The 138,942-nt window shown below is 52.4% G+C and overlaps 6 protein-coding genes across 7 annotated transcripts in view; all 6 read right to left on the bottom strand.

Annotated features, from left to right (window-relative positions):
* POLR2J (RNA polymerase II subunit J) overlaps positions 1–1,477 on the bottom strand; it is a 2,893-nt gene extending 1,416 nt beyond the window's left edge. Inside the window, exons 1-2 of the mRNA XM_049787894.1 lie at positions 1,329–1,477; positions 1–57 (exon numbers count right to left, since the gene is read on the bottom strand). The exon at positions 1–57 is cut by the window's left edge and continues 33 nt beyond it. Of these exons, the coding sequence (XP_049643851.1) occupies positions 1–57; positions 1,329–1,381 (110 nt within the window). The 5' untranslated portion in view covers positions 1,382–1,477. The remainder of the gene's footprint in view (positions 58–1,328) is intronic.
* A 1,420-nt stretch (positions 1,478–2,897) lies between these two features.
* On the bottom strand, positions 2,898–25,799 carry RASA4B (RAS p21 protein activator 4B). The gene is made up of 21 exons (XM_049787898.1): positions 25,663–25,799; positions 21,499–21,555; positions 19,964–20,077; positions 19,395–19,456; positions 17,894–18,020; positions 15,915–15,996; positions 15,154–15,282; positions 14,956–15,047; positions 12,920–13,037; positions 12,548–12,698; positions 11,817–11,881; positions 11,349–11,461; positions 10,990–11,182; positions 10,740–10,877; positions 10,141–10,285; positions 9,545–9,714; positions 8,278–8,415; positions 6,137–6,272; positions 4,074–4,194; positions 3,076–3,146; positions 2,898–3,001 (listed from the first exon to the last, which is right to left on the bottom strand). Exons 1-21 carry the CDS (start codon positions 25,725–25,727, stop codon positions 2,898–2,900), a joined length of 2,391 nt encoding a protein of 796 aa, XP_049643855.1. The 5' UTR covers positions 25,728–25,799.
* Positions 25,800–55,897: 30,098 nt separating this feature from the next.
* Positions 55,898–60,234, bottom strand: LOC126029926 (uroplakin-3b-like). Its single transcript, XM_049788162.1, is given in 8 exon segments — positions 55,898–56,042; positions 56,127–56,212; positions 56,214–56,265; positions 56,519–56,648; positions 56,993–57,072; positions 57,560–57,797; positions 57,924–58,076; positions 60,165–60,234. Coding segments are annotated over 8 exon segments (954 nt in total).
* Positions 60,235–68,812: 8,578 nt separating this feature from the next.
* LOC126029584 (uroplakin-3b-like) lies at positions 68,813–71,196 on the bottom strand. Its single transcript, XM_049787876.1, has 6 exons — positions 71,025–71,196; positions 70,770–70,922; positions 70,406–70,643; positions 69,828–69,907; positions 69,370–69,499; positions 68,813–69,152 (listed from the first exon to the last, which is right to left on the bottom strand). Exons 1-6 carry the CDS (start codon positions 71,107–71,109, stop codon positions 69,014–69,016), a joined length of 825 nt encoding a protein of 274 aa, XP_049643833.1. The 5' UTR covers positions 71,110–71,196; the 3' UTR covers positions 68,813–69,013.
* An 847-nt stretch (positions 71,197–72,043) lies between these two features.
* On the bottom strand, positions 72,044–102,635 carry DTX2 (deltex E3 ubiquitin ligase 2). 2 transcript variants are annotated; one of them, XM_049787859.1, is made up of 9 exons: positions 102,481–102,635; positions 90,725–91,078; positions 87,229–87,865; positions 80,676–80,776; positions 75,889–75,962; positions 74,788–74,946; positions 73,774–73,935; positions 73,232–73,321; positions 72,044–72,581 (listed from the first exon to the last, which is right to left on the bottom strand). In XM_049787859.1, exons 2-9 carry the CDS (start codon positions 90,990–90,992, stop codon positions 72,354–72,356), a joined length of 1,719 nt encoding a protein of 572 aa, XP_049643816.1. In that variant the 5' UTR covers positions 90,993–91,078; positions 102,481–102,635; the 3' UTR covers positions 72,044–72,353. The 2 variants fall into 2 exon arrangements, with proteins under 2 accessions (XP_049643816.1, XP_049643817.1); XM_049787860.1 differs by having other exon boundaries at positions 80,676–80,773.
* A 918-nt stretch (positions 102,636–103,553) lies between these two features.
* ZP3 (zona pellucida glycoprotein 3) lies at positions 103,554–119,012 on the bottom strand. Its single transcript, XM_049788161.1, has 9 exons — positions 118,713–119,012; positions 117,308–117,426; positions 116,342–116,445; positions 116,091–116,268; positions 115,896–116,013; positions 114,247–114,338; positions 114,032–114,165; positions 113,240–113,421; positions 103,554–103,835 (listed from the first exon to the last, which is right to left on the bottom strand). Exons 1-9 carry the CDS (start codon positions 119,010–119,012, stop codon positions 103,554–103,556), a joined length of 1,509 nt encoding a protein of 502 aa, XP_049644118.1.
* Between the last annotated feature and the right edge of the window lie 19,930 nt (positions 119,013–138,942).

The following is a 138,942-nucleotide window of genomic DNA, read 5'->3' as shown; positions in this document are numbered from 1 at the left end:
TTGTTGATGGTGAACAGGCAGGCACTGGGGACCTTGGTGTCCTTGTTAATGGTGATCCTGGGAGAGACACCACAGATAGAGGCTGGGGTTCTCCTCCCCAGGCCTAAGCCCTGTTCCCCACTGTCCTTTGTAAGAGCAGCTTCTCCACTTGCGCACCATCTTTTCAAGGTGCTGAACACAGGGACATGGGTGCATTACCACTGGTGGCCCACATCTGCACATGCCAGAGATGACACATGTCACCAGGGATGCCTGTACTGCAAACACACCCATTAGATCCTTCAGCTGGTTTAGTAAATGGGAAAAAATACAATTAAAAATGAACTTCTTGGGGCCGGGCGGTGGCGCTAAAGGTAAGGTGCCTGCCTTGCCTGCGCTAGCCTTGGACGGACCGCGGTTCGATCCCCCGGTGTCCCATATGGTCCCCCAAGCCAGGAGCAACTTCTGAGCACATAGCCAGGAGTAACCCCTGAGCGTTACCGGGTGTGGCCCAAAAAAAAAAAAAAAATGAACTTCTTGGGGCCGGAGAGATAGCATGGAGGTAAGGCGTTTGCCTCTCATGCAAAAGGTCATCGGTTCGAATCCCGGCGTCCCATATGGTCCCCCGTGCTCGCCAGGAGCGACTTCTGAGCATGGAGCCAGGAGTAACTCCTGAGCACTGCCGGGTGAGACCCAAAAACCAAAAAAAAAAAAAAAAAAAATGAACTTCTTGGGGGCCGGAGAGAGAGCACAGCGGTGTTTGCCCTGCAAGCAGCCAACCAGGACCTAAGGTGGTTGGTTCGAATCCCGGCGTCCCATATGGTCCCCGGTGCCTGCCAAGGGCTATTTCTGAGCAGATAGCCAGGAGTAACCCCTGAGTACCGCCGGGTGTGGCCCCAAAACCAAGAAAAACAAAATTAACTTATTGGTACTTTGCAAAAATTGGTATTTATTGAAAAGCCAGGATTGATTTCACAAGGCCGCCACTGGGCGCAAAACACAAATCCCAGAACAGGTTTGTGGGCATGCTCATTCCTCTCTCCAAAATAAATCAGTATCTGAAATTTCTAGTAATAAACTTTCAACTCTTTGGGGGTGGCGGGGGCCAAATCCAGGGGCGCTCAGGGATTCCTGCTGGCTCTGCACTCTGACATCGCTCCTGGCAGACTCGGGGATTCGAACCACCGTCCTTCTGCATGCAAAGCTAACGCCCTACCTCCGCGCCATTCCCCCAAAGGCTTCCCAGGCCAATGTCACTGGCACTTAGTGGCATGGGGTGGTTGGGCTCCGCGCCGGGTCAACCTTACGCGACGACACTCGGCCCGGCCCCCGCCGGCTCCTCCACTTACTTCTTCTCGCCCTCGAAGAGCAGGAACGACTCGAAGGCGGGAGGCGCGTTCATCCTCGCGACGACGCCGGAGCGCCCCGAGTCGCAGGCCTGGCCGCCGCCGCCGCCGCCTCCCGACCCTTTTGGCTGGCCCGCGGCGGAGCGAGAAACTGCTTCCGGGTCACGCCACGGCACCCTCGCGGTCGACCGGCGTGGCGCCCCCAGGCGGCCGGGAGGGCCGTGCGCAGGCGCGAGTCTGGGCGGTTTCTGGGCGGTCGCTGCTGCTGACTTGAATCTCATCCGTTTTAGCCAAGTGGCAACCCTGAACCCTGAGCTTTGCCTTTCTGCCCTCCTCCAAGCCCTTAATGGCTCTGCAGAAATGTGTCCATGCTCAGCAAGAAAGGAAGCCAGGGGACAGATGGGACCCAAAAGCTTCATTCATGGGTGCTGGACTGATTCCCTCCAAACCAGGCTTTTAGGGATAGCCGACCCCCATCCCTCCAAGTAGGGCCTGATGCAAGGCCTGCTGCCAGATGCTCACAGGTCCGGTTCTGGTGGTTTTGCTTCTCAGGCTGAGCAATATTGTTAGGAAGCCTCCAAGGAAAGCTTGTACCCCCTTGTCCAGGCAAAGGTCATTTCCTACTTGTGTGGTGGTGGGTGAGGAACTGCCCTTTGCTGGCAGACAGTAGTATCTGGTGAGGAACAGTAGGTGCTGGGGTGCTGCTGCTGCAGGGAGTTTGGACTGGTTCCTACTGGGGAAGTTTGGGCTCCAGGTAGTAGAAGTACTGGGCAGCTTGAGAGGGCCTCTGAGTGCAGGGGATGCAAGGAGACTTTATCTGGGCCAGGGCAAGGAGAGGGCTGCCTGTCCCCCCCTCCCCCCAGCTCTACCCTGGAAACCAGGTGGAGCAAAGTGTGGCAAGATCTGAGATTCCCCCAACCCTCTGTATGTGGCATCCTTCAGATCGTCAGACAGAAAATGCATAGAATAAACCAGGTGGCTGCTGCTCCGCAGAGGTTTGTTGTGCCAGAGCTCCTTCTGAATGAAGGCTTTTGTGCCCAAATAATTGGACTGCTGGGGAGCTGCTCTCCGCCCTTTGCAAAAGGGGCCCCATCTCTGCTCCCCAGGAGTAGTCTGTTTGCCATTAGTTCTTTTTGTTTAGTTTTTGTTTTGCTTTGTTTATTTTTGTTTGGGGGGGGCCATACTGGGCTGTGCTCAGGGCTTATTCCTGGATATGCGCTTTTCTCAGTCCTGGAGTAGCAAACCCAGAAACCAATGGGATACCGCCCCCCTGCTAATACACCCCACCCACTCACGCCCACTCCCATCAGGAGAGCCAAGAGTGTTGGAAACAGGTTTATTATTGTCCCTGAAGGCACAGACATGGCCATGAGGGGAGGGGTGGGCTCATCCCCTCCAGCTGGTGCCTTATGTGCTCCTGCATTCCCAGGGGCTGTGGGGGGCAGGGAGGCCACCCACAAGCAAAAGCCCTACAGGAGAAATCGGGGACCAAGTGGTCAAAGAGTTCTGTTAGGGCCCCTCGCCTTAACAAGTAGTTAGATTCTGTAGCGTCCTCTAGGGGTGCAGGGGGGCTCACGTCTGCAGCTCAGAGTTGGAGCGCCCCTCGGGACCAGCACTGTGGGCTTCGTGTAGATCTCTCAGCACTTGCAGCAGCTGCGCCAGCGGGGTCTTGTGGGCTGGGGTGCATACAGGCCTGTGAGCCGAGGGCAGGGCAGGGGGCACCCCCAAGAGACCCCTGGGAAGGACCTACCTTCGACATTGCCCATGAGCTCGAGCTCAGCACCCCCCTCTGTGTCCTCACTCAGCGCTTGGTGCCTTTCCCTACAGATAAGGAGCTAGTGAGACTTCTGGGGGGCACCAGAGGGACCTCCGGGGTGCTGCTCCTCCCCAGTGCTCCCCACAGCCCCTAGCTAGAGTAACTAGGTGACCCAGTTTAAACAGGGCATCTACAATTTAGGGGGGCTTGACAACCCCCCAGTACCCTGCAGAGTGGGGGGAGGGTGGAAGTGGCCTGATAATGAGGGGCCAGTGCTGGGGGGCCAGTCCCCCACCAGAACAGCAAATGGGCAGGGAGGGCTCAACTCCATGCCTAGTAGGCTGCTGAGGTTCACCGGAGGCCCGAGGGCTGCTTGTAAGAGGCTGGGCCCATGTTTGGAACTGGAGGGGGTAGTTTCCTAGTTCTAGCCTGTCTTCTTGAGGAGAGGGTATCTTCTAGCTGGGGTGGGAGTTGGTGCCTTTTAGATGCCCTCCAAATCTCCTTCCTGCTGTTTTCAATCATCTCTAACCTCTTTGTGGGATTCCCAACACCCAGAATGACCTTCCAGGCTCTGCTCTTCCACCCTGGCATGCGGCAGCCTCCAATGCGCCCTTCTGTGCCACACGTGCCACAAGCTGATGCCATAGCAGCTCAGGCAGGAACCCAGGGGTGACATGGAGGTGCAGGGAAGCAGGGCTGTAAGGGGCCAGTGCTGGGCTCTTGGTCTCAGCACTGACCATGAGCAGAACATGCAGGAAGCCTGGGGGGGGGGGAGGGTGCTAGATCCCTCACTGTGCCAGGGAGCCTTGGGTGAGGGGCACCATTCCCCAAGAGCAGTGCACAGAACAGGGGATTGGGGTGGCCCCAGGAAGCTCTGTCTGGCCACCAGTAGCCCAGGTCCGCAGATTTTGTAGTGTTGCTGAAAAAGTGTCCGGGGAGCAGGCTGGGATGAATGGGGTATCAAGGCTGCAGTGCCCCAAGTAGGCCCTCACCGCAGGGGAGTCTCTAGGCCCAGCAGGTGGCGGTAGATGAGCTGGGCCTCCAGGTCTGGGTCCAGGGGGTCACTCCACTCCCGCAGTGTGACCCGAGAGCGGGTCCGATCACAGCCCAGATCTAGGGGAGACAGAGGTGGGGCTGTAATAGGGCCCCCTTAACCCCACATGCACACTTAAGCTCACTTCCAGCTCCCAATAGGTCAGGGGGCAAAGCAAGACCAAAAGGGGGTGGGAGGGCCAAGTCCCCCTGCACTCTGGGATCTGTGGCTTTCTGGAAAGTTCTAAAAGCCAGCTCAGGGCAGAGGAACCTCAGTGGCCCTGTCCTCCCTTCACCCCATCCCCGCCTTTTTGTTTGCTTGGTTTTTTGGCTACATCCAGTGGTGCTCAACTTACTCCTGGCTCTGCTCAGGAATCACTCTAGAAGTGCTTTGGGGATCCGATGATCGAGCCAGGGTTGAAGGCGGGCAAGACAAGTGCCCTCCCCACTGTGCCATTGCTCCGAGTCCTCTCCTACTTTCTGACCTGGCCGGCCCCTGACCTCTTGCATTCCCTATTTCCACCCATATCCAAGAGACGTCCAGGCACTGCATGCAGACACTCGGCCTCAGTTATGGGGTCACTTAAGTAGTGGAGAGAGCCAGAGCCTTGGCAGGGGCCCCTCACAGATGAAGCCCTACCTCACCCCATTCAAGCTCAAACACAGAGGGGAGCTTTGTTCAGACTCTCGTAACCTCATTATGGGGGGCCCCAGGACCAAAGCTTGGCCGTCTGCAGGATCTTGGGGCACAAAAGTCAGCACAACTTTTTTTTTGGGGGGGCCACACCTGGGGAACACTCAGGGGTTACTCCTGACTGTGCTCAGAAATCGCTGCTGGCTCTGGGGACCATATGGGATGCTGAGGATTGAATTTAGGGCCATCCTGGGTCAGCTGTGTGCAAGGCAAACACCCTACCACTGTGCCATTGCTCCGGCCCCAAGTCAGCACATCTTGACTAGGGAGCAGGAAATTTGCTTAGTTTTTGGTTTTTGTTTGTTCGTTTCCCTCCCCAGCAGGGATTACTCCTGGCACTGTGCTCAGGGAAGATTATGGGATGCTGGGGATGTATCCAGGGCCGTGGGCAAGGTCAGCGCCCCAGACCAGTAGTGATTCTGCACTTCTGCACTCTGTAGGAAGCAGGTGGGGCCGAGGAGGAAGACTTGGAAAGTTCAGAACTGCACTGACCATAACCACCAGTCTCTGAAGGTTGCTGACATTTCAACTTAGAACCTTTTCATTCTTTTCGACTCATATGAGGCACTTTATAAGACAGGCACACCCCGTTGCCAAAGCACACCTATGTCCAATGTGGTGGTTCCCAAAGCAGGGAGAAACTGTGGTCCCCTGGACTTCTGGGATGACCCAGAAGGTGAGAGTATCCCAGAATAATTGGGGTCATTTTGATCACTTAAAGATGGTAGATGAGGGCCCGGAGAGATAGCACAGTGGCGTTTGCCTTGCAGGCAGCCAATCCAGGACCAAAGGTGGTTGGTTCGAATCCCAGTGTCCCATATGGTCCCCCGTGCCTGCCAGGAGCTATTTCTGAGCAGACAGCCAGGAGTAACTCCTGAGCACTTCGGGGTGTGGCCCAAAAACAAAAACCAAAAAAAAAAAAGATGGTAGATGAGGGCTGGAGAGATAGCACAGCGGTAGGTATGCCTTGCATGTATCTATTCCAGGATGAAAGGTGGTTCGAATCCCGGCATCTCATATGGTCCCTGGAGATTGCCAGGAGCGATTTCTTTTTTCTTTGGATTTTGGGCCACAGCCGGTGACGCTCAGGGGTTACTCCTGGCTATGCGCTCATAAGTCGCTCCTGGCTTGGGGGACCATATGGGACGCTGGAGGATTGAACTGTGGTCCGTTCTAGGCTAGCGCTGGCAAGGCTAAAGAAATTAGACTAGAAAGGAAACAGATGAGCTACATCCCAGGGAGATTCTAAGTCACTCTCAGGCTTCAGGCTTTCCAGGACCTGAATTCAGCACTCCCAGGGGCTCAGCCCCCCCAGAGCAAGGGCCGCACCTGTCCGGTCCCGCTGGTGGCAGCAACTCCACTTGTCGCCTCGGAAGACACCAGGGTGGTAGGAGCGCAGCAGGCCTGGATTGTTGACGCTTCCCTTGCGCAGTGCTGATAGCCACTGGTTCAGCTCGTTCACGCACTGCGGGTCACAGGGCAGCCATCAGAGGCCCCCACCTACAGGCAGCCTTCCCACCCTGGTGCTCTGGGCCCCCTCCCCACTGGCTCTGCTGCTCTGGGCAGATTAGGGAAGGGCCGTATGGGCTGAATTTCAGTGACACCAGTGCTCCCGAGCCAGCAGAGTCCCCCGAAGGCAGGACCTTCAATGTGGATAGTCACTCCTGGATACAGACTCACCCAACAGTGTCTCCAATAATAACTAAAGGGGGACCCCCGAAACCCCTCTGTTGACCTCGACTTCCTCCTCCTTGTGCCTGTCAATTTCCATTAAGGTATCACTACTATTCGTTTTTGCTTTACAAATATTTTTCATAAAAGGGGCCAGAGTAATAGTACAGTAGGGCGGATTCTTGCCTTGCATGTGGCTGACCCAGGTTCAAGCCCCAGCATCCCATATAGTACCCCTAGCCGCATCAGGAATGATCCCTGAATACAGAGTCAGGTTATGTAAGCCCAGAGTTCTGCCAGGTGTGGCCCTAAACTAACTAACGAACAAGTTTGGGGTGAAGAAAAGCATCACACTTTTCATTAGACTATCTTTAGTTTTGTTTTGGGTCACACCCAGTGGTGCTCAGGATTTATTCCTGGTTCTGTGATCAGTGATCAGGGCAGGCAGTGCTTAGGGGACCATATGAGATATCAGGGATTGAATCTAGGTCAGCTGCTTGCAAGGCAAGTGCCCTATCTGCTGTACTATCATCCAGACCCACTTTATTTATTTATTTATTTATTTATTTATTTATTTATTTATTTATTTATTTATTTATTTATTTTTGGTTTTTTGGGCCACAACTGGTGGCCCTCCGGGGTTACTCCTGACTCTGTGCTCAGACAGAAATCACTCCTGGCAGGCATTAAGGACCATATGGGATGCTGGAATTCGAACCACCGTTGGTCCTGGGTCCACCACTTGCAAGCAAATGCCCTACTGCTGTGCTATCTCTCAGCCCCTCAGACCCATTTTAAAATAAAAAATTTTGGGGACTCACCCTGCAGTTCAGGGATTATTCCTGGCTCTGTGCTCAGCAAACTCTCCTGGGAATCGTATGTGATGCTGGGGATTGAACTTGGGTTGGCTGCGTGCAAGGTAAGGTCCCTATCTATTTTCCTAGCTCTTTGGGCTCAGTGTGACATTTTGGTTTTGGTGTTGGGCAATACCCTGTGGTGCTCAGGGGTCACTCCTGGCAGAAGAAACCATAGATATGGGGTGCCAGGGACTGAATTAGGTCAGATGTATGTATGCAAAGTAAGCATTCTCCCTGCTGCACTATTGCTTGGCCATGTATGACATTTTGAACAGGATTTGGGGGGCTCATCTTCCCAGAGATGTGAATGCCTGGAGGAAGGGACTGTTTGCTCTGTCCCCCCAGACTTGGTCCCAGGAGCCTGGAGCCCCAAGCTCTTTCTTTTTTTTGTTTTTTTTTGTTTTTGGGCCACACCGGGCGACGCTCAGGGGTTACTCCTGGCTGTCTGCCCAGAAATAGCTCCTGGCAGGCACGGGGGACCATATGGGACACTGGGATTCGAACCAACCACCTTTGGTCCTGGATCGGCTGCTTGCAAGGCAAACGCCACTGTGCTATCTCTCCGGGCCCCCAAGCTCTTTCTTGATGTCGCTTTCTCAGTCATAGCTATTTCCTTATAAGATAAGCAAGAAACCCTGCGCTGAGAGATTGATGGAATAAGGCTTGTTACCCACAGACCACTCGTCCTCATCAACTGCCATTTTGCTTAAAGCCAGTTCCCAAGTCCCCTACTACCGACACTCTGTGAGTGACAGTCCCTCTGAAATAACCAAGTGCTGGGCAGATAATCAGACAGCCAGAGGGGAACGAAGCAAAGGAGTGGGAGAATGAGGAGGCCTCCCTGGAACCCAAGTTCCCTCCAGATCCTGGGTTGAGCCACATGCAACCCATCACAGGAGATATTTGTGACCACACATGCCTCCCCCCCACAATGCAACACACCTTGCACTGCAGATAGGCGGTCTGCGGTCGGCCTACGTCATCCGTGTAGATGACTTGCATGACCAGGGCGCTGCCAAAGCTCTTCTCCTCCACCTTCTCTGCTGCCCGGATGTTGGCCAACTTGATCAGGGCGCTTTTCTGGGGAAGGCATGTTGGGGGACCCAGTGAAGGCCATCTGATTTCCAGCTCAAACTCAGGATTCCCTTAGCATGATGGTATGGTCCCCACTTTCCAGAATCTTCTACTCCTGGAAAGACTTTTGTTTGGGGGCCACACCTAGCAGTGCTCAAGGGTTACTCCTGTTTCTAAACTTAGATATCACTCCTGGTGGGCTTGGGAGACCACAGGGAATGGCAGGTATTGAACCTGAGTTGACCATGTGGAAGACCAGCACCTGTCCCACTGTCCTGCAGCTCCAGCCCCCACCCTGGAGAGTCTGAACTTCCAAGGGACACCCCCTCCTGGCCTTCAAGGGTTGGGGGCATGAGCCTGTGACTTGACAGCTTACTCCCCACCTCGCCCTTACTTTTCTTCCCCCCCCCCTTTTTTTTGTTTTTTTTGGGTCACATCAGGCAGCACAGGTGTTGTCCCCAGCTGGCCAGGAGACAGTGTGGAAAAGAGCAGATGTGGAGAGGGTGGTGCCTCATGGGGGTGCAGAGGTACCCCAAGAGGGCAGAGAGGTTCCCCAGAAGGACAGTGCTTAATTCCAAGGGACAGGAAGGGGCTGAATCTGGCACCAGGCTTTGCTGGAATTCAATCAATGGTGCAGGGGTCTGAAGCCCAGACAGCTAGCTGCCTAGAGCTGAGAAAAGCTGGGGGTAGGTAGCAAGGCCATGGCACACAGCCCCACTGAAACAACCTCACTAACTGCTCCTCTCCAGCAGGCAGTGGGGTCCACCCAGCTGGACTCACCATCCAAGTAGGCCAGTTCCAGGCCAGCAGAAGGCCCTCATGGGTAGTTGTGAAACTGCTGACCCGGTCTGGCCAAACATCCTGCCCTCCTGATCCCCAACAACCTGTGAGCCCACCATTCCTCCAATATCTGGGCTCACTTGTCCTGGCACACAGCATTAGGAGCCAGCATCTCCTAGAACTACCCCTTAGCACCCCAACCCAGCCTCCAGGGCTGGACACAGGAGCCTCATGCCCTAAGTGCCTGAAGCTGACACCCCAAGCTGGTCCAGCTTGACTTTCTGTTCTAGTGCCAGAGTGGGACCAGGCCAGCCAGCATCTTGGGGTGTCAGAACCCCTCGGCCCTCATGCTCACCTTGGAGCTGGGTGTCTTGGCAAAGCTGAGGGCTTCAGGGGTGAGGGAAAAGTGGAGCTTCTTGAAGGAAGAGGACATGAGGGGGCCCTTGCCCTTGGTCCTGTGGATGAACAGGGGGCCCTCCTTCACGGGAGGTGCCTGTAAGCTCAGTGACCGCTGCAGATCCAGCTCTGCCAGAGAAGGAAGAAGAGTCATGGTGGCACCCCTTGGGAACACGTGAGAGCAGGGCCAAGAAAGGGGAGAGATCTGGGGTAGGCAGAGGCAACATGATATGGGTGTGGTCAAAAGGGGGGGGAGCCTCAGGTGGGTGAGCTAACAAAGATGTGAGTGGGGCCAAGAAGGGGCTGGGCCTACCATTGACAATGCCAGCATGTTGTGGGTGAGGCCAACATGGCAGGAGGCATTGGTGGGTGATGCCATCAAGGGGAAGAGCTTGATGTGGGTAGAGCCAAGAAGGAAGACAGCCTAAGATGGATGGAGCTAACCCTGTCTGGGCAGGGTCATAAAACTGGGACGATCCTAGGGGCGGGGCCTGGAGGAGGGCAACCCCAGCCAGACACTTTGCAAAGGCCAGAGCACTGCAGAGCAGCACTCACCCTCCTTCTCCCCAATGTCCACCAGTTTGGCGATAAAATCCTTCAACTGGGCCACCCCCTGGTGTACGATGGGCTGCAGCGGTTCCATCCAAGCCTCCTTGGCCCTGGAAACTGGTGTGTCCATGTTGCCCACGTTCTGGACGGCCTGGGGGGTGGCACCAGGAGGTGGGGTGAGCCCTTGGTGAGGGGACCCAGCCACAGCAGAGACAACCCCTCACCCCCAGAAGTTTTCCTGCATAGGAATGGAGGCAGACAGAGGTGGCGCAGTTCCACTGAGGTCTGGGGCTGATGAGATTAGAACTGGGGGTATCTATGGGGACTGGAGAGTTTGGCCAGAACCTCTCCCTGAGCCAGATTTCTCCACTGGGGGGGCTACCAGGGCCTGATCCCGGGCTGGGTAAATAAGCCCAGGTCAGGGGAAGGTGGTTGGGGTGTTTGCAAGCTGTGCTAGGCCAGGGCTAATTTCTTCCTTCCCCTCTAGACCTGTCCCTGGTGCTGCCAGGTAAACTGTGAAGTGCAGCACCACGCTAGGTCCACCCAGCAGTCCAGGCAAAGCCCCCCAGCGGGCACCCCGCCGGCAGCACCTCCTAGCACCGCACCTTGGCCAGCAAGAGCAGCGTGCGGCTGGTGCGGGCGTCGGCGTGACGCTCCCGCAGGTGGAAGAGTTTGGGGGCCAGGATAGCAGGGGAGAAGAAACGCAGGCACAGAAAGCTGGTGACGGCGACGAAGGGCACGTTCTGGAGGGGCAAAGGGTGGGCAAAGAAGAGCCGGCTGATCGCTCCGATCAGACTTGTCAGCCTGCCCATCTGGGCACTCCCTGGGCCCTGGGTCGAGCCACTGGAGGTAAACCTGGTGCTGCTCGCCGGGGAAGCGCTCGCGCACGCGCACGAAGAGCTGTCGGAAGGTGGCGCGGAGCACGGCGGGGCATGCGCGCACCGAGCGGCTGATGGCGCTCAGCAGTGCCCCCAGGTGGCCGCGCAGCGTTTGCGCGCTCTGCTCCAGCAGCTCGGCCTCGGTGGGTGGGCGGTGCAGTCCCGAGCACCTGGACCATGGAGGGAGGGTCGCCGTCAGCATCCCTGCACACGACACAACACGACCAGGGGGTTCCCGGGACCAAGGGGCAGGGGATCAGAAGGAGCATCATCTAGATGCAAGAACTGGTGGACCGGGTCTCCCACATCTGGAGAAAGAATCAGTCTGGGCCTCACCCCACATCCTTGACCTCCACTTTGCTGGGGTCCAGCTCCACGTATTTCTTCTCCTCAAACACCCTGTCGATGATCGGGCCCAGGACGCCGTGCAGATAGCGCATCCCTGCCACCTGTGGACACGCGGTGAGTGCTCCGAAGGCTCCCACCACCAGCTACCCTCCCTAGGCAGGTCTGCCAGGACCGGATAGGATGGCCTGAGAAAGTACTGCCAGAAGAAGCAAGGAAGGAGAGAGTGCGAGGGGAAAACAGGGTGGATCCTGAAGTGGAGGTCTGGAGCCATAGAACAGCAGGGAAGGCTTGTGCCTTGCATGGGTTGATTCCCGACATTCCATAGGGTCCCCCCCCTCACCTCCCCAAGCACTGCCAGCAGTGATCCCTGAGCGCAGAGCCTGAAGTAAGTCCTTAGCATCACTGGCCCAAAAATAAGAATGAAAAAACACAAAGCCCAGACATCATGTACCTCACCTTCAAGAAAGACTCCATGGACTTTGAGGCCAGAGAGTTGCTCCTGAACAGAGTGTTGGCCTCACCTGAAACACAGAGTCTATTGGGCAAAGGGCTGGGCAAGGGGCACGAATGCTTTGGGAAGGGCAGGTGGTCTAGGGGCTGTAGGGATCCTTAGCTGGCATCTCAGGGGCATGCTTTTGTCTCCTCTTCATTCATTACCTGTCCTGCTTTGCCTTTCACTTTTCCCTGGCCTCTTCTTTTTTTTTTTTTTTTTTTTTGGTTTTTGGGCCACACCCGGCGGTGCTCAGGGGTTACTCCTGGCTGTCTGCTCAGAAATAGCTCCTGGCAGGCACGGGGAACCATATGGGACACCGGGATTCGAACCAACCACCTTTGGTCCTGGATCGGCTGTTTGCAAGGCAAACACCGCTGTGCTATCTCTCCGGGCCCTTCTTTCTTTTTTTGGTTTTTGGCCCACACCTGGTAACATTCAGGGGCTTCTTCTGGCTATGCGCTCAGAAATCTCTCCTGGCTTGGGGGACCATATAGGACGCCGGGGGATCGAACTGCGATCCATCCTAAACTAACTCGGGCAAGGAAGATGCCTTACAGCTTGTGCCACCGCTCTGGCCCCTTCCCTGGCCTCTTAATCATACCCATCTGCCTTCTACAGAAAGATCTCCTGACTTTCTCCCACCCTCCAGCATCTCTGGGATCTTGGGCTCCACACAACCCCATCCCAGGCTCACTGGTACGGCCCAGCTCTAGCTGGAAGAGAAGGTCCAGGAAGTCCTTGGCCAGCCCCTGAGCCATGAAAAGTTTGAGCAGGTTGGTGGCCACATCCTGACGGCACTCGGCACTCGTCAGCTCCTCCAAGAGGGGAATCAGCTGCCCTGGGCCCTGTGGGGGACAGCACAGAGGCAGAGCTGGGGGGTCCCTCCCGGGGAATCCCCTGAGCCCTGGCTCTGAGGTCCTGAGGCCCTAAGGGTGGTAGCGCTTTCGAAAGAAACTGGGAGAGCCAAGCTGTTCCCTTGCCACAGAGCACTGGTTCTATGCTGAGTAGAAGAAGAGAGGAAGGAAGGGGCAGGGACAACCCCCCCCCCCAGGGCCACTGCCCTCACCTTCACGCCCAGCTTCACCTCCTGGCATAGCAGCTGCACTAGAGGCTGGTAGCAGCGGGAGGGCAGCACCATCTCATCACGCAGACGCACCTCAAGCCTCAAGGAGCCCAGGTTGTCTCTGGAAATGGCAGACAGTGATTCTCATGGCCACAAAGCCCCAGGATACTTCCCTGGGGTGCAGAACACCTCTTCTGCCCAGGCACCAGTCCCTTTTTCCTCTCACCTGCTGTAGCAAGGCCAGCCCTTGGGGGCAGCTGAGTCTCTGTGCTCCCTTCATTCCTGCAGAGTCCTAACACCCTTTTCTTTCATTGCTCTGTTCTGGGACCATCCTCGCATTGCTCAGGGCTCCCCCTGACTCTGTACTCAGGGATCACTTCCAGCAGGCACAGGGCACCATGGACAGTACTGGGGATCAAAGCTGGGTTGGCCATATATACAAAACAGTGCCCTCTATACTGTACAATTACACTGGTCCCTCTTTGTGCCTTTTTTTTTTTTCAGGGTTATTCCTAGAAGTGCTCTGGGGCCAGGAGGCCACCACCAAAATGCTTGCCTTGTGGGGTCAGACTAGAGGATTAGGTGCTGAGGCAACACAAGTAGCTACCAGAGACCAAGGGGGGCAGCTCTAGAGGGGGTAATAAGTCGCCAGCCAAACCCCACGATGTTCAGGGCAATCGGGCAACGCTGGTGATGAAACTCAGGGTCTAGCTCTAGATTCTTGCCCACCTGGGGCTCTTTCTATGCATCCTAGTCCAATTGCCCCTGTCATAGAAATTTGCTCTTTCCCCTAGGCCTGAATCCCTTCAGAATTTCTTTGTTTGGGCCATACCTGGCAACACTCAGGGTCACTACTGGCTCTGCACTCAGAAATCACTCTTGGCAAGCTCAGTGGATCATATGGGATGCTAGGGATTGAATATGGGTCAGCTGCATGCAAGGCAAAAGTTCTCCCCACTATGCATTTGCTCCAGCCACCCCCCCCACTAGAATTTCTTGAATCTTGACCCTGCATGTGGGCTGAACCCTGTCAGAGAACAGGTCCACTAGGTGCCTAATACACCCCAAAAACCAATGTGCACCCTTGTCCGTGCACCCAGAGAAATGCGCCTGCACAGGTCAGCCCTTCCCTGCATCCTAGACTGAGGTACTCCCACAGATATATGTCCACAGCCCCTTTTCCTCTTACTTTGGGTGTCCAGGGCCCCTCCTGGACCCATACTCAGGGATTCTCCTGTGAGCACTCAGGAGTCCACATGGTGCTGGAGCGGCCCCAGGTCCTCATGCAGAGCCTGTGTTGGAGCCCTCTCAGTTCTTTCCAGCCCACACTGGTTTGGGTTTGTTTCATTTATTTTGACTTACTCCTGGCTCTGTACTCAGGATTCACTTCTAGCAGTGTTCAGGGTGTGCTGGGGAGCAAACCCAGGTCAGTCCTATTGTCCTGCAGTCTTATTGCTCTGTGGACCAGAACCTCCACTGATTTTTTTTTTGGGGGTTTGTTTTGCTTAGGGTTGAGCTTGGGTTGGATTTGGGTTTGGGGACCACATGCTCAGGCCTTACTCCTGGCTCTGTGCTCATGGATCACTCCTGGCAGGACTTGGGGGAATCTAGTTGTGCTGGATCAAACTGGGGTGGGCTACACTGCAAGGCCAGTGCCCTCTCCCAGGCTCTCTTTCCCTGTTCTGTTTTGGTTGGGCAGTCAGGGGTGGAACCAGGCAGGGTTTCCTGACCCCAGCTATGAGGCTTCCCACGAGCAGAGTCACACACCAGCTCATGTTCTGGGGGGTTGGGAACACTCAGGGCTCTAGCTGGGAACTTCAACTCTGGTCTGAGGCCTGCAGAGAAAAGGGTCTTCAAGGAAAAGGGTCTGTCAGATTATTCCAGAAGCTTCCAGCAGGAAAATCAGAAGGGAGAAGAAACAAGTTCAGCCTATTTAGGGATTTCGCTTGGGGGGATGTACCATCCCTACCTTCTCTGTCACCCTAACTAGCCCACCCACCAGCATCCCCAGAGCCCTGAGCTCCTAAGCCCACACTCACTCCTGCCGCTGGCCCTTGGACTTGTCTGGCTGCAGCGGGAACCAGCCCTCCTCCTGCTGGGCTGCCCTCAGACTCTGCACACTGACCACCACCTGCAGGGGTGCAAAGGGGCACAGAGGGGTGCTGGGCTGGTTCCCATGGGCCTGGCCGGGACCAAGGCATAGGGTCAAGCCTGAGCCAGTCCAGAATGAAGCTCACTTTGCCCAGGAAGTCATTGCGGCTGACCAGGTCCCAGTCCCAGGCTTCCACACACAGCTCGTCAGCCCCTTCCTCCAGCTCGAACTCAAAGGTCTCATTCCAGCGGGGGTACCGGGATTTCTTCACAATCTGACCAGGGAAGAAGGGGAGGGGGTGGAGGAGGGAATCTGTGACCCCAGAATCCCTCCATCTCTGGTTTCTCTGCAATAGCAGAAACTAAAATTCTCTATGTAATCGGAGCACAGGAGGGATGGCATTCAACTTGCAAGCGACCAATCCAGGTTTGATTCCTGATGTCCCATAAGGTCCCCCAAGCACTGCCAATAATGAGCCCTGAATGCAGAGCCAGGAATAATCCCTGAACACTGCCAGGTGTGGCCCAAAAGTAAAAATAAATAAAATAAAATTTTGTTTGTTTTGGTTTGGGGGCCACATCTGCCAGTATAGTACTCAGGCCTTATTCTGGCTCTGTGCTCAGGGATCACTTCTGGCAGGTGCAAGGATCTATGGGATACTGAGGGTCGAACCCAGATCAGCCACATGCAAGGCAAATATCCACCTTGTGTACTATTGCTCTGGCCTTAGGCCAAAACTTTCAGGCCAAGTCCCATTCCCTTTTTCAAGTGGGGACAGTAATGTCCCAATGGTTCCTGGCATTAAGGCAACACCACAGAATGGGGGCAGCCAGTGGTGAGACAGGTAGTGGGAATGTATGCTGAGCTCACACCCACCCTGGCAGCCCCCCCACTCCCGGCCCTCACCGACGTCTCCTGTGTCCGGCCATTGTAACGAACTCGAACAAAGGGGTCAGATGCGCCATTGCGGTCCCGGGGAGCCAAGTCCCTGATGGCAAACATCAGTGTCACCCAGGACCCCCTGCCCAGCTGTCCCCATTCCACTAAAGTCAGCACTGCCAACTTCAGAGCCTTTCCTGGCCCGGGGGGGTGCTGGACCCAGTGCCAGAGGAGGATGGTTTGGGGCCACATCCAGCTATACTCAGGGCTCTACATTTAGGAATTACTCTTGATGGGGGTATTGAAGATTGAAAGCAGGTTGGCTGTGGACCAGACAAGCGCCCTCCCCATTGTACAACAACTCTGGGTTGTTGGGTCCTTTTGATTAGCCTGAGATAGGAAGCATCTCCACCTGAAGTCAATATTAGGGAGCACAAAGAAAGTGGGGTCTTCCCTCTGTACCTGCTTTCTGTACAGATGACCCTAATTACTGATTCTCCAAGTGGCAAGACTACCCAGGAGCATGGGGGTGATAGAGAGGAGAGACTATCTTCTGGTGCAATTTGGGGGACAGTAAAAGGAGTGATATTTCTGGGGCACTAAATGTTGCTGCTGTTTCTTTTCTGAGATGGGAGTAGTGGTGGGTCTGATAAAAGCCCAGATGAGCTTCTAAAAGGCCCTTCTCCCTCAGGGGCCCCCAAGACCTCCTCAGTGGCTCCTCCCTTTGTGATCCTCTCCCACACCTTCTCTCAACACCCCAATCTCGAAGCCCTGGGCATGCCTCCCAGAACCATTCCAGTTCTTTAACACACTTGAATCTGGTTCCCCCCTCAGAATCATCTCTCATAATTTCTGGGCTTTGCCTTGAGAATCTGCCCAGAAACATAAGGAGAAACTTTTTTTTTCCTTCTTGGTTTTGGGCCACACCTGGCAGTGCTCAAAGCTTACTCCTGGCTCTGTAATCAGGGACCATTCCTGGTGGGCTTTGGAGGGGCTATGGGGAGGGATCATTCCTGTGTGGTGCCGAGGATCAAAGTCAGACCTGCCATGTGTCCTGCCCACTGTGCTACCTCTCCAGCTGGAACAATAAAACACTCTTTCACGGGGCCGGAGCGATGGTGTAGTGGTAAGGTGCTTGCCTTGCACGCTGCTGACCCAGGACAGACAGTAGTTCGATACCCCGGCATCCCATATGGACCCCCAAGCCAGGAGCGATTTCTGAGCGCATAGACAGGAGTAACCCCTGAGTGTTACTGGGTGTGGCCCAAAAATTAAAAAAACAAAACAAAAACCACACTCTTTTTCTTGTAATAAAGCAGCCTGGCACAGAACAAACACCAGTAGGGGTCTGAGCTGAGGATCATGGGGGACAGTCCTCTGCTCCAGAGGGAAACTGCACCCCACTGTTCCCTACAGGGTGTGGCTGGGTAGCCTCATGGGTGCAGCCACTGCATCTCCAAGAGTGAGCAAGGCCGGAGTGGATGGTGCCAGGGAGTCAGAACCTAGTGCGTGATGGCTCCGCTTTCAGAACATTCCAGCCACCCTCCAGAAGGGAACGCTGAGCTGCAAGGAGGGACATCGGGGGCAAAGTCCTTGTTTCCTGGCACCCTGAGGAGAGTTCCCTCCTCCCAGACATGGACACACTGGGGCAGGCAGGGAGCCGGGGCTGTGGGCCAGAGCCTGGGCGGAAGGCGTTTCCCAGAGGGGGAAGCCTGGGGGTGACTCACATCAGGGCCTGATGACAGCAGCCCTCGAAACTGAAAGTATCCCATGGGGGGCTCCTGTCCCAGGGGACTCAGGCACCCACCATCTATGTCACATTTTTTCCTTTCCCTCCCCAACTATTGGCCTTGGGGCTGGATGACAAGCTCAGGGCCCCCTATGAGCCTGTTATACATCCGCTTGCCTCTGATGCCCAAAGTGCCTCTATGAGAACCTCACCCCAGGAAGCATCTTCAGGTTAGGAGACCTGAAGGTGGAGGGGGGCAGGCATCCCCACAGCTCACCTGGCCTCCAGCACAGAGCAGCGAAGCCGGCATTGGGGCGCAGGCTTCACCTGCAGCCGTAGGTGAATCTCGCCTTTCACCTCCTCGTCGGGGTCCACCTCTGTCAGGTGGGCCCATCCGCAGAAACCTAGGGGCAGTGGCTCAGAAGGGGCCTGGCCAGCCCAGATCCCTGCCCCCAACATGACAGGGGCCCCTCCACATTCCACAGACCCCAGGCCCCATGTCATAGCTATTGTGCTTCTTTTTTTTTTTTTGATTTTTGGGCCACACCCGGTAACGCTCAGGGGTTACTCCTGGCTATGCGCTCAGAAGTCGCTCCTGGCTTGGGGGACCATATGGGACGCCGGGGGATCGAACCGCGGTCTGTCTCCTAGGCTAGCGCAGGTAAGGCAGGCACCTTACCTCCAGCGCCACCGCCCGGCCCCAGCTATTGTGCTTCTAGGCACAGCCTGCCTGTCCTCAGTTTCTCCTGGGAAGGAGTTATTCTTCTGAGAGCTGCCTGGAGGGCCACCCAGGCCCAGATGGGGGAGGCAACAAGGGACTCTGGGGGTGCTGGCTGGGTCCCAGGCAGCAGAGGTTTGGGCCTGGCAGGGCCCCGCGGGTGAGTCAGCATCTGCCCCCCCCCCCCCGCCCCTGCACACCTGCTGTGCCTCACAGACAAGAACAGGTGCATGTGGGCGGTGCCGGAGAGCTGAGGGGGCGTACCCGCCTCTCTGCCTGAGTGCTAGGTCAGGACCAACTGAATGGGGGCAGAGGGCAGGAGTGGGAAGGTTTTAAAAGCTTGCTTTAAAATCAAATTTTTTTTTTTTTGGTTTGTTGGCCACACCCGGTGATTCAGCACAGGGGTTACTTCTGGCTATATGCTCAGAAAAGCGCTCCTGGCTTGGGAGACCATATGAGACACTGGGGATCAAACTGAGGTTTGACCTGAATCAGCCACGTGAAAGTCAAACACCCTACCACTGTGCTATCGCTCCGGCCCCTAAAATCAATTTCTTCATGATATGTTATCAGGAACCATCTGGTTTGGAGACCTGCTTCCCACACCCTTCCTGGGAAGAGGGGTGCACCAAGTTTTCAGGTGCAAAACTTGGGAGCAGTAGTCATTTGGGGCCCAGCTCTGAGAAGAGGAAGTGCCCAGCTGCTCCCTAAAACAATATCCTATCTCCCCATGACTCTTCAGCCTAGAACTTATGCTAGGGGGGTCCAGGGGCGCAGACCAGAGGAGGGTTATGACGGCAGCATCTTTCTCCCTCCTACCATCCCAAAGCCTCCCTTGCCTTATGGGCGTGCAATGTCAATAAGATCGGAAGGAAGGGGCAATTGGGGACACAGAGTGTCCAGGAATGTCCAGGGAGGGGAGCCTTACTGAGTGTTAAATCAGATGCTTCGTCAAGTCAGATGAGAAGAAACACTCCGTGTCACTATTGTACCCCAGTGCTCTGGGCCAGGGCTGGGCAGAGTGGAGAAAGGACCAGGGGCAGGACAAAATGGATCTTACCCTTGGGGTGAGCAGCTAGGGTGTCCCTGGTAAGGCAGACCTTCCCGATGACGTCATCCCGGCTGCAAAGGAGATAGCCAGAGCTGGCAGATTCCCCCAACTATACCCCTAACAGGGATACTTTGACTGAAACCTTCTGAGAATTTTTTGGGGGGTGTTGTTTTAGGGCCACATCTGATGGTGCTCAGGGATTACTCTTGGCTCTGAGCTCAGAAATCACTCCAGGTGGATATGGAGGACCATATGGGATGCCAGAGATTGAATTTGGGTTGGCCATGTACAAGTCAGATGCCCTCCCTGCTGTGCTACGGCTCCCGCCCAGATTTCTGAACTCTGGACACTACCTGGGAACGTAGGGATCAGCCCTGCACCTCTCAGCCCTCCAGATTCTGGATCCCCATCCTGCATCTCTGGACATGAACCCTGCTGCAGGGGCAAGCCTAGTGCATGCATGTACACGAACATGCACACCTAGGCATGCACCTGTCCACATGCTCTGCTTCAGATCTGCCCGTGCCACCCAGAGGATATCCAGGGTCCCAAGGTGCCAGGGCTTCAGAAGCACTTACCTGAGGGCATCCTCATCCAGGACATAGAAGGCCACCTCGTGGAAGGCGGGCGGCAGGTGCACCTCATACTCTTCCCCCCAGAAGGGGCACAGTGTCTTCCAGACGGTGGCAGTCCTGTGGGAGAGCCCTCAGCAGCTGCCCAGCCTTCAATTCCCTGTCCTCGATTTGTGCCCTCCGAACAAGCCCGTCCATCACCCCAGCTATCACTCCTACCCTGTGTGGATGCCAGGGCCGATTGGGACTATGTTATCAGTTGCACATGTGAGATCACAGACCTCAGCAGGTCAGAAATATCCTCGTATCAGAAGGGTCAGCCCTGCTTCCCAGCTGAGAAAACATGCTTTTGTTTCCGAGCCACACCTAGCAGTGTTCAGGACTGACTCCTGCCTCTGTGCTCAGGAATCACTCCTGACAGGGCCCGAGGGACCCTATGGGTACCTTCACACCAAGTGTGCTTACGTCAAATGCCCTACCCATTGCACTGCTTTTCTGACTCAGAAACACGACTCATGGGCCCGAAGAGATAGCACAGCAGTGCTTGCCTTGCAAGCAGCCGATCCAGACCAAAGGTGGTTAGTTCGAATCCTGGTGTCCCATATGGTCCCCTGTGCCTGCCAGGAGCTATTTCTGAGCAGACAGCCAGGAGTAACCCCTGAGCACCGCCGGGTGTGGCCCAAAAATAAAAAAAAAGTAAAATAAAATAAAATAAAATAAAACGACTCATTAAGGACTGGAGGTCCTATTGCAGAACCCCATGAATAGATGCCCCCTCACCTCCATGTAGCTGGCCTGTACCCATTTATTTTTTTTTCTTGAGGGGTTCACACCTGCTGATGCTCAGGGCTCACTCCTGGCTCTGCACTCAGGCATCACTGCTAGCAGAGCTAGGGGACCATATAGGACCCCTAGGATAGAACCCGGGTCCTGTGTGACAGGCAAGTGCCCTCCCTGCTGGACTATGGCTCTAGCCCCTGCTACAGTTCTTGTCAAGCCCCTCCAGGGTTAGAGACCCCTACTTGTGGGACTCAGCAAGGAAAGTGATGGGGGGCTTTGAGGGCTAGGTGGGTCCCCTAGGGCTTGTTTCCCTGCCTATTGCTGTGACCTTATCACCTCTTTACCCCACCTTTGACCATTTGAGATAAGAACTAGGGGACAGGGCAGATCTGGGAGACTGAACCCCAAGACAGAGGCCTGTGGGTGGGAGGCAGGAGAGGGGCGGCTCTACCCAGAATCAGGGAGCCCTGGAGAAAATGGCCCTGCTGAGTCCCGGGGCAGGATAGGGCGATGAGCAGTCTTTCCTGAATCACAGGACTTTGAGGGGGAGGGGACAAGGAGTCCCCCTGTGACAGACAGGAGGGGGGTAGGAGAAGGAGTCTGGCCTGGTCTGGTTTTGTCACCTACCAAGCCTGAGAACTGAGTCAGTGGGGGTCAATATTGGGGGGCCTTGACCCAGCACCCCAGGCATGCGCCACTTGTCTGTGACTGGCAGCACGAGTGTTCAGCAGGTGAGGGCTCAGGGGGAGCCGGAGGCTTACCTGATGATGGGTTCATGGTCCACCTTCACCAGGCAGTAGGGGTCGCTGCTGCCATTGCTGCAAGACAGACAGCCACGGGGAGAGTCTGACACAGGTGTGGGGGTGCTGGGCCTCCTGCCTCTCATTGTCTGGGGTTCACAGGGACCCCAGTAAAAGGACTGACTGTTCCTATGTACCCAGAACTGGCTGGGAACCAAAGGGTCTTCAGACCAAATCCTATTCCCCAGAGACCCCCCCGCCCTCACTCTGTCCCTGGAAGGGCCCAAACCACAGTCTATGCAGGCATGTCCAGGACATGCTTCTGAGCTCCCATCTGGCCACCCTCCTCTGGGCCTCAGCAGCCTCCTCACAGGCCCTCCCCCATGAGGTAGGAGTGAGATCTCCTGAAGACCCCAAATCTCTAGTTCAGCCCACTGGGGATTGCATGTCACCAGGACAGGGATCATCCCACCTATGAGCTACCTGAAAGTGGGACCTCTTGGTCCCCAAACATGAAGTCTGTGCTGGGACAACTCAGCTGGCCAGTGTTTTCGCCCCCAATCTCTGCTTTGCTCAGAAGGTCAGGATGGGGGTTGGGGTGGGGGTTGAAGGTGGGTCTCTCCCAGCAGGGTTAGGCTAGTACTAGGCCAGAAGGGTGGGCAGGGAATCAGTGGGATAGCACAGCATTGGGTGTTTGCTGAGACCCAGTTTTGATCCCCAGTGTCCCATAGGGTCCCCTGAGTGAACCCTGAGCACAGAACCAGGAGTGATCCCTGAGCACCACCAGGTGTGGCCTAAAAAAAAAAAAAGAAGAAGAAGAAGAAGAAGTGTGTGCAAAGTGAGGATCCCAATGTCCAGACCAGATCACCCCAAGAAGGAAGTAGGTCTTCGGGTTAGAGGGCGGGAAATTCCAGGCTTGCTTCCCTTTTCCGAAGGGCCTTTCCGGTGCAGGAAAACACTCCAGGGCTTCTGGCACTGACAGGACACGCAGGGAGGGGATGGGGAGATAGTGTTACTCTGCCTGAACACCTTCCTCCGTCATATGCAAGAGCCTTGGAGTGCCCCAAGCCTTGGGGTGCCCCGTGTGCTGGGCTAGGGCAGAGGAGCTGTCAGTGGGTTGGGGCAGGAGGAAACAGGGCGAGACCAGAGGGAGTTGTTCCCATCCTCATATTGTTCTTCTGCCCCCTTTGCCTCCTAGCCTGGGCGCCCTGGGTTTCCTGGGGGCAGGGAACCTCTGGTTGACTTTGTGAACTCAGCAGGGCCACTGCTCAGTCTCCCTCAATGCAGGAACCCCTAAACAGACACTTGGAGATGCAGCCAGCAGGGAGTAAACATTTATATGTAAGAACATCTCTGGGTGCATGGCATGGGGGGTTGAGTGAGTGTGGAGAGAGGGAAGTTAGGAGCCAGATCAAGGTCCTGGGCCCATCTGGGTAGTTTTGGTTTCATTGGCTTGGTTTTCTTTGCTTTCTGGGCCACTCCCAGCTGTGCTCAGGGCATACTCGTTTGCACTCAGGGATCACTCCTGCCAGAGCTGACGGAAGCCCTATGAGGTGCTGTGGGGATTCAGCCCAGGTCAGCTGGACTCAAGGCAAAGGCTGTTCCTGCTGTCGAATCACTCCAGGCCCAGCAGCTCTGGACTCAGCACTTCCCCCAGGGTTGTGCCCCGTGTCCCAGTGCCCTGAGGAGGTGGCTGAGCTGGTCTTTTCTCCCTCCTTTCCTTCCCACGCTGCTGGCCCCATCTGGCTCCTTGCAGGACCTCTATATTTAGGGGTTGGCAGTCAGGGCAAATCTTGAAATAGTCCCGGGCCCGTCCCCTGGGCCGCTGGGTGTGAAGCTAAGGGGTCACTGTTCGTTATGACTCTCAGTTCCGGTCAGGCTAGCCTGGGGCACCCAAGAATGGGGACAAGGGAGGTGGCAGGTAGGCAGTTCTGGGCATCACTGGTAACCCTGAACACCATGGGAATCTATGCCTCTGTGTTATTTGGTGGGGGCACTGACAGAAATTGAACCCAGGGCCTCACACATCAAGTAAGCACTTTGCTTCTGCCCCTCTCCAGCCTCCTCTGAGGAGGAGCAGCCCCATAGGCAGAAATAGATTCATGAGAATAGCTGGGGGTTCCTCATCAGCACACATTGGGGGCTTCCAGGACCCCCTACCCCTATCCTGCCCGAAGCTGAACTGCTTCCCCTGCCTTTGTCAGGTCTGGTCTCCCCATCTCTGTCCTCCTGTTCCCCACAATAAGGAGAGCCTCGGCTTCTTAGCAGCTAGTGTCCTTTGGGTGGAGGGTTGGGAGCAGCACTCAATAGTACTCAGGACTCCCTCCTGACCTGTTCTCTGCTTGGAAATGGTCCCCAGTGATACACAGGGAAGCATGGGGTGCCAGGAACTGAACCCCGAGTCTCCAGCTATGAAGCCTGTGCTCAACTGGTTGACCCACGCACTAGGTGGGTTCACTGATGGCTTCATCTCCACATCTTGTGGCCTGGGCAAATATATGACATTCTGCGTCTCAGTTTCCCTGATGAAGGACCGAGCCATTGTCCCCCTTTATGGGCCAGGGGTCCTCTGGGGTAAATGAGTCAAAATTACTACTCACAGACAGTCAGTCCAGCAGTTGGCATCAAGGCATTGTCCTAACTCCAGACACAAGCAAGAGGCTTGTCCAAAGGAACGAGGGAAAAATCCACCCCCCTTCCCACCGAAAAGCAGGAATTTGGGCAAGAGCGAAAGTACAGAGTCGTGAGGCTGACTCAGGGTTCAATCTTCAGCATCCCATATGATCCCCGGAGCCTGCCAGGAGTAACACCCCTGAGCGCCCCCAAAACCAAAATCCAAAATCAAAACAAACGAATAAAGCAGGAGCTTCAGAGGGGTCTGAAAACTGGAACATTTTCTGGAGAATTCTGAAGCCCTGGGCTTGAAGGCCAAGGCCCAAATCTGAGCCCTCGCAGAGGGGGTGATAGGTGAGCAAAACAAACAAACAAACAAAACCAAAAAACCAGGGCAGCCAGGCAGGGCAGGGTAAAGAAGCAGCGGGGGGCCAGGACACGGAAAGTGGCTCCAGCGGCGGAATCAGCAGGGCTGGGCGTTGGCGCGTGGGGCAGGGCTGGAAGGTGGGCGAAAGCCACAGCAGCTCAGTGCCCAGGGCCGGGCCAGGCATCGGGGCCAGAGCTCAGCAGGGGAACGGGCAGGGAGGGCGGCGGCAAACAAGGGGCTGCTCGGGAGGAGGCCCCGCTGACCTAGTTCCCTGGCCAGCGTGGGCCCCCCCCCCTCAGATCTCCCGCCCCAAAGCTGCATCCCGGGTCTGGTCCCCGCCCATCCCGTTGCCGTGGTAACCGCGGAGCCCTGCCTCCTGGGCCCTGGCTGGGTTGCAAGGAAGGGGGTTTGCACTGGAACCACGGGCAGCACTGTGCGTGCGGGGGATACTCACCCGGGGCTCCCCGCACCCCTCATCCTCCCTTCCTGCGCTTCTCGGAGCTGGAAACTCCGAGAGGGATCCTCAGGGGTTCTACCTCACGCGCCCCCTCCTACCCCCACCTACGGGCACCTTAGGGTGCATCCAGACCTGACCGGGGCGTCCTGATGCCTTCCCCCAACTGGCCATGGGGAGCCCCACAAAGCAAAGTGTGTTAGAGACACCCCCCCCAGATTCTTCTCCGGCCACCTGGGGCCTCAGGTCACGGCGCCCTAAGTCTGGGGAGGGAGGTCAAGGAGCGCAGGGTGGAGGCGCTACCTGCTGCCTTTGCAACAGCTGCGTCCACCCGCATGCATGATCCGGGGCACCGTGGGGCTTTTCAGGAGCCTGTTGCCCTCCGGGGTGGCTTAGTTAGGGTTCCAGGACGACCCCCGGAGTCCGGGGGACACCGCTCCCCCTTGCAGACACACCCCCGACAGCAGCTTGCATTCAGTCTATCTGTCCTGGGGTCCTCCCTGTCCTCGCCAGACCCTTCCCTTCTCTGCTCTGTTAGCTAAGCTCCCCCGCAGCAGCTCCCTGCAGCCCCCCACCCCGGATCCGTGACACCCCCACCAATCTCTCGGTTCCCCTTTCCCGGCCACTGGCCCAGATCCCGCCATCCTGGGCCACTCCAGACCAAGCGCTCGGCTCGTCCGACGGGTCGTGCGTGCGGGACCCCGGGAAGGTGGGTGGGAAAGTTGGGGTTCCCCCCCTCAGCCAGGCTCACATGTCCTTGGCCGGCAGGTTCTTCCCCTCCACGATGCGGATGGTCAGCGAGCTGCGCTTGGCCATCCTCGCTGGCTCTGCGATGCCCCGGCCCGGCTGCAGGCAGGGCGCAGGGGCTGGGCACGGCGGGCGCGGGGAGCACGGGTGGGGCGCGGGAGCCGCTTCCACTTCATTCACCCCCGCCCCGGCCCCCTGTGCGGGGGACTCCGGGCCCGCGGCCCAATCAGCGGCCGGGACTCCCGGGAGTGGGCGGGGCAGGCCCGGACCTCGGTGTTCATTGGCCGCTTGAGGGAACGGGGCGGGACTTGTGCTCCCACTCCGGACGCAGAAGCTGCAGGCTAGTAGAGCTCCGGCCCCTCGAAGCCCACGGAGTTGCAGGACCCACCGCCAGGCTTTAGCGGGCTGGGTGTGCCCGAGGGGGTCCTGGGAGACTTATGCAAGCGCTAGAGACGCGGGATAAGGGTGTTGAGGAGGACCGCCCTGGCCCCAATGTGGGACACACCCCTGTATGAATATCTGGGCTTATTTATTTATTTATTGGTTTTGGGGTCACACCCGGCAGCGCTCAGGGGTTACTCCTGGCTCTATGCTCAGAAATCGCTCCTGGCAGGCTCAGGGGACCATGTGGGATGCCGGGATTCCAACCACCCACCTTCTGCATGCAAGGCAAATGCCTTACTTCTGTGCTATCTCTCTGGCCCCTATTTATTTATTTATTTATTTATTTATTTATTTATTTATTTATTTATTATTTTTGATGGTTTTCTCACACCTAGAAATGCTTAGGGATCGGTCCTGGCGGTGCTCAGGGATGCTGAGGATCGAACCTGGGTCTGCCACATGCAAGGCAAACTACAGTGCTATCACTCCAGCCCCTAGAAGAATCTGTGGGTTGATGAATAAGTGATTCGAGGGTGGACCCAGTAGGAAGCAAAAGGAGCCAGAGGTTTCCCCGGGCAGGACTTGGACTCAAGCTTACTTTTTTAGGGGGGGACACACACCACCCACCAGGTGGTGCTCAGGAAGAGTTCCTGGTGTGCTCTGAGCCTACATGGGGAGATGGGGATGAAATTCAGGTTGGAAAAAGAAATAGAAATTCAGGTTGGCCTCCAGCAAGAATAGAGCCCTCCTGTGCTATCTCTCCAGCCTCACACTTTTGAGAACCTGCCTGAAATTTCAGCAGGAAGTGTTGACTTCTTTGTCATCTCCTTTATTTCACCCATCACCCATTCCCCCTAACCTCCCAGCCAGGATGATTACTCAGGTTCACGTGGGAAAATGACTCGCGAGTGTTCAGATAGCTGGTCTTGAGTTGGAGAGTCAGGTCCCCGTCCCCATCTCTACTCACATCAAGGCCACTATGCTCCCACGCAGTATCTGCCACTAGCTGCTTTTAGGGTTCCTGTCTATACTGAGAAGTCACAGTTCTGGCACTGGTGTTTGAGGAATCGACCCCTAGCTGGACTACAGACTGGTCCCAGCTCAGGTGAGCAGTTCTGGGCGCCTGGGAGTTATTCTCTTCCTCCCTGTGCTGAGGGGTTCCCAGAAGACACTGGAGGAGTGTGGGGCACCCCAGCCTAGACCCTATTATTTACATAACACATGCCATGAGGCAGGTCCTGGGCTCCCAATTAACCCTTCAGCTCAGAGTAGGGTCTCCTGTGATCCCACCTGAGCCCTATCTGGAATCAAGTTCAAAGACACCTTAAGTCACAATACATCTTGTGTTTATGGCACTGGCCTGGCACATGGCTGACACTCCTCATTTGGTCTCTGAGCACTCCCAGGAATGGTGAGTATTGGCACCCACTTCCAGTCATCTTGCAGGAACCCCCCCACTTCAGAAGGGGATTCTCTGGGGCCAGAGAGATAGCATGAAGGTAGGGTGTTTGCCTTGCATGCAGAAGCATCCCATATAGCTCCCTAAGTCTGCCAGGAGCAATTTCTCGAGCGCAGAGCCAGGAGGAACCCCTGAGTACTGCCAGGTGTGACCCAAAACTGAAAATAATCAAAATTTAAAAGAAAGGAATGAAGAAAAAGAAAGAGGGCCAGAGAAATAGCATGGAGGTAGGGTGTTTGCCTTGCATGCAGAAGGACGGTATTTTGTTTTTTTTTTTTTTTTTTTTTAGGACGGTATTTTGAATCCCAGCATCCCACATGGTCCCCTAAGTCTGCCAGGAGTGATTTCTGAGCATAGAGCCAGGAGTAACCCCTGAGTACTGCAGGGGTTACCAAACCCCCCCAAAACAACAAACAAATAAACAAAAATAATTACTCTTGGGACCAGAGAGATAGCATGGAGGTGGGGCATTTGCCTTGCATGCAGGACAGTGGTTCAAATCCCGGCATCGCATATGGTCCCCCGAGCCTGCCAGAAGTAATTTCTGAGTGTAAAGTCAGGTGTAGCCCTTGAGCACTGCTGGGTGTGACCCAAAAACCAAAAAAAGAAAAAAAGAAAAAAGAAGGGGGCTCTCTGGTTCAGCTCTCAGGTGTCCAGATGTCTATTGAGGGTGAATTGTTCATGTATATGGACACACCTGAATGGTGATGCAGAGAGCGAGCCCAGGTCCAGAGCTATAGTACAGTGGGGAGGGCATTTGCCTTGTATGCAGCCGACCCAGGTTCAACCTCCGGCATCCCCTATGGTCTCCTGATACTGCCAGGAGTATTTTTTTTCTTCCTTTTTTTAGTGGAGGGGAGGGGCACACTCAGACATGCTCAGAGTTACTCCTGGTAGGCTCGGGAGACCATATAGGATGCCAGGGATCAAACTCAGGTCTGTCCCAGGTCAGCTTCGTGCAAGGCAAACGCCCTATCATTGTGCTTACCCTCCCAGCAGTAATTTTTGAGCATGGAGTCATGAGTAACTCCTGAGTGCCATTGGGTTTGGCCCCAAAACAAAAACAAAAAAGCAAGCAAGTCTTTGTGTGAGACAGGAAGGGACCTGGTGTGAATGAGCCAGTCACAAATGACAAATCCCCGGGCTGGCCACAAGGTGGGTGAGTAGTCATGATGCTCTGAGTTCAGTTCCTGGCATCACTCCATATGCTCGTGTCATCCCAGCAGCCTGGCTCCTTGGCACTGCCTGATATCACCACAAAGTGTATAATCTCTGGTCCACAGCAACCAAGTTCTACACACACACACACCCCCATTGCAACAACAGGAATTCTGGGACCTTGTGAAGGTCCCAAGCAATGCTCAGAACTATTTCCAAGGAATCCCCAGAAAAATCCCCTGGAAAATTTTTTTTGGAAAGAGTACACCCAGCTGTGCTGGGGACTCTTTCTGGCACACTGCTTGAGGTCCCAGAGGGATCAGATGGTGACAGGAATTTAGTCCGGGGTTTTCTCTGGATTTCAAAGCAGTGCTCTGGTTTTGGGTGCTAGCTCCCTGGTACAGACACTTTTTTTTCTTGACATTAAAAAAAGTATTTTAGAGGCCAGAGCGGTGGCGCAAGCGGTAGGGCATTTGCCTTGCACATGCTAACCTAGGACAGACCACAGTTGGATCCCCCAGTGTCCCATATATTCCCCAAGCCAGGGGCGATTTCTGAGCAAATAGCTAGGACTAACCCCTGAGTGTCACTGGGTGTGGCCCCCAAGAAAACAAACAAACAAACAAAAGTATGTTAGGGCTGGAGCAGTAGCACAGTGATGAGGGCATTTGCCTTACCACAGCCAACCTGGGTTCTATAATCAGTATCCCATATGGTCCCCCGAGCCTGCCAGGAATAATTTCTAGACACAGAGCTAGGAGCAACCCCTAAACACCAATGGGTGTGGCCCAAAACCGAACAAAAAACACTTTAAGTAAAAAAAAAAATTGGGGGGGTTTGAGTCACACTATGGTGCTCAGGGCTTACTGTACTTGAGGAAATCTCTCCTGGCAAGACTCAGGGAGACATATGGGGTTCAGGGGCCTAAACCCAGGTTGGCTGCATGCAAAGCAGGTCTCTTACCCACTATCCTACCGCTCCCTCTCCCTTTTAATAAAATGCATTTTAACAATGGTAGGGCATTTGCCTTAGACACAGAAGGATGGTGGTTTGAACCCCGGTATCCCATATGGTCCCCCGATCCTGCTAGGAGTGATTTCTGAGCGTAGAGCCAGGAGTAATCCCTGAGCACTGCTGGGTGTGACCCAAAACAAACAAACAAACAAAACCCATGCATTTTAGGGACTAGAGCGATAATACTGCAGGATGAGCTTTTGCCTTCAACACAGCTGACCTGGTTTCAATCATTTGTATTTCCTGGGCACCACCAGGAATGATTCCTGAATGCAGAGTCAGGATTACGCCCTGCAGGGTGTTTCTCCTTCTCCTCCTCCTCCAAAAGAAAAGCATTTTATTTTATTAAATATTATTATTATTATTTGTTTTGTTTTGTTTTGGGGCCATACCAAGAAATGCTCAGAGGTTACTCCTGGCTCTGCACTCAAAAATCACTCCTGGCAGGCTTGGGGGACCATATGAGATATAGGGGTTTGAACCCGAGTTCTTCTGGGACTGGCTGCCTGCAAAGCAAACACCCTACTGCTATGCCATCACTCCCTCCCCCCCCCCAAGAAAAGCATTTTAAAGAAAATTGTCCAGGGACTGGAGAAATAGGACAGCAGGTAAGGCACTTGCCTTGCACGTAGCTGACCACAGTTTGATCTCCATCATCCCATATGATTTTCTGAGCATCACCTGAGTGGCAGAGCCAGAAAGTAAGTCCTGAGCACCACAGTGTATGGCCCCAAAACAAAACCAAAAGAAAGAAAATTCCTTCACTTAATTCGTAAGTAAGGGGCTGGCTTAGAGGCCAAACTTCAGTGGCAGGAAGTTTCCATTCTGGAAGTTGGAGGGGACTTGCGGATGTCAGCATGGCCTAGACACCTCCCAACACCCCCCAAAACCTCATGCACAGCCTTAGGGGCTCATCATGCTGGAAAAACACAAAGGGCCCCTCAGTTTTCTGGGGGACTGCAGAAGGAGTTCACAACTCAGTGGAGCCACTTGGGTTTGAGTTCTGGGGCTGCTTCAGTGGGCTCTGCTTCCCGGGCAGCCTGGGGATCCTCCCCCCATCATCCAACCTCTGGTATGCTTCCCTCCTTGTTTGCACATTCGCACCGACGTCTCCTCGGCACTAAATTTACTTCGGCCGAGGCTGTTGGCAGCCACTTTTCCAAGACATGTTAGTAAACATTTACCCTTCTTACACAGTTTGATGGTTTTTATTTTTGGGGAAGGTGGTTGGGCCACACCGGGCAGCGCTCAGGCATTATTCCTGGCTTTGCAATCAGGAATCTCTCCTGGCAGGCTCAGGGGACCATATGGGATTCAGGGGATTGAACTCCGGTTGGCCATGTATATGTAAGGCAAATGCCCTCCCCACTGTGCTGTCACTCCGGCCCTGTTTTGTTTTGTTTTCTATTTTTGGAGCACAATGCACCCCCATCAAAGTTGAGGACTCCCCTGAGCTGCAAGTCTGTTCTAAGGGAAAAGGACATTCCTGACATCTCAGTGCTCCTCAAAGCCTGTGCTTATGGACACTCCAGAAAACAGGGTGTATGGAAGAGTTGATCCAGGGGATGGGAAGTGGGGGCATGGCTGGAGTCCTTGGACCCCAGGAAGAAGCAGAGGTGGGTTCAAGTGCAGTGCCCCATGGATGAAGATTAGAGTGGCTTGGCTATGAACCCCAAATATTTAAGGCTCTGTCAGAACTGACAGGGGGACCCAGATCTGAGGGACCACAGGGGAACCATTTCTAGGGGTCTGGTTCCTACTTCTCCCTGCCCAACTGTGCATGACAGCCCCATATGTTCCGTTTGGACTGAGAACATTCAGAATGGAGCAGGAGGGCCACAGAGAAAGGGTTAGGATCTGAGCTGCTACTCCGGCAGATCCACTGTGTGACTACAGATGAGTGACTCAGCTTCTCTGGGTCTTGTTGTCTGTCATGGGTGGGGGGGGGGGGGCTTGCAGTGTATCCCAGGGAGTGGCTGTGAGCGGAATGACCTGGTGTCACCCACAGCTTCCAGGGCTGAACACTTGGGGACAGTGTCCTCATGAGCCCTCACAGGACACAGGCTGAATATGTCCTTTTAAGGATGGGGGGGTGAGCCCCGACTTGATCTGGATCTGCATCTAGATCTTTCTCAGTGGGGAAAACTGGGGCCCAAGCGAGGGAGGAGCAGAGGCAGGAAAGCGGGGGAGAGAGGAAGAAGACAGAGTAACAGCATAGCACGGAGGGTGTTTGCCTTGCACAAAGCCAACCTGGGTTCAATCCTGGCATCCCATATGGTCCTCCGAGCATCACCAAAATGATCCCCGAGTACAGAGCCAGGAGTAAGCCTTGAGCATCATCAGGTGAGTCCCAAACACAAACAGAAAAAGGGAAGCTAGAGAAAATAGTGGTTGGATCCTCAAGACCAAGGGGAGCAGAGGTTGAGCCCTGTTTCCCCACCTAGATCCTGTGGGATAGGCCCAGACCCTTGGCACCCTGAGAAGTGGAGGGAGGCCCTGGCAAGACAGAGGTGAGCAGAGTGACCTTGGTGGATGACAGAAAGTCCCCTGGTGTTTGGGGACAGGCATTGCCTGGTCCAGGATGTGGCCCAGGGGTTCTGCTTACAGAGAGAAAAGTGGCTGGGTGGGGGGGCATGAAGAGTTAGCATAGCGGTAGGGTATTTGTCTTTCATGCAGCCAATCCAGGACAGACAGTAGTTGGTGGTTCGAATCCCGGCATCCCATATAGTCTCTGTGCCTTGTAGGAGTGACTTCTGAGCAGAGCCAGGAGTAACACCTGAGCACTGTCAGGTGTGACCCAAAAACAAAAACAAAACAAAACAAAACAAAAAAGAGGGGAGTGGTTTTGGGTGGTCATCTGGAGAGCATGGCTTGCACAGGCAGGTCTGGGGTAAATGGCAGGACCTCAGCTTGGTTCTGGGGGCCTGACTGGGCCTCTTCAGCTGCTGAGCAGAAATTTGGGAGGCAGCCAGATTCTTGCTCAGAACATAAACGCAAGGGCCTTGGCGCCTTGAGGCCCAGACAGTCCCCGGAACAGCTCCTGGTCTCAGTCTGAACACTATATTCCAACTAACATCAAGCCCGCCATCCTGTCTCTAGGGGACTACTCCCACTGTTCTCCCAGGTCCTGAGGTACATGGGACCCCCATTTCTGGGTGCCACCAGGACTCAGCTCATTAAGTCTTCTGTGCTCTATAAGAGTCTCTTGTCACTTCCATGACAGCCATTCCCCGGACTTGAGACCTTCAGGAGGTGTCAGGTGTGAGGTTGATAAAAAGGGTTTGTGGGGGCCCCTATTCCATCTGGCCCTATGCACAGTGGACAGGACATAGCGGCCTAGGTTCATGATTCAGCCTCTGCTTCCTTATGTGGACGTGGTCAACCCCCTGCAGAAACATTTTGAAAACCCCGAGTGGGCTGCTATTACTTCAGAAAACCTGAGTCCCCATGTCTGCTGTGAGATATCCCTCTGAGCCTGGCCCCATGTCCCGGTTCTGAGTTTTTTTTTTGGTTTTTGGGCCACATCCATTTGACGCTCAGGGGTTACTCCTGGCTATGCGCTCAGAAGTTGCTCCTGGCTTGGGGGACCATATGGGATGCCGGGGGATCGAACCGCGGTCCGTCCTAGGCTAGCGCAGGCAAGGCAGGCACCTTACCTCTAGCGCCACTGCCCGGCCCCCCGGTTCTGAGTTCTAACCTCTAAAGTCCCACATAGGCCCAGTGTCATGTGTCATGCGAATTACGCTGTGCTCTGAGCCTGAAACTTGTCTCTACAGCCAGAGATTTGGGGCCAGAACCCAGCCAGGACCGCTGGGTGATGCCCCAGTATCACTACTTCCCCAGCTCCATGGGGAGGCCCAACAATATTAAACCCAAACCCAAACAAATGGATTTCAAAGCCCTTTCTTCCACCCCTTACTCCCTCCAATGGCCAGAAGTGAATCTTCAATACTTCAGCTTGTCTGGTAGCTCTGCCTGCCTGGGTGGTCCAAAGACTGACTATGCAGAGCTGAATGGCCAGCTAGACACCTTCCCTGAACAGTCTCCGAACTCAGAACTCAGCTGGGGCTGGCAAGATAGTAGAGAGGGGCAGATGGTTGGACATGATTGACCTGGGTTTGATCCTGGCATACTCTATGGTTCTCCAAGTACCACCAAAGGTGATCTCTGGTCATAACTCCTGGACACCGTTGGGTGTGACTCAAAACTAAAAACCAAAACAAAAATTTTCTCAACTATCCTCTTTTCTTTTTCTTTTCTTTTCTTTTCTTTTCTTTTTTTTTTGTTTTTTTTTTGTTTGTTTGTTTGTTTGTTTTTGGTTTTTGGGTCGCTCCCGGCAGCGCTCAGGGGTTACTCCTGGCTCTATGCTTAGAAATCGCTCCTGGCAGGCTCAGGGGACCATATGGAATGCTGGGATTTGAACACCATCCTTCTGCATGCAAGGCAAGTGCCCTACCTCCATGAATCTTTCTGGCCCCTCAACTCTTCTCTTTTCTTCTTTTCTTTCCTCCCCATCACAGACTTCCACTCAAATACAAGACAGGCCACACAATCCTCCCCCAGCTGGGTCCCCCCAGAAGTGAGGGGGTTCTCCTAATCCAGCTTTAGGGAGTCAGGGAAGATCCTATTCAATGTGTCTGACTTTTCTTAAAGTCTTGGGGCCTGGGGGTGCTGCTGCAGGGTACTGAGACGAGCATTTCACTCCACCCTTGGCCTACAGCCCAGACCCGGTTCCTCTCTTCCCAGAAGTCCAGTCCCTGAGTGGGTGCGTGCTTTGCCCTCATTAACCTTGTGAACCTTCCAGAAAGAATTGGAAACACCTCATTTCATCCTCCTGCTTCGTAAACAGGCTCGAGAGGTGGGAGGATTAAGGGACCCCCAGAAGGGGAGGATGGAGAGTAATGTACCCCAGCACCCCAGACCTGCCATGAAGGCCCCATCAGCCTTGATTCCTCCTGACAGTGGTGCCATTTTTCATGCCTTTCCTAGTTCTTGCACAGTCTAGAACCTGGGACTCTGGGCAGGGATTCTGCAGCTAAGAGGCTGAAGCCTCAAGTTTGGTCCCTTGATGCCACCCAGATGCACCCAGCTCTGTTGCCTGTGATCTATCCAGCGTGACCAGGGCATGAAACCATCAAGTACAGATGCATGAGCACTGTGAGGTGCCCCTGTTGCTAGCTGTGCGATGTGGCAACCCCAGTGGAGGTGTGTGAAACCCCTAGCCCTTCAGCAAGCACAAGCAGGAAGTAGGTGAGTACCACAGCTACTGAAGTGACCTGGTGTGAGCACCAGGGGACCACAGCATCATGACACAATTGAATGTCCCCCATCCCTCCCCTCCCTGCAGTCAGGATGTGGCATGTGGTATGTCTTATATATGGGTGTACATACAAGAACACACGATCATACATATGTCGCATGCATGCACATATATATACGAACACACACATATATATGCACACACACTGGGGATTGGACTAGCAGCCCTGTTATTTCTGAGCCATTTCTTCCAGAGGGCAAACGTGTTTGGTGTTTTCTTGCTCAGACCATCAATATCTCCCCTTGGACTTTGGGGCTCCATGGTTGTGATTGCCCATCGCCCCAGGTACTCTGTGGGCACATCTGGGTGCACCCCGCCTTCTCTTACTAGACTCTGAGACTCCACCCTGACAGATCAACACCCCATGTTCCCTCTGCCTTGCACCCCACAAAGGTTACTCAAGGCCCCTGTCTCTGTGTCCAAGTGTGAATGGAGCAGAGAGTTGTTTACTCCAGCCCAGTTAGGGGAGGCTTTTTTCCCCTGAATCACCATGAGATCTAGTTTAGAGTTGTTGATGTTGAGTCTCCGTCATACAATGTCCAACACCCATCCGCTCACCAGCATACACTTCCTGTCACCAATTTCCCCAGTTTCCCTCCCGACACCTCCCCCCCTTTGCCTCTATGGCAAAGGCTTTTTTTCTCTCTCTCACCACCCCCTTCGTCCCCTCTTAGACACCATTGTTTAACAAGCAATAAATTTTTTTTAAGTTGTTTTGTTTCTTTTTGGGTCACACCCAGTAATCCTCAGGGTTTACTCCAGGCTCTGTGCTCAGCAATCACTCCCAACAGCCTTGGGGACCATAAGATGTAGGAGATGGAACCTTGGGTTGACTGCGTGCAAGGCAAGTGTCCTTCCTGATTTGCTATCACTATGGCCCTAGCAGGCAATATATCTAAGCTTTCTTCTTCTCTTCTTCTTTTTTTTCTTTATTTTACTACTACTATTACTACTACTACTACTACTACTACTACTACTACTACTACTACTACTACTACTACTTCTACTACTACTACTACTATTTTGATTTTTGGGCCACACCTGGCCTGGCTCTGCACTCAGAATTCGCTCTTGTCAGGCTCAGGGACCATATGATATGCCAGGATTAGAACCACCATCCGTTCTGGGTCAGCACATGCAAGGCAATCTCCTTACTACTGTGCTATCCCTCCAGCTCCAAATCTACAGTACTCTAATCTTCAGTGGATGACTGAGTCGTACCGTATAACTGTACAACTGGACAAGTCACACTTTTTTTTTGTTGTTGTTTGTTTTGGAATCTCTCCCAGTTATGCTCAGGACTTGAGTCCTAGGATCACTCCTGCTCAGGAATCACTCCTGGCAGAGCTCAGGGAACCATACGGGATGCTGGGGATCGAACACAGGACAGCTGGGTGCAAGGCAAAACATCCTCTCTGCTGTCCTATTGCTCCTGCCCCAACAGATCTGTGCACTAGCCAGAGCCCTGACCAAGAGGGGGTAACTGATTGAGGGGAGAACTCAGGACTACCAGGCGCCCACACAAGGGGAACCCAGGAGTCTGGTAGGGAGCAAGTCTGTGCCACCAGGGTGTAGGGGAGCCTCTATGTATGCAGAGTGGGATGACATGACAGGCAGTGCAGCCCCCCTCAAAGCCCCTTCCCTGTTCCCGCTCCACTTTGGTCGTTTTCCTAGAGGAAGGGATTCAGGGAGCCATGCTCTGATCATATTTGATCTGGGTCTCTGACACAGATGTGCCCTTCTTGGGACCAGCGCAGAACATGCTTCCAACAAAGCGAGTCCAGTGCCCAGGGGTATCCAGGTTTAGAGAGGGACAGTGGGGAATGCGCTGGCCTTGTATGCGGCTGATCAGGCTCCCACCCTCAGCACCACAAAGGATCCCCGGGGCCCCAAAGAGATCACTGAGTGCAGAGCCAGGAGGAACCCAGAGCACCATCACGTGTGCCCCCCCCAAAAAAAAACACTCCAGAAACAAGAGGTGGGAAAACTCTATTGATTTCCCAGCTCCTGCCAAAGGCAGCACTCAGAACTCCAGCTGGGGGTGAGGTGGGGTGGGGTGGGGTGGGGATAGGGGGCAAACACCTCACCCTGGGCTGCCCTTTGGCCCTTTGTCTGCCACTGTAAACCTCACCATGGCCCTGCTGAGCTGCTGCCATCTGTTCTCTGCCTGTGTTCCGCAGAGGCTGGCCCAGGTTTCCCCCAACCCACACTCGTTTCTGGGGAAACCAAGTTGGAGAGAGAGCAAGGTGCCCACACAGTGTTCTAAAGAGTCTCTGAGAGGTCAGGGCTGAGCTTGGCCGAGGTAGAGGGTCTGTTAGCCCCCTGCCACTGCCAGACAGATGCCAACAGGAACCCGATGTAGGTCACAAGAGCCTCCAGGACCTGGGGAATTGGGAACCCAGCCAACACCCAACCTCAGCCCTCCTGGGTGACGCCTTCTATGTACATAGCAGCCGCCCGTCACCCCACTCCTATTGCCCACCACAAATCTTCTCTTTAGTGACTGCAGTGGGCCCCTTCCCTGCCCATCTCATGGCCCAGCCCAGGCCATCTCCACACCACACACCCCTTCCAGCCTGCCTGGCCTCCAGCCCCCCAGCCCAGTGTCCCCATCACCCCACTTACAGGTATTTTAACACCTGATCCAAATCTGGTTTCACCCATGCCTCATATATCTTTCTCTGAGCACCCCCAGGAGTGATCCTTGAGCACAGAGCCAGGAATAAGCCCTGATCATTGCTGGGTGGGATCGAAAAACCAAAACGCAAAACAAAAAAACCACCCCATTTACAGATGGGGACACCGATGAATGGGCCAGCCATACCCTGAACTTTCATGGGGTCCTGGCTCCCCAGAGACCCTTCCTTGCCCTGTATACAATAAAATATCACACAGAGGCTGGAGTCCTAGAATTTACTTCTACAGAAGGATGCTACCACTCTCATTTAGACTTATTCTCTCCGGGCCACCCAGGAGAGTTCGGGGGTTCCAGCTGAGGCGTCCTATGGAACACTAGCCATGCATCTGATATCTGCTGGTCGAGCTGGGGTCAGAAATGGAGGTGCTCCTGCAGCTGTCGAAGCCTGGGGAGGGAGAACCGTCAAAACGGGGAACACAGCAGTCTCTGCTATTGCCTGCATCTGAGAGCTCCGGAGAAGGGGACTCCACTGACCAGCTTGGATGAACCAGAGGAAATCAAGCTCTGCCTCCTGAAGGATCCACCCTCTGGGTTCTGAGTTAAAGTCTCAAAGGGAAACATATACACACACACCCCTCCCTCTTGTGACACACACACACAACACACACACACACACACACACACACATATCCCTCTCGTGGGTGGGCGGGGCAAAGGTTTGGTCAGCGAGCTGGGCTACACCATGTACTATACCAGCGGCCGCCACCAGGTGGCAGAAGGCCCCACGCGGAAGGCAGAGCCTAGAAAAGGGTCCCTGGCAGGGTGCAGGCCAGAGGTGCCCATACCCGGTCCTTACACTTACCAGGCCTGTACTAGCAGGCAAGGAGGGCAGTAAAGAGACTGCCAGGAGCAAGGAGAGGGTGATGATGACCACAGTGCCGACGCTCTTGGACCCGGGCCTGATTGTGAAGGTCTGGGCTGTGGGGTGAGAAAGGCCTGAACAGGAGTGAGAGGGGCTGAGAACGGACATCTGGGTGGAACAGTCTCAACAGCCCATGAGCCCCAGGAGGGACATGTTGATTCTGTGGGAATGGGGTACCAGGTGGTCCTGGAGGACCCTCACAACATTCGCCGTGTTCCTGGCCCTACCCTGCTGCAGGCGTATTCCCTAGACCAGTCCGTCTCTGTCACGAAGATGCCATCATGCATCACCAGGAACTTGACTCTGAGCAGGATATGGGACTCAGTGGTGTTCCCCATCCCTGCCCCCACCTACCATATGACCACCAAGGTCCTGGAGGAGAGGAAGGTGGAGGAGCTTCAGGCATCTGGGCTCAGAGATTTCCATCGGGAAAGAGAACTGGGCCAGATTCTGGAGGGTAGCATCTTCAGGTTTGGGGGGAATTCCACAGACATGCAGGGGTGGGGCTCTAAGACCTCTAGGTCCCTGAGGGACGACAGTCCAGGCAGGAGCCACTTTGCCCCACAGGGAGCTCGCCGGTAGGGCCCAAGCTCAAGCACTGGACTGTTGCAGTCCAGGGCGCCCTGGTCATAGCAAACATCACTGCCCATGCACAGGCGGGCTTAGATCCCCTCAGCAGGAATTGATTGGATGAGACTCAGGTCTGGGGGGAGCCAACTTCTGCTCCCTAAGCACAGTTGTTGCACTTGCTCAGGCCAAGGCCCTCACAGGGCTCATGGTGGCCAACACAGGACAGTAGCACGTGATGCACCTTGAACTCGGGACCAGGAATGTCAGGGGTCCTAAGGGGTCTGTGCTGATGGCCCCGGGCTTGATCCCACACTGCAGTCCTTCCTAGAGTATTGGGACAGGGCTCCCCTATTTGGATGAGGGCGGGGTCTGGCCCTCAGTCATCTACCGGAGCTCAGGTTCCCATTCTGCCCAGCTGATGGCAAAACCAGGAAGTACATGGAGGCACTACCATAATCTGACAGCCGGCCACCGTTTCTCGGTCCTAGGGCGCAGACATGCCCCTCTCACCGCCTACAAGAGAAGCAGAAGTTGCTGTGGCCTTTTCTGGCCTTGTGGTGCCTAGGGGACTTGGACCCACACCTCGTTGGGAGCGCAATCTCTTAATTGCCACCTGCAAAGGTCGCTGCCCCAGGTATCCGGAGCACAGAGCAATGAGCACTCCTGGTACTCGTGGAGCCACTCCTGTTGTTGAGAGGCTTCCCCTATGATAGCTGGGTGTGTTGTGTCCAAGGCTACCGGCCAGGCCTTGGACTAAGGTTCCAGCACCATTAACCATCTCCCTGGCCTTCATTTCATCTTCAGGCTTAATTTCCAGCTACAAAGCATTCTGGGTTATCTCGTGCCAATCCTCAGGGACAGAGCCCAACACACGTGAGCAGCAGCAGCGCAGGGGCCTGGCATCAGTGCCCATCTTGAGAGCTCTGACCCCAGCTGGCTTTAAGGAGAGGGTGCCTGAGACAACCTGATCCTGTGCCTGCAGAACAGCATCAGAACAGGGCACAGCCCTCTAGCGTGTATCATTCTCGGTCCTACCAACCTGGGGAAAGTGTGTGCTGGCTGAAGAGCCAGCAAGGAACATTAAGTACCCTGCTGGAAGCGCCCTGCAGAAGAAGCTTCATCCTGTGGGCTGTTCTAGTGACAATATCAGAGCACTGGGCCTTGAAAAGCCCCTACACACACCACATGGGCACTGAACAGAATCATCACCTGTTTTGGTGACACTGGCATGGTTGGGGGGGGGCTTTTTTTGCCTGTATTTTTTTTTAATTTCCTTGGGCTGCTTCTTTCTCTTTTCCCTCCTCTTCTTTTTCTTTTTTTTTTTTTTTTTTTTTTTTTTTTTTTTTTTGTGGTTTTTGGGTCACACCCGGCAGTGCTCAGGGGTTATTCCTGGCTCCAGGCTCAGAAATTGCTCCTGGCAGGCACAGGGGACCATATGGGACGCCGGGATTCGAACCGATGACCTCCTGCATGAAAGGCAAACGCTTTACCTCCATGCTATCTCTCCGGCCCCCTCTTCTTTTTCTTAATGTCCCAGAGCAAAATAAAGTGAGACCACATGAGTCCCTCACCCGACACGGGCATCTCCCCTGGTCAGCTGCAGGAAGTACCCCATGACCCATCAGAAGTACCCCGGCCCCTGGGCCGGAGCAGTTGCGCAAGCAGTAGGGCGTTTGTCTTGCACACGCTAACTTAGAATGGACTGTGGTTCGATCCCCCAGCATCCCATATGGTTCCCCAAGCCAGGAGTGATTTCTGAGCACATAGCCAGGAGTAACCCCTGAGTGTCACCGGGTATGGCCCAAAAACCTAAATAAATAAATAAGAACTAGAGGTGTGGGGGCTATAAAGATAATATAGCAGATAGGGTGCTTGTCTTGCATGCTGCAGACCTGGATTCAATCTCCAGCATGCTATATGGTCCCCTGAATACCACCAAGAGTGATCCCTGAGCACAGAGTCAGGAATAAAAGCCATTGGGGGGAGAGGAGGAGAAGAAGGAGAAGGAGGAACAACTATGAGGTAAAATCATACAGCTTTGAGTTATATTTTGAATTTGGGGAGAGGGGTTTGGGTCACACCCAGCAGTACTCAGGAGTTACCACTAACTCTAAGCTCCAGAATCACTTCTGATGGGGCTGGAGTAGTGGTATGGAGCAGTAAGGCATCTATCTGCCTTGCTGGCCCTAGCCTAGGACGAATCGTGGTTCAATCACCCAGTGTCCCATATGGTCCCCCAAGCCAGGAGCAATTTCTGAGCGCATAGCTAGGAGTAACCTCTGAGCGTCATTGGGTGTGGCCAAAAAACAAAAACAAAACAAAACAAAAAAAAAGAATCACTTCTTTTTTTTTTGGTTTTTGGGCCACACCCAGCAGTGCTCAGGGGTTACTCCTGGCTGTCTGCTCAGAAATAGCTCCTGGCAGGCACGGGGGACCATATGGGACACCGGGATTTGAACCAACCACCTTTGGTCCTGGATCGGCTGCTTGCAAGGCAAACGCCACTGTGCTATCTCTCCGGGCCCAAGAATCACTTCTGATGGGGTGCAGGAGACCATATAGGAAGCCAGGAATCAAACTTGGGTCAGTCATATGCAAGGCAAGCACCCTACCCTCTATACTATCCCTCTGGTCCCAGTGTTTTATAATTCACCTTAGAGAGCAGAGTTTCTCACACAGAGCCATATGGCCATCTACAATGTTCCTAGGACATTTGAAAGGACCACTGATGAAAATGGAATCATTGTCCTAAAGGGCCGTGTCCTAAGAACTCAGGGGTAACTGGTCAAACAAGGGGTCAAGGGCTGGAGAAATAGCAGTGGTAAGGCAACTGCCTTGCACATACTGGACAGGTTTGATTCCTGGCGCCCCATATGGTCCTCAAGCAATGCCTGGAATAATTCCTTAGTGACCCCTGAACACTGCAAACCAAAAAATACAAATGAGTAATAAATTAAAAGTGCAAAAGGTCACAGGAAAAAAACAAGGTCAATGAAAGATTAAGAACACAGCTATAGGGCCCGGAGAGATAGCACAGCGGCGTTTGCCTTGCAAGCAGCCGATCCAGGACCAAAGGTGGTTGGTTGGAATCCCGGTGTCCCATATGGTCCCCCGTGCCTGCCAGGAGCTGTTTCTGAGCAGACAGCCAGGAGTAACCCCTGAGCACCGCCGGGTGTGGCCCAAAAACCAAAAAAAAAAAAAAAAAAAAAAAAAAGAACACAGCTATAAAGCACCCTAGATTTGAACAGGTTTCTGTAATTGTGTGGTATAAGTTTTGTTTTGCACAGTTCCTTAAACACATGGATTTCTTGAGCCACAGAAAAAAAGATGGGGACAGGAAGAGGTCTGAGGTTTTTGTTTGTGGTTTTCTTTTTTCTTTCTTTTTATTTTCTTGACTGTGGTTTCTGGTTGAACCACCGTCATTCAGCATCTAAGGCAAACACCCTACTACTGTGCTCTCTCTCCGGCCCCTTGACCTGCTTTTTAAAGGGAGTTAATAGGAGAACTTTTTTTTTTTAATTATCCAATCTAACAAATGTAAGGAATTGTTCTAAATGCTTGCCAAAATTCTCTCTCTTTTTCTATTTGTTTTCTTTTGGGGGGGTGAGGTCATACCCTGCGTAGCTCAGGAGTTATTCCTGGCTCTGAACTCAGAAATTGCTCCCGGAAGGCTCAGGGACCATATGGGATGCCGGGACTTGAACTGCTATCCCTCCTGGATCTTCCCCCTCCTTTTTTGGGTGGGAGGTTTGTGTCACACCCAGCGGCGCTCAGGGACCACTCCTGGCTCTGTGCTCAGAAATCGCCCCTGGCAGGCACAAGGGACCATATGGGATGCTGGGATTCGAACCACCATCCATCCTTGATCGGCTGCTTGCAAGGCAAACACCATACTGCTGTGCTATCTCTCTGGCCCAACATTCTCCTTTTTTTAAGGAATTGGTTGGGATGAATATCCTTCTCCCATTATATATACAAGGACACCAAGATAGTTAACAGTTAATATTTGTCTAAATTCGTATAAATAGCATGCAGAAGAACCAAAATTTAGACAGCTACAATCACACCTACACTTTCAGATACAATTCTTCCTTGCTCCTTCAAAAGGAAGATTTGAAAGAGAAACTGTGGGGCCGGAGAGATAGCATGGAGGCATCCCATATATTCCCCCGTGCCTGCCAGGAGCGATTTCTGAACCTGGAGCCAGAGGTGACCCCTGAGTGCTGCTGGGGTGTGACCCAAAAACAAACAAACAAACAAACAAACAAACAAACAAAAAAGGAGAAACTGTAAGATTAAAATTAAATGATGCTCAGGGCCGGAGAGATAGCATGAAGGTAGGGCGTTTGCCTTAAATGTAGAAGGTCATCGGTTCGAATCCCGGCATCCCAGATGGTCCCCCGAGTCTGCTAGGAGTGATTTCTGAGCGTGGAGCGAGGAGTAACCCCTGAGTGCTGCTGGGTGTGACCCAAAAACCAAAATAAATAAGTAAATCAATGATGCAGGGGCTAGAGCGATGGTACAGCAGTAGGGCGTTTGCTTTGCACGAGACTTAACCAGGATGGACCAGGGTTAGATCACCCGGCATCCCATATGCCCCCCCTCCCCCTCCCCGGGCAGGAGTGATTTCTGAGCATGTAGCTGGGAGTAACCCCTAAGGAGTAACCCTTAGGCGTCACCGGGTCTGGCCCCCCCCAAAATTAAATGATATAGTGAGGAACAGTGGTAGCACAGAACATAAGAAGTTTGCCCTGGACACAGCCAACCAGGGTTCAATCCCCAGCATCTTGCATTTCTTCAATATATTACCAAACAGGTAGTAGAATAAAAATGATTATGAAACAAAAATTTTAAGTAGTTCTACATATATCAATAAAATAAAATATGAAATATTTAAGAATAAAATTATTGAAGGGCCAAAGCTATAGCACAGTAGAAAAGGCATTTGCCCTTGCAAACAGCAAACCCAAGTCAATCCCCAGCATCCCATATGGTGCCCTGAGTCCTGCCAGGAATGACCCCTGAATGCAGAGCAAGAAGTCAGTTTTAAGCACTGTCAAGCATGGCTCCAAAATAAAACCAAAAATAAATAAATAAATATTATTTAAATTTCTTTCTGCCACAAATTAAACCTAGGCCTCAAGTATAAAAAAACATGTACCTATTGGGCCCGGAGAGATAGCACAGCGGCGTTTGCCTTCCAAGCAGCCGATCCAGGACCAAAGGTGGTTGGTTCGAATCCCGGTGTCCCATATGGTCCCCCGTGCCTGCCAGGAGCTATTTCTGAGCAGACAGCCAGGAGTGACCCCTGAGCACCGCCGGGTGTGACCCAAACCAAAAAAAAAAAAAAAACAAAAAAACAAAAAAAAAAAAACATGTACCTATCACTGAGCTACAATCTCAGCCCAAGAATAAACTTTTGAAAGAAGTGCCAGACTTGGATTTGAAGACTGTGAACCATTACTGAAGGGCAAGACTAAAGATAATCTCTATAAAATTTTCATATTTTTTTTTGCCACAAATAAGATGAATAGAAGCCACAAAAATGATGGTTCAACAGATTGAATTCATGAGTTGCAGGCAGAAAAGCCGACATGCTTGGGAGAGACCCCTAAGCACAGATCTGGGCACCCACAGGAGTGAACCCAAAACAAAAACTTCCTGTTTGGGGGCTGAAGTAATAGTACAGTGGGTAGAGCTCTTACTTGCCTTGAGTGGCCAACCCAGGTTCAATCCCCAGCATTGTATATGGCCCCCTGCATCTGCCGGGAATGATTCCTGAGTGCAAAGCAAGGATTAACCCCTGAACTCCACCAACTGTGGCCCCAAAACAAAAAATAAAAACAACTTGGGATCAAGGAGATAGTTCTAAGGCCCAGCGGAAGTGACTGGCATGAGTAAGGCCAAGGTTAGATTCTGGTATTTGATGGTTCCCTCAGCACCTACCAGAAGCACTCCCTGACTACTTTACAGGGAATAGCACTTGAGTACTGCCATGTGTGTCCCAACCCTACATATACTCCCAAAATTTTTGGGGGGGCAGGTAGGAATGAAGAGCACATACAGGTGGTAAGGAACTTGCCTTACATCTGGCTGCAGTGGCTGCTACCCAGGTTCAAATTCCTGGTATTAAATATGGACTCCAAAGCACTGCCAGGAATCACTCCTGAGCACTATGGAGCCATCAGGTATGGCCCCAAATCCCCCCCAATTTTTTTTTGTTTTTGGGTCACACCTGGCAGTGCTCAGGGGCTACTCCTGGCTCTACACTCAGAAATTGCCCCCGGCAGGCTCAGAGGACCATATGGGATGCCAGGATTCAAACCACCGTCCTTCTGCATGCAAGGCCTTACCTCCATACTATCTCTCCGGCCCCAGATTTTATTATTTAAAAAAAAATAAGTGATCCCTGAGCACAAAGCCAGGAGTAAGCTCTAAGTTGCCAAGTGTGGCCCTAAAAGAAACAGCAACAACAAATAGTCCTCGAGACTGAGGCCAAGGTGTAACACATTGTGCCTTGTAGAAAGCCAATCAGCATTGCATATAATCTCCCAAACGTTGCCCCTAAGCACAGGGCCAGGAATGAGCCTGGAGCCCCACCAGGTGTATTCCTCCCTAACCCCTTAAGAGGACCCAATAAAATACAATAAAATAAAATACAAAGGACAAAAGACATTCCTCCAAAGAAAACACACAGTGGGCAATCATTATGCAATACAGGCAAAATAACATTACTAGTCATCAGGGAAATACAAATCAAATTTGTAGGGAGATAGCATTTTTATACCTACTAGGTTGGCTAAAGTTTAAAAGACAGACAAGAAAAAGTATTAGCAAGAATGCAAAGAACAGAAACAACCTGTACACTGCTGGTGGGAATGTAAAATAATGTACTGCCTTAAGAAACAGTTTGTTGGGGCCGGGCGGTGGCGCTAAAGGTAAGGTGCCTGCCTTGCCTGCGCTAGCCTAGGACGGGCCGCGGTTCGATTCCCCCCCACCCCCCCCCCCGGCGTCCCATATGGTCCCCCAAGCCAGGAGCGACTTCTGAGCACATAGCCAGGAGTAAACCCTGAGCGTCATCGGGTGTGACCCAAAAACCAAAAAAAAAAAAAAGAAACAGTTTGTTGAGCCTGCATTTACCTTGCAATCAGAAGGTCGGTGGTTCAAATCCTGGCATCCCATATAGTCCCCTGAGCCTGCCAGGAGCGATTTCTGAGCATAGAGCCAGGAGTAACCCCTGAGTGCTGCCAGGTGTGACCCAAAAACCAAAAAAAAAGGGGGGGCGGGTCGGAAAAAAAAGAGAAAGAAAAGAAGCAGTTTGTCAGAGCCTCAAAAGGTTAAAAGAGAGTTACCGGGGCTGGAGAGATAGCACAGTGGTAAGGTGTGTGTGCCTTGCACACAGCCAACCTAGTATGAAAGGTGGTTTGAATCCCTGCACTCTATATGGTCCCCCGAGCCAGTCAGGAGCGATTTCTGAGTGCAGAGCCAGGAATAACTCCTGAGTGCTGCTGGGTGTAACCCAAAACCAAAAAAAAAAAAAAAAAGTTACCATATAATCTGGTAATTCTATTCATATGGATATACACAAGAGAAATGAAAACATGTCAGGCCCTAGCCTGAGTGGTGGCACAAGGGTAGGGCGTTTTGCCTTGCTTCTCACTAACCTGGGACGGACCGCTGTTCGATCCCCTGGAGTCCCATATGGTTCCACAAGCCAGGAGCGATTTCTGAGCGTATAGCCAGTAGTAAATGCTGAGCATCACCAGGTGTGGCCCAAACGCCCCCCTCCCCCCAAAAAAAAGGAAAGGAAAAGAAAACATATGTCCCTACTAACACCAAAACAGACACAAATACTCAAAGCAGTAATCTTCGGAATAACTAATAAGTAGGACAAATGATTAATAACAAATGCACAGAAAATGGGGTATATCAAAAAAAAAAAAAGAAAATGGGGTATATCCATTTAATGGAATATTATTCGCTAAGGAAGGGCAATGAAATAATAATACATGAGTGCACCTTAGAACACTATGCTAGTGACTCCTAGGGCAAGAAATCAGTCACAAACGACCAAAGACTTTAAAATTACATTATGTTAATTGTAATGCAAAGCCACAGAAAGTATATTAGTTACTAGTAGGGACTGAGAAGAATATGGAAGGTAGACTAATGTGCTTTGGGAATTTTTTGTGGGATGTGATGAAATGCAGAAAGAGTAAATAATGATGTTGGCCATTTAGTCAGGGCATTAGTCAGAGACATCTGACATGATAGTCATTTTTAAGATACTTTATAAAGACGTCTGCACAAGAGCCAGAGAGAGAGAGTACAGCAGGATAAGGCGCTTGTTTTGCACCCAGTTAACTTAGTTTTGCATCCATGTGGCTGCCAGAGCCAGTCTAGAATGATCCTGAGTGCAACACCAGAAGTAAGCTTTGAGCATAACCAGTGTGGTCCAAAAACCAAAAAAAGAAGAAGAAAGAAAGAGAAAAAAAAAAGAAAGAAAGAAAGAAAGAAAGAAAGAAAGAAAGAAAGAAAGAAAGAAAGGAAGAAAGAGAGAGAGAGATAGAAAAAGAGAGAAAGAAAGAGAGAGAAAGAAAGAGAGAGAAAGAAAGAGAGAGAAAGAAAGAGAGAGAAAGAAAGAGAGAGAAAGAAAGAAAGAGAGAGAAAGAAAGAGAGAAAGAAAGAGAAAGAAAGAAAGAGAGAGAAAGAAAGAGAGAAAGAAAGAGAAAGAAAGAAAGAGAGAGAAAGAAAGAAAGAGAAAGAGAAAGAAAGAGAAAGAAAGAAAGAGAAAGAAAGAAAGAGAAAGAGAAAGAGAGAAAGAAAAAGAAAGAGAAAGAAAGAGAGAAAAAGAAAAAGAGAGAAAAAGAAAGAGAGAAAGAGAAAAAGAAAGAAAGATAAAGAAAGAAGAAAGAAAAAAAGAAAAGAGAAAAAGACGTCTGTACACATCACAAAAATGTCATGTCAACCCCCACAAAAAAAAAGCCTTAAAAATTTAATATATAAAGGAAATGTCGATTTTAGCAGTGAATCTTAAATTACAAACATCTCAGGCTTTAAAATAAAAATTGCTGACTTTTCTAAATAGATAAACAATAATTCAGGTCTTCTTTTTAAAAAAATGAATATTTACCTGAGTCAAAGAGAGAATTCTTGTTTTTCTGTTTTGTTTTGTTATTTTCTTCGTTTCTTGTTTTTCATATTGAGACAGAATTCTTATAAGCCTTGTCTTTCCAAATGAGAAAGACAAAGGTTTATGCCTTTTTTGGGGGGGGGGTCACACCCAGCAGCGCTCAGAGGTTACTCTTGGTTCTGTGCTCAGAAATTGCTCCTGGCAGGCACGGGGGACCATATGGGATGCTGGGATTCAAACCAGAGTCAGGCTGGGATTAGATGCGTGCAAGGCAAACGCCCTACCATTGTGCTATCTTCCCAGCCCTGGTTTATACTTTTTTTTTTTTTTTTTTTTTTGGTTTTTGGGCCACACCCGTTTGACGCTCAGGGGTTACTCCTGGCTATGTGCTCAGAAATCGCCCCTGGCTTGGGGGGACCATATGGGACGCCGGGGATCGAACCGCGGTCCTGATCCTTGGGTAGCGCTTGCAAGACAGACACCTTACCTCTAGCGCCACCTTCCCCGCCCAGGTTTATACATTTTTTAATTCAACATTTTTTTTTGGGCCACACCCGTTTGATGCTCAGGGGTTACTCCTGGCTATGTGCTCAGAAATCGCCCCTGGCTTGGGGGGACCATATGGGACGCCGGGGGTCGAACCGCGGTCCTTCCTTGGCTAGCTCTTGCAAGGCAGACACCTTACCTGCAGCGCCACCTACCCGGCCCCAATTCAACATATTTAATTCGAAATTCATTTCACCTGGCTAGGGGAAATATAGCCGATGGTTCACACACAATATATATATATATATAAATCATAAATATATACACAATATATATATAAATCATAAATATACTTGGGGGAGCTGGAAATCACTGTGTGGAGTACATCTGACACAGACACTAATCTCCAAAAGCTCCTTAAAATAGTTTGGGGGCTCTTAGTTTGGAAATTCCCTAAGCCATTTCATCTTGGTGCAGATATTTACTGTGCAACTAGTAGGTGCCGAGCAGTGTGCCAGGATGCCATGGGGGAGCAATAAACAGAAGAGACTGGCGCTCTGGGGGAACACTGCTTATCCTAAGCCGGCACAGCATGCAAAACTACCAAAACTTGGGGGCTGGAGAGATAGCATGGAGGTAGGGTGTTTGCCTTACATGCAGAAGAATGGTGGTTCGAATCCCGGCATCCCATATGGTTCCCTGAGCCTGCCAGGAGCGATTTCTGAGCGCAGAGCCAGGAGGAATCCCTGAGTGCTACCGGGTGGTACCCCCCCAAAAAAATACTGTTATATGGCTTGGCAATGAGATCCAGAGCCTCAAGACACTGATGTTCACCAGATGCCATTATGAGTATAAGTACCTCTGTACCTTATCCCTATAATAGTTTTGTATCTTGGGAAAAGCTGCAAAATCACCTTTTGAGTGTGTGGAGACAGAATGATATGTCTATTGATATTAAACAACTCCAGCAAGATATTTCAACCCTTAGTAAAGCCAATCTGGATATTTCTGGTGTTGACTCTCTGGCCACGGTCATTTGGCACAATCTACAGAATCTTTTTTTTTTGCTTGTTTTGTTTTTGGGCCATGCCAGTTTGACGCTCAGGGGTTACTCCTGGCTATGCACTCAGAAATCGCCCCTGGGTTGGGGGAACCATATGGGACACCGGGGGATCGAACTGCGGTCCATCCTACAGTAGCGCTTGTAAGCAGACACCTTACCTCTATCGCCACCTTCCCGGCCCAATCTACAGAATCTTAACATGGTCAATTGGCCTCATTGGGTAGTCACTGCTGGCATTAGATTATTGCTCATTATATTGACTGCTATCTTTCTTCCATGTTTCATTTGATTCTTTTCCTCTCGTTTATTAAAGGTCCTTTCTCAATTACATGCTATCCATTTAAAATTAAAAAAAAAAAAAAGAGGGGGCCTGGAGAGATAGCACAGCAGCGTTTGCCTTGCAAGCAGCCGATCCAGGGTTCGAATCCCGGTGTCCCATATGGTCCCCCGTGCCTGCCAGGAACTATTTCTGAGCAGACAGCCAGGAGTAACCCCTGAGCACCGCCGGGTGTGCCCCCCCCCAAAAAAAATAGGGAAATGCCGTAGGCATCCTACAGGCAGGATGGCTGGATTCCAACAGAGCTAGCCTAAAAAAGGGTGTGCAATCCCAGTAGACACTGCAGAGAAAAGGCCAGTTGTGCCTTAGGTAAGCACTTGGCAGGATAGCAACCATGAACTTAGTAAACATTAAGGTATGATGAGAATTAACAATGCCAAGTACAACAACAAAACAAAACAAAAAACCAAAACTGTGTGTCTTTGCCCCTTGCTTTAAAACAAGAATTGCTGGAACATACCTTACTTACTCTATACTGATAGAATAATCTACAATAATGTTTTTCCCAAGCTGGTGGAATCAGTAATAATATTTTTAGTCAGTTATTAAGTATTGTGTATGGGCCCGGAGAGATAGCACAGCGGCGTTTGCCTTGCAAGCAGCAGTTCCAGGACCAAAGGTGGTTGGTTCGAATCCCGGTGTCCCACATGGTCCCCCGTGCCTGCCAGGAGCTGTTTCTGAGCAGACAGCCAGGAGTAACCCCTGAGCACCGCCGGGTGTGGCCCAAAAACAAAACAAAAACAAAAACAAAAAAGTATTGTGTAGGCTTCTGGTGTGTTTGGTATTTTAGTTACATCTGCCCTTTTTTCACAGTAGTCCTTTGGCATAGTATTAAATAGACAATAGTGTTATAGTTGATTCGCAAGAATCCTATTCAAAACGAAAAGAAAAAAAATCATATCCAAGAGGAAAGACTAAGTATTTTTCTGATTTTTTTTTTGGGCCACACCCGGCGGTGCTCAGGGGTTACTCCTGGCTGTCTGCTCAGAAATAGCTCCTGGCAGGCACGGGGGACCATATGGGACACCGGGATTCGAACCAACCACCTTTGGTCCTGGATCGGCTGCTTGCAAGGCAAACGCCGCTGTGCTATCTCTCCGGGCCCGTATTTTTCTGATTTCTGTTGACTACCAGAATCATATCCAAGGGACCGGAGAGATAGCATGGAGGTAGAGCGTTTGCCTTGCATGCAGAAGGACTTTGGTTCGAATTCTGGCATCCCATATGGTCCCCCGAGCCTGCCAGGAGCAATTTCTGAACATAAAGCCAGAGGTAACCCCTGAGTGCAGCCAGGTGTGACCTCCCCCAAAAGAATTATATCCATACTCAGGGGCTGCTCCTGCTTCTGTACTCAGGCATCATTCCTTTCAGGGATCTAGACAGTCTAGTTTATGGGGGGGAGGGGGGCTTCGCTGGGCTCCCTGGCGAGATCCTTAGTCCTATCCCAAGCCCAGCTACACACTTCCAGATGCTCAGGCCTGATTCCTGGTTCTATGCTCAGGGACCACTCCTGGCAATATTCAGAGACTATATGATGTGCTGGAGATAAAACAAGTGTTTTGAGCTTTGTACTTTGAAGTTGGTTCTGTTGCCAGTGTTACTCTTAGAGGGAAAATGTCTTTATGATTTGGAAAGAATTTCAGGGCAGAGCCGAGTGTGTGAAGCACTGGCTTATTTCTCCAAGCCAAAAGGGAACACAAACACTCAAGTGGGAGAGAATCAGAACCTTCTGGAAGGTGAGAGGGCAGACTTCTCAGAATGGTATTTGCTAGGCAAGCTTGAAGGATCTGTCCCTGGGAGATCGGTTACAGCAGAAATAGCTCATTTGGGGGATTCTCCTGGATAATAGGTCAGAAATCACATGGAATACTAGATGCCATTGATATCACAGCTCTTTATTTTATAGCTTATGTGCTTTAGCTCAAAATGCAAAGCAAAACAAAACAACCCAAGATCATGGTGGTGTCTTCGATCATCTTTTTCTGTTTTTGTTTTTGTTTTTGGCTTTTGGGTTACACCCAGTGGCACTCAGGGACTCTCCTGCCTCTGTGCTCAGAAATCCCTCCTGGCAAGTGTGGAGGACCATATGGGAGTAACCCTGAACATCACAGGGTGTGACCCCAAAACCAAAAATAAATAAATTAATTAAAATTAGGGTCGGGCCCGAAGAGATAGCACAGCGGTGTTTGCCTTGCAAGCAGCCGATCCAGGATCTAAGGTAGTTGGTTCGAATCCCGGTGTCCCATATGGTCCCCTGTGCCTGCCAGGAGCTATTTCTGAGCAGACAGCTAGGAGTAACCCCTGAGCACTGCCAGGTGTGGCCCAAAACACCAAAAAAAAAAAAAAAAAATTAGGGTTGAAGATATAGCACAGCTTGCTTTGCAAGCGACCAATCCAGGACGATGGTGGTTCGAATCCAGACATACTAGGTAGAAGACTGCCAGACTACATATGTTTCAATCTCAGCCTGGTCTGAATTATTTCTTGTGTGACCCTAATTCAGACGCGATCACCTGGGCTGGAAATACAGTGTGTGGGTGATTTGCACTGTCCCCTGGTGAGTGACCCACACGCCTTGTTCACCAGACTCCTGGTTGGTGGAGGGCCCCTTCACTCCACACTGGCTCTCAGGCCACCCAGCCTAGACTCTCCCAACACCCCACTCTGAGTACAGGGGCTGAAGGGCACAGCTCACCTGGAGTAAGGGGACACTGACACTCCATAGGGACAATGTCTGGCTCTGAACCCTCTGTGGGCTCTATGGGTTCTGTGGGCCCCTGAACAGAACCAGGCCTGTTGTTCTGCCCAGTGGTCGGTTTATTATGTAGGTGTTTATAGTGTATGTGTGTGTTGCATGTGCATATATGGTATACAGGGGGATCCATGTGGTGTTTATGGGTGTCTCCACCAGGTGGCATTTATATGGTGCCTCTGAGCATCTATACTGGGTGTTAAGGCATTTAGACTATGTTCCTTCGGGTGTCTATATGGCACCTATGGGGGTCTATACTGTGTGTTTATGTGTCTATATTGGCACCTAGAGGTGCATATGGTATCTATAAGTATCTGGCATAGATGAGTTATATATAGTATATTGGGGTGTATACATCTAATATTTGTGTGTATCTGCTGGGCATGTATCTGGTGTTCATGTGTATATAATCCAGGTGTGTATTTATGGGTTTCACAGCACATGGCTCAGGTGGAAAAACCTATATTTACTCACAAAATGTCCCCCTTTCCCTTTTAGTTAGTGTCTATTTAGAATTACACTTGTTGAGGTGCTATGAGTTGCTGTGCTTTGTCATCTTGGGACTACACCCAGCACTGCTCAGGGCTTACTCCTGGCTTTGCTTTCAGGAATCTCTCCTGGTGATGCTCAGGGGACCCTATGGGGTGTGGAACCCAGGTTAGAGATGCAAGGCCAGTGCCCTCCCCGTTGTCCTAATGCCGTGACCTCTGCTGTTGGGGCTAATGCTGTTGCACTGGGGTCACAGTTCTGTGGGGGCTGTGCCAGGGATGGGGCTTGGGGCATCATGATGGCACTAGTACCCCAGTGTCCTAGATGTGAAGGGGAGTGACTCCACCCCTGACTATCATGATGTGCCCAGGAACCTCATGTTCCAGCCTTAGCTCCTTGGCGCCTATCAGGGCTGCGATCCTTCTGTCTGGACATCATTTCCCTGCCACATACCCCAGGGCTGCCTTAGCTATCCTCTAGAGTCCCTTATTGTGCCCCTTTTCTGGAAGAACCAGGCCCCTTCTCTGACCCCCCACACCCACCTGCTGGGGTGTCCCAAATGTACCTCCTGCTAGAGCAGCTGCACTGAATCTTTTCCTCCCGTGTAGTCCAGACAAGCTCCATGTCCAGGACACAGGAGCTCTGGGCCAGCCCACTGAACTCAAGATGGGGGTATGATGAGGTGCAGCCTATTTTGGGGAGGGGCCTCCCAGAAGCTCTTGCCCTGGCAGAGAAGTATTGAGCTGGGACCGTATTTTCCAGCTCTCAGAGCTTCCAGGAGTCCCAAAGTTCTAGAACATTTCTTCCCACCTCCTTAGTGAGGGTTGCTGCTGAGGTTGCACAGGGACCCTGTGGGCAGGGCAGATTGCGGGTTCCCAGGTCCTGCTCAATGCTGGGTCAGATCAGGGTGGAACTGGCCCACATGGATAGGGTTTCTTTTTGGTTTTTCGGTTTTTCGGGTCACACCGGTTTGATGTTCAGGGGTTATTCCTGGCTACGCCCTCAGAAATTGCCCCTGGCTTGGGCAGCCAATATGGGATGCCGGGGAATTAAACTGTGATGGATAGGGTTTCTTGGGGGTGATTAAAAGTTCCTGAAAATGATCATGGGCAGGGCTGCACAAATGTGTCAACACTTGGAAGGTCTGATTCTGGCCTGGAACCAGGCAATGCACAGAGCTGTGTTCTGCCCCCTTCCCTCTTAGGAACACAGAACCACTGGTGTATGGATGCGCTGGGGTCATATGACATGCAGAGCCTCATCTCACAGAGCCCAGCCTGGCTCCATTCCTGTGTCTGTCTGTCTGTCTGTCTGTCTGTCTGTCTGTCTGTATTTTATTGGTTTTGCTTGTTATTGGGCCACACTCAGCAAAGCTCAGGGCTTACTCCTAGCTCTGGGCTCAGGGCTCATTCCTGGTGGGGTTTGGGAGACCACATGGAGTGCTGAACCCAGGCTAGATGTGTGTAGGTCGAGCATTCTCCTCACTGTGCGAGCTCTCTGGCCCCAGCCTGTCTATAGTTGGATAGGGGGTCTCCCCAGCATCACTCAGGAGCCACTGCTGGTGACACTCAGCTTGCACTGGTCCAGTGACATAGAGCTGGGGGCCACCAGGGCTGTATCGGAATGCTCAGAGGCTCATGTAGCATTGGGTTTAACCTAGGCTTGAGCCACATGCACTCAATCCTTCCAGGACATTTTTCTGTGGCTGATCCCGGGGTGATCCTGGGAGATCCTGGGGTGATGTGTTTTGTTTTCATGACAAATGCCAGCAAAATTCACTTTCTCATGGAGGATGGGAGAACCAGGTCTGAATAGCATGAATGACCAATGGAGAAGGGGGGGGGCAGGCTTTGATTCACTGTCCTCCCAGGGAGACCCCAGTAGCAAATTCTGGAAGATTAGGAGCCCACCCCCCCACCAGTGGCCCAAGACAGGGGGCCAGGCTTGAGCCCCTGCAGCTGCCATGGCTTCTCTGCTGCTCTATGTGCAGCCGGGGTGCAGCAGGGTGGGAGATGGGGGGCGCCCAGCTCAGGGCTCAGGGATCTGGAAAGCAAAGACTGCGTTTGTAGGGCCCCCAGGGATGCAGATGCAAAAGAAGGGCGCAGGGGTACTGTGTGAAAGGAAGCGCTCCCCAAAGGCAATGGAGTAGCAAGGCTAAGGGGAACCCCAGGACGTGGAGCAGGGATCAGGTCTATTTATTCGGGGGTGGGGGTCTTCACACGCTGGGAGCCCAGAGCCACATACAAAGTGTAGGGGTTGGGGGACAGGGGCAGGAAGGCAGGCCACAGTTTGTTTCAACATCTGGAAGTTTTCCTGCTTTAGAATCTCTTAGTCACCCCCAGAAAAGGTGATGGCTGAGTGGATTGGATAGCAAGTGGAGTTTTCCGACGGGCAGAGATGACAACGGGCGTTCCGACCTTCAGGACCCCGCAAATAGCGGGGCCACTACAATATTAGGTCCTGGGAGGCAGTGGGACACCGGGGCTGGGGAGAGGAATGCGCACGCGCGTGGGCCTAGCAGTTGCAGTGCACCAGCGCCCTCGTGTGGTTGATTTGAGAACTACTGACGGAGGATGGCGTTGGGTTGCGGAGTTCCTCCTGGGTGATGCGAGGTTCCAAGGCAGAGGAAGGCCCCTGCAACCTGCCCGAGGCCGGGGAGCTTCTGGCAAGGTGCGGGCCTCCCATCAGGAACTGGCTCGGGGAGGGGTTGGGTGCCCTCTCCCTCCTCTTCCCTGCCCCAGACTAGGGTCTGAGTTTGGGGAGAGGGTCCCCCAGCATGGAGGCCTCATTGGGTGGGATGTGGTAGGTAATGTAACGCTTCCCCTTGTATGGAGCCAATTCTCAGCTGCTCCGGGGCCTCCTCAGGCCTCCACAGGCTGGAGCTGATGGGAAAGGAGGGACTGAAGTCAGAGCGCCTCACCCACCTCTCAGGAACCCCTCTCTGGTGCCCCTTCCCTTCCTTCTGGGGACCCCACACACCTCTTCCAGGAGTCCACCCCGGCTAACATAGCATCCAGTGATCACTGGATAGGGCCACAGAAACCCCAAGGGATAGAGCCCTGGTGAGGGAGTTGAGGCCCTGCAGTAAAGGAGAGAGGACTGGGGTGGGGGGGGAGTGGGAGTGTCCTCACTCACAAGCGCATGGTGAAGGCAGCCAGGAAGGCCAGGAGTAGGAGGCCGGCCAGGATCGACAGCACGGCAGTTATGACGATCATGCCTCTGCTGCGGCATCCAGGCCAGATGTCGATGGAGCCCGGGGTCTGACCTGCAGCACAGCACCCTGGCTCAGCTCAGGCATGAGACCCCACAGTCGCCCCTTCTGACCAGCGATGGAACTGCTGACCTTCCCAGCCATCTGTCTGATGTCCCACCACACCTGGCAGACAGGGCTGATGGCACCCCGAATTCAGCAGCCTCCTCATGGGCACTCTGACTCCTTGGACCCCAGAACCCCAGAATCCCTTCTCCCACCTGGTAAAAAATTTCTGGGCACTCCAGGGAGTCAAACACTTGGGACAGGCAGAGCTAACTGCTGAGGGGCCACCTGGGACCCCACCTACAGCCACAGGCGGTGTGGACCCTGCCCCAGGACCTCACCCATCGCTTTACCTCGAGTGAGGGTGATGGGGTCAGACCACATAGTCTGGGCCCGAAGGGTGTCCAAGGCATCCACCAGGAGGAACTTGACTCTGGAGGAGGAAAGGGGGGACTTAGAGGTCCCTAAGAATTCTGAGGCCTTTTGGACTGGCTACCCTACCCCTGCTACTGCCAGGCTCCATCTGTGGCCACCCTGTTTAATTCTGGAGTGCATATCCAGGTTAGACCCATGAGGCAATGGAGTGAGGCCCAGTTGGGCAGGTCTTGGGAAGGGATAGAGAGGGAGAGGGAGGCCTGTGGGAGTCGTGGAAGTGGAGGATTGGGCATGCCTTGGGCTTCCCTACTGCACCCCTAAGCCCTGTCCGGCTCTACCTGGCCTCTGTGCCTCAGTTTCCTACCTGAAAAAGAAGGTAAGAGTCTTTTTCTCCTCTTTCCCACTGTTATCTTTCTGAATCAGCTCAGCCAGGCTGTTAAGTGGGAAGTCTCCCACAAGGAGCCTGCAAATGCCTCCAGAATCCAGGCAGGGGGACCACTGTCCCTGAAACCCCATATCCCCTCAAGGTCTCAGCAGGAACTAACCTGTAAGGCCCTGGGCTGGGCAGGGGGGCATTGCAGCGAGAAGACAGTTGGGGATCCTCAAGGCAGTGGGAGTCATTGCCCACCCGCAGGACCTGGATGCGGCGGCCACCGCCCTGAGGCGCCTCACAGCGCAGATGCTCCGGGGCCATGGGCATCGTCAGGTAGTAGCTATGGGTCTGCAGCTGGGGGGCAGCCAGGCCATGCATAACTGTCTTTGGGGTTTGCAGGTCTACGGAGACTGTGGGGTGGGGGGTGAGTGATGGGTGTTAGGGCTCAGCCCACACGGCCCCTCAAGGCACCAAGCAGGTTTCCTGTCCCCCTTCACCACCCAGCAGACCCCTAAACCCACATCTCATGCACCCACCATTGCTGTAGGCCACCACCAGCAAGATGGTGTCAGTGGTACCGGCCTGCTTGAAGACACAGCGCGGCTGCTCCAGGGAGAAGGTGCTGGCCGTGACCCTCCCACCCAGGTCTTGGGCTGTTATCTTCGGTATGTAGGGGACAAGCTCAGGGGCTGGGGAAAGATGGGGAACAGAGAGTCAGTGAGGAGTGGCGCTAAAGACAGCCTCCCCCTTTCCACCTGTTGCCTTCAATCTCTCCATTTTGGAGACCCTGCCCTTCTAAAAACCCCACCATGTCCCCTCTTGCCCTGCCTCTTGCCAGATGCCAGCTCCAAGAACCTCCTGGGGAAAGGCAGAGGCAGGCAGAGGACTGGAGAGCTAACTCTGGACTAAGAAATGGACTGGCGGGGTTGGGGTTTAAGAACATATTGCCCGGGGAGCTCTGCACCAGACCCCTCTTTGCCCCCATTTCCCCAGCAGATCTAGCCCTTCTCTTTCTCTGGTTTCCTCTGCCAGAACCACAGGAAGACTGGGTGGGTGCTGGCAGCTCTCTATGGGGGGGAACTGAGGAAAACTGGGCGTGGAAAATAGTTGACAGGGCCCTGGACCATCAAAGAGAGAGAAAGGAGGTGATGAAGAATTAGGGTCACAAGCAAGATGGAGGATATTTGCAGGCGGGGGTGCCAAATCCCAGAAAGTAGAAACAAAGGCCATGGGGCCCGAGTGATGACACAGTGGTAGAGTGTTTGCCCTGCATGCAGCTGACCCAGAACTGACATGGTATCTCATATGGTTCCCCGAGCCTGCCAGGAACGATTTCTGAGCACCAGAGCAAAGTCACATGGGCTTCAACCAAGTAAGAATGTTTGTTTAGGGGACTGGACCCATCACACAGCAGATAAGGCATTTGTCTTGCAGGTTTGGTTTGGTTTGATCTCTGGCATTCCATAGGGTTCCCCAAGGCTGCCAGGAGTCATTTCTGGGCACAGAGCCAGGAGTGACCCCTGAGCAGTGCCGGGTGTGGCCCCAAGACAAAAAAAAACAAAAACAAAAAGAAAATGTTTGCTTGTACCAAGCGATCGTTGAGGTTTCCAGGGCTCCCTGGACTCTTGGTCTATACAAATACAATTTCTTTCCACCTACCTTGGATGCAATCTTAATTCTCTAACTTTCCCTACATCTAGAATTTTCCATTCCAGCCAGCACATTCCATCTCTTTCATAAGGTCCAGCTCAGCTGGAAAGCACCTGCCCAGCAGGGCAAGATCCTGAGCTCGATTCCTTAGCACTCACAGGACCCCGCACCCCTGGGGACCCCAAAGCACTGTTGCATTAATCTTTATTGAAAAAGAGGAAAAGGGGAGATAGTATAGTGAGAAGGGCAGCACATCCCCAGCCCAGGTTTGATTCCTGGCACTACATGGTTCCCCCAGGTACCACCGGTTATGGCCCTGAGGTTCCCAGCACCACTGAGGTGGCCCTGGAAACCAGGGTACAGAGAGACCATGCAGTCAACCACCGTCTGGTCAGCTGGAAATTACCAGTAGAGCCCCAGGACCCCTGAGCACTGCTTGGGAGCCCCCACACACACCAAAAAGGAAGAAGAAAACAGACTCTGGACACCCAATGTCACTCACTGCATACAGTAGGCACTTAATGCTTGCTGAAGTTGGGCCCCGGAGCAGGCATGTTCCCAATCCCCTCTGTGGAGAGCTACTCCCAGGAACAGGAAAAGAGGACCCCGACAGTGAGGAATGGGATACACTCAGGATGCACAGATGGGAACTCCAAAGATAAAGAGTTTCTTCCTGGCTGGGGACCGCTTTGCTTTGGGGTCTCACCCTGCTGTGCTCTGGGATCACTTGTGACAGGGCTTGCAAAATCATATGAGATGCTGGGGATGGAACCCAGGTCAACTGTTTGTGCAAGGCAAGTACCCTCCCCTGTGCTGCCTCTCTGGCCTCTGGGGTCTGTCTGGTGACTTCAGGACTAAGCTTTTTTTTTTTTTTTTTTGGTTTTTGGGCCACACCTGGCGGTGCTCAGGGGTTACTCCTGGCTGTCTGCTCAGAAATAGCTCCTGGCAGGCACGGGGGACCATATGGGACACCGGGATTCGAGAACCAACCACCTTTGGTCCTGGATGGGCTGCTTGCAAGGCAAATGCCGCTGTGCTATCTCTCCGGGCCCCAGGGCTAAGCTTTATTTCCTGGGGGGTTCTGCCCTGAAACTCAAGGCAGGGGTGGGGCCCACACTCACCTAAGCCCATTCCAGGCCGCAGACAGGTCAGCAGCACCAACAGTGCCAAGAGCAGCTGTGTTCTCTCAAGTCCCATGGCCCGGCTGTGCATCCGTCTGTCCCAGCCTGTCTGTCGTCTGCGTGTCTGCAGTCCTGTGCTGGGTTGGGTGATGTGTGTGGGGGGGAGGCTGCTCTGATACATCCCACTGCCCCTCCCAGGGGCCCCCTCCTCTCAAACAACTGGTCAGACGGGTTTGGAGCAGAATGTACTGGGCCCCTGCTGGGAGGGGTCTGGAGGACAATCAGCCACTGCCCCAGACAAGCCCAGACACCCCCAACTTGACTCCAGGTAGTTGGGAGGGGTCTGGGAGGAGAGGCAGCCCTGCCTTGGAAAGAAACCTGGTCTCAGCATCCCAGCCGGGGCTCCCCAACCCCATGAGAAGGACCTTCCCCCATTCATATAGAGAAAACCAAGGGGGAGGACATGAACAAGATGCTTAGCCAATGGTCAGGGTCACACTTGGAATTAAGAGGATCACCCCAAAATGGAAATTTGGGGTTCCCTCCCTGCAGTGGTCTGCAGATTAGACCCAGGAAGAGGCTCCCCTGACCTTACCCCTTCCCTTCATGGGAGTTTCAAGTTTCAAATCCAGCTCCTTTTGTCCAGCCTAAATCAACAGCAAGTTATTTCTCCCCAGACCCATTGATGGTGACACATATGCCTTGGCTCCGGGCCCAGGTGACACACGAGCTCAATGAGGTCCTAGAAGGGCCCAGTTGCCGCAGGTTTTGTTCTGGAAATGGAGCTCACTGCCCAAAATGTCTTAGAGAGGTCACCCAGGACAGGTCGGCCTTCATGTTTCTGAAAGTGGTTTCTCCCCTGGGTTCAATCCCTGGCATTACATAAAGTCTCCCAAGTTCTTCCAGGAGTGACTCCAGAAGCAAGGAAAAGGCCCTGAATATTGCCAGGCCTAGGTCTCCCACAATAGAAACTTGAAAGTGGGTTCATGCCCATCAGACTTATCAGCAGCTGATCCCTCTGGGCGGTTCTGATGGCTCCTTACCTCAGGACCCAGCAGTGGTGGATTCCAGGCAGGTCAGCTGCAGAGCTGGGCTGATTCCTTCATTTGTTTTTTTTGTGGGTTCATTTTCTTTCTTTTATTTTCAGGATTTCAGCTTTATCATTTTCTTTTTCCACCTTCTCCTTCCCCTGTGGATGGTGCGTTTGCAGTGGTGGAGGCCATGCACAATCACTATGGGGCTGGCGCATTTGGCCAAGCCCTGGCCACCTCTCACCCCCAGGACCAGGGAGACAGCCTGAAATGTGTGCATGTGCATACTGCATTTGTGCATGTGAAGTTGTGTGAATACACATGTGTGCAAAAAAAAAAAAAGCAAGTTATATCACCCCCAGGCACCCTTTCTTTCTTTCTTTTTTTTTTTTTTTTGGTTTTTGGGTCACACCCGGTGACACTCAAGGGTTACTCCTGGCTATGTGCTCAGAAATTACCCCTGGCTTGGGGGACCATATGGGACACCAGGGTAACAAACAGCTGTCTGTCCTAGGTTAGCATGTGCAAGGCAAATGTCCTACCGTCTGTGTCACTGCTCAGCCCCAGGCACCCTCTTTCTAAACCCAAGCAGACAAGTCTGAAGAAACAGGGTAGACATGAGGAAATAAGCCAAGCCAGTCAAGAGAGAGTAATGAAGTCAATGACTTCTTGTGGCTTCTCCCTCATGGTGTCTACCTGACTGCCAAGCCAAAACTCCTCTTTCTTTATTAAACCAATATCCATACACCAAGATGGCGGATGGTTGAGTAATTCAGGTGGGCTTTTACATATCAAAAGAGAGATTTAACAGAAAGAGGAAGATGTGGGGACATCTTTGTTTTGAGTTAATAGCTGGGTGTATATGCATGTGTGAATCTGTCCATTGTGTGCTTGCTGTATGTACGTCATACATGAATCTGTGAAGTGTGTGAGAGGATCCATAAATGTGTGCACTGTATGCAGATCAGTGCAAATGTGTGTGCATGGATCTTTGTACGAAAATCAGTGTGTCCTTGTACCTGTGTGCAGGCAATCTCTGTGTGGATCTGTGCGTGTGTGTAAATCTGTGTGGCAAATCTATGTGTGTGCACAAGTGAACCTGCGTGAGTTACAGTGTACGTGTGAACCCATGTGTTTGTGTGTGTGTATGTGAGAGAGTCCCTGTGAATGTTTGTACTAGCCCAGCTTTCCTGGACATTGTGAGTCATCGCTTATCAAGCATGTCCCTCAAACCACTGTCCCAATGTAACCCGACCTGTGACTACCCCTTGGTGGTATCAGTATCAATGACATCATCCCAGGAAGGGGGCCTCAGCCTGTTTAGTGTTTCAAACCCCTAGATCTGGCCCCTCAAGATGCTCTGAGAGTCTGACAGGTTCTACCCTGCTGGCCCTGGGAGGTGTTCCCTGTCTCTCCCTTGCCATGGGCTGGAGCTGGAACAAAGCTTCCAACTGAAAGCAACAGAAAGAGCTTGGGTGCTCTTTCTGGTGTTGATCCCCCAGAGTGAAGGGACTAGGCCCAAGGTGCTCAGAGGTGCTGGGGGCATGCGGGGGGCCAGGACCTGACATCACGAGGAGTCATCTATAACCAAGGATCTACCTTTCACTGGCCTTTGGGGTTACTAATGACACAGGGCTCTCCCTTCCCTCACCCAGGGGATCCATCTCTCAAAGGTCAACCTTGTGTCTCTATATACACCCCGTGGTGTGTTGTGTATGTAAATATTTTAGGGGATTAGTATGTTACTGACCCTAACCTGATTGGTGATTGTGCCCTACCCTAGGGTGTGACCTGGCATTCTGTCCTCACCCTAGGGTAGTACCTGATTCTGCTTCCACCATTGGTTGGAATCTGATCCCATCATTGGGTGGTACCTGATTCTGGGGGATAAAAACGAGGGTCTGTGGAAGGCAAGGAGCTTTTTTGCTGGAACTGAGGCTGAGTCTTTGGACTTCAGTCTTGTCCACCGAATAAAGCTAATATTTCCACAAGCCTGACTGTCTGTGAGCTGTTTACCTGCCGTTTCACCTCAGAACCGTTGGCTAGACAGGGTGGCAGACGCGTGCTCAGAGCTGGAAGAGAAAGGCCTCATCCTCCATCCCTTCATCAGTCAACCTCTTCAGGGACTGACTTGCAACAGTGGTGTACCCATATTTCTTCGAGGAGGCTCAAACAAGAGAAACTGGGCACCCCAAGAGCAGCAAGATGCCCCATGACTACAGGCCCTGGAGCAGGGAGGGTGTTTATCTTACATGTGGCCGACCTAGGTTTGAGCACTGGTATTTCATATACTCCCATATATATTCCCATATATCCCCAAGCCTCCAGAGCCAGGAGTCAGCCCTGAGCACCACCAGGTGTGCCCCCACAAACAAACAAATAACAAACAGATCAGATGTCTGGTCTGCATTAGAGGGTTTCAGGGGGCATGGATGTCACTCCCTTGTCCTCTAAACTCCCAGAGACCCACCTGTATCCACAGTGAGGAAGGACCCCACTGGCCCCAAGCCTTTCTACATGACTGGTGAATCCCTGCCAACATGCGTGGGCGCTGGGGCCAAGGAGCAGAAAGCTCGCTAGGAGAAAACTTAACAGCCATAAATCGGCACCAGCTCAGCACCAAAAGGAGGCCGGGGAGGGGCGCCAAATAGGCAGAGCTGCAGGAGCCCTGAGTTTGACCCTCACCACAACCACACAACATCACAACACAGGAGGAGGTGTGCTAACTGGACCCTGTTCTGTTTCTATCCACTCCAGGCACTCTACCTGGCCCCGGGTAGCTGGAGAGCAGCCAACCAAGGCCAGGCCTTGGCCACTTGGTGCAGCCAACACAGTCAGTGAAGGACAGCTCTGAGCTCTCAAACCATCCAAGGTAATGGGGAAACTTATCCACCACCTTTTTTGTTTTGTTTTGTCTTTGGATCATACCTGGTGGTGCTCAGAAGTTATTCCTGGTGCTGAGCTCAGGAATCACGCCTGGCAGTGCTCAGGGGACCATATGGAATGCCGGGGATGGAACCTGAGTCAACCAAATGCAAGACCATCACCCTTCTCACTGTGTTATATATAGCTCTGGCTTTCTTTCCAAGTTGGTCCCAGAGCCCTTCTTTTGTTTTTTGTTTTGTTTTGTTTTTTGTTTTTTTGTTATGTTTTTGGGCCACACCCAGTGACACTCAGGGGTTACTCCTGGCTCTGTGCTCAGAAGTCGCTCCTGGCTTGGGGGACCATATGGGACGCAGGGGGATTGAACCGAGGTCCATCCTAGGCAAGCGCTGGCAAGGCAGACACCTTACCTTTAGTGCCACCGCACCGGCCCCCCAGAGCCCTTCTTGATGCCATGCACCATTCCAGGACCTGGGCATCCTCAGGATATGTCAGCTTGATTAGGGGGACAGGCATAACTAAAGAAATATAGGTACAGGGGGATCGGAGAGACAGCACAACTGGAAGGGTATTTATCTTGCATATATGGCTGACCTGGGTTCGATCCCCAGCATCCCATCTGAGCCCGCCAGAAGTGCTTTCTGAGCACCGAGCCAGAAATAACCCCTGCACACCACCGGTTGTGGCCTCAAAACTAAACAAAACAAAAAAAGAAATAAAGGTACAAGGATATGTTGGGGGGGTTGAAGCAAATGAAAGGTTAAAAGGGGAGTCATGACCAAAAGTGAAAGAAGCAGAACCTGGGCAAGGCACAGTCCAGCCCTTGGGGCTGTGGGCTGAGAGTAACAGAGCCCTGCAGCCCTGAGCCCTGCAGCCGGAAATTGGGTCCAGGGAAGGACATGTTTCTAGGCAGCGCGAGAGTTAAAGCTGACCCAGAGTTTCCATGAGACACAGGGTCCTGAGGCCACCTCCCCTGGGGAGCAGTGAAAGGGCCTGAGGGAGAGGCAGGGGTAATTAATGAACATTCCAGAGAAGTAAGTCACTTGGCAAGGAAACGCATTCTTTGCTGTGGATCATGAACGTGATGTCAGCCACACGGCTCGGGGATGCGGGTGGGCAGGACAGTGGTGTCAGAGGTGAAGCAGCACAGAGATCTCTCAGGTTGAATCTTATTCGTGTCACAGAGGGGAAACAGGCATGAAGAAGGGAGGATTACCCAGCGGGTAGGCAATAAGGGGCACCTCAGACTCTTGTCTTGCTCCTGTCAAGTGTGTCAGGCAGGTTGCAAGTGTCTTCCACACTGCAAGAAGGGCCTGGACATGCTTCCTGTGTCTCTAGCAATCCCTAGAAAGTTCAAGAACAGTAAAGCACAGCGAAGGGGGTTACTTGCATACCCCAACCTCAGCCGTGTGGGAACTTAAGGCCCAGCTCCACTTCCTCTCCACCCTCAGCCCTGTGTCTCAGGAAGGAAGATCTGTGGGATGCTGTCACCTGGTGGGTGACCCACATGCCTGTCCACCAGACTCCTGGCTGTGTGCACATGGCTTCCCTCCACTCTGGCTCTCCGGGCCCCTCAGCCTAATCTCTCCCACCCCCTGTAGTACCTGGCTCTGAGCATGGGGACCGAAGGGCACAGCTCACCTGGGATAAGGGGACACTGACACTCCGTAGGGACAATGTCTGGCTCTGAACCCTCTGTGGGTTCTGTGGGCCCTGGGCAGAACCAGGCCTGTTGTTCTGCCCAGTGGTGGGTGTTTATAGTGTACGTGTGTGCTGCATGTGTGTGTATGGTACACAGGATGGTCCATGAGGTGTCTGTGGGTATCTACACCAGGTGGCATTTTTTTTTTTAGTTTTTGGGCCACACCCGGCGGTGCTCAGGGGTTACTCCTGGCTGTCTGCTCAGAAATAGCTCCTGGCAGGCACGGGGGGGGGGGGGGGGGGGGAGAACGACGACGACGACGACGACCATATGGGACACCGGGATTCGAACCAACCACCTTTGGTCCCAGATCGGCTGCTTGCAAGGCAAACGCTATCTCTCTGGGCCCACCAGGTGGCATTTAAATGGTGCCTCTGGGCATCTACACTTGAGTGTTAAGGGCATTTAGATTGTGTTCCTACGGGTGTCTGTGTGGTACCTATGGGAGTTTATACTGTGTGTCTATGTTTCTATATTGGTGATTAGAGGGTGCATATGGTATCTATAAGTATATATATGTCATATGTGAGTTACATAACTTGTGTATTTGGATATGTATATCTAGTGTCTGTGCTTATCTGTTGGGCACATATCTGGTGTCCACGTGTATAGTCTAGTTGTGAATTTATGGGGTGCACTACACATGGCTCAGGTGGAAAAAACCCTGTACTCACAAAATTTCCCCCTTCTTTCCCTTTTGTTAGTGTCTAGTTAGAATCACACTTGTTGAGGTGTTTTGAGTTGCTGTGCTTTGTCGTTTTGGGGCCACACCCAGCAGTGCTCAGGGCTTACTTCTGGCTGTTTTCAGGAATCTCTCCTGGTGATGCTCAGGGGACCTTATAGGGTGTTGAACTCAAGTTAGAGATGCAAAGCTAGTGCCCTCCCGGCTGTCCTAATGCCATGGCCTCTGTTGTTGTAGCTAGTGCTGTTGCACTGGGGTTACATTCAGGGGGGCTTTGCCAGGAACGGAGCTTTGGGTGTAATGATGGCATTAGTATCCCAGTGTTCTAGATGTGAAGGGGAGTGCCCCCACCCCCATTGACTATCATGCTGTGCCCGAGAACCTTCTCGTTCCAGCCTTAGCCCCTTGGCGCCCATCAGGGCTGCGATCCCTTCTGTCTGGACATCATTTCCCTGCCATGTAACCAGGGCCGCCTTAATCATTCTCTGGAGAATCCCTCATTGTGCTCCGTTTCTGGAAGAACCTGACCCCTTCTCTGCCCCCCCACACCCACCTACTGGGGTGTCCCAAATGTACTTCCTGTTAGAGCTGTTGCACTGAAGCTTTTCCCCATGTCCTGTCCAGGACACAGGAGCTCTCGGCCAGCCCACTGAACTCCAGATTGGGGTGTGATGAGGTGCTGCCTGTCACGGGGAGGGGGCTCCCAGAAGTTCCTGCCCTGGCTGGGATCCAAGGAATGCAATTCTATTTTGAGCTGGGACTGTAGTTTCCAGGTCTCTGAGTTTCTGGGAGTCCCAAGTTCTAGAACATTCCTTCCCACCTCCTTAGTAGGGGTTACTGCTGATGTTGCACAGGGATCCTGTGGGCAGGGTGGCCTCAACCTGCAGCCCCCAGATCCTGCTCAGTGCTGGGGCAGATCAGGGTGTAACTGACCCACATGGATAGGGTTTCTCTGGGATGATTAAGAAGTCCTGTAAGCGATCATGGGCAGGGCTGCACAAATGTGTCAACACTTAGAAGGTCTGAATCTGGCCTGAAACCAGGCACTGCAGGACGCTGCACCCCACCCCCCATGAGCACAGACCCACTGGTCACTCTATGGGCGTGCTGGGGTCACTGGACATGCAGAGCCCCATCTCACGGAGCCCAGCCCTGCTCCATTTCTGTGTCTGTCTTTCTTTTATTGGTTTTGCTTTGTTGTTATTGGGCCACACCCAGCAATCTCAGGGCTTACTCCTGGCTCTGGACTCAGAGCTCATTCCTGGTGGGGCTTGGGGGACCACATGGGGTCCCAGCCAAACTCAGCTGTGTGCAGGGCAAGCATTCTCCTCACTGTGCAAGCTCTCTGGCCACAACCTGTCTGTATTTGGATAGGGGGTCTCCCCAGCATCACTCAGGAGCCACCCCTAGTGACATTCAGCTTGCACTGGTCAAGTGACACAGAGTTGGGGGTCACCAGGGCTGTATTGAAATGCTCAGAGGTTCATGTAGCACTGGGTTTAAACCAGGCCTGGGTCACATGCATTCAATCCTTCCATGTTTCCTGTGGCTGATCCTGGGATGACATGTTCTGTTTTCAATAATAAATGCCAGCAAAACTCACTTTCTCATGGAGAATGGGAGAACCAGGTCGGAATGGCACGAATGACCAATGGAGGAGGTGCGGGGAGGGGGTATTAGAGCCACTGTTCTTCCATGGAGACCCCAGTAGTGAATTCTGGAAGATTAGGAGCCCACCCCCCACTGTGGCCAAGGACATGGAGCTAGGCTTGAGCCCCTGCAGCTGCCATGGCTTCTCTGCTGCTCCATGTGTAGCTGGGGTGCAGCAGGGTGGGAGTGAGGGTCACCAAACTCAAGGGCTGGGATCTGGAAAGCAAAGATTCTGGAAGAGTTTGTGGGGCCTCCGGGGATGCAGATTCAGGGTGCAGGGGTATTGTGCGAAAGGAAGCGCTCCCCAAAGACAATGGGGAAGCAAGGCTAGGGGAACCCCAGGACAGAAGCTGACGTGGAGGAGGGATCAGGTAGTTTTTATTCAGGGGGGTCTTCACACGCTGGGAGCCCAGAGCCACATACAAAGTGTAGGGGTTGGGGGACAGGGGCAGGAAGGCAGGCCACAGTCTGTTTCAACATCTGGAAATTTCCCTGCTTTATAACCCCTAGTCACCCCAGAAAAGGTGATGGCTGAGCAGATTGGATGGCACATGGAGTTTTTGGATGGACAGAAATGACAATGGGCGTTCCGACCTTCAGGACCCTGCAAATAGCAGGGCCACTACAATATTAGGTCCTGGAGGCAGTGGGACACCCAGAGCCTCGGATTAGGGAGAGAAATGCGCACGTGAAGGGGCCCAGCAGCTGCAGCAACACCAGCACCCTCGTGTGGTCGGTCTGAGAACCACTGCGGGAGGACCGAGTTGGGGTGCGCGGTTCCTCCCGGGTGATGTGGGGTTCCAAGGCAGAGCAAGGCCCCTATAGCCTGCCCGAGGCCCAGGAACTTCTGGCAAGGCACCTGACTCGGGAGTGGTGGATGCCCTCTTCCCCTCTTCCCTGCTCCAGACTAGGGGCTGAGGCTGGGGAGGGGGTCCCCCAACATGGAGGCCACACTGGGCGGGATGTGGTGAGTGATGTAACGCTTCCCCATGAACGAGCCAATTCGCAACTGCTCTGGGACCTCCTCAGGCCACCACAGACTGGAGCTGGTGGGAGAGGAGGGACTGAAGTCAGAGCGCCCCATCCACCTCTCAGCAACCCCTATCTGGTGCCCCTTCCCTTCCTTCTGAAGACCCCACACACCTCCTCCAGGAGTCCACCCAGCTAACATAGCATCCAGTGAAACCCGAGGGACAGAGCCCTGGTGAGGGGCAGAGGGCCTGTAGCAAAGGAGAGGGGACTGTGGAGGGGATCCCCACTCACAAGCGCATGGTGGAGGCAGCCAGGAAGGCCAGGAGCAGGAGGCCAGCCAGGGTGGACAGCACAGCAGTTATGATGATCATGCCTCCGCTGCGGCGCCCAGGCCAGGTGTCGATGGAGCCTGGGGCCCGGCCTGCAGCACAGCACCCAGGTCACCCAAGGCATGCAACCCCACGGCCCCCTTCTGACCACCCTGGAGCTGCTGACCTTCCCAGCCATCCATCTAATGTCCACCACAACTGCTGGACAGGACTGATGGCACCCCGAATTCAGCAGCCTCATGGGCACTTGGGACCCCAGAACCCCAGAATCCCTTCTCCCACCTGGTAGAAAATGGCTGGGCACTGCAGGGAGTCAAACACTTGGGACAGGCAGAGCTAATTGCTGAGGGGCCACCTGGGACCCCACCCACAGCCACAGGCGGTGTGGACCCTGCCCCAGGACCCCACCCATCGCTTTACCTCGAGTGAGGGTGATGGGGTCAGACCACATCGTCTCGGCCCGAAGGGTGTCCAAGGCATCCACCAGGAGGAACTTGACTCTGGAGGAGGAAAGGGGGGACTCAGAGGTGCCTCAGAATTCTGAGGCCTTTTGAACTGGCCACCCTACCCCTGCTACTGCCAGGCTCCGTCTGTGGCCACCCTGTTCAATTCTGGGGTTCAGGATCCCAGGTTAGACCCATGAGGCAATGGAGTAAGGCCCAGCTGGGCAGGTCCTAGAAAAGAACAGAGGGGGCAGGAAGGCCTATGGGGGTCGTGGAAGGAGAGGGTTGGACATGGCACCAGCCCACTGCCTGGACTTCACTTGGGCTTCCCTGCTGTACACCTGGGCCCTATCCAGCTCTACCTGGCCTCTGTGCCTGTTTCCCACCAGCAAAAGAAGGTAGGAGTCTTTGTCTCCTCTTTCCCAAACTGTTACCCTCCTGAATCAGTTCACCCAGGCTGTTAAGTGTGAAGTCTCTCTCTAGGAGCCTGCAAATGCCTCCAGAATCCAGGCTGGGAGACCTCATGTTGCCTCTGGGTCTCTGCAGGACACTAACCTGTAAGGTCCTGGGCTGGGGAGGGGAGCATTGCAGTAAGACGACAGCTGGGGATCCTCAGAGCAGTGGGGGTCATTGCCCACCCGCAGGACCTGGATGCGGCGGCCACCGCCCTGAGGTGCCTCACAGTGCAGATGCTCCGGGGCCATGGGCATCGTCAGGTAGTAGCTATGGGTTTGCAGCTGGGGGGCAGCCAGGCCACGCATAACTGTCTTTGGGGTTTGCAGGTCCACGGAGGCTGTGGGGTGGGGGGTAGTTCATGGGTGCTAGGGCTCAGCCCACACGGCCCCTCAAGGCACCAAGCAGGTTTCCTGTCCCCCTTCACCACCCAGCAGACCCCTAAACCCACACCTCATGCACCCACCATTGCTGTAGGCCACCACCAGCAAGATGGTGTCGGTGGTCCCGGCCTGCTTGAAGACACAGCGCGGCTGCTCCAGGGAGAAAGTGCTGGCAGTGACCCTTCCGCCCAGGTCTTGGGCTGTTATCTGTGGTATGTAGGGGACCAGCTCAGGGGCTGGGGAGAGAATTTGAGGGTGCTTTTGTGGCCTCTCTCCCCGTCCTGTGCCCCAGCACCCTCAACTGGGTTAAGGGCCTTGCTGCAGGGACCCCCACTCACCCAGGCCCATGCAGGGCAGAGGCCAGGCCAGCACCACCACCGGGAGCAGCAGCCAAGGCCCAGGCTGCCTTCGGGGGAGCCTCATCTCCCGCCTGTGCTTCAGTCTTCTGCCTCAGTGCACTCCTGCTCCAGCCCTGGGTGCTGGAGGAGCTGGTTAGTCAGGCTGGCCCAGGGTGGCAGGACCTGAAATGGGGTGACCCTCCCCCAGAGCCTTTCTCGGGTCTGGGCCACACCCAACCTCCCAGACCCAAGGAAACGGACTCAGCCCTGCACCCAGCCCTGCGTGCCTGGGATTCCTGCACCCCAAGTGCCAGGAGCCCCACTGAGGCCTCCTGGCCCCGCCCAGGCAGCCTGGCAGAGTGAGCAGCACCCACAATGCCGTGGGCTGGAGGGTAAAGGACACACATCTTTCTGTCCACATGGCTTTCTGGCAGGAAGCCAAGGCTGACCCAGGGAGGAAGTGGCCAGTCAGTTCCTGGGCACAAGACCATCAGGCTGAGCCCTAAATTCTCTCGGTCCAGGGAAATGGCCAGGCTAGGCCAGACCCATTGACCAGTGGCAGGGTGGACATATAGATGCCTAAGGCCAGGAATATTCTTTCATTTCCCACTTTTTATTATTTGGGGCCATACAGCAATGCTCAGGGCTGACTCATAGCTCTGTGTTCAGGGATCAGTCCTGGCGGGGTTTGGGGCACCCTAATAGGTGCCTGGGAGGAAAAGACAAGCACCTTAACCTGTCCTCTCTGGGCCCTATGGGAGCCTTCTTGTCCCACATTCCCAGAAGTGGATGTAATAGACCAAGAGTGCAGGAGAGCATGGCTCTGGTCTATGGGGCAGTGGGCTAAGAGAACAGTGCTCCCTCCATACACACACACACACACACACACACACACACACACACACACACCGGCACACACCCTCACACACTTTCTCTGACAACACCCCCCCCTCTCCCTCACACTCATCCTCTCTCCACGTCCCCCAACCCTGCTTTTCTCAAACAGACACCCAGGCATGTTGACTTTGGCTCCAGGCATTTATTGCAAACAGACACTAAGGTAGTAACCCCAAATCTCCAGCCCAGCCAGGCCCTAGCTCAGTTTGGCCCAGAGCTGCTATGGGACTGGACCCCCAGCGCTGCCTGCAGACAGGGCTACTACCCACACCAGGCCCCCAGCACGGGGCAACCACCTGTGGGGACTGAGGTCACTTAGCCCCCAGGCACAAGTCCCCTACTGCTCCAGTTCCCCTCAGACCCAGCCTGGAGGGAGGCGGGAGAGGATGGAGGGGAGGAGTCTCCCAAAACACGGCCTGGGGCAGGGGAGGGTCACTGCGGCTCCAGGCAGTCTTCTGTCACACCCTGTGCAGCCAGTTCGGCTAGCACATTCTGCAGGTAGTTGGGGTCCGGGTAGCCGTGGCCTGTGGCGTTGCAGTCCATCTCCGTCTTGTGGTGAATCTCGTTCCACACCACAGTGTCGCTCTCGCCCGTGGTGTTGGACGTGCCCACTGTGAAGATGAGGCGCCGCTTCCAGGCCACCTTCAGCAGCTGCAGCACCTGCGAGCAGTGGCTACTGAGTGCCTGTGCCAGGGTGGGGGTGTACCATGCCCAGCGTCTGCTTGGCTCTGCTGGGCCAGGCCCTCTCAGCCACCCTGACTGCCTAAGGTCTGGCAGGGTACTCCACCATGAGGTTCAGCACTGAGCCATGACCCTTAGCTGTGGGTGATGGCGCCCCCCACCTGTCCCTGTCCCCTCTGGGAACCTTGGCCGTAATGCCCACTCCTGGCCCTGTGCTCATGTCCACTCTCCACAGTGTTCTCCCCACCAGGCACCCAGCTGCTACACCTGCACTTAAGCCTCCCACCGCAGCAACTACAGGCCTGGGAGCGGGCCCCAGGTCCAAGCTCCATATTGATTCCTGTGTTCACACTGTTTCCTCTAAGCTGGGAAGCCCCAGCTTAGAGTGTGGGGCAGATCTGGCCTCTCCCCTGTCACACAGTCCAGAGAGGTCACTGGAAGGACCCCAACTCCCCAGCCAACTCCCAGCTTCACCTTCAGGCCCTCCTGACACAGAGAGGTGGTGACCAGGGCAGGGGTGAGTATGGCTGCCAGACCACCAACTAGCCAGCCCTACCAGCCCTGTTCCCTCCATCTTTGCCAGCTGCCCTTCCCTTCCCTTCATCCTTCACAGCTGGCCCTCCAGTTACCTTGCGGCCCTGGGCGTTATCTGGCAGGTAGCACTGGCGGGGGAACCCTCTGGCAGTGAAGGGTTTACCGGGGTTGGGGTGCTCGGGGCCCTGTGAGAAGAAGCACATGGTGTGGGGTTGCTGGAGGGGTGCAGTAGGGGTGCCAGCACATGGAGCTCAGACACCCCTTTCTCCGCTCCTAGCTAGGTGTGTGCCTGCCACACCGTGGGGCCCCAGGGATTGACCACTCAGTGCTGAGACAGTGTTGTGCCTCTACTCCCACATACTCTCAGCACTGAGAAGGGGACCAGGGATCAAGCTGGCTCCACAGTGGACACCACCAATGGCTTCTGGACTTCTCCCAGGTGGTAAAGCCAAGCCTAGCTGAAGTCTTGGAAGCCAGGGCTCCTGATCCGTGCCTGAGCCCTGCTGGGAATCTCTTCCCTTCCGGACACCTGTCCCACCATCAGGTTCTGGCCCTGGTTCTCGGCTGAGGGACCCTGAAATACATGCCCAAGCTAGTGCTGCCCCCAGGCCATTTCTCCCAGCACTGTGGGGCTCACCTGAATGCCATGTGGGATGTTGTAGACAATGAGGATGGTGCCGCAGTCCTCGTGGCCTGGGAGGGGCATCTGGAAGTGGAACACCTCCATCCTGCCTCGGGGCTGTGTCCCCGTCTTCTCTCCATAGATGGCCTTACAGGACGGACACTGCAGGCTGCCGTCCTGAGGGGACCCGGGTCACAGACGGACATCCAGCAGCCTCCCTAGCACCCAACTACTCCCAACCTCTTCCTGGCTACAACCAGCTCTGAGCTCTCAAGGGCTGTCACTTGGGTGGGAAAGACCCTGGTTCAGGAGCAAAAAACCTCCGCAATCCCTGCTGTCTTCCAACCCCCCAAAGGGCCTGAGAAGCGACAGTGCCCATGGGACAGGCACACGCTCTGCATGCAGGACCATGTTCACTCCTGGCACCACATGGGCCTCCGAGCACTGACCAGGAGCAGCCCGCATACCACCAGGGTAGTCTCCAAATCAAAAAATCTAAAGACTCGGGGCCAGAGAGATAGCATTGGAGGTAAGGCGTTCGCCTTTCATGCAGAAGGTTGGTGGTTTGAATTCTGGCGTCCCATATGGTCCCCTGTGCCTGCCAGTGGCGATTTCTGAGCATAGAGCCAGGAGTAATCCCTGAGCACTGCTGCGTGTGACCCAAAAACCAAAACCAAAAAAAAAAAAAAATCTAAAGACTCAAATCTGGGTCTAAGCAATAGCACAGTGAGGAGGGCATTTGCCTTCCACAAGGCTGGCCTGGGTTCGATCCCCGGCATCCCACAGGGAACCCTGAGCCCTGCCAGGAGTGATCCCTCAGTGCAGAGTCGGGAATAGCTCCTGAGCACTGCTGGGGTTTGGTCCCAGGACACAGAAAAAGTGAAGGTTCAAATCCGACCACACCATGCAGGAGACACAGTACAGAGGCTGTGGGTGCTGGTTTCTGCCAGCTCTGCCCGTCCTCCAGCCTGTTGGCTTCCACTAAGCAGCAGCCGGTGGGTGGGACACAGATAAACGCTAGACAAGCACCTTGTTCCCGTTGCTGTACATGGCAAGCAGGCAAAGCAGGTGAAAGGTGTGGCGACACCGGGCCAGGCAGCCCACAGCCAGTGGCCCCATGGTCTTGCTGTCAGTCACATCACTGTAGCCGGACGCCAGGGACAGCTTCTCCATGCAGATGATGCAGTCCTAGATGGGACCCCCAGAATCAGTCCCACTCACATCGATGGTGGGGTTTGGAGAGTGGGGGTTAGCCCTAGTGGGCACTATGCCCAGTGGGAACAGGTAGAAGGGAAAAAAAGCCTAGTCTGCCCACCCCCCACCCCCCCACCCCCCCGGAAAGGGCAAAGCAGGAACAGGCTTCCAGGCTGGGCAGCTGTAGAGAGGAGGATAAAAGGGGTGGAGGAGAGAACATCTGACAGCAAAACTGATTCTAGAACGTTCTTCTCATCATGCTTAGGAGTTGGGGTTGGGGGAGCACAGTCCAGAAGTACCCAAGAACCATGGCAGGAGCTGCCAACTGGGGTTCCCACAGGCCATGTCTGCTCCTCGGGGACTGTATGCTACACCAAGGGACCCCACTCCACTGATGCATCAGTTCTGGAGGGAGAAGAGAAGCCAAGCAGACCCTGCTGTGGGGGGCCCCAGAACCGCCTTAAAGCCGGCAGAGGGCTAGAAGCAGAGGGGAAACATAAGGGGCTGCAGAGGCTGTCCACACTGGCGCCCGACAGCCCTTCCTGCAGACCTTAGCTCACCACTGTGGGGTCTGTTGGCGTGTCTGACCAAACAGGACAGCCTCACAGCGGCTAGGCAGAGAAGTCCTGCCCACATGTCCCCAGAACCAGAGGACTGGATGAGGCCTGAACAAATGTCTTCCTGGCGTGTCTCCCACCCAAGGTCCAGGAGCCCAGAAATAGCGGGGGCGAGGGGGTGTTTCCAGTGGGATGAGCTGTGTCTGTAACTGCATCTGAAACTGTAACTGCGGGCATGTGTTGGTGATAAGACCCATATGCTAAGGCACAGAAAGAGCTTGGCACCAGCTGTGGCTAAGGAAGATCGCAGAAGCTTCTAGCAAGAAGCAGGACGGTGGCCCTGTGGTGTGGCACCCACTCCAGCTTCCAGGGAACCTACCTCATCAGGTGGCGTCTTCAGCTCCTCCGTGTAGCTCCTGATCACCTGCTCTGGTTCTTGCTTTGCACTTCCACCTGAAAGAGAGAAGCACCTCAGCTGGGTCCTGCGATAGGGCTAAGAGGTGCTGACACCAGAGCGGGAGGAAGGAGGCTGGGGTGAATCCAGGCTACAGGCGGTTAGAGGGCAGAGGTGGGAAGATTAGTGTGCATGGGGACACCAGGGGACACCCCCTTCAGAGCTCTGCAGGTCACCGCTGGGACCCTGTGGCTGAGCTGGGCTGGGGGAGGTAGGAGGGTGCAGCCGGTGCCAGTCCCAGCCAAGAGTCTGTGCATGTCTGTCAGGAAAATGGCCTCATTTCCAGTCTTAGGAGCAAGAGCTGGGGCCGGGCGGTGGCACTGGAGGTAAGGTGCCTGCCTTGCCTGCGCTAGCCTAGGATGGATCGCGGTTCGATCCCCCGGCGTCCCATATGGTCCCCCAAGAAGCCAGGAGCAACTTCTGAGCGCATAGCCAGGAGTAACCCCTGAGCGTCACAGGGTGTGGCCCAAAAACCAAAAAAAAAAAAAAAGGAGCAAGAGCCTTGGTGAGAGCCGCACTAGGGGGCATGTGTCAGGGATGCCAACCCCTGCCAACATCACATGTGCCCGGAACTGTGGGGTCCCTACCCTCAGTGGAGAGTCTGAGAAGAAAAACTGCTGCCCTCACACATGGGTGTGAGGCTGGAGGGAGCCCTGGCCCAGTGGCTGCTGCGCATAGGGGATAAGGGTGGTGGCAGCAGCAGGCAACGAGCAGAGAGCCCAGAGCCAACATGCCTGAGAGAGGCTGGTTATGGGCTCCCCATATCCCTCAAGGCCTGGGAGCTGCCAGTCAAACCGTCACCTTCAACTATTTGTCTGGGCTGCCCATGGGAATGAGCACCTTTTACAACATGGTTTCCACCAGCACACACACCCCTACACACATTCAACACTTACACATGCCATCACATACAGAGAAGCTCCAGGAAAATGCAAATTACAGCTGCCTTGACCTCCACACAGCACAAACCTTCCCTCATAATCACACACACACACACACACACACACACACATACACGCACGCAAGCATGCAGGGCAGGTGCTGGACCGGGCCAGAGTGAATTGAGCAAGCTGAGCTCATACCTCACCTCCTTTGGGGCTCCTCTGGCTAAAGCAGCTTCCTAGACGCAGTCAGACTTTACCAGCAGGATTGGGCTCCTCACCTGAGCCCAACTCAGTACCTAAACCCCACTTGCCCCAGCCAAACCTCCAGCCCCTTTTCTCCAACAGGGCCCACACGGCACAGCAGCTCCTTAGAAGGGAGACCTGAAAGCTGAGGGGATGTTGGGAGCTCCAGTACCCCTAGTGTGCCCGACCATTGAGTAACCGCCCTGCCCACAATACCATCTCTACCTCCAAGCCTACCCCAGGCTGTACCTTTGGGGGTGGGTTTCTACCAGGTGGGCCCAGTGCCACAGCTGTTCCTACACCCCAGCCCGATGGCCAAACCATCTGTGGGTGGCAGTTCTAGCAGGGGAATATGGTCCTGTCTGCCCTGCAGGCATGAACCATAAAAATCCCTAGAGCACCATGAAAACCCCTAAATCCAAAATGCAGCAGAGACACCAGCTTTGAAAAGGGGCTTCCTTCCACGCACTTCCCAGGGACCACTGGCCCTGGGAAACTGCGGACTGGCAGAGCAGCCTTCACCAGAGCCCTCCCCTGTGGGATCACACAGAACCCAGAATCAGGTAGGGAAGGCAAGGGGGACCCTGAGCCCTGCTCCTGGGCACGGAAATGGAACAGCTGAGAGCAGAGAAGAGGCCCAAGGAGAAAGGGAGGCGGCAGACCCAAAGGGAGATTGCTTGGCAGAGTGCCGAGCGCTGGTGTGCAAGAACTACCTTTCACGGCCACTTTCCTCAATCTCTTAACTGAGCTGTGGTTTTTAGAGGCTGTGCGGGCAGGCTGGGCTGTGCGGCTAAGACACACGGGGAGTCCGATGGCTGACAGCAGGGTGCTCGTTATGCCTGCACGGAGCGAGAGCGGACACGCGGAGGGGAGAGAGGTTAGCAGGCGGCACCTTGGAGCGTGCGGCGCCCCAAACCCAGCCAGGCTAGGACACAGCTCCAACACGGCCACCGAGACCTGCTCTTCGGGCTGGAGGCTATATGGACCTACCAGCCTACCGTGATGCGTCCAGTTCCGGACATCAAGACACCTGCTCACTGGAACCCAGGCCTATAGGTCACTGGGAGTGGATGAAGAGTAGGACACTACTCCTGGGTAGTTAGAGTCCCTAAGGTTAGGGGGCAGACAAGAACAGAAAGAATGCAAAAAGGCAGCACTTAATTCTGGAGACATGGAAGGGCCTGCTGTGCCCTGGCAGGCTCTAATTCTCAAGTTGTCTTTTGTGCCACCCCTGTGGACGAGCAGGAATGTGCCCTGCTCCTATCAGTTGAGATCCAAGCACCTCAAATAGCATGGCAGGCAGCTCTGCCAGAATGGGCACCCACTGTCACTCCTCAGTGGCCAGAGACCCTCACCCTATCCCCTCTTCCTAGAATCCTGTGTTCTGGCCATCCCATGCCTCTACCTGCCCTACTGACTCAGCACCAACTCTGCATGGTGGCAAGAAGGTTCTCAAGATGTCTCCTCAGGCACCTGCCCAAGGGGCGCTTTTCCAAGTAGTGCAGAGGCCTGTGTGGGAAATAAATATACTGATGTGTGGGAAACCCTCTTATCTTCCCAGTTTGGGTCAGGAGGGAGCTGTCAGTCCAGAGGTCACTCAGAGCCATGGAGTCCCTGCAAAGTGGCAGAAGGTGAAAAGGCTCGGCTCATGCCTGGGTCCCTCATGTGAGCCCAATGCTGGGTATCACCATGGTTTCTGAGGTGTCCTAGATGGCCCAGCCCTTCCGAAACATAGCCTGGAGAGTGACAGAACACGGGGGCTGTATAGTTAGCTGTGAAAGCTAATGGGTCCTCCGTTTCCACACCTTCTCAAACGAGACCAGTGGCACCCTGCACTCCCAAACATACACACTGTGCACACATACCCCACGTGACACACTCCTGCATCACACACCCCCACACACACAGTCCCTCACAACCCCACAATCTAATTTCCGGTGTCATCTAAAGCCACAAGAAGCTCTTGACTACCTCAGCAGAGGCAGCAGGTTCCAGAGGGGATGCTAGCAGGGGGTTCCCAGTAGGTGCCCCAGTCTGCTCTCCTGGTTCCCACCCTGACTTGCCCTTCCCATTTTGTCCCAAGGCTCCTCTTTCCAGCACCCAAGCTAGCGTCTCTCACACTGCCCTGGAGGGCAGGGCTCCCCAATCCCCATAGACAGCTCCCAGTTCTCATCTGTCCACACCCAGCCATCAACCCATGAACTCAGGATGCTGAGGCAAAACCCCAGCTCTCTGCAGGTAGGTGGGTAGGCCCAGGCTAGGAGCCGGGTCTGTTTTCTCCAAGGAGGCAGGAATGAGGTGGAGGAACTCATGAAGCACCCCAATTCCAGGGCCGATGGGGGCTGTGAGCCTCACACTTGGTGGGGAGAGGGATCTTCCCAGGCCATGCATCCATAGTTGCCAGCACACTTGCTCTCGGGCTGGGTGGGGGAAGCCTCCACCTGCACTCCTGCTTCCTAGTTGCCACTATGCAGACTTACATCCCATAAAAACTTGTCTCCTGCCATACTTTGAAAGATTCCAGGTTCCTGTATTCCCACCTGGTTTCCCCATCTTTCAGACTTCCCCAAAGTTCAAAAGCATCTTTCAGTGGCTCCCTACTGTCTGACTCTTAGCAGTCTTTTTGTTGTTTTCAGGGGGGCGTGGGATAGTCAGCGATATTTAGGAGTAACTCCTGGCTATGCTTAGGGACCATCTGGGATGCCAGAGCTTGAACCTACCTAGGTGGGTGGTATAGATATACAAGGCATACATCCTACTCAGAGAGTCTGCAAGTGTTTGGTTAAAGGTTGAGCTTGTTGGATACAATGGCCAAATGCTACTCCAGCCAAAACAGTTTTGATCTCCACAGAGGGCCCAGCAAAATGCCTTGGGCATCTTCAAAGTGTTTCAGGAACAGGGCCGGGCGGTGGCGCTGGAGGTAAGGTGCCTGCCTTGCCTGCGCTAGCCTACGACGGACCGCGGTTCGAGCCCCCGGCGTCCCATATGGTCCCCCAAGAAGCCAGGAGCAACTTCTGAGCGCATAGCCAGGAGTAACCCCTGAGCGTCACAGGGTGTGGCCCAAAAACCAAAAAAAAAAAAGTGTTTCAGGAACAGTCACAACCATGGAAAATGGGTCCAACCTAGAGAGCACCAAGAATTTGCCAAGCCCAGAGGAGCAGTGTGAGAGGGAGGATATGTGCAAGGAACCACTCTTGCTGTGACCCAACCTCACAACCTCCAAGAGGACAAAATGAAACAGACTTGAAACAAGGTGGGCTTGCAGTGGGCACCCACTGTGTGAGACTGAGGATAGAGGCACTACAAACTCACGCGCCAAGAAGAGGCAGTGGGGCCCGGGCACCCCATTTGTAAATCCTATACTGTTTTTTTTTTTGGGGGGGGGTTTGGGGTTGGGTCACACCTGGATGCGCTCAGGGGTTACTCCTGGCTCTACGTTCTAAAATCACCCCTGGCAGGCTCCATATGGGATGCCAGGAATTGAACCCAGGTCCATTCCAGGTTGGCTGCGTACAAGGCAAATGCCCTGCTGAAGTACTACTTCTCCAGCCCCTCCCATGCTGTCTGTAAGCAATTGGCACCCACCTGCGAGGGCCTGCTGCATTCTGCTGGGCTTTGGCATCTGCACAGGCACGGTGGCGGGGACAGTTGTGGAGGCACTCCTGGGGCTGCTGAGGGAGACACTGCTGAGAAAGAAAGAGGATTTGAGCTGGGCGAGTGCACAGAAGAGGAGCTTGCATGCATATGTGCTCCACACACACATCCAGAAGCAGCATGCCTCCCAGCCACCCCACACCACACCACCGGGCTTCAGTTCTGGTAGTTTTGGTTTTTTCTTTTTTTGTTTTTTTTTCTTTCTTTTTTTTTTTTTGGGTGGGGGTCACACCTGGCAGCATTCAGGAGTTACTCCTGGCTTTCCGCTCAGAAAACGCCCCTGGCAGGCACAGGGGACCATATGGGATGCCGGGATTCGAACCACCATCCTTCTGTGTATAAGGCAAATGCCTTACTCCATGCTATCTCTCAAGCTCCTGGTTTTGGTTTTTCATTTTTTGGGCCACAGCTGGCAGTACTCAGAAGAGTTACTCATGGCTCTGCTCTCAGAAATTACTCCCGGCAAATTCAGGGGACATATGGGATGCCAAGGATCTAACCTGAGTTGGCCATGTGCAAGGTAAGCACCCCTACCCACTGTGCTATCGCTCCAGTCTAGTTTTTGTTTTAAAACGTCAGATCAGGCACTTGCCTTCCACAAGCCTAGCCCAAGTTCGATCCCGGGTATCTCTCTAATGCTCCTAGAAGCCTGGCAGAAACGATTCTTAAACACAGAGCCAAGAGTCAGGAGCCAGCCCTGAGCACACTGAATGAACATCATTGAAATGTTCCATTTCAACAACATTGCAATCAGGAGACCCAAACTGAACAACCAAACCTAAAAAGCTATCTGTAAAGATGGCAGGCTGAGGGTACAGTAGGTGTGCGATGGACTCAGGGAATATTAGTAAAAGGAGTTTGACATTGGTGGTGGGACTGGTGTTAAAACACTATGTCTAACATCCAACTATAAATAACTTTATAAATCATAATAAAAGTTAATTTAAAAAAAAAGGTTGAATGATAGCACAGAAGGTAGGGAGGTTGTTTTGCATATGGCTGACCCGGATCCTTGGCATCCTATATGGTCCGAGTGTGCCAGGAGTGCAGAGCCAGGAGTAACTCTTGAATGCAGCTGGGTGTGGTCCCCCAGAAAACAAATATAAACAAAACATGAATACTTAAAAAAGACAGCAGACAAAGCCAACAGAAGAGTCTTTGGCATGGTAACTCAGGTATGATCATAGAGATGAAGACTAAAAACTACAAATGGCAGGGCAGGGACCACTGATATCCAAGAGGTCCTGGGTAGAATCAGGGACAGGGAAATCAGGGACATGGCATGGGGCTGGTGGGGGACTAAAGAAGCGAAGAACCTTTCAGGATCACCGATAATTTTCTTGGCTGACACCCAAACTGTGGCTATAAGGAACATGAAATCAGTTGAAAAGAGAAAGAAAAACTGTACTAGCTTGGTAACTCTCAGTGAATCTAAAACTAGCTCAACTAGCCAGAATGATCAAACTGGATTGGACCCAACCCCAGAACCCCATATGATCCCCTGAGCCCCACCAGGCACAATGCAGAACCAGGAGGGAGTTCTGAGCACCACCTGGTGTGCCCCACAAACATTAAAACAAGATCAAAACAGAGGCTGAATCTGATTTAACTAGAATACCTTGGGGCTGGGCATGTCTTTGCACATGCCCTGGGTTTGATTCCCCAGGACCACAAAACGAAGAATGTGGCTTCTCAGTGATGACATTTTGTTTTGGGGTCACATGAGGTGGTACTCAGCAGCTCTCCTGGTGTTGCTTGGGGGAGAGATATGCAGCGCTAGGGTCCAAACCTGGCCCTCTGTGAGCAAAGCCTGTGCTCAGTCCCTTGAACTGTCCAGCTCCCTATGATCTCCTGGTTCCCATTAAGCCAGTGTCCCAATGTGAGAACAAACACCATTATCACTTGGGGATCCCAATCTGGGAAGAGCAGAGATGGCTATATTGCCTACTGAGTCTCCATTTTCTGGTAGCTGAGGCCTCCCGGCTCTCTGCACGTGCAAACTGAACAAACAGAGTAACAACACTGTCCTCCCCTACACTGGAGTCCCCTGGGGCAGAGAAACTCTTATTTGTTCCACTGGGCCCAGTTCAGGACCAGAGATAGAGAAAGGGTTCAGGATATGAGGGCCACTCTGACTGCTGCCAACAACCTGGGAACACCTCAGGCCTCTGGAAACAGCCCCTACCTCCCTCCCTCTGTGCAGACACTCACACCGTCCCACCCCCCACCCCCATGCTCTCTTCCACTTTTTTTTTTTTTTTTTTTTTGGTTTTTGAGTCACACCTGGCAATGCTCAGGGATTACTCCTGGCTCTACGCTCAGAAATCACTCCTGGGGCCAGAGAGATAGCACAGCGTCGTTTGCCTTGCAAGCAGCCGATCCAGGACCTAAGGTGGCTGGTTTGAATCCTGGTGTCCCATATGGTCCCCTGTGCCTGCCAAGAGGTATTTTCTGAGCAGACAGCCAGGAGTAACCTCTGAACACCGCCGGATGTGGCCCAAAAACAAAACAAAACAAAAAAAAATCACTCCTGGCAGGCTCGGGGGACCATATGGGATGCTGGGATTTGAACCACCATCCTTCTGCATGCAAGGCAAACACCTACCTCCATGCACCACAGCTGAGTTGCACCAAGAAAGAGCTGCTCTCCAAGGTGCTCTCAGCTGAGGGAGGATGGAACACAGCATGCTGAGAAATCCAGGTGGGCTGCTCTGCACTACACCTGGGCACACATTCTGGAAACTACTCAGCTCTGAGAGCAGTCCACCCCCTGCTACCACAGCTGGTGTCTTCATTTTGTTTTCCTTTGAGGCTACACCAGGCAATGTGTTACTCAGTGGTTACACCTGGTTCTGCACTCAGGAATCACACCTGACTGGGCTAAGGAGCTCAAATGGTTGTGGATCAATTGCATCCAAGGCTAATGCCCCTGCTGTGTTACACTGGCACCTCCATTTTGTTTCCCAAAAAGGTGAGTGATTTCGGCTGGTCATGGCAATTCCTGGCTTCAGTAAAGGTACCAAGGTACCTTCAACTCCTGTCATCTTGGCGGGGAACAGTGAGCTTGAGCCACCTTCAGAAAGTTGGAAACCGCAAATTTGGCTCAAATGTCACAAAATGCGTGGCTTGCCCCATGGGCTGGCTCAGAGTGAGGTTCTGGGAAGTGGGATCTTCCTAGGGTTGCATCTCCGAGGGAGAAAGCCTAGCTCAACCCACCCCCACACAAGAACTCGAGTAGCTCCGACCAGCCTAGGTTCTCACAGTGCTGGGGGGATGCTCAGAGGTGACCATATCCTCTGGCCTCAAAGGGCTGTGTGGTTGGCAGAACGGTCCAGAATTTGGTAAGTACTGCTCCGTAAGTACCCTCCTCAGAATTCCCTCTAGTCTATGAATTTCTCAACTGGTTATTGCAAAGGAACCACAAGTGAAAATCACATCAATGACTGAGGCGTGGGAGAAGGCATGAAAGGAACAGCACCGGCCGAGTGGGGGGGGGAGGGGCACAGAAAGAAAAAAGGTCAGAAGGTGGTCAGAAAACCCACTGCAGTCTGCCCCCACCCCGAGCTGCCATGTCTGGGAGCTCTTGGGTCTGGGACTATCTCCGAATAAGGCCGAGAGCAGATGCCCTTAGAGACATTCGAGAGAATGTGAGAGTCAACATCCAAGGCAGGACTAAGGGCCGGACAGTGAAGAAGGATCTCCCCATGAGCTAGGACCCAGGGCTGACTGTGGCAAGAGATTCCTTCCAGCACAATGGCAGCCCAACCTCACTATGTGTAAGATGAGAGCAGCTCCCGAGGACTGTGGGCTGAGGGCGAGGCTCCACAGAAAGTAGATACCAACACACAAGCTTCCCAGGTCTCAAGGGAGCAAGTGGGGTACAGGAAAGTCAAGAGAGGTCCTCACAAAATCCTAAAAAGCACATCCTCAGAGCAAGGAGCAACTTTAAAAACTGTCAGGCACAGCTGACATGGATGTCCTGGGCCCCAGGACTCACAATACACACTCTGCCAGTGGAAATATAGAGGCTTTGAGGTGGAGGCCCCATCATCAAAGTGCTTCCTGGGCCAGCCCTTGATGAAAGAGTGTGGGACACAGCTGAAAGCTTTCTGACAGGCATCACTGCAACCATTTGCTCTACTCACAGAGACAAACAGTGTGAACAGGGAAACTGAACCAGTGGCAGAGGGACAGGTGAAGCCACAGTCTCTGGGACCTACTGAAGCCTCCCAGAGCACAGGAAATCAGTCTGCCTCAGTTTCACCCAGATTGAGCAAGAAGTGATATGAAACCATGTGGGTTTCCCAAATTCTGCTTTCCCATATTCACATGCCATTTCCAGTGTTTACCCAGAAACAAGACCCGGGGTTCTCAGGCTGCCATAGCCCAAGCTAACTTTTTTGTTTTGTTTTGTTTTTGGGTCACACCCGGTGATGCTCAGGGGTTACTCCTGGCTGTCTGCTCAGAAATAGCTCCTGGCAGGCACGGGGGACCATATGGGACACCGAGATTCAAACCAACCACCTTTGGTCCTGGATCGGCTGCTTGCAAGGCAAACGCCGCTGTGCTATCTCTCCAGGCCTCCAAGCTAACTTTTAAGCAAGCTATTGGCTTCTAAATGAACCATAGCCCCTGAGAGGGAGGGGGGCATTCTCCTGGTTCTGGGGTCACAGCTCTGAAGACCCTCCCAGGCTCTTCTCGCCTGTCCCCATGAGAGCAATTCTAAGTGAGGGCCTTAGATCAGCTACGACAAGCGAGTTCCAAGTAGGAATAAGCCCGTGCAAATGCCCAAGCCTCTCCCTGCTCCCCAGAAAGCTGGAGGTGCCCAAGATAAACGCCCACATTGAGAATGAGTCGCTTTGAGGTGGTTGCAACAAACACCACCAGCTGGCCCAGTGCCCTGCTGCCTGCCACACTGGGCAAGCAGCAGCTTGCAAACCCAGCAGCAGAGGCAGGGTGTGGTGCTGCGCCTCCTCTTCCCTGGAACTGCCCCGCCTGTGCCAGCGAGGCCTCTTGGGCCTGCAGGCTGGGAGCAGAGACTTGGGGAAAGAAACTTGGGGCCAGAGCCACGGCATAGCAGGGAGAATATCTGCTTTGTCCTTGGCCAACCGAGTTTTATCCCTGACACCAGTAGGATCTCCTGGGCCTATCAGGAGCAATCCCTGAACGTAGAGCTTTGGGTAACTCCTGAACATTGCTAGGTATGGCCCCCCTAAAAACCGACAGCCATCAAGTCACCTGGTTCAACCCCAGAACCCTAGTTCTCAAGCATTACAGGTAAGTGCCCTAAGGGCCAGAGTGACAGTACAGAGGGAGGGTGTTCGCCTTGTACTCAGATGACCCGCGTTTGATGCCTGGTACCACTTTTGGTTACCTGAGATTATTAGAATCAAGCCCTGGGCACAGAGCCAGGAAAAACCCCTGAGCACTAAAGGGCATGGCCCAAAATATATATATATATATATATAAAAAAGTAAAAAGAGAGAGAGAAATGTGCCTCAAGATAACCAGTGAGAATTTGGGAACCCATAGGTGAACCAGGCATGCAGGGGACACAGAACCTTCCTGAGTGGCTAGGCCATGGGTGGAGGGACAGAACACCGCAGAGCCCTGCTGCTGGCTTACTACAGAAGCCCATGGTGAGGACTCACAGAAAAACCCTGACCTTCCGGCCCCTCCCCTACCTGACCAGGGCTGCCACCTCCCTGTGGGACTCCACTCTCAAGGTACCTGGCTGCTTCTGTGGATCTCACCACTCCCACACAACACCCCGTCTGTGCAGCTGCAACCTCATCACCCTGGGGTGCTCCCCCACCCCCACAGGCTCTGGGAGGGATAGCTCTGCTGAAATGTTTCCAGGGCCACAGGGACTCAGACATGAGTACTCAGGGGCTGCACAGGGCACAGTAGCCCTTGAGATGGGGAGCAGGTAAGTGACATGGAAGGGTCTCAGGGAACAGGACAGCCAGGCCTCCTGGGCCCTTCCTGTACATGTACACCCAGGAGGACACAGCCCAGCCCTTAAGATGCTCCCGTGAGGGGCCTCCTGCCTGTCATGAGAGCCTTTCTAAGGAGACTCCAGCCAATGGCACCAACATGGGAGATGTCCTGTGTCTTTTGCTGCTGCCTTCCCCAGTCCCACCCTCAGCCAACTGCAAGGACCCAAACCAGGATTCCAGGTTTTCCAGATGCAAAACCATGAACTTGGGGGAGGGGGGGGGGGTAGAGTGAGACCATGTAAATGAACGGATGTGGGCAGCCAAGATGAACCAGAAAACAGTGCCAGACAGGGCATCATGATGCCATACCAGTCTGCTCCCACTGCTCTGATGGGCACTGAGAACAGGGATAGGTGACAGGTGAGGACTGTGGGCACCACACCACATGGCCCCAAGGACCAAGATGCCAAAGCAGATGCCATGGGTGGAGGTGACGTGAGAGTAGAAGCCCAGGCATTGACCCCATGAGCCCCATTAGGTGGTACCTGGCTGCACTGGCTGTGGACGGTCCTGGGGGCAGGTGCTGAGATGCCAGATGGGAAAGGCTGGAGCGGTAGAGGGGCTGTGTGCCCATGGAGGGCAGTGCCCCTGCCCAAGGGTTGGTGGTGTTCAGCCTAGGTGCAGACCTTGCTCCCGAAAGGGAAGGCTTGTTGTATGGGGCGAAGGCCTGGTGAGCCCCAAAGACTACAGCAGTCCTGTGGGGGTGCTGAGGGACAGGGTAGGCGGGGAGGTTGGTCATGGAGTGGCGGTAGCGGCCTGACACAGGGCCAGTTCCACTACCACTGAGGCACTGGTGGCAGGAGCAGGCAACTCCATTGTGGCCCGGCGGGGCAATAACAGTCGTCACCGGGTAGGGGGGGCCGGCCTGGCGCCGCACACTTCGGCAATAGCTTGATGTCTTGTTGATCTGGGTATAGGTAGCCAAGTTGATGGTGTAGTTGTACCCCAGGGGGGCCAGGTCCACGAGCTGGTTGCCTTGGGAGACCTGCTGCTCCAGGTAGTCACAGATGCTGGCCTCATAGGGTGTCCAGGAGTTGTCTTCATTCAGCCACTCCCAGACGATGCCATGACCTGGGGCCGAGCGCTGGGGGAACAGGTGTCTCCGCACAGACCGCATGGTGCCTGTGGGCGAGGGGGGGGTCACAGTCAGGGATAGCCTCCCAGCACTCCAGTAAAGGCACTTTCTGAACTCATCTCCATGGTGTCAGAGCAATAGGACAGCGGAAAAGGTACTGGCTTTGCATGAGGCAAGTGCTGGCAGCCCATCTGGGCCCCTGAGCACTGCCAGGAGTGATTCCTGAGTGCAGAGCAAGAGTCACCCCTGAGCATTGCCAGGTGTGGCCTCCAAAGACAAAATAAAAAACCTTCCTCTCCTCAAGATAAAAACATAAAAAAATACCTCTCATAGAAGGATACTGGCAGTTGGGAAACAAATGGGAGGCATGGAGGATGGGCACTAGTAAAGATACAGGTGTTAAAACAGTGTATGCCTGAAACCAATCATGAATTACTTTGTAATTTCATAGTGACTAAATGCAAATTAAAAAAAAACCTTCCTCTCCTATACCCAAAATATAACAACAGGGTCACAAATGGGGTGGTGCTGTCCTCAGATCTCCCTTCTTTCCCAAAGGATCCAAGTGACAGAGGGACCTGTGCCTGAAGAGAGTACTGACTGCTGGGAGCTCGGGTTAAAGAACTGCTGGGCCTCAAACCAAAAGGGAGGACGTTTGCTTTGCATGTGGATTATCCGGGTTAAACCCAAGTTCAACCTTGGGCACCCCATACAATCCCCTGAACTTGCCCAGGTATCCTGAGCTCCACCAACACACACACACACACACAAAAAAAAGTAAGCAAACAAAAATCTCTATTGGCCTCAGACCAGACTCAAGAAGATATCTCAAACCCACATTTTGGGGGTCTGGAATGTGGGTCAGTGGCAGAGCACTTGCCTTGCCTTGCCTTGCATGTGTGAGGCTGAGTTTGATCCCCAGCACCACTCCACATGACCAAGTGTGTGAGTGCAAGAACAACCATGTGCGGTCCAGTGGCGATCACACAGGGCAGGAGAAAACCTACTGTTCCCAATGCAGAAACCTCGGCAGCCTTACTCAGGGGACTGAAAGTCAGGCAGGTAGGAGGCCTGGAAAGCTGCGCAGGCAGAAGGCCTGGGTGTGATCCCCACAATGCCTGGCCTCCCTACAATGCCAGGAGCAAATCTACAAGCATAAAGTCACCAATGACCCCTGAGCATCATGGGGTGTGGCCCAAAAACAAGAACCCAAACTGAACTGTAGAGTCTAAAGCAGATAAAATCAGTCCTCACTCCCTGCTGAGAGGAAGCCGAATCAACCCAGCCAGGCAGTGCTTCTTCCCGTCCGGGCTTCCAGGCACGTCCACATGGGGCCAGAGCCGACAAAAAGGCCACAAGTGCTTCCTGTATCTTGCAGGTAGGAAGCACGAGTGCGTCTCCTATCTCTAAAGCTGTAAAAGTCATTCCTGATGTTACCTCATTCCCTGGCACAAACCTCCATTCCCTTGGACCTCAAATGAGAAACACCCTGGGCCAGCAAAGGCTTTAATAACCAGTCCAGAGGAGGAGGGAGAGAAAGCACAGAGGCTAACGGGTAGAGCGTTTTGCCTTACGTGGTCAACCTGGGTTCGATTCCCGGCATCCCATATGGTCCCCTGAGCCTACCAGGAGTGATTTCTTTTTTTTTTTTTTCCCACCACACCCGGATTCGCTCAGGGGTTACTCCTGGCTATGCTCTCAGAAATCACTCCTGGCTTGGGGAACCATATGGGACGCCAGGGGATCGAACCACGGTCCACTCTAGGCTAGCGTGCACAAGGCAGATGCCTTACGCCCTGCACCACCGCTCCAGCTCCCAGGAGTGATTTCTGAGTGCAGAACAAGGAGTAACTCCTGAACACTGCTGAGGTGTGACCCAGAAGCAAACAAAGACCAGAAAGCACAAGGGCTGCTTCTCAAACTCAGGGCTTCCCATGCACCTCCTGCGACACCCCTTAAGCCCCTCTCCTGGCAGAATGTAAAAGGGGAGCATGGCCACCCCTACTTTCCTGATGGCATGGCTCCTGCTCTCAAATTCCCACTCTAAGAACCCTGTACCCACCTATACCAGCAAGGTGAGGTTTGGGGCCTCTTAATCCCACTGAAGGTCACCCCCAGGAGGCTAGTGATACTTACCCAGCAACCCCTTGTCACAGGACAAGTTCTGTGCTGAAGTACATTCAGTAGAACCCCTGAACTAGTTATGACTTTCTGTGGACTTCCCACGCCCAAGCCATGGCAACCAACCCAAGCTGTCCAAACACTGCCACATGATCTAAGTAGGGAGTCACAGGGGAAGAGGAATTGAGCACAGCTCTGGAGGAGCTGGTGGCCCTGTTCTTGGTAAGACCCATCTAAACCAATGTGCACAGGCATGAAGAAAGTGGCCCCATCCCAAAGTCCATCCCAAATCCCATCCCTGGCACACCCCAGCCATGGTAGCCCAACCCTAGCAGGACCCTCACTCTGCAGGCAGGCCTTTGGGGTATGGGAGACTGGGAAGGGCAGTGGGAGCAGCATGTGCACTGCCCCCACATGAACCCCTATACTCAGGCCTCCTCCCACTGGCTAAAACATGCTGTCACTCACAAGGCCCTCATCCTGTTGGGGTGCAAAGGGTACGTTTCAGGACCAAGATACAGCCCAGGGGCCAGACCAATAGTACAGTGGGAAGAGTGCTTGTCTTGCATGAGGCCAAACAGGGTTTGATCCTTAGGACCCTGTGTGACCCCAGGGATAATTCCTGAGTGCAGAGTCAGGAGTAACTCCAGAGCAGAGCAGGGTATGCTCCTCTCCCCCATAAAAACCAGAAACAAAAACGAAGACACAGCCCAATAAATTAATTCTGTGACCCCAATGCATCTAGGGGCCCAGATGCATATGGACTAGACCAGGGAGAGGCTTACCAGTATCCTGGCGGAACTGGGTCCAGCTGGGGAGGTCGATGATGTATGGGGCCAGCGAGGGGTCCGCCTGGCCCAAGGGGATACTCTGGGCCATGCTGCCCACTCCAAAGTGCAGGCTCTTCTGCTGCACAAACTGCTGCTCGATGTAGTTGCAGACGGCAGCACTGTAGGGGTGCCAGATGCCCAGGCTGTCCTGCCACTCCCACACAGCCACGGCCACGGGGCCAGCGTAGACCTGAGCCATGACAGGGCCTGGGGCCATGGCCATCTTCCTCAGGGCGCCGCTGCTGTGCCCAACGTTCAGACCACACTGGGCTGGAGTTTTGGGTGCATGGCCCCTTGCTTTCTGCACACCTGGAAATGGGACAGATAGTCATGAGTACTCAGCAGCCAGGGAGCAACTGTCTTCACAGCCCTGATGCTGGAGGGCTCTGTAAATCCCACCCTGCCTCTATATCATTAGCCACCTCTTTGGTAAAGGAGGATGGGGGTGGACAATGGTACACATAAGCTTCTGCCTTTTCACCAGTTTCCCTCCGACCCTTTCAAAGGCAGCCTTTCAAGAAGTGTATAGCTTCCTAACCACCCAAGTCCTTTGTGGGCAAGGCTATGCGGACCCCTTCTCCTGCACAGAAATGCTGAGGTTCCCAAGCACCTTGAAGTGAAGGTGACCTCAAGATACCCCTCAGCTATGCTTTGAGGGGACAAAGGAACAGAGGATCAAGGCCCCCGGAACCCCCTGACCCTATTCTGCCTATGTCACCTCATCTGAGATGGACCAGAACATAAACACTCAAACTGTCCTCGTGGTCATCTCCTCTTGTACACTCTGGACCACGGGTGGCAAACAAGTTTGACACAAAGAGCCAAAATGTTAAACTGTGAGAATCAGAGAGCCACACCATGCAGTGACATGCCAAAACAGACAAACACTCACACAAAAGCATCTAATTTTAACAATCATATATTAAATACATATTACATTTTGCCATTTTGAGTGAGGGTCAAAATCCTGCAGTGATGGTGAGGGTGTGAGTCCTCCACACTAAGAACTAATGGCAAGATGTGACCCAACATGTGACACACGGGTCCCCTGCTCGCTGGCCCGTGCAGTTGTTTCCGAGGGATGGGAGACGGAATGATGCAGCCTGGGGGCTAGACTACGCGCTCAGAGATCTCTCCTCAGAGGTCCCTCCTCGAAAGCAGCATAACAAAATCCAAACTTGGCAAAGAGCCACAATATACAAAATAATAAGAGGCAAAGAGCCTCATTCATTTTGGCCAGGAGCTGCATGCGGCTCGAGAGCCGCGTGTTCGCCACCCCTGCTCTGGACCCTCACTCCTTGTCCCTGTGATGCCTCCTCCTGCACTCCAGCCTCTCTTAGGAGCTTTTCCTACCTCTCACCCTCTAGCCTTTCACAGTCCCAGCCAGAGCTCCAGTGATGAGACACCAAAGAGGAAAGAGGCCTTTCAAGTGCTTCAGCCCCCCTCACCCCTATGGCAGTGAATGGGTGTTGTTCCAAAGCTGACAGCTTTGTCCTGTGGCCCCTCTCAGTGAGTGCCCTTGATTGGGCTGTGGGCAAGAAGAGGAGGACCTGGGTGCTAACCAGGACAGAGGGGAGGGGTCTGGGAAGGCTCCAGGGCCCCGTAGCCTCAGGGCACCAAGAACAAGAGTACAAAGAACAGGTTGGGGCCAGAGTAATAACACAGCAGGAAGGGTGTTTGCCTTGCATTACTGCTAACCTGCCTTAGATCCCCAGCATCCCATACAGTCCCAAGTACCACCAGGAGTAATTCTTAAGCACAGATCCAGGGGTAGCCCAAAACTTCTGAGCACCGCCAGGGGTGGTCCAAAAACAAACAAAAACCAAAACAATCAAAAACAACTCAAAGGCCCTGTCTCACTGAAGCAGCAGGTGGGTAAGGAAGCATCCCCATCTTCAGGGAATGAAACCAGGTTTCAGAGAGATCAAGGTCTTCCTGGAGGTCACCTTTATATGGACAGGTATCTCCAAAGCCTCTTTTCTAGAGAGAAAGGAGTGCTAGGGTAGAGGGAAGGCAGGAGGAGAGGAGAGATGGAAGCCCCAGTGACTCCCACACCACACCCATGAAGGGCCGGGTGCTTACACTTTCTGCCAGGCCTACTGCTCCAGCCTCACTGCCAATTCTAGAAATGCATACAGGTGTAGATGAGAAAACTGAGGCCCAGAGAGTGGCAAAGTTGCACCCATGGCTCAAGATGCAGCTGAGCCCTGGGCTGTCACTGCTGTCCCCTAGCTGCACCATCAGTGTCTCGGCACAGAGACCCAGATGACCTGATAAAGCCGGACAGGAAGAGGCAGAACTGGTGGTACCAACGTGCAGCTGCTCACCAACTGCAGCAGGTCTGAGGCGGGGCAGCAGCTCCTGGAGGAGCTGTATGCTGGGAAATGGAGGCAACAACAGACCCCAGGGGCCAGCACAGGGCTGTTTGAAGGAATGGGCACAGCACTAGCACAGCCAAAACCAACACCATCACCCTGCCCAGCCCTCCCGCCTGCATGAGGAGTGGCGGCCCCAAGTGGTTCTGGGAAGGTGGGCAATGAATCAGGGTGGCAGTGAGTGCACACTCCTGGGTGCCAGGCCTACCCCTGTGCCAGTTCTCCAGCTAGAGTGCACACACTGCCTGGGGTGGCCCTGGGAACATGAGCAGGCTCAGCGCAGTGCCTACAATTAGACTTTCCTATAATCACATCCAGGTACAAATCACAGGACCAGTTTGAGAGCCAACTAACTGCTCTGAGCCTCAGCTCCCTTCCTGACCCCTCCCAGAGACTCACTTGCTCAGGCAGCTACTCAGGGTTGTTCCAACAAGTCTACACACCCCCAGACAAATCAACTCAGAGCCCTGCCAAAAAGCCAGAGTGTGGGCAAAGAACATCAACCGAGGTGCTGGGGAAGGTGCCCACAGATCACCACAGACCAAAGACCAGTGGGGCCAAGGAGAAGTCACTAGCCCTCCCCACCTGTTCCATCACCTCCGATTCAGGCCATCTCCCACCTACAGATGATCGAGTCTGCAAAAGCACGTGTCCAGGTGCCTGGCCTCCCCATGAGCTCCTAGATTCTCCCACCATTCCAGACTCCCCTCTGGGGCCCTGCTGAGTCCGATGAACCCCCCTTTTTGGGCAGTTTGCCTGGTCAGTGGAAGTGTAAAGCCGAGCTCTCCCTACTTCTGGCAATGAGGTTTCCAAAGGCTGGAGTGATGAAATTCAAGGTTGTTCGGTCTCTCCTTCCTTCTGTAAGCAAATAGCATAGTGGGCTACTACCTGCCATGACATGACCAGAGTATCTTATTCATAAAGAGCAAAACCTCACCTGGGAAGACCCTCCGGCTTCTGCCTCTATTTGCTGCAACTGAAAGCAGAGCCTCGCCCAGCACTGCCCTTCCGAGAGACCTTGTCCTGCTTGAAGACAAAATGGCTCATGTCCAGGAGTCATTCCATTCCTGGGGGACTTAGAAAGCTTGCCAGCAAGATCGCTGGCAGAGGTATCAGAGACGGTTGCTCTGCCTGTCACCTCAGGTGGCTGACTGAGGCCCCAAGAGGAAGTCTGGGTGTGGTTTGAAGGGGACGCCTCAGCTGAGTTCAACAGCCAAAACACAAGAACCCCATTTCCTCCCCTGACAAGCCCTGGGCCTCAGCCTGACTCAGCCATTGTACTTCCCTGCTCCTCCAGCCCCCAGACTCAGCCCCTCATCCACTCCAAACTCAGGGCAGTCCCTGCCCCTTCTGTGGCCACCCTTCCTCAGGCAAACCCTTTCTTAAATGTGCTTCTATGCCACCTGCTGCTCCAGAAAAGGCAGAAACCTGGGGCCTCCCACATATGGGGTGCTCGAAGTGCTACTTTTTGAGAGCCACACAGCTCTAGTAAAATAAAAGAGATGCAGTGGCTGGAGAGAAATCACAGCAGGGAGGGTGGTCCCCTTGCATGCAGCCTACCTGGGTTTAATTTCCAGTACCCCATTTGGTTCCCCAAGCCCCACCAGGAATTAGTCCTGAGCACTGCTGGGTGTGGCCCCCAAAATTTAAAGAGTAAATTTTAAAGGTATAGGAAATATGGATCAGACACCAGTGAGATGAGGTGCCTTCTGATCCTGTTTCCCAAGTTGCCTCTCTTTGGGGCCACCCCCACCAGAAGGCACACGAGCTTGACCTGTAACTAGCGCAAAACCTTCCGAGATATCTTCAGGGCAGCTGGCCCCCCGGGACATCACTGGGAAGTCCCCAAAGCCTGGGAAAGTCAGTCCTGTGTACAAATTACTGGAGAAATGTGCAGCTTTAAGATAAAATCCTTTTTTTTTTTTTAAATGTGAGAGTTTAGGCTCCACTCAGCAGCTCAGGAGTAGCACCCAGCTGTGCTCTGGGGTCAGGCTGAGCCAGGATGAAAAATGGGTCTCCTGGGCCCGGAGAGATAGCACAGTGTCGTTTGCCTTGCAAGCAGCCGATCCAGGACCAAAGGTGGTTGATTCGAATCCTGGTGTCCCATATGGTCCCCCGTGCCTGCCAGGAGCTATTTCTGAGCAGACAGCCAGGAGTAACCCCTGAGCATCGCCAGGTGTGGCCCAAAAACACAAAAAAAACAAAAAAAAAAAGGGGGTCTCCTGCATGTAATACACGCACAGTGGTCCTCTGACCTCTCTCCAGCGCCTAAAAAAGCAGCTTAAATCAAAACTAAAAAAAAAAAAAAATGGGACTAGGATTAGTGAAAATAACTTATTTCCACACTCAATGACTTGCACTGAGACCTCAGGCTGCCAGGAAGAAGAAAAACCCTTTCTGGAAAACCACTGAGTCCTATGAATGCAGAGGATTAAAATCCTTGATTCCAGCTCAGAGAGAGTGTGCAGGGCACTTGCCTTACATGGTTGACATAGGTTTGATCTACAGGAGCACATAAGGTCTCATGAGCCTTACTAATAAGGGACAGAAGTAAGCCTGAGCACACCAGGTACAAAAGCAGTACCAAAAAAAAAAAAAAAAAAAGGAAAACCACTTGATTTTGTTATACCAATAATAAAGACTCTAACTTAAGAAGATCATAGGATGGGGCCGGGTAGGTGGCGCTGGAGGTAAGGTGTCTGCCTTGCAAGCACTAGCCAAGGAAGGACCGCGGTTCGATCCCCCGGCGTCCCATATGGTCCCCCCAAGCCAGGGGTGATTTCTGAGCACATAGCCAGGAGTAACCCCTGAGCGTCAAACGGGTGTGGCCCAAAAACCAAAAAAAAAAAAAAAAAAAAAAAAAGAAGATCATAGGAAAAAAACTCCACAAAGAAAGTCACTATAGCAATATTCTTTTTTTTTTTTTTGGTTTTTGGTTTTTGGGCCATACTCGGTGACGTTCAGGGCTATGCGCTCAGAAATCACTCCTGGCTTGGGGGATTGAACCTCGGTCAGTTCTAGGTTAGAGCATGCAAGGCAAATGCCCTATCGCTTGCACCACCACTCCGGCCCCACTATAACAATATTCTAACTAATATATGGAAATAAGGCGTTTGCCTTGCATGCAGGACAGTGGTTTGAATCCTGGCATCCCATTTGGTCCCCTGGGCCTGCCAGGAGCGATTTCTGAGCGTAGAGTCAGGGTTTTCTGAGCATAGAGCCAGGGGTAAACCCTGAGCGCCACTGGGTGTGACCCAAAAACAAACAAACAAAAAAAGAATGGCGAAGAAATATATTAAAATGTAAACTGTGGGGCCGGAGAGGTGGTGCTAGAGGTAAGGTGCCTTGCAAGCACTAACCAAGGAAGGACCACGGTTCGATCCCCCGGCGTCCCATGGTCCCCCCAAGCCAGGGGCAATTTCTGAGCGCTTAGCCAGGAGTAACCCCTGAGCACCAAACGGGTGTGGCCCGAAAAACCAAAAAAAAAAAAAAAAAAAATGTAAACTGTAGGGGCAGAAGCAATAGCACAGTGGGTAGAGCATTTACCTTGCACACAGTCGACTGGGATTCAATCCCTGGCATCCCATATGATTCCCCTGAGCCTGTCAGTAGTGATTTATGAACACAGAGCCAGGAGCAACCTGAGAACCACCAAGTATGGCACAAAACCAAACAAACATACAAAAAAAAAAAACATACATAAAAAAAAAAGAAGAAGAAAAGAAAGCAAAGAACATTGGGCTGAAGTGACAGTACAGCAGGTAGGATGCTTGCCTTGCACATGACAAGAAACCAGGTTTGATCCCTGGCATCCCATATGGTCTCTTAAACACCACCCAAAACCCAAAAATCAAACCAATTATATGTTGCTAGGAACTGCCTTCACAGGGAGATTTTTGGAGTGTTTTCATTCAACTTTTTTTTTTTTTTTTTTTGGTTTTTGGGTCACACCCAGCGGTGCTCAGGGGTTACTCCTGGCTGTCTGCTCAGAAATAGCTCCTGGCAGGCATGGGGGACCATATGGGACACCGGGATTCCAACCAACCACCTTAGGTTCTGGATCAGCTGCTTGCAAGGCAAACACCGCTGTGCTATCTCTCCGGGCCCTCATTCAACTTTTTAATATACTTGAATTCTCCACTATTTTGAAAATGAGGAATTAGGATCTGGATCAATAATACATCAGATAGAGCACTTAGCTTGCATGTGGCCAACCTGGGTTTGATCCCCGGCACTATGTATGGTCCCCAAAGACCTGCCAAATGTGCAGAGTTAGGAGTAGCCCTAACACCACCAGGTGTAACATCCCTCCTGCCCCCCAAAAAGAGAAATTATTACTTTTGGGGCCAGAGAAATAGCACAGTGGTAGGGCATTTGCCTTGCATGCAGACGGATGATGGTTCAAATCCCAGCATCCCATATGGTCCTAGCCCACCAGGAGCGATTTCTGAGCAGAGAGCCAGGAATAACCCCTGAGCACCGCTGGGTGTGACTCCCCCCACAAAAAATTATTACTTCTATTGTCAGAAAAAAGAATCCTTTAAAACATCCCATACCAGGGGCCAGAGCGGTGACGAAAGTGATAGGGCATTTGCCTTTCATGCAGCTAACCTAGGACAGACCTCGGTTCGATTCCCCAGTGTCCCATATGGTCCCCCAAGCCAGGAGCGATTTCTGAGAGCATAGCTACGAGTAACCCAAGTGTCACCGGGTGTGGCCCAAAAAACAAAAACCAAACAAAAAAAAATCCCACACCAGAGATGGCTCAACATGCAAGAGGCCTGGACTCAATCCCCAGCACTATCTCTGAGCACAGAGCCAGCAGCTACCCATGCTGGGAGTGGCCCCGAATCAATAACCAGAAGATGGTTCCTTTCTGCGGCTGTTGCTATCCTTATGGGTTTTGGCTAATATTGGCTAATACCTCAGGCCTTGTTAAAGTGCCACAGTACCCCTTGCCAAGAGACTCAATTCCTTGTCCCTGGGTTCTAAGAAAATCCATAAGACACACCACCCAATGTCCAAAACGATGCCAACAGTGGGCATGTAGGTAGGGCTTCTGTCCAGGGAGAGAGGCGGCCAAAGCTCAGCTTCCAAGGGGTCCTAGAGGTGGAAGAAAAAAGAAGTTCTTGCACACCTCCTCTCTGGGATACCCTTGACCCTCAAAGGCAGGTCAGAGTAGGACAGGGCTCAGAGAGCCACAGTCTGGCTAGAGGGCAAACCCAGCAACACAGATGTATGGGCAGGCAGCAACCGCTTTTCTGCTTCCCAAAAGCCCCAAGGACAGTACAGATCACCGGGTTCAAAGGGGCAGTAAAATATTCTGGCTCAATCTGCTCTGCTGTGCACACCAGGCTGAGGGCTCTTCAAAGCAAGTGAAGTGACGCAGAACTAGCCAGTAGGCATCCACACTCCAAAGGCAGAAGGGCCAAAGTGCCAGGGCAAACCCTTGCTCGATTGGCAGATTTCATCTCTTTAAAAATCAAGCTCATGGCCTGACCTAGATGCATTTATCTACCCAGCAACCTCAACTGAGCCACATTCGCCAGGCTCCCACAGTGGGGTCCCGGAAGGGCTGAAGAAAGGATTCTAGGCTGTGTAGAACCAGGGCTCCTACAGTGCTGTGCGCTTCTAACATGAACTCAAAAAACATACCAAAAACAAAGGCAAAACTAACCTGGGTGGCTGGGTTCTAATAAAACTTTATTAGACCAGGCAGTGAGGAGTGAGGTAGTTTTTTGGCCATACCCATCAGTTCTCGGGAGCTATTCCTTGCTCTGTGCTCAGAAATCACTCCTGGCAGGCTCAGGGGCCCATAAAGGATGCGGAGAATGGAACCCAGGTCGGCCTCATGTTAGGAAAATGCCCTACCCACTATACTTTAGTTCTGGCCCCAGAGAACCTGCTTCTTATCAAAAGGCCAGGGAGTGCCCGGGGAATGCTGCTACATGTGGCTCTCCTCCCTCTTCCTCGATGGGCCCTGCCCTCCTCAGACATGTCAGTCTCTGCCTAACACCAGAGCAAGGAACACAGTGTGCTGAGGGCCACCACAAGAACATCACCAGCCAACACTTTCCCCTGATTCAGAAATGACCCTGAATGACCTCTGCATAGCACACCCGGGCCTACCCATCTGTCCACTGGCTCTGATAATCCCTCTTCAGAGGCCCAGTCTGAGCCCCTCCTAACTTGTTCCAATTCTGAAGAACAAAGGGTAGGGGGGTGCCCCCAAATAATTAGATTGTCCCCATACTCATCTCCTGTGGAGTGTTCATTCTGACCCTCACTTAAATCTCTGTCCCATGTGTCTTTCCAGAAAACACTTCAAACATCATCCATGTGCCATCTAAATATCATTATCCATTGCCCTCTCCCAGAGCCACAAGTTCCATAAAGGTAAGGGCAACAGCTAGAAGTTGAAGCTTTTTTCTTCTTTTTCGGTCACACCCAGCAATGTTCAGGGGTTACTCCTGATTCTGTGCTCAGAAATCACTCCTGATGGTGCTTGGGGGACCATATGGGGTGCTCGGTATCAAACCTGGGTAGGCCACATGCAAGACCTGCCCTATCCACTGAACTATTACTCTGGCCCCAGCTGAGGCTTTTAAAACAAGAACTAGAATACCAACTTGAGTATAGGGAAAAAGATTTATTTCATTGTTCGATGAGTAACAATGTTCAATAAAACATGCCTTACAGGGGCCGGAGAGATAGCATGGAGGTGAGGCGTTCGCCTTGCATGCAGAAGGACGGTGGTTCGAATCCCGGCATCCCATATGGTCCCCTGTGCCTGAGCACAGAGCCAGGAGTGGCCCTTAAGCACTGCCGGGTGTGACCCAACCCCCCCCCACCAAAATGCCTTACAGAAAGTAGAAAGGTAAATGAAAAGCTGGAAAAAGAAGGGACTGGAAGTGATAGCACAGCAGGGAAGGAATATGCTTTATACGGCCAACCCACATTTGATCCCCGGATCCCATATAGTCCCCAGAGCTTACAAGGAATAAATTCTGAATGCAGAGCCAGGAATAACCCGAGTACCACCGGTGTGCTCTCTCCCCACAAAAAAATCAACCTGAGGGCTGGCAAGCATGTGGGACACCTGGAAGATCCCATCACTGCCACTGTTGGGGGAACCTGGCATAATCCTGACAGAAAACAGTCTAGCAACAGCTCCGTCAAACACCACCCCTAAACTCAAGCCCAAGGAAGCCTCCTGCTCCCATGGCACAGGAGAGGCTTTTGCCAACATCCAGCTCACACTTTCAACAGCAATCACCTGGCAACACTTGCAACCCACTGCCAAGGGTCAGATTCACACCATGAAATACAACTCAGTCGCCAAGACAAACAGACCAGGTGGCAGGCAGGCAATATTATGGGTGAATCTTAGAAATAAAGTTCATGCCTGATTTTCCTTAGAACAGTGCGGGCACAGTGAAATTGTGAAAATGAAAGCATGGAGATAAAGGTTACCTCAGAGTGACGAAGGGAAGAAAAGTCCGTTGATTAGCTATATTTTGTTTTGGGAGGCTGGGAAGCTGCACGTGATCGCTGTCATTAAAAAGAAGTCAAGAGAGGGGCCGGAGGGGGGGTGGCCACTAGCCATAAGGCATCTGCCTTGCACGAGCACTAGCCTAAGACGGACCACGGTTCGATCCCCCAGCGTCCCATATGGTCCCTCAAGCCAGGATCGAATTCTGAGTGCATAGCCAGGAGTTAACACCTGAGAGTCATCAAGTGTGGTCCAAAAACAAACAAAAAATTAATTTAAACACGAAGCTGGAACTTGAAAACAGCGGTAAGGCATTTGCCTTGCATGGAGCTGACCTAGATTCAATCCCTAGCACCACCTATGGTCCCCTGAGCACTGCCAGGAGTGATCCCTGACTGCAGAGCCTGAAGTAACCCCTGAGCACCGCCACATGTGGCCCAAAAAAAACAAATAAAAAAAAAAAACCTCAAACACACCAAGACCTCAGCATAAGCCTGGCACAGACCCTACAGAGTAGCACAGGATGTCTCGCCCAGACCCAGGGCCCTGCTCTGGTGGGCCTGTTGGTGTCTTTGAGAAGCTAAAGTCCCCTTTCTACCGAAATGATCCCCTTCCTCCTGGAGTCTCTTAGGGAAAAGGCACTTAGGGAAAAGGCCAGGCTCTGCTCCTGAGTCTTCTCTCCCTTCACCCCCACCGCGTCCCAGCTCCTGTGGCTCCCAATTGCCCCGCACCGTTGGTGGCTCCAGGAGAGCAGCTCTAGTTTGGTTTCCATTCTTTTGGTTTTGTTTGGAGGCTACACCTGTGGTGCTCAGGATTTACTCCCGGTTCTGCTCTCAGAGTTCATCCCTGGTATGCTCATAGGACCTTACATGGTCCTGGGTATAGAACTAAGCGCCCTCCCTGCTGCCCTCTCTCTGGCCCCTTAGCACAATTCAATTCCAGCTCCCATACCCAGGTTTCTGGAATTGACACTGAGTGTTGAACAAACCTCTGTTCCCTGGTGACCTGCCAGCCCTGCCTCTACACAAGGTCCTCATCTCCTTCTGCAGCCACCAGCCTCACTACGCCACCCTTCTTCCCAGCTCAGGGTGCACCCCAGGATGCCCTCCCTGTTGTGCTAGATTCAGAGCAAACCAAGGCCACAGCCCGCCTGGCCTTTCCAGCACCCGTGGGGCAGACGCTCAAGTCCCTAGCACCCTGCCAACAACCCCGCCCAGGCCTCAGGGTTCACAGCCACACAGAGTAACCCAGACTGAACCATTCCATGATCCCTCATTATGGTTTATTGCAAAGGTCTCTCTGTGGGCTGAACACAGGCTTTGCAATGAAGGAAGCCTGGGTTCAATCCCTGGCATCACATGTTCCTCAAAAGTGCTGGGAGTGGCCCAACCCCCACTCAATAAAAACTTTCTTAGGGAATTCTGCTCAAATTCTTCTGTTCCCCATGCTTTGGCCTGGTCCTCCAAACCCACCCCACCCACCCACCACTCCAGCCAGCTGCCTACCTGTTCTGGCTCCTTTACTTCATGTTTCCATCATGGTGAACTCCTTAGAGGGCTCTCCCCTACTCTGGCAGGGAATTCAGATCAGCTTCCCCATCTGCCCAGGGTGGGGAAGGGTGCTGCCTGCTGACTCCCCTTTCTCAAGACATATCACACTGACTGCTCCAAGTCACCCACTGGCTGGCCTGTCTTTCCTTCCCAACCAGAGCACCCAACATCCCCCAGCTTAGCCTGAAGGCAAACCCCCCCCCCCATAAAAGTTCTCACAGAGAAAAAAGATGGCAAACTCGTTGGTTTTGAAGTCAAAATCCAGGGGCCAGCCGTAGACCTGGTCCTTCTCACCTTTTCACTGGAGAGTTGGTGGTGCCCTGTCCCGGGAAGCTCCAGTACTTCAGAGGTAACGCCTTCTTTGCATTCCCATCTTGATAGCAAACACAGAACAGCCAAATCCGGGCCAAAGGGAAAGGCTTGCTGACTCAGCGACAAATTCCAGGGCACCTCTGCCAACAGGGAAACCAGTCAGGTTTGACACTAGGAAACGGCAGGTGTTAGGGGGACAGTGGGGAGAAAAGACACAGGCTTGACTTTAGACTTTCCACTTTCTACCCAGCCTGCCCTCAGCTCACACTACAATCCCCTAGGGGTGTGAGCACAACCCTGTGAGCACAGACACGCCAGCGAGGGCTGTGGAAGCCAATGCCTAGTGCACGCATTCAGAAAAACCAATGCATGCAAGGCAAGGTGTAAAAGGCTGGCCAAGGAACTAAGGACCGGGGGGGGGGGGGGTGAGGGGACAGATATGTGGGGTTCTGCAGGCCCCCACAAATATCGAATAGGACTTGGAGCCCCCACCCTCATGGTGAAATATCTCGCGCTTTCCACTGCCCCCTAGTATGTCTGTCCACGCCCCTATTTCCACTCCTGCGAGTTCCTGGGGAAGTGGAACCCTTGGGGGTGTCTGCTGAGTGGGGCGAGAGGGAGCTACAGAAAAAGGAAAGGTCCTCCTGGTCCTGAGGGACTTGACATCGCGGACCCCTAAAAAAGGGGCTGCGGGGCCTCACCTGAACCCGTAAAAGGGGGACCCCGGTCGCCCCGAAAGGCGAACCCCGAGAAGAGAAGCGGAGGGAAAAAGGGGGACCCCCAAACTCCTCCGAAGTGCAGCGCCCCGAGTCTGGGAAAGGCGCGGGTGGGTCGACGTAGTCACCCCCTGCCCTGGGTTGGGGATCCCGGGGAGCAAGGGGGACCCCAGTCCCGACAGAGGCGACTCCGAGGCTCGGCGCCGCCCAACTCCCGCCTGCAAGTCGGGCTCCGAGACCAAACCAAGCTGAGTCGCCAAGGCCTCACCCTCACCTTTCACCCCTCACCCTTGACCCCTCACCCTTGACCCCTCAGACCCCCGACCGACTCCGTGTCGCTCACTCTCTCGGCTCCGGCACGGCCCGGGGCCCGGCCCGCCCCTTTCCGGGCCAAGCTCGCAGGCTCTTCTTCCCCGCGCCCCGAGACCCGGGAACCCTAAGCCCGGCACCCAGCAGACGGGCCTCACCGAGAAGGGGCGAAGGACCGCGTTCCGGCCGCGGCTCTGGCTCCGGCTCCGCCTCGGCCTGGACACGGCTCACTGAGGCGGCAGCGGCAGCCCGAGTGAAACGGCGTCGCAGCTTCCGAGTGTTCTGGCGCGCATGCCCGGGGCGCTGGGCCTTCTGGGAAACGTAGTTCCGAGATGGGGGTTATGGGCGTGGCTAAGGCGTGGCGAGGGCGGGGCGCAGGCGAGGGGCGGGGTCTAAGCGCCGCGCACCTGATTCCTGATTGGAGCCTGGTCCGCCCGCGCCTCGCTCCCCTCTCTGATAGAGCTCTTCCGTCAGTTGAGTGGCTCTTACTCAAGAGATGTGGCCGGCACTTGCGTGGGGGCCAACACGTGTTGCGGGGTGGACTAAATTGCAAGGTGCATCAGAACAGGCTTTCCTGGGAGAGCTTGCTATCCAGCTTAGGGGAAGCAGCCTGTTAGGCACGTAATTACAATTAAGAAAAAGTGAGATAGATTTTACGTGATAAAGGAGTGAGAGCATCAAAGGGTGTGCCTAATTTGGTGGGAGCCTGGAAGACATCACTCACATCAGAACATTGTCTGTGTGTTTAGTGCCTGCTTTCACCATCTGTAGCTGGATTTTGTTTTTCACTGGTGTGTGTGTGTGTGTGTGTGTGTGTGTGTGTGTGTGTGTGTGTGTGTGGTTTTGGTTTTCATTTGGGGGGGTTGTTTGTTTTTGTTTTTTTTATTGTTTCGGGCATTTTTGGATTTTTGGGTCACACTCGGTGACACTCGAGGATTACTCCTGGCTTAGGGAACCATATTGGATGCTGGGGGATCGAACCTCAGTCCATCCTGGGTCAGCCGCATGCAAGGCAAACGCCCTACCACTCACTGTGCCTTCGCTCTGGTCCATGTTTTTCATTTTTCACAGATAGAACCCACGGTTTATACGTGCAAGGCCATATATTTTCCCACTGGGCCATCCCCCCCCCCAACACACACACACACGTCCCTCTGGATTTTTTTTTTTTGCTTTTTTTTTGGGGGGGGTCACACCCAGCAGCACTCAGGGGTCACTCCTGGCTCCATGCCCAGAAATCTCTTCTGGCAGGCTCGGGGGACCATATGAGATCCCGGGATTCGAACCACCGTCCTTCTGCGTCTTTGGCAAACACTTTACCGCTGTGCTCTCTCTCCGGCCCCCTGGATCTTATTTGTTTGCTTGCTTTGGGGCCACACCCAGTGGAGCACAGGCTTGCTCCTGGCTCTGCACTCCAGGATCATTCCTGGTATGTTAGGGAAATTATGCAATATACAAGGTATTGAACCCAGGCCAGTTTAGTGCACACTTTTCCACTGTGCTATGTCTCTATCCCCCAATATTTTTTGGTGCCAGTTCCCTAGATCTTGAAGATCATAGGATTATACATTGGAAGAATCAGAACTATAGTATATCACATAGGTCATTTGCCTTGCATGCAGCCTACCCGGGTTCGATCTCCAGCATCCCATATGGTCCCCCGAGTCCACAAGGGGTGATTCCTAAATACAGAGCCAGGAAAAAACCCTGAACACTGTTGGGTGTGGCCACAAAACAAAACAACAAAAAATTCTAGGGGATCAGGGATCAGAAAGATTGTCCAGGGGTAAAGCACTTGCCTTGTATGCTACCAACCCTGGCTTGATCCCCAGAACTCCATAATGTCTCCTGAGCCCCACCAGGAGTAGGCCACGAACACTTCCAGGTGTAGCCCCCCCAAAAACAACAAAAAGATACATGGATTCCTCCAGAGAAGAGAGCACTTAAATAAAAGTATTACAATCCTGGGCCAGAGTGCTAGCACAGTGGTAAGGTGTTTGCCTTGCATGTTGCTGACCCGGGACAGACCCGAGTTCAATTCCCAGCATCTCACATGGTCCCCCAAGCCTGCCACGAGCGATTTCTGAGCTCAAAGTTAGGAGTAATCCCTGAGCACCGCCAGGTGTGACGAAAAAATAAAAATTAAAAAAAATTTAAAAAAAATAAGACAAAAGTATTACAATCCCAAAAATGAGGAGTCCGAGAGATAGCATGGGGGTAGGGCATTTGCCTTGCATGCAGAAGGACGGTGGTTCGAATCCCGGCATCCCATATGGTCCCTTCTCCCCCGAGCCTGCCACGAGTGAATTCTGAGCATAGAGACAGGTGTAACCCCTGAGCGCTGCCGGGTGTGACCCAAAAACAAACAAACAAACAAAATCCCAAAATGAGATACTGACAGCCCCCAGAACGAAGAAACACCTGACTTGCCTTTGCAAAGTTGGTTTGAGTTTATCCTATAACTGGTGCCACTTGGGAGTTTCTGTGTAGACAATTTAGTCACTCATGGTGACCACATTTGGGGGGGAACCACACCCAGTGGTGCTCATTGGTTACTCCTGGATCTATGCTCAGAAATTAACCCTGGCAGGCTCAGGGGATCACATGGAATGCCAGGATTGAACCAGGTCAGCCGCATGCAATGCAAACACCCTCCCCATTGAGCTATCACTCCAACCCCAAGACCACTTTTTTTTTTTTTAATTCATTACTAGGGTTTTGTCAAGGGAAAGAGCTTTGGTTTTTGGGGTTTTTTTGTTTGTTTGTTTGTTTTTGGGGGGGCCCACACCCGGCATTGCTCAGGGGTTACTCCTGGCTGTCTGCTCAGAAATAGCTCCTGGCAGGCACGGGGGACCATATGGGACACCGGGATTCGAACCAACCACCTTTGGTCCTGGATCGGCTGCTTGCAAGGCAAACGCAGCTGTGCTATCTCTCCAGGCCCTGGTTTTTGTTTTTGACAAGATCTATTTGTTTTGGGGCCAGAATCAGGAATTACTCCTGATTCTGCACTCAGGACTCACTCCTGGCAGTACTTGGGAAACTATACACGATGCCGGGGATGGAACTTGAGTCAGCCACGTACAAGGCAAATGCCCTCCCTGCTTGCTATCACTGTGGCTCCAAGGGGAAGAACTTTGGACAGTGGCTGTTCATCTTCACCTTAACATTCTTCTCACGACCTTTTGTTCCTCAGCAGCCTCTCTTCACTGGAGTGCTCCCCTCCCCCGATTGCACGACCAGCACTGGAGCCAGAGTTTTACCAGTCTTCAGTTCCTGTGCCCACAAAGCAGGTTCAGTCTTCATGCTTTGGGAGGCTACTTTAAGGCTAGTAAGAGGAGGGCTTGAGCAGTAGGGAAGGCACTAGCCTTGTACTGCAAGGCCATCTCAGGTTTGATCTCCTGCATCTCATGTGGTCCCGAAGCCTGCCAGGAGTAATCCCTGATCACTGCTGGGTGTGACCCAACAAAGCCAAAATAAATAAACCACATCTCAGTTTTATTCCTTCTCAAGAATTCATTGCCTGCTTTCCCCATGCTCCTCATCTGTTTGCTGCATATGATTCAAAAGTTCCAAGCCGGGGGGGCCAGAGAGATAGCATGGAGGTATGCTTTGCAAACACATGCAGAAGGACGGTAGTTCGAATCCTGGCATCCCATATTGTCTCCTGAGCCTGCCAGGAGTGATTTCTGAGCGTAGAGCCAGGAGTAACCCCTGAGCATCACCGGTTGTGACCCAAAAACAAACAAAAAAAGTTCCAATCTGCTTAAGATCTTGGGGAGCAGTTCTAGGAGCCACTGATGGATGGCACTTTCGGAGCTAGGGGTTGGATGGGGGACTTTTTATCCAGTGCATGTGCAATGATGCCACTTACATAAGGTCGCCCAAGCTGTGCATGCCACAGACACTGCAGGAAGTGGTCTTGCCTTTGGGTTTTCCTGTCATTTGAGTGTGGCCGCAGGAACAAGTTCCATTTTTATAAACTGAAAAGATGGACTCTTTATTTGGGGAAAAAAGAAACACAAAATATTCTGGTCATAAGTAAAATAGGGCAGAAAGCAAGCAGGGGGCCTGAGCTTGGCCTGCTTAGGCTGGGGGAGAGGGAGAGACATAATAATGACCCTTGGAACTGGGGGAAAGATGGAAGCTGAACTGGCCTCGTGGGACTGAACTGAAACCTGGGACACAGCCAAGAATCTAGAACCATCAGCACGTCCTGCATAAGGGAGCCAGTTAGACAACCCACAGGGTGGGCAGCCAGAGCAGAGAGGTTGTTTGCCTTTCTCACTGTCGACTTGGGTTCAATCTCCAGTACCCCAAATGATCCTCCAAGCCCACCAGGAGTGACTCCTGAGTGCAGAGCCAGGAGAAAGCCCTGAGCACAACACGGCATGGGTGTGGCCAAAAAAATCAAAACAATAAACGACCCACAGGGCCAGCAGCCAACAAGAGGCAGAAAAAATGAGGAAGCATCAAGGGTTCAGGGTTGGGGGATGGTGGCCCCAACTATTAAGCATGAAAGCAGCTTATAGAGCAAAGCAGAAGTCCAAGGAGGTTCTTTTCTTGGTAGGAAATGCTTACAGTCCTGTGAACACAGAAGGAAATCGAGAGAGAGAACTGGAGAGTCTGGATATGACAGGCAGGAGAGTGGGTGATAGATATGTGATTTTCTGGGTGTTTGGCCTGTGTTTTTTATTTAGAAAGATGAATTACCCCACTAACACACACATACACTCACACACACACACATCACTTGGCATCAAACACAATGCCTGAGGGAATAGGATCTCAGAGACCCAAATTCTCTGCTGAAGGCCTGGGCCAAAATACAGGGAAAACATTTGCCTTGCATGCAGCTGACCCGGGTTTGATCCCCAGCATCCCATAGGGTCCCACGAGCCTGCCAGGAGTAAATTCTGAGCACAGAGTCTGGAGTAATCCCTGAGTATCTTCACCAGGTGTGGCCCCAAAACAAAATTCTCTGTTCAGAAGGAGCCACCTTTACAATAGCTCCATGGTGGTTGAGGTCGGTGGCATCCATGATGCACAAGCTTTGAGGACTCCAAAGCCACTGGGGTCACTTTAGAACCCCGCAAAATCTGTTTAGTAGGAAAGGGTAATAGCCAATATCACTCAACTGTTTTGAAGGCCTTTTTTTTTTTTTTTTTTTTTTTTAAGTTTTGGGACCACACCTGGAAGTCCTATTGCTCTGGTCCCTGACTCCTTATTTCTGCTGAGTTGTACCTGGGAGCATCCAGTGGCCACCAGGACCCAGGTGTGACTGGCATTGTCACAATGGTCAGCTTCACAGCCCTGTGAGGAAACAAGCCCCCCAATCACTGCCAAGCACCATCATAGAAAGTTCCTGGCACTCAGAACTTCTTTGGTTTTGGGTGGGGGGCCCACACCCAGCACCCAGCAGTGTGGTGGCATTCCTGGCTCTGTACTCAGGAATTATTCATTCCCCATAATGCTCAGGATGGATAACATGGTAAGGAGGATATTTGCCTTGTATGCAGCTGATCCAAATTTGATCCCCGCATCCTGTATGGTGACTTCTGAGCACAGAACCAGGAGTAATCCCTGAGCACCACCATGATGCCAGCACATATAGCCCACCCCCCAAAGTAATAATTAGTGCTCAGGGGACCATAAGGGGTGCCAGGTATTGAACCCGAGTTGACCACATGGAAGGCAGGTGCCCTCCCAACTATACTATGCTCCTGCATCTCAGAACAGGAGCAAACAGTGTTTGCAAAAGGTGTGTGTGTCCTTGGAGCAGGAGAGATAGCATGGAGGTAGGGCATTTGCCTCACATGCAGAAGGACAGTGGTTCGAATCCTGGCATTCCATATGGTCCCCTGAGCCTACCAGGAGTGATTTCTGAGCGCAGAGCCAGGAGTAAGCCCTGAGCGCTGCCGTGTGTGACCCAAAACCCAAAAGAAAATAAAAATAAAATAAATAAAAAGGTGTGTCCTTTCTGCTTTCTGCAGACATTCCAGTAAACGTATCCAGGAATTACCCTGCCACTGTCCCTACTGGGGGAACACCTGGGACCCTGCTGGGGGGGGGTGGGTTTGCCCAGAAGGCTTGAGATGTGGACAATGGCCTCTCTGACCATTCTCTGGGCCAGAAAAAGAGAGCACAATGGTAAGGGGCTTGCCTTGCTCTCACTTAACTCAGATTTGTTCTCCAGTATCACATAGGGCCCCTTAAGCACTGACAGAAGTGATTTTTTTTGTTTTGTTTTTTTGGACTGTACCTGGTGGCACTGCTCAGGGATTACTTCTGGCTCTGCACTCAGAAATTACGATTCCCTGGCAGGCTCAGGGGACCATATGGGATGTCAGAAATCAAATATGGGTTGGCCATGTGCAAGGCAAATGCTCTACCCACTGTGCTATCACTCCAGCAACCCCCAGAGTGATTGTTGAACACAGAGCCAGGAGTGATCCCTGAACACAGATGGATGCGACACAAAAACCAGAAAAAAGATAATGGGGAAAAAAAAAACTGAGAGGTCAGTCCCCTGGGGAGAAGGCAGCCTTATATTCCCAGGCCTTGAACCTTCCTCAGACCTTCCAGTAGTTCTCAGAGCTGCTCAGAAAGAAGCAGTTGCTAAAAACAGCTGCTGAGACTGTCAAAGACTTTGAAAAGAGCAAAGGATAATGGGTATTTTCTAGCATCTTCCGGGGCATCGATTGCCCAGGTCTAGAGAATCTGATGCCAAAAGTCTATGCCTTTTCTAGTCTGAGATATTTGACAGCTTGGGGCTGGGCAGAGAGCAGAGAGGTGAGTGTATTGGGGGGAGATATGCCACTTTCCTGCCTGGGAAGAAAGGGAGAAAGGCAAAACTGTGGGCCTGAAGAGAGGTGGTTGGTTTGAATCCTGGTGTCCTATATGGTCCCCCATGCCTGCCAGGAGCTATTTCTGAGCAGACAGCCAGGAGTAACCCCTGAGCACCACCGGGTGTGGCCCAAAAAAAAAAAGAAAAAAAAAAAAAAAGGCAAGACTGTGTTGCACCAACACAATTCCCATATTACCTTTATAAAACAGATTCCAGGGACCATGGCTCAGTGGTAGGGTGCCTGCCTTGCACATGAAGCCTTGGGTTCGATTCCTGGCACTGCTCCTATTCCCCACCACTGGCAGGAACAACTACCAGCCGCATAGTTGAGCAGGACCTAGAACCGGATTTGGGTTCAGTCCAAAATAAAGGGGTGATAGGGCTGAAGTGATAGCGGGTAGGGCATTTGCCTTGAACGTGGCCAACCCGGGTTCCATCTCCAGTATCCATATGGTCCCCCAAACCTGCCAGGAGTAACTTTTTGTTTTGTTTTGTTTTTGGGTCATACCCGGCAGCGCTCAGGGGTTACTCCTGGCTCTTAGCTCAGAAATCCTGGCAGGCTTGGGGGACCATATGGGATGCCGAGATTCGAACCACCGTCCTTCTGCATGCAAGGCAAACGCCTACCTCCATGCTATTTCTCCTGCCCTACCAGGAGTAATTACTGAGTGCAAAGCCAGGAATAACCCCTGAGCAACACTACGTGTGGCTTAAAAAATAAAATTAAAAAAATGGGGGGTTGGGAAATAATACAGTAACTTGCATGTGGCCACCCCGATTGTTTTTTACTGCATGTGGTCCCCCAGCACCAGCAGGTGTAGCTCTTGATCACTACCAGGTGTGGGAGCCCAAAAATAACACGATGCTCTCCTTTAAATGAGGTTTATTCATCTGACAAAAAAAGATCCTTGATTCTGTTATGTGTCTGAGCATGGTTTTATTTTTCAGTGGTTCTTTATCATTCTCCTTCCCCTGCTACCAGGAAGCGCAAAGACTTTTTTTTGTTGTTTTCGTTTTATTTTGGGGCCACATCCGGTGACGCTCAGGGGTTACTTCTGACTATGACCGGGGGATCGAACCGTGGTCCATCCTAGGCTAGCACAGGCAAGGCAGACGCCTTACTGCTTGCGCCACCGCTCCAGCCCCACAAAGACTATTTGGCTGTATCAGTAGTATTGAAAGCTCACTCCCAGCAGTGCTTGGGGAGCGTATGTGGTGCTGAGGTTGAACCAAGATTGGCTGCATGCAAGTCAAGTGCCCCAACCCTGGAACTCTTCAGCCTCACAAAGGTCAAGGGTTTGTTTTGGGGTCACATCTGGCTATGGAAGGATCACTTTTGGCAAGGCTCAGGGGACCCTCTAGGATACCAGAGATCAACCTGGAGTTAGCAGGATTCCTAGCAGATGACCCATCCCTTGTCCACAAGGCAAAGATTCAGGCCCAGATTCACCAGGTGTCTCTGGGTGCAGGAGCTGCCCTGAATGCCAAATAGCAACCTCTGCAAGTGAGGGCACCATTTGTCTGGGGAGCCTTGTCTAGTCCAAGGTGAAAGTCAATGGTAGGGGCCACACAGGACAGGGCAGAGAGAGAGTCACAGAAGGAAACCAGTTCAGAAGAGCCCATGGTCAGGATTCTCACCTCTTTTTTTGGGGGGTGGATGAGGAAGGCAGGGGCCATTCTGGAGACCCTCCTAGAGGAGGCTACCTTTCCCAGAGCCCAGATACATTTTGTTTGCAACATCTGGGCAGCCACACACTGACACTTCCTCCTCCCACAGACACAAACCACTTCCTCTACTGCAGAGAGAGGGGAAGTTGGAGAGACAGTTCCCAGGATGTCACAAGACCCCAGAACACAGGAAAAAGATGGGATGAAGCAGGGAGGGTGCTCGCCTTGCACAGGGCTCGCATTCGAAATCCAACACCCCCTAGGGCAGTGGTCGGCAACCTTTTTTTTTTTTTCAACTGAGCCAAATCTCGCCAAAACCACGATTGAAATTTATTTAGAGAGCCACACAGGGCGTGCACTGACAGAGGCTTAGAGCAGAGTCCTGACTCCTGGAGGGGCCACCCAGCACACAGAAGAGCCAAATTAAAAGTGTAAAGAGCCACATGTGGCTCCGGAGCCGCAGATTGCCAACCACTGCCCTAGGGTTTTCCAAGCATCCAGGAGTGAGCCCTGAGTGCAGAGACAGGAGTCAACCCTGAGCATCGCAAAGTGTATCCCCAAAACTACAAAACAAGAGAGGAGAGGAGGGAGACAAGGCCAAGGCAAGGAGGAAAGGGCGTAGGGAGGAAGCTGGTGAGGGAGGCAGAGGGCAGTGAGGTTAGAACCAGACCTGCCCCAGCTACCTGCTTGATCTCCCCAATAAGAAATGGAACATGACACCTTCCTGGGGACCCGGGGCCCTGCTCCCTTGGAGATAGCCACTGAGGAGGCCAGGTACCCCAAAGGCACCACTCCCCACACAGCCCACCACCCTCACTCCTACTGCTCCGACAGCAGCTTCTGGCCCAAGAGCAGAACCAAAGTTCTGTTTCCTTTAAGTCAGGGCCACAGCACAGAGATCTTTGCTCACAGGAATAGGGTCTCCCAGGGCCGTCCTCACCCTGAGGCCTTGACCCCAGCCTCCATTCACCATCATGGGGGATCAAAGCAAGGTGCATAATCCGGACTCACATTCAGGCACCACCCTAGCCTCCTGAGGACACCCAACACTACACCCCATGTCATGGTGCTCTGGGTTCCCCCGGCTTGTGCCTCCCCACCCTGCCCAGCTCACCCTGCCCAGCTCACCCTGCCCTCAGACACTGCAAGGACTCTGAGTCACTTTCTTCTTTTATTAGGAAGCAGAGGCAGGATGTGGCACAGCAGGGGACATGGGTCGTGCCCTGCTGAGGGTCAGAACAAGGGCAGCCAGAATGACAGAGGCCAGGGCAGCCAGGCCAAGGGCCAGAGCCAGGGAGCCATGCAGAGAGGGGTCCTCGCCGTGGTCCCCAGCCCTGCCCAAGAAGATGAGAGGGCCCAAGGTGACGTCAGCCTCCTGAGTCACTGAAAAGACATGAGACCCCGAGTCAGTCAATATAAGGCAGAGGTGCTCCACTTCTCCCCACACACATGGGTCAGTATCATCCTAGCAGGATGGTCTATATTTTGGGGCTAAGGGATGAATAATTTCCCCTTAGCCTCAGGGGGGTCACACCAGGTAGTGCTCAGGGCTGATTCCTAGCTCTATTCAGAAATCACTCCAAGTGGATTCAGGGGACCCTATGGGGTTATGGGGTTGTGGGGTTCCAGACTAGTCAGCGACATGCAAAACCAATGCCCTCCCCTCATACTGTCTCTGGCCACCTCAAGATTCTATGGGGGGGGGGGTGGAGGCTGGATATGGCTTACGGCAAAGTATGGATGAAGAAAGTCATTTCCTTCACTGAAAACAGTAAAACTTGGGGAGACAAGGAGAGGCCTCCAAGGACTGGAGCACAGACTGCCTGGAGAAACCTGGGTTTGATGTCCAGTGCCAGACCAGGGGCACCTTCCTACTTCCAGCCGGAAGCAGCCCCCTCAGCTTTTCACAAGCACCCAAAGGCCTTTCCCAAGGAGTTCAGCAGCCTCAGAACAGATACAGGTATGTGGAGCCCCCGAGTGTCCTCAGACTCACCGTGTCTTCGAGTGCGGCTAATCGGGTCCTGCTGCCACATTGGTCCTGTCATGTTTTCAGGGAACACTGGGGCCCCGCAGTCCCCCACAGTGCAACAGTCACAGATATTCTCAAAGCCCTCTACTGGGGACCAGCTGTGGGAGGGACCAGGTTAGAGACATGGAAGAGTTCTCCCACCTGCCTGTCTGTCCATTCATCCATCTGTCCGTCCTCACCTGCCAGAAGCTTTATTGAAGGAACAGGCCTTGTGCTGGGGATCAGGGTCCCGGTCAGCGGGGATGGCCTTCAGGTGGCAGGTGATATACACCTGGAGGAAAGGACATGCATGGAAAGGAGGGTCTGGGTCAGGAGGTGACCGTCCCAGCACCTCAAGACTGTGGGGTAGGAGGAGGCAGTCCCATCTACTTCATTGTTTGGGGATTTTGTTTTTAGGGGGTCACACCTGGCAGTGCTCAGGGCTTACTCCTAGCTTTGAGCTCAGGATCTTTGTTTGAGGGAACCTATGGGGTTAGGGATTGAACATGGGTTGGCTGCACTCAAGATGAGCACCCTCCTCGCTGTATTATAGTTGACCCTTTTTTGTATATTTTTTTGTTTTTTGAGCCACACCTATTTGATGCTCAGGGGTTACTCCTGGCTAAGCACTCAGAAATTGCCCCTGGCTTGGGGGCACCATATGGGACAAGGGGGAATTGAACCACGGTCCTTCCTTGGCTAGCGCTTGTAAGGCAGACACCTTACCTCTAGTGCCACCTCTCCGACCCCAGTTGACTCTTTTTTGGGGGGAATCACACCTGGCTCAACTCAGGACCATTGGGGGAACTAGGGATTAAACTGGTCTGAACATGTGCAAGGCAAATGCCCTCCTCAACCTAATCTCTCCAACCCCTGATCCTCATTTTAGAAACAGTCAAGTTCAGAGATGGAACTCCTCATCCTGACTTGCAGGCATTCCCAGTCCAGGCTTGTCACTCAAAAAGGCTAAACCAGACACGGGGTGGGGTGCAGTGGAGGCAGAATAGGACAGGGCAGAGCTCCAGGTCCTTTCTCCACCCTCCAGGCCAGCTTCGAGGGCTCCTTCTGCCAAGCCTCTGTCCTTGGCCCCACCTAGTGGCTAAACAGTTCCCCAGGATTTATAGCAGGAGCTAGAACCAGTCCTTTGGGCCTCTCCAGAACATCCGGACCAAGGAGGGACAAGCTTTCACCCCTGGTTCTGCCAAGGCCGATGGGGGCCCCTTCTGATCCTGAGTAAGGTTTTCCTTGAGTTTTATGTCTGGTGTTGGTGATCAAACTCTGGACAGGCAAATACAGCATCTCCAACCTGGGTTCAATCCTGAGCACATAAGGTCCCCCAAACACTGCCAGGTGATCTCTGTTCGTAGCTGTATGTGGCCTCCCCCACCCCTTTAAAAAAGATAATTAACCCTCCAGAAGAGGGGAGGAACAGCTTGGAGAGAGGGAACCCAATACCGCATGGTCTTCCAAGTCCCACTGGAGTTGGTCCAAGAAAAAGCCTTCAGAAGAGCCTGGCCTTTTGTTGTGTGGTTGTGTGTTGTGTGGTTTAGTGGTTCTGATGCGATGAGTCTAGCAAAGCCAAGGTCATTGCACCTCTCGACTCCTCAGGGTTCCCTGGCACCCCTCCTACCTTCCTTCCCAGTGCCCAGGCCCAGAAGGCTGCCCAGGCCTTCTCCTTGAAGATCTCTCTACCACCCTGGTTTTCTTGGGCAGACTATTGGGGGCCCACTGGGCTGCATCAGAGATCCCCAGTGATTGCTGATGGGTGTGGGGGGAATTATTGAGGGCCCATGGGAGACGATCAGGGTGGTCTTGGAGTGGTTCCTTCCAGGCCACCAAAAGTTCTTACTGTATTCCTGGAGTCGTTAGCAAAGTAGAACACATCCACAGTGAAACGAAGCTTCTCAGGTCCGGGTCTGGGGGCTTGGAAGGCTGAAGAGGCATCTGACAGCCCATCCACAAGACAGCTGAACAGGGAACCGAGAAGTGGGGGTCAGGGGCATGTGAACAGGAGGCGTCCCCTGGCAGGAGACCCAGTTCTCACCCATGGGAGTCCACGATGATGTGGGATGGGGAACCCCACTGGTCAGGTGTAGGTGTGGCCACACAGGAATCCACAAACAGCCGAAGTGGTACGTGGCTTCCAGTGTGGACACGGGCCTCCAGGTGAGCATGGTCTCCCAGCTGGAAGGTGGGGGTGACCTTCTCCCCACTCCAGTCATCTGGAAGGCAATGGCTGGGGTGAGAGACTGACATTCACCTGTCCTCCAACCCCCACATAGGCATATTTCATACCATCCATCAGGTGCAGCGAGAAGGCCAGTTTTTCAGAGGCAGACATAGTGGTGTGGAAGGGCACCCATGTGGGCAGGATGGCCCGGCTGCTGACATTGCCTTGTCTGGGGGAGAAACCAAGGCTGCCATACATGGCCACAGCTCCCCCACATGTGGGCCTGATGTCCAGCTGCGGCCAAGACAGGCATTAATGGGCCCTCACCCCACCCAACACAAGCATCACCTGAAGTTCTAGCCCTGATCTGCAACTCAACCAAGGGACCCTGAGACTCAGATGTGGGGCAAAGGTTGGTTCACCCTGGCTCTCAGAATCCAGAGAATGGCAAGGCCTGTGTGTGTGTGTGGGGGGGGGGGATGTCCCATAGGTATCCAGGTACATCACACCCCAGCCTCGGTGCTTGGAGCCACAGCTGGTACTGGGACTGGTGTTCCTGGTTCCTAAGAAACACTCAGGGGTCAGCCTTAGGGACCCCTCACAGGAAACTGCCGCTTTGGGCTCAGTCAGCTGCTGAGCACAGCCTCAGGAACCTGGAACAGGTTTCCCCACACAAGTATGTGGGGGTGAAGTTGGGGGATTCAGTCACGGCCTCGTGAGCGCTCTGTCCTGTTGTGAGACCAGGTTGGGCATCTTAATGCTGGGACCCCTTTTCCGTTCGTTTTCCCAAAACCTGCCAACTCCCTGCACTTCTAGTAGCCTGCAGAGGGCACCATGTTCTTCTGTTAAGCCCTGGCTCTTTCCACTAGTTTCGCTGTTTCCAATCCTGGCTGACCTCATCCAATTACTGTGCTTTGGGAGATGTTCTTCCCCCAACTCCCCACATACAGTCAGAGCTCAGGGGAAGTGTGTTAGCCTAGATCAAAACCTGGGTGGGATCTGAAGTTCTCATCCTTTACTCTCTGCAGCTCATTCAGCACCCGAAAGCCCCCCCCCCCCCCCAATCCTGGCTGAAGAAGGCTTGCTCTGACCTGGGATAGCGACACTCCAGGGGGATGCGTGCAGGGCTTGTTCTCAGGATGGACAGGTTGGCAGCAGGCCGAGGAACATGGAGCAGGAAGGTGCTGTAAACTAGGGCGTCCGGAGTCACCTGCAGAAAAAAGTGGTCAGGTCCCCGCCCCAATCTCACCTGCTCTGTCAGCCCAGCCAGACCCACCAAGTGGCAGCAGCCGCTGTACCCCAAACTTCAGCTCCAGAGGGAAGTCCCCACCCTGTTCCCTCCCAGCCCCCCCCCCCACAGCTGCCCACCTGCCTTCACTCCTTCTCAAGTGAGGACTTGGGCCTAGGAAGTCCTCCAAAAATATCAGGAAAGTTCTAGAAATTCAGGGCTGGTTGCTCTTTATTGGAACTACTCAAGGAAGTGGAAGTATCCAGGGGTTGCCTGATGTCAGAAGTGACACCAGTGGGGACATTCACATCCACCCCAGAAATACCTGGGCCCCAGTGACAACCTCCCAGTCCCAGGCTTTCATGAGAGACTGGGGGGGACAAAAAATGTGGGGGCTCTCCTTCAAAAGTTAGCACAATTAGTACATTTGCCGTGCATCATATGGCTGACCCAGGTTGGATTTCCAGCATCCCACATGGGCCCCAAAGCACTGTCAGGTGTGATCCCTGAGCAGGGGCGAAGAGTAACCCCTGAGCACTGGCAGGTGTGGCCCAAACAAACACAAGTCAGCTTGGGAGGGGACAGAGCAATAGAACAGAAGAGAGGGCACTTGCTTTGCATGTGGCCAACCTGAGCTCAATCCCCAACATTCCATATGATGCCTGGAGTCTGCTAGGGGTGAGCCCCAAGTGCAGAGCAGGAGTAAATCCTAAGCATGGCCAGGTGTGCAGCCCCAAAATAAAAAACGGCTTCAAGTCCTTAAGTGAAGGGGGTCCCCAACTCCAAGGTGTTGGTCTTTTTGGGGAGGGTTTGGGCCACACCCGGTGGCCCTCAGGGGTTACTCCTGGCTATGCGCTCAGAAATCGCTCCTGGCAGACAGGTCTGTCCTGGGCAGAGGCATGCAAAGCAAATGCCCTACCTCTGTGCTATCACTCTGGCCCCAGGTGTTGGTCTTTCTATGGTTTTCTCTAGTGGTTGCTGAGCCATCAATCATGGCCTTATCTGCACCAGAAGCCAGGACTGTCCTACACTCATAGCTTCCCCCTGAGTTCCCCAGGGTTCGAAGTTCTACTTAGCAGGGACCTGACTCCCAAGAATGGCATGCCACACCAATCTCGCCTCCAAAAACCAGAACTGCTAAGATCCTCTGCAGGAGACTAGAGGCAGGATCTCAAGGCTGGGGCTCCTCTCTGCACAACTCCCACATCCCCCAGATCCCTCCCCCCCCCCCAAAAAAAGAAAACCTGCTTAGGAGATGTCAGCCTCACCTGTAGCCTGTTCCCACACTTGTGGAGCCCAACCTCGAACCTGATCTCCTCCTCCAGGGCCAGCACTGGCCGGCAGAGTGAGGGACCCAGGGTGATGTCCTGGGGCCGGATGAGTTTCCCGGTGCCGAAAAGATCCCGCTGGACAGTGACAGCCAGTTGGGCCTCATGACACCTCACCTCCACGGGGTGAGTCCCCAGCAAGGTGCGGCCGGCAGAACGCCCCCAGACAACCCAGGGAGAGCCCAGTCCCACTCCTCCCCACAGCAAAAAGGACATGAAAAGTTGGAAGTTCGATCCCATCACAGCAGCCACGACGTCCTTCCAGCCAGAGGCTCCCGAACTCTCACGACCAGGTCTTCTTATATGCCTGCCCAGTACCACCTACACCTGCCTAAGTGCCTCAGCCAATCTGGGCACCAGAGCCACTCAAGTGGCCGCTTAAGTGGCTGCAGACCTGCAGGGGCAGAGCCAGCATCAGCTGGAGACTGTCGGATGGCAGACCTACTGCCTCTCCCCAAGTGAACTGCATTGGCATGAAAGTTGGAGAAATGGGCACAGGTTGGGTCAGGGCAGAAAAATCTTTACTCCACGTGGCCCCACTCTGTTGGCTCCACCTGCAGAAAGGACATTGTGGAGGCAGAGGTCAGAGGTGGTGAGGACAAGGGAAGAAACTGAGTGGGGAGGGATTCGCTGAACTGGCTCGATTTAATGGGAGGCTGAAGTGATTTTAGCTCTGTCTCCAGCATGCTTGGGGGTTGTGGGGAGCCCAGATGCTGGGAGTTGCTGTCACCTTATCTGAGAGTGAGTGTTGGCTCTTTAGGGGACAGATTATGGCAGAGCTGGAGATGCTACTGAGAGACTCAGCTCTGCAGGCAGTGCCAGGGCTGGTGGTGATAGTAGTCAGCTCTGGCTGGGTTGGTAGGCAGTCCCCGAACCTATGGTTATGGTGGGACAGGGTAGAAAGGAACAGGTACAAGTCGTTTGGGCCAGGTCTGGGTGCAGGTTTTTTAGGAGGAGGTAAGACCCATCTACCACAAAGCCAAGGCACTCATGCTAGCACCGAAGTAGACACCCACTTGCAAAATTCAGCTTCTATGGGGCCAGAGTGATGGTACAGTGGGTCGAGCACTTGATTTTTTTTTCCAGCACCCTATGGTCCACCGAGATTTTTTTTTTTTTTTTTTTTTGGTTTTTAGGTCACACCTGGCAGTACTCAAGGATTACTTCTGACTCTGCACTCAGGAAACACTACTGATGGGCTCAGGGGACATATGAGATGCGAATGATTGAACCAGGGTCGACCACATACAAGACAAACACCCTCCCCACTGTGTTATCACTCCAGAGCCAGGAATAATTCTTGAGCGCAAAGGCAGGAGTAAGGATTTCTGGGTGTGACCCTCCCCCCAAAATACTACTCCCAATTGGGCCATAGGCACACAGGTGATGTGACTCAGTGGTAAAGCTTATGTCCCACATGCATAAGTGATCCCTAGTACTGGCAACATCCCCCCTAAAATAAAATAAATTGGGCTACACATTTAAGCGGCTTAAATACTTTTCTGGGGTTTTGGAGTTTTGTTTTAACTACCATGGGAGAAGAAGTCGCTGAAGGGAGATGACCCCACAGCTTCCTGTGAGCCGACCACATAGGAAATGTAGAGAGGCATGAGTCCAGAGCTCTGAGCCTCCCTCCTACTGTCCAGGCCAGAAGCAGGAAGGCAGCTGTGGACCACTCACTGTAGCTTCTGTCCTATGGAATGGGACCCCCCCAACTTGAGTCATGGACCACAGCTGTGTTTGTGGGGGTTGCCACAGGAAGGAGGATGAGTCAGACAGATGTTCCCATGAAAAGCACCCCTGACCTCTCATATATCTCCTCTGCCCTCTAGCTAATACCCCTTGGTAGAGAAGAGGGGATGAGGAGGTGACCATGTGCTAGTGACAGGGAGCTCAAGTGAGGCTGCAAGTGTATATGCATCTGGAAACGTGGTGAGCTTGTGTTTCCCTCTTTGGCAAAGAGGACTGGGAACATACAAACTGGGTCTGGATCCGGGGTTTGATCCCTGTCATTCCATATTGTCCACTGAGCCCTCCAGGAGTAATCCCTGAGCACCACCAGGTGTGGCCCAAAAGAACAAACAAAAACTAACAAAATCCTGGGTCTGAGGTCTGTTATATGCCACCACCCAACCTCCATGACAAATAAATTATAGGTTTATTTGAATGTTCTGAGACGTGCTGCCCCCTGGTGGTTAAGAGACGCCATGAATGTGCTCAATGCTTGAGAACTCCCTGGCCCCCTTTTAAAATTCTTTAGAACCCCCGCCCTTTTTTCCCTATTGCTTTGTCTGTTTGCTTTAATTAGGGGGGGGCGCAATATGCGACATTGCTCAGGGATTACTCCTGGCTCAGCACTCAAGGATCACTCCTGGCAGAGCTTGTAGGGGGACCAGATGGGATGCTGGGGCTGGAACCTGGGTCAGCCACGTGCAGGAACCGCTTGAACCGCTGTCCTCTGGCTCTGGCCCCAAATGCTGCTTTCTAAATACCGATCTCTCCTCTACAGCAGGCCGGGGGTTGGGGTCCCTGGAGAATTAACTGATCCCAGAACTAGGGCCAATGAAGTCCAGGGTGAATGTGGAGTTTTGTGCAAAAAATAAATAAATAAATAAATAAAATAAGGAAGGAAGGAAGAAAAAGTCCCAGAGTAGACTGAAGGCATCTGCCCTCTATGTGGTAAACCCCGTCCCATTGCTAGCATCATGTGGGACCCCAAGCATTGTGGTGTGCAGCCCTTGGAGCTCTCTAAGCATACCCTGGCAATCCCGGCTGATACTAACTAATCCCAGGATAACAGGGAGAGGGGGCAGCACCAATGTGCCAGACCTTGTATAGACCCACTAGTTGCTTGGTTGAAATTACCAGCGGGACCCAGTAGTCCTGAGTACAACCACCACCATCACCAAAAAACAAAAAACAAAAAACAAAAAAAAAAAAAACCACAACCACCACCACCAAAAAAAAAATTAATAAAACTTAAAAAAATAAAATAAAAAGACCAAAAGAGCTATAGCACAGCAGGTAGGGCGCTTGCCTTGCGTACGGCCAACCCTAGTTCAATTTCCTGCATTCCTGAGCACCACCAGGAGCACAGAGCCAGAAGTAAGCCACGAGCATGGCCAAAAAAAAAAGGGGGGGGGACCAAGAACATGTGGAAAGAATTAAAGAATTCAGGAGCTGGTTTGAACAAGGGCCTGCTGGTCAAATTGGGAGCCACTGTACCTCATTTGAAGGAGAATAAGGACTACACACTGAATAAAATAAGAATCTTCCAGTGTTCGGACTGACAGGAAGTACAAACAAAAAATATCTAAATGAGGGCTGGAGCAATAGCACAGCAGGGAGGATGTTTCCCTTGCATGCAGCTGACCCATGCATGTTTGATCCCCAGCATCCCAGATGGTCCCCTGAGCCTGCCAGGATTTCTGAGCACAGAACCAGGAGTAACCCTTGACCACTGCCGATGTGGCCCCAAAACCAAAAAATAAATAAATAAAATTGCTAAAAGTAGATTCTAAGCTATAAGGGTATGGACCAAAAGAAAGAGAAGAAGGAGAGAGAGAGGTAGTTGATGAGAGGACCAGGGACATCGAGTGAAGGGCTAAATATACTTTGCATGTTAGCATGGTAGGTTTATTTTATTTGACTTTATGGTCTTTGGTCCTCGCCTGACAGTGCTCAGGGCTTACTCCTGTTTCTGTGTTCAGGGATCACTATAAGCAGGCTTGGGGACCATAGGGGATGTCAGGGATGAAATCCAGGCTGAACTCTCCAGGCAAGATACCAGCTGTATCACTCCAGTCCCTGCACCTCATGGTCCCCTCGACCACTGCCAGGTATGGCCCTAAACACCAAATGGGAAGAAACAAGCTGGTGAGCTGCGGTTTAGACCTTCTGACCCTGCAGTCCGTGACTAAAGTTGCTGGAGGCAACTTTCTGCCACACAGCAACCTGATGTCAGCTAGACCTAGTTTGGGGGGGGGGGAGCACCACAGCGACTCCTAGTGGGCTTCACCAGAATGTGCGCCAACACCACCGCTAGAAGGCCAGTGACTCCCTTCAAACCCCCTCACACCTACAGGAAGCACTAAGTGTATGAGCACCACAGTCAGGTAAGTATGAATCTTGCTCGTCATAACCACCACTAAGGTTGGGGAATGGGGGGGGATTTGTAGTTATTGTTCCCTTACCGCTCTGCCATTTACAGAATTGAATCAATACCCCCACAGTTTTCTTTTTTCTTTTTTTTTTGGGGGGGGGGGTGGGGTGGGGGGTACACCCGACTGTGCTCAGGGTTTACTCCTGGCTCTGCACTCGAGAATTTCTGGTGGCTCAGGAGACCATATGGGATGCTGAGGATCAAACCCAGGCCGATCATTTGCAAGGCAAATGCCCTCCCTGCTGTATTATCACTCACCCTACCCCATCCACAGAACCAATATATTTTTTGTTTGTTTGTCTGTTTGTTTTTGTGTTTTTTTTGGGTCATACCCGGCAGTGCTCAGAGGTTACTCCTGTTTCCATGTTCAGAAACCACTCCTGGCAGGCACGGGGGACCATATGGGACTCCGGGATTCGAACCGATGACCTCCTGCATGAAAGGCAAATGCCTTACCTCCATGCTATCTCTCCGGCCCCAGAACCAATATGTTTTTTAAAACTTTGGGGATGCTAGAGCATGGAGGTATGGCATTTGCCTTGCATGCAGAAGGATGGTGGTTCAAATCCTGGCATCCCATATGGTCCCCTGAGCCTGCCAGGAGCGATATCTGAGTGTAGAGCTAGGAGTAACCCCTGAGTGCTGCCAAGTGTGACCCAAAAGCCAAAAACCAAAAACCAAAAAGAAAAAACTTCAAATGAGGCCTGAGCGATAGTACAGCAGGCAGGCCGCTTGCGTTGCATGCTGCCAACTCTGTTTCAAACGCAGACACTGCTTATGGTCCCCTGAGCACCACCAGGTGTGACCCCTGAGCACAGAGTGAGAAGTCAGCCCTGAGCATTGCCAGGTGTGGCCCAAATATAAAAATCAGCTAATTAAAATTTTCAAATGGTAAGGTTTGCTATGTATAGTTTACCATAAAAAAAAGTAAATGGGATGGGGCCAGAACAATAGCACAGCGGGCTAAGGCGTTTGCTTTGCACTCAGCCATCCTGGGATGGACAGGGAGTTATTTCTGATTGCAGAGCCAGGAGTAACCCCTGAGCACAGCTGGGTGTGGCCCCAAAAAAGAAAAAAGAAGAAAAACAAAAATAAATGGGAACTAATAGGGATGGAGGGGAAAAATGCAAATTAATGAACATTTAAATAGGTAGGGCTGGAGAGCTAGTATAGCAGGAAGGGTGATTGCCTTGCATGTGGCTGACCTGTGTTCAATTCCAGCATTTCATATGGTCCTCTGGGCCCACCAGGAGTGATTCCTGAGCCAGGAGTTACTCTGAAACTGGCAAGTTTGGTCAAAAACAAACAAACCAAAACCCCCCACATAAATGACATTCGTAGTCTCTAAGTTAACCACCTTGTAAATTCTAGAGGAATTAGTGGTTATCCTAGAGTCAATGAAAGTGGTAGCCTCATTGTCAATGTTAACCATGACTGTAAAAAACATAAATGACGGGGCCAGAGAGATAGCATGGAGGTAGGGTGTTTGCCTACCTCAAATCCCAGCATCCCATATGGTCCCCCAAGCCTGCCAGGAATGATTTCTGAGTGCTGCCAGGTGTGACCCAAAAGCCAAAAAAAAAAAAAAAAAAACCATAAATGACATCTATCTCCTCAGAGAGGGGTGGGGACCAGTGTTCAGAGCAAACAGGGTCAGGGGCTAAAAAGATGAACCAGTGGTTAGGGCGCTTACTACTGACTTCAGTTCAATCCTTGGCACTTTATGGGCCCCTGAGCATCGCCAAATGCAGCCCTGAAGCTCCTACACACTGCAGGAGTGAGCTGGTTAATTGACAGCACTGCAGGACCCAACCAGCCTTCTGTCATTAAGCCTGACATTGAACCATTGTCTGGTTGGCTGAGAATCATCAGAAGGGTTCTGGGTGTTTTCAGGAGTCCCCCAAGATGAAAGAGAGAGAAAAGAGCCAGAGGGAAAGAAAACCAGTGAAAAGAATTGGCCATATTTGTAAAGCAGGGTGAAGAACAAACAATATATATATATATATATATATGTATGTATATATATATAAAAAAAATAGGATCAGAGTGACAGCACAGCAGGCAGGACATTTGCCTTACACACTGCTGACCTGGGTTAGATCTCAGGCATCCCATGTAGCCCCCAAGCCTGCCAGGAGTAATCCCTGAACATCACCAGGTGTGGCCCCAAATTAAAAAAAAATACATATTAAAATATAGAGGCTAATGCAATAGATAGCACAGCAGGGAGGTCATTTGCTTTGCACATGGACAACCCAGTTTTGATCCTTGACATCCTATATGGGCCCCAGGAGTAATTCCTGAGTGCAGAGCTAGAAGTAATTCCTGAGCACTGCCAGGTATGGCTCCAAAAAAAAAAAAAAAAAAAAAAAGACCAAATTATAAAAAATAAACTTTAGGGGCCGAAGAGATAGTATGGAGGTAAGGTGTTTGCCTTTCATGCAGAAGTTTGAATCCCGGTATTCCATATGGTCCCCTGAGCCTGCCAGGAGCGATTTCTGAGCATAGAGCCAGGAGTAACCCATGAGTGGGGCCGGGTGTGACCCAAAAACCAAAAAATAAAATAAAATAAAATAAACTCTAGGGCTAGTTCAGCAGGTCAGGTTCTCACCTTGCACATGGCCAATTAGGGTTTGAGCCCCACAAGCCTACTCAGTGTGTTCTCTGAGTGCTGAATCAGGAGGAAACCCTGAGCATTGCTGGGTGTGGCCCCCAAACCAGCAGCAATCAATCATCAATAAGTAAAAATAAACCCTTTTTATATCAGTAGCAATGAAAGAGAAGACAGTGGGACCCATTTTCAGCAGCTACTGATCAGCTTCCAAAAGCAGTTGCTGAGGGGCCGGTGCTGTGGCGCTAGAGGTAAGGTGTCTGCCTTGCCAGTACTAGCCTAGGACGGACCTCGGTTCGATCCCCTGGTGTCCCATATGGTCCCCCAAGCCAGGAGCGACTTCTGAGCGCATAGCCAGGAGTAACCCCTGAGCATCACCGGATGTGGCCCAGAAACCATAAAAAAAAAAAAAAAAAAGCAGTTGCTGAAACCAAATATGAGGTTACCAGGCTTTTATTTATATTAAGAGGGGGCCTACAAAATAGCTTAGAGCTCAGAAATCCACGTGGTGCCTTGTCTGTGCATGATTCAAGTTCAAACCTGGCTCACCTGCCCTCCACAGCCAGCCCTGCTGGATGTAACCTGGGAGGGTCCCCAGCACTTCAGGAATGTCCACATCCTTAGACCCCAAAAGTAAATTATCCTCTTTGTTTAGTCAAGTATCTCTGGAATGGCCCCCCTGGGTCACTGAGCACAGCAAGGAAGCCCCCAAAGCTAAATTGTGTAGGATCTTTGGGGGGAAAAAAAAAAGAATGTGTGAAACTGTATCAAAGGATATTAGAAACTATCTAGAGAGGTAGCCCATATTCATGGATGGGAATCGGGAAACAAAATATCAGTTCTCCCCAAATCAATTTATATTTGCTAGCCAAAGTTCAGCACGTTTGGGTGGGGTGTATCAATGGGCAGGGTGAAGACTTGGAACTTAATACACTAATTCTAAAATCTGTGGAAGCATGTAGGGTAAACTAAGACCAAATTTTTGAGAAAAATAAATCAATGAAAATGACACACACCTGACCAAGATTAAGACATTGTCTTGGGCCAGGTCATTCAAACGGGGTGCTGACAGACAGGAGTGGGGAGAAACAGAGGGAGAGATTGGAATGCCCAGATCTTGTCTGCTCAGAAACTCCACACGTGGCAGAGGGAGCAGATGGCCTGGTTGGGAGCAGGGCCCAGAAGCTTCTTCAGCAGATGGGAAACTTGGATCTGTCACCATGCACCCCAGTAAAATCCAGACAGGCTCAGTTTAGACTACAGAAGAGATGGGCAACCTTTGGAAGGAAGGAAATGGAACCTCCAGTCCCTCAAGGGGCCCTTCCCCCAATAAAAGCATAAACCCTAAGGGAGGAAATGACTATCCAGGGCCCTTCCGATGCTAAAACTATCATTTGCTTTCCCTGGAGCTCAGCTGAGACTCTTACTTTTTCCTCATCTGGGAACTTTTGCCACGTGCAAACAAGGGAAGTCATGCCCCAAGTTACCTCATCGGGGTGGGTTGGAGCACACAAATTCAGACTCACTCCAAAGCTGTCCAACCTCAGTTTTTTGTTTTTGTTACTTAGGACCACACATGATGGCACTCAGGTGTTACTCCTGATCTGCACTCAGGAATCACTCCTGGTGACGCTCAGGAGTTACTCCTGGCTCTATGCTCAGAAATTACTGCTGAAGGAATTGGGGGACCAAATCAGATGCTAGGGATTAAACCCAGGTTGACCACGTGCAAGGCAAATGCCCTCCCCATTGTGCTAACACTCCAGCTCCAAATATCAGGTTTTGTTCTTTCTTTGTTTTGTTTTTCTTTCAATTTTAGGGCCATACTCAATGGTGTTGCATGGTGATTCCTGGCTTGGTGCTAAAAGGTCACTCCTGGTTGTGCTGGGGCAGGAAGAACCATGCAATATGGGGGCCAGAACCCAGAATCTCCTACATGCAAATCTGGTACTTTTGCCATCTAAAGCATCCTCCTTCCCACAACCTCTTCTTCCCATGTATCTGACATTTGACCATGACATGGGTATCACTCAGGACATATTTGGCAGTGGAGTGCCATACCCTATATGGACAAATGTTAGTTTCACCCTCATCTCCCCAGCAAGCTCATTTTATTTATTTATTTATTTATTTATAATTATCTTTTGTTGGTGCTCAAGAGCACTTTCTGGATCATTGATGATGTGTTGTTCTCAGTGGTCCTCAGAGGTCCTTAAAATAAACTTTCTCATTCAAAACACATATTAGGGGGCCGGAGAGATAGCATGGAGGTAAGGCGTTTGCCTTTCATGCAGGAGGTCATCGGTTCGAATCCCGGCGCCCCATATGGTCCCCTGTGCCTGCCAGGAGCAATTTCTGAGCCTGGAGCCAGGAATAACCCCTGAGTACTGCCAGGTGTGACCCAAAAAAACAAAAAAACAAAAAAAAAACAACAAAACAAAACAAAACAAAACACATATTAGAAAAAAAAAAAAAAAAGAAGTCAAGGGGCCGGGAAGGTGGCGCTAGAGGTAAGGTGTCTGCCTTACAAGCGCTAGCGTAGGACGGACCGTGGTTCGATCCCCCAGTGTCCCATATGGTCCCCCCAAGCCAGGGGCGATTTCTGAGCACATAGCCAGGAGTAACCCCTGAGCGTCAAACGGGTGTGGCCCAAAAACCAAAAAAAAAAAAAAAAAAAACACATATTAGGGGCTGGAGAGAAAGCACAGCGGTAGGGCATTTGCCTTGCATGCAGCCAATCCAGGACAGATGGTAGTCCAAATTTTGGGATCCCATATTGTCCCCCATGCCTGCCAGGAGCAATTTCTGAACTCAGAGCCAGATGTAACTCCTCAGTGTCTCTGGGTATGACCCCCCCAAAAAAAACCACACACACAGACACACATATTCCAGCCCATTGAGTCATCTCCTTGGGCCCTCAGCTTTTGAAAAAAATAGGACTTTTTGGGGGGGGGGCAGAGAGATAGTACAGTGAGTAGGGTGTTTGTCTTGCATGCAGCCAACACAAATTTGATCCCTGGCACCCCATAGGGTCCCCAAGCAGGAATAATCCCTGAGCAGAAGTAGGCCCTGAGCACGGCTGAGTGTGGTTCAAAAACCAAAATAGGGGCCGGGCGGTGGCGCTAAAGGTAAGGTGCCTGCCTTGCCTGCGCTAGCCTTGGACGGACCGTGGTTCGATCCCCCGGTGTCCCATATGGTCCCCCAAGCCAGGAGCAACTTCTGAGCACATAGCCAGGAGTAACCCCTGTGCATTACCGGGTGTGCCCCCCCCAAAAAAAAAAACCCAAAATAAATCAGACTTTTCTGGGGGTTGGAGGGAGCTCACTGGGTTGGAAGACCTGCTTTATATGTTGGAGACCAGAGTTGCATGGACAACACTTCTTGATTCACAAGCACATCATTGCGTGGAGTCCCCTCATGTTCTCCCCCAAAATAGATCATTCAGATTGAAGATGTAGTTCCATGGTTGAGCACTTGCCTTTTGTGTGTGAGGTCCTGACATCATAATTAAAAAAAAAAAAGTAAAATCTTTCCTTCTGGGCTGGAGCAATACTACAAAAGTAGGGCATATTTGACTTGCATGCAGCTGATTCAGAACAAATGTGGTTCGAATCCCGGCATCCCATATGGTCCCCCAAGTCTGCCAGGAGCGATTTCTGAGTGCAGCACCAGCAGTAACCCCCCCCCCCAAAAAAAAAAAACAAAACAACTTTCCTTCCTTCTAGTCATTGAGAAGACAAAATCTGCTAGTGTGTGGGACAGAGTGAAAGCACAGCAGGGACGGTGTTTACCTTGCATGCAGCAATCTGGGTTCGATTCCTGGCATACCATATGGTTCCCTGAGCCTGCCAAGAGTAACTTCTGAGTTCAAAACTGAGAGTAACCCCAGAGAACCATCAGGTGTGGCCCGCAAAAACCAACCAACTAAACAAACAAAAATAGCTGGTGTGTTGGGCTGGAGAGATAGCATGGAGGTAGCACATTTGCCTTGCATGTAGAAGAATGGTGGTTCAAATCCCAACATCCCATATGGTCCTCCAAGCCTGCCAGAAGAGATTTCTGAACATAGAACTAGGAGTAATAGGAGTAACCAAGTGTGACCCAAAAAAACAAAAACAAACGAACAAAAAAATAGCTGGTGTGTAGGGTGAGAGGGATAATTCAGGAGGAAGGCTCTTGTATGCACATAATGGCCTGGTTCCATCCCAGGCATGGTATATGTTCCCCTCAGTACCGCCAGGAGTCACTCCTGATCAAAGAGCCTGGTATAACCCCAGAGCACTGCCCAGTGTGATCCAAACACTCCAGCCAAAAAAAGCAAAGGAGCTAGGAATATATCCCAAAGGACTGGAGTACATATTTTGACACCACATGTCTCCCCCCCCCCCCGCCCAAGTATTGATATGTTCCCCTCCAAAAACCAAAGGCTAAGCTATAGCACAGCAGAGAGGGCATTTGCTTTGTACAGGGCTGACCGGTTTGATCCCCAGAGTTCCAAATGGCCCCCAAGCCTGCCTGTAGTTTCTGAGCACAGAGCCAAGAGTAACCCCTGAGAACTGCAAGGTGTGGCCCAAAAACAAACAAACAAAAAAATCAAATAAAAATAAAACAAAGGAGGGCCAGAGAGATAGCACAGTGGTAGAGCATCTGCCTGGTAAGCAGCTGATCCAGGACAAATGGTGGTTGAAATCCCTGCAATCCCGGCATCCCATATGGTTCCCCATGCTTCATCAGGAGCAATTTCTTTCTTTCTCTTTCTTTCTTTCTTTCTTTCTTTCTTTCTTTCTTTCTTTCTTTCTTTCTTTCTTTCTTTCTTTCTTTCTTTCTTTCTTTCTTTCTTTCTTTCTTTCTTTCTTTCTTTCTTTCTTTCTTTCTTTCTTTCTTTCTTTCTTCTTTCTTTCTTTCTTTCTTTCTTTCTTTCTTTCTTTCTTTCTTTCTTTCTTTCTTTCTTTCTCTTTCTTCTTTCTTTCTTTCCTTCTCTCTATCTTTCTCTTCATTTCCTTTCTTTCTTTCCTTCTCTCTCTCTTTTCTTTTTTTCTTTCGCCACCGGGTGTGACCCAAACTCCCCCCAAAAAAATCACATTTAAAAGAACTGTTTGAGAGGCCAAAGCAATGGTGCAAGCAGTAAGGTGTCTGCCTAGCCGGTGCTAGCCTAGGACGGACTGCGGTTCGATCCCCTGGCATCCCATATGGTCCCCCTAAACCAGGACTGATTTCTGAGCGCATAGCCAGGAGTAACCCCTGAGCATCACTGGGTGTAGCCCAAAAACAAACTAACAAACAAAATCTATTTGGGGAGCTAGTTCAGAGGGCAGGAGGGCATGCTTTGCCTCTAAGAGGAGATTTGATTTCATATCACCTGGTCCCCTGAGCACAGAGTCTGGAGCATCTCCTGAGCAATGAGTATGCCCCCCTCAACTAAACAAAAAGAAAACAGCAATGCACAAGGCTTCTTTTTAATTTTTTTGTTTTTAGACCAAACCCTGTGTTGCTCAGGGGTTTCTCCTGGCTCTGCACTCAGAAATCACTCCTGGTGGGCTCAGGGGACCAATGGGACACTGGAGATTGAACCCACGTTGACTACATGCAACACAAGCACCCTCCCCACTGTGCCATTGCTCTGACCCCAACTTCTGGCCCATATGGATCTTCTGGATTCTCAGAATTGGGCAGCTGCTCCTGGAAATCCCTCTGGGCCACTGGTTGCCTAATATAAGAGCACTTACCTCCCCAGGGTTGTTTCTGCCCACAGGCCCCAAGCTGTCTGTCAAAGAAAGTTCTAGACAACAGATCAGCAGCTGATTCTGCTCTTACCAACCCTCCCTGACAGCAGCACTTCCCTGGGTCTACTCCCTACAGGTTTCAGAATGAATGGGGACTGGAGAGGTGGCACAAAAGGTAGGGTGTTTGCCTTGCCCATGCTAGTCTAGGACAAACTGTGGTTCGATCCCCCAGTGTCCCATATGGTCCCCCAAGCCAGGAGCGATTTTTTTTGGCTTTATTAATTTTTTTATTTTTAATTATGAGAACCAAGATGCAAAGAAAGAGGACAAGGTAAAGTTACAGTGGAAGGACAATCACCCATAAACAGAATTCTCAGTAGTCCCATTGCTGATATCTTAACTTTGAACTTTCAGCCAAAGAACATTAAGAAAAATAAAACAGAACCCATGTACAATTACTTTGTCCCTCAATTCCCCAGATTGTAGTACATAATATTTCTTAGCAACACACAAAGCAATCTAAAGACATAAAACTTATGTAACTCCTTAAACATTGAAGGCAAAGTACTTTTTTACATTTCCATGCACATGCATATTAGTTTAAGTTAACCTCAAAAGTTTAAGTGGGTTGTTTTTCTTAAGGATTAGAGTCAAAGGAGCACAGGAAAAACGGTGTTAGAGTGGCAATTATTGTTTGCATAGGCCCACCAAAATATAAAGGACATGGAAAGGAAAAGCCTTGGCCTAAATACAAGGAGACCCTACCCCTGAAGTTTCCTGGCATAAGACCAACTCTAGGCTCCAGGCAAACTAGTTTGTCCAATCCATTGTCTGTAGTGCCAATACACTTTTATTTTTCACACAGTCTCTGTTGTTGGTATCATGTTTCTGTATTAAAGATCCTGGAATCTGCATATCCTATATTGCAGTCAGGATGGTGCAGAGTGTCCTCTCATTTCACCTCACAATTAAAGGACAATGCAGAGAACCCTGTCCTGTAAGCAGGTCGTTGTTGTTGTCAAGTCTTCTTAGTGTTAAGGGAAGTCCTTTTTGAGCAGGTCGATGTCAGAGCCGTGGTAGGGTCTTCCCTGGTAGAGGATTGCTTCCAGGTATTGTTATTAAAAAAACCTTGGATGTTTCATAGATAGCTTCCCTGGTTCAGGGGTGAATGGAGGATGCACATTCTTCTGAGGCCTGTGCCAGGTCATTATATCGATGTTCAGGGTGTAAGGCCCCATTGCACTACGAGATTTGTGTGTTCCAATCTCTATTAGATAAGAACTTATTTGTATGTATAGTATTTTCCCATTTTAATGTGCCTATGCAAACAAGGAACAATGCCACATGGCGTTATCGGCACATATGGGGGCCATAAGAACAAGTCCAACAATCCCCATGACATGGTTCAATCATAAGCATTAAACTGAGAGAGTCTTCCACCAAAATTCCTTATTGAACAGCTCACAAAGAGAAGACAAGATAAAAAGTGGGTAGAATCGTCACGGTAAAATAATATTTAGAAAGAGTTATAGCTGTTAAAGAAAATACACATAAAATATTCAAAAAACATATGTGTCCCAGTGGCGTTTGCCTTGCAAGCAGCCAATCCAGGACCTAAGGTGGTTGGTTCGAATCCCGGTGTCCCATATGGTCCCCGTGCCTGCCAGGAGCTATTTCTGAGCAGACAGCCAGGAGTAACCCCTGAGCACCGCCAGGTGTGGCCCAAAAACAAAACAAAACAAAACAAAACATATGTGTTCATTTTATGTCTTTTGAAATAGTTGGGGGTTGTTAAATCCAAAGCACGACTTTGGTCTGTGATTAGAACTGTGTAGTACTGAAGTTAAAAAGGGTAAATGTGAGGTACTGATGGTTGTGGGTGGGAGAGTTCAGGAGTAATAATGAGATTTGTAGGGGTGTGCGAATGGGCAGAATCTGTTGGGGCAGGAGGTCAGTCTTGGTGCCTAATAAATTAAAGAACTGAGGGTAAAGAGGGTTAATTAAGGGGAAGATAACGAATCCGGATTGTGATATGAGAGAGTAGAAGGGGCTCTGTGTGGAGGAGGGGAAATATATCAGAGGGGATATATACATTGTATAGATGGATTGTTTATGGATTAGGCTTGGCAGTCAAAAAGGACCACTGTATAGGAAGTCACATCTACATATACACTGATTTTAGAGACCTATTTGAATGTTATCCTCCAAATCTAGGGAATTCAATTTTTTTTTTTTTTTTTTTTTGGTTTTTGGGCCACACCCTGTGACGCTCAGGGGTTACTCCTGGCTATGCGCTCAGAAGTCGCTCCTGGCTTGGGGGACCATATGGGGCGCCGGGGGATCGAACCGCGGTCCTTCCGAGGCTAGCACAGGCAAGGCAGGCACCTTACCTTTAGCGCCACCGCCCGGCCCCCCAAGGGAATTCCATTTTTTTTCCTAAAAATTGTCGAGAATTAAGAATATTTTGGGGTGTTGTTAAAAAGTATATATGTCATGCGGGTGCATTTGCGCCTGCGCACTTTTGAAAATGAATAATAGTAAGAAGAGAACTCCTGGGCCCGGAGAGATAGCACAGCGGCATTTGCCTTGCAAGCAGCTGATCCAGGACCAAAGGTGGTTGGTTCAAATCCCAGTGTCCCATATGGTCCCCCGTGCCTGCCAGGAGCTATTTCTGAGCAGGAGTGACCCCTGGGCACCACCGGGTGTGGCCCAAAAACTAAAAAAAAAAAAGAAGAAGAAGAAGAGAACTCCTGAATGGGGTCCAGTCTGGTGTGGGGGGATCTCAGTCCCCTGGACTAAGTGGTCAGCCCAGGGGGCCTATGGCTAGCTGTCCTGCCCAGAGCCCCCAACATACCAACTGAAGAGAAACAGAAGAACTGGCATGTGGAATCTTCTGGGTGCAGCCGCCAGGAGTGATTTCTAAGTACATAGCTAGGAGTAACCCCTGAGCGTCACTCCCCCCAAAACAAGCAAACAAACAAACAAACAAACAAAACCGGAATGAAGCTTCAGAGACTCTTGGGAAGATGACCTCTGATTTCCCGGTGGAATTTGCTTGTGTCACCATGTGGTTTCATCTTGCAGCAATGGGATTCTCCCAGCAGCACTTGGGGGAGATTCTGGGCATTGGCCCCAGTTTGCCAGGAAAGTTCCAGTGCAATCCCTTCCCACACTATCAGGGGACAACTGAGACAGTGCTAAACTTCTCTGCTTGATTTATTTCACACACTTTTTTTTTTAATTTATCTGGAGAGAAAGTCACATCTGATAGTGCTAAGGACTTCCCCTCACTCCATGCTTTGGAATCGCTCCTGGTAATACTCAGAGGACCATATGGGGACAGCCACATGCCAGGCAGTGCCTTAACCCCTGAGCCATTTATTAAAAAAACAACTGAGGTTTCTGTTTTGTTTTGTTTCTTTGCCTTTATTTTTTTTCTTCCCCCAACAGCTCTCAGAGGTTTTTCCTGGCTCTGAGCTCAGAAATCGCTCCTGGCAGGCTCAGGGGACCATATGGGATGCCAGGAACTGAATCACAGTACGTCCTGGGTCAGCTGCATGCAAGGCCTACTGCTGTGCTATCTCTCTGGCCCCCTTATTTTATTTCTTAAATTTGGGGGCCATACCTGGAGTGCTCAGAGTTGACTCCTGGCTTTGTGCTCAGGCATCACTTCTGGCAGTCTCTGGGGATTCTCTGGGGTGCCTGGGATTGAACCCAGTTGTCTGGGTTGTCTGCATGCAAGCAAGCACTTTACCCAATTTACCAGCACACTAGCCTTGGCCCTTATTTCAAATTATTGGTCTATTTTGGTTTGGGAGCCATACCCGGCAGTACTCAGGGGTTACTCCTGGCTCTGCATTCAGAAATTACTTTTGTCAGGCTTAGGGGACTCTATGGGATGCCGGGGATAGAACCCGGATCTGCCGTGTGCAAGGCAAATGTCCTCCCCACTGTGCTATCGCTCCAGCCCTCCTATTTTTTGGGGGATGGTGGTGGTGGTGGATGCCAGAGATCAAACACAGGTCAACTTCGAACAAGGCAAGTGCCCTACTTGCTGTTTATCTCTCCAGCCCTCTTTTCTTTTGTTTACTTTGGGGTCACTCCTGGCTCTGGACTCAGGGATCATTCCTGGCAGTGCTCAGGGATGCCAGGGATCAAAGCTGGGTTGGTCCAGCTCAAGGCAAGCTTCCTCCCCTCTGTGCTATCTACCTCCCCCACCCTCCATTCTCTTTCTTTTTTGGGGAGGGGCCACACCCAGCAGAGCTCAGGGGTTACTCCTGGCTCAGAAATCACTATTGGCAGGCATGGGGGACCATATGGGATGCCAGGATTCGAACCACTGTCAGTCCTGGGTCAGCCGCTTGCAAGGCAAACGCCCTACCACTATGCTATCTCTCCACCCCCACCCCCATTCTTTTTCTGAGACAGGGGAAATAAATTCTCAGACTGGGGAGTGGAGTCCCTTCTCTCTTCCTACGAAGGAACATAAAACACTGGGCCTGGACCATCTCACATTTGCTGGATCCTCTGGAGATTTTGAAAAATACCCTGTAGGGGGGCTGGAGAGATAGCATGGAGGTAAGGCATTTGCCTTGCATACAGAAGGACGGTGCTTCAAGTCCCAACATCCCATGTGGTCCCCCGTGCCTGCCAGGGGTGATTTCTGAGCGTAGAGCCAGGAGTAACCCCTAAGTGCTGTCAGGTGTGACCCAAAAAATAAAACCCAAACAAACAAAAAATACACTGTGGGGACCAGAAATGCAGCTACAGTGGGAAGGCTTCTATCTAGCTTCTGTAGGATCCTGGGTTTGAGCCCCAAGCACCATCACTACCACCTACGCCAGCCCGGTTCAACCCCTGGCTCTGCATATGGTCCCTAAGTACCATCAGGAGTGATCCCTGAGCAGCCACCATTGTGGGACTTTAGCATTGAATAGACCTGCTAGGACTGGCCACTTAGTTCCCTGAGCTCTTCTCAGGGGATCCCGAAAAAAATAGACATTTTGGACTGACTGGAGAGAGCTCCACAGTCAAGAGCACAAGATCCCAAATTGATTCCCACCACCATGTGTCTTTCTGAGGCCTCTGGGCACTGTTGGGCCAGAGATTTGAACCATCCACCCTGATTGACTGTCACAGCAAGTAACCCCAGGCCTCCTGAGCAGTCTTTCAAAAGAATAATCTGGGGCCAGAGCAAAAGCACAGCAGTAGGGAATTTGTCTTGTATGAGGAGTAACCCCTGAGCACCACCGGATATGACCCAACCCCCCCAAAAAAAACCCAAACAAACAAAAAAGAAAATAATATATCTGGGGAGATGCCAACTCCCCCAGCCCTGAACTGCTGAATCCTAAATAAAGGAGGGTAGATAGGATTGGAGGGCTCAGCACATGCATATGGAAGGTCCTGGTTCCATCCCTGGTACCAAACCATCCTCCCTGCTACAAAACTAGCAGAAGAGAACACTGAGCTACATGGCTGGGGTAAGCCCCAAGCACAGCCAGTTGTGACACCCTAAAAAAGCAACAACAAAACAGCAGAAACAGTGGAGGCAGGACTCCACACCCAATTTTTGTAACTGCTTCTCAGGTGCCATCAAGCCCCCCCCCCCACCAGTTCTGAGTTTGTATTTCCTGAGGGGTGCTGAGGAGTTGGTTGCAGACTTGGGGTACATGCGACCAAATAAGCTTCTCATTTATTATTACCTGTCACCTCCATCCACGAAAGCCCCGAAGGCCCCCAAATTATAGAGACATGGCTGAAGACCAAAAGTCACAGTGGACTGTATAGCAAGCCCCCCAAAACTGGCTCCGTGAATACCAGGGGGGATGTTAGTCAGGAAGCAATCAGTTGGGTCTGGGCTGCAGCAGGCCATCAGGGGTGCTTGGCTGCCCTACAAAGGGGTGGAGACCTACCCAGCCTTTCTGAAACCTGAGTCAGGGAGAAGGGGAGGGGAGTAGGGCCAGCCCCCACCCCACAGCTCCTTCTCTCCAGAACCTGGGGTCACCTGCACTGCGAGGTGACTTCTCTGTTCCCAAGGCCCGTGGGGACCGCTGGGCTCATGGACCGGGGCCTGGACTCAGCTCAGCTTCCAGCTTTAGAAAGAAGAGAAGAAAGGTGGGTGCGTGCCGATGTGTACTTCGGGCAGAGTGTGTATGTGTGTGTGTGAGGTGGACTTCCTCTTCTAAATTGGAGGGCTGTGTGTGCAGAAAAAGTGATCGAAACTTAGACTGACTGGAATAAGAGCCAAAAAGAACGTAGAACATTCCCCCGGTCCTCATAGTCTTTACTTTGCTACATGTGTGTGTCTCTGTGTGTGTAGTCATAAAATCTTCACTTTGCTCTGTGTGTGTGTTCATAAAGTCTTCACTTTGCTGGTGTGTATGTATGTGCCTGTGCGAGTGTGTGTGTTTATTCATCAAGTCTTCGCTTTGCTAGTGTGTGTCTTTGTGTTTGTGTGTGTGTGTGTGTGTAAATGACAGATAAAATCCCTTGGCCCAATATGGCTCCCTCCTTGCTTCTGGGCCTCAGTAGCTCTTATTCAGTCATTCAACAAACATGCCAGGCCCCATAGTGCCAATGGTGTCAGGTGTTACTCATAAACAGTCTGGTCTCTGCCTTCAATGGCTCAGAGTATAGAGGGGGAGTCCGTAAAAAAAAAAAAAAATCTCAAAGTACCCCCGTTAGCACACCAGGCACGGGCTGAGCCATGTCTAAATCTCTGCTCTCTGACCCAGCAACAAGGATGAGCAGTGCAACACTGACCCCTGACTGCTGAGGCCCTGGAGTTCCTGGCTGGGCTGGGGTATAAGGCAACCAGTCTCCCCCAGGCCAGGTTGTGAGAATGGTCAGGCCAGAGGTGCTCTTGTAGGGGAGAAAAGAGAGCTGGAGGGCTCATGGAGGATAGGAAAAGTAAGCAGAATTGCTGGAGGTTCTGGGTGGAGGGTGCAGGAGCAAGTTGGGGGTATGGGGGGAGATGGAACAGGCTGTGGGGGGACTGGAGCAGGCTGGGAGAATCTGGGGGGAACTGAAGATAAGGCTGTGGGAACTGGGAGAGAAGTAATTAAAAGTCTTGTGTCTGGGAACCAAGCGATAGTACAGTGGGTAGGGTGCTTGTCTTGCATTCAGCAAATTTGGGTTTGATCCCCAGCACCCCATATGGTCCCCAGGCCCCGCCAGGACCTGAGCATAAATACAGTCAGGAGTAAGCCCTGAGCATCATCACTGAGTGTAGCCAAAACAAACAAAAAATATTGGGTCCCCCGGGCCTGCATGTCCTGGGCGGCTGGTCAGGGCCTTTCCCCCATATTCCCCCCATCCCAGACAAGACTAGAGAATTGGTAGCAGGGAGGTGGGACTTGAGGGCTCCTAGTTAGGATGTCCGGAAATGGGTGTCCCCACATTCACACAGCAGGAGCTGACCTGACCTGAGAGACAGGTGGGGGCCAGCCCAGATCCCAGGGGTCCCCTCCTCAGCTCCCATCTCCCAGCTGTCCCTGGGCCAGGCAGAGCTAGTGAGGACAAAAGCTGATTATTCCACTGGGGGCCATGCTGGGACCCATGAATGAGGCATTGAGAACTGGGTGCCAGTGGCCAGATAGGTTTTCACCTTCTCCCCATTAGACTGTGTGCCTGCCAGGGAGATGGGGGGCAGGGTGCCTGTGGGAACACACC

The sequence above is a fragment of the Suncus etruscus genome, chromosome 15 (assembly GCF_024139225.1).
Source record: "Suncus etruscus isolate mSunEtr1 chromosome 15, mSunEtr1.pri.cur, whole genome shotgun sequence".
NCBI classification, from domain to species: Eukaryota; Metazoa; Chordata; class Mammalia; order Eulipotyphla; family Soricidae; genus Suncus; species Suncus etruscus.
The sequence above is the reverse complement of the archived record's forward strand: the minus strand, read 5'-3'. Positions and strand labels throughout refer to the sequence as shown.

Coding starts and splice junctions, on each gene's coding strand:
- LOC126029584 (XM_049787876.1), bottom strand. CDS start 71,109: ATGAGGCTCCCCCGAAGGCAGCCTGGGCCTTGGCTGCTGCTCCCGGTG. Junction 69,500..69,827: donor CCCCATCACCCTCACTCGAG/GTAAAGCGATGG, acceptor GCTGTGCTGCAG/GCCGGGCCCCAGGCTCCATC. Junction 69,153..69,369: donor GCTGCCTCCACCATGCGCTT/GTGAGTGGGGAT, acceptor CTCTCCCACCAG/CTCCAGTCTGTGGTGGCCTG.
- RASA4B (XM_049787898.1), bottom strand. CDS start 25,727: ATGGCCAAGCGCAGCTCGCTGACCATCCGCATCGTGGAGGGGAAGAAC. Junction 18,021..19,394: donor CCTAGCTGCTCACCCCAAGG/GTAAGATCCATT, acceptor CACTGCCCCTAG/GTTTCTGCGGATGGGCCCAC. Junction 9,715..10,140: donor GGACATTGGGGAGAAGGAGG/GTGAGTGCTGCT, acceptor CTTCTCTGGCAG/AGCTGGATCTGCAGCGGTCA.
- ZP3 (XM_049788161.1), bottom strand. CDS start 119,012: ATGGGATCGAACTTCCAACTTTTCATGTCCTTTTTGCTGTGGGGAGGA. Junction 117,427..118,712: donor AGTGTGGGAACAGGCTACAG/GTGAGGCTGACA, acceptor TTTTTTCTGCAG/GTGACTCCGGACGCCCTAGT. Junction 114,166..114,246: donor TTCAATAAAGCTTCTGGCAG/GTGAGGACGGAC, acceptor TCCCTCCCACAG/CTGGTCCCCAGTAGAGGGCT.
- DTX2 (XM_049787859.1), bottom strand. CDS start 90,992: ATGGCCATGGCCCCAGGCCCTGTCATGGCTCAGGTCTACGCTGGCCCC. Junction 80,777..87,228: donor TCCACAGCCAGTGCAGCCAG/GTACCACCTAAT, acceptor TTTCTTTCTCAG/CAGTGTCTCCCTCAGCAGCC. Junction 72,582..73,231: donor ATAACGCCCAGGGCCGCAAG/GTAACTGGAGGG, acceptor CACTGCTCGCAG/GTGCTGCAGCTGCTGAAGGT.